Source organism: Myotis nattereri (assembly GCF_964212035.1).
Source record: "Myotis nattereri genome assembly, chromosome: 1".
Lineage (NCBI taxonomy): Eukaryota > Metazoa > Chordata > Mammalia > Chiroptera > Vespertilionidae > Myotis > Myotis nattereri.
In genome coordinates, this window is record NC_138075.1 from 130608735 (window position 1) to 130752913 (window position 144179).

Consider the following 144179-nt stretch of genomic DNA (forward strand, 5'->3'; position numbering starts at 1 on the left):
TGATTAGTGACTTTGAGCATGTTTTCATATGTCTCTTGGCTTTCTGAATGTCCTCTTTTGAAAAGTGTCTATTTAGGTCCTTTGTCCATTTTTTGATTGGATTGTTTATCTTCCTTTTGTTAAGTTGTATGAGTTCCCTATAAATGTTGGAGATTAAACCCTTATCGGTGCTAACATTGGCAAATATGTTCTCTCATGCAGTGGGCTTTCTTGTTGTTTTGTTGATGGTCTCTTTTGCTGTGCAGAAGCTTTTATTTTGATGTAGCCCCATTTGTTTATTTTTCTTTAGTTTCCAATGTCCTATGAGATGTATCGGTGAAGAAATTGCTTCGGCATATGTCTGAGATTTTGTCGCCCTATAATACTTTTATTGTTTCCCGTCTTTATCCATTTTGAGTTTATTTTTGTGTATTGTGTAATTTGGTGGTCTAGTTTCATTTTTTTGCATGTATCTGTCTATTTTCCAAACACTATTTATTGAAGAGACTGTCTTGACTCCTTTGTCCAATATTAATTGAGCATATTGGTTCAGGCCGATTTCTGGGCTCTCTATTCTATTCCATTGGTCTATATGTCTGTTCTTGTGCCAATACGAGGCAGTTTTGAGAAAAGTGTCTTTGTAATACAGCTTGATATCTGGTATTGAGGTCCCACCTACTTTGTTCTTTCTCAGGATCGCTGCAGCTATTCAGGGTCTTTTTTTATTCCAGATGATTTTTTGGAGAGTTCGTTCTAGGTCTGTGAAATATGCCATTGGCATTTTAATGGAAAGTGCATGGAATTTATAGATTGCTTTGGGTAGTGTGGACATTTTAATGATGTTGATTCTACCAATCCATGAACATGGTACGTTTTCCAACTGTTTATGTCTTCCTCTATCTCTTTTTTCAACGTCCTGTAGTTTTCTGAGTAGAGTTCTTTTACCTGTTTCGTTAAGTTTATTCCTAGGTATCTTAATTTTTTGGTGCAATGGTAAATGGAATTGCTTTCTTAGTCTCTCTTTCTGTAAGTTCACTATTGGTGTATAGAAATGCCATAGATTTCTTGGGGTTAATTTTGTATCCTGCTAAATTGCCTATTCATTTATTAAGTCTACTAGTTTTTTGATGGAGTCTTTGGGGTTTTTTATGCATAATATCATGTCATCTATGAATAAGGACAGTTTTACTACTTCTTTTCCAATTTGGATGCCTTTTATTTCTTCTTCTTGTCTAATCGCAATGGCTAATACTTCTAGTACCATGTTGAACAGGAGTGGTGAGAGTGGGCATCCCTGTCTTGTTCCTGTTCTTAGGGGAAATGGTGTTAGTTTTTGTCCATTGAGTATGATGTTGGTTGTGGGTTTGTAATATATGGCTTTTATTATGTTGAGGTATGATCCTTCTGTTCCCATCTTGCTGAGAGTTTTTATCAGAAATGGTTGTTGGATTTTGTCAAATGTTTTTTCTGCATTAATTGATATGACTATGTGTTTTTTTTTCTTTCAATTTGTTTATATGATGTATCACATTTATTGATTTGCGGATATTGTACCATCCTTGTATCCCTGGGATAAATCCTGCTTGGTCATGGTGTATGATCTTTCTGATGTACTGCTGGATCCGATTTGCTAAGATTTTGTTGAGGATTTTGGCATCTATGTTCATGAGGGATATTGGCCTGTAATTCTCTTTCATTGTGTTGTCTTTCCCTGGTTTTGGTATTAGGGTGATTCTGGCTTCATAGAATGAGTTTGGAAGTGTTCCTTCCTCTTGAATTTTTTGTAGTAGTCTGATGAGGATAGGTTTTAGTTCTTCCTTGAATGTTTGGTAAAACTCCCCAGTGAAGCCATCTGGCCCTGAGCTTTTGTTTGCGGGAAGCTTTTTGATGACTGCTTCAATTTCTTCCATAGTTATTGGCCTATTGAGATTTTCAGATTCTTCCTGAGTGAGTTTTGGAAGGTTGTATTTTTCTAGGAATGTGTCCATTTCCTCCAGGTCGTCTAGTTTGTTGGAGTATAGTTATTCATAGAATTTTTTAACAATCATTTGTATTTCTGTGGGGTCTGTTGTTATTTCGCCTCTATCGTTTCTAATTTTGTTTATTTGGGCCCACTTTCTTTGCTTCTTGGTGATCCTGGCTAGAGGTTTGTCAATATTGTTTATCCTTTCATAGAACCAGCTCTTGGTTTCATTGATTTTCTGTATTTTTTTTTTAATCTCTATGTTATTTATTTCTGCCCTAATCTTTATTATATCCTTCCTCTTCTCACTCTGGGATTTTCTTGTTGCTCTCTTTTTAATTCTTTGAGATGTAGATTTAGATGATTTACTACCATTTTTTCTTGTTTTTTGAGGTAGACCTGTAGAGCTATAAACTTCCCTCTCAGGACTGCTTTCATTGTGTCGCATAGGTTTTGGATTGTTGTGTTTTCATTGTCATTAGTTTCCAGGATGTTTTTAATTTCTTCTTTGATCTTATTGGAACCCAGTCAATATTTAATAGCATGCTATTCAGCTTCCAAGTGTTTGAGTATTTTGTGTTGTTTTTATTGTAGTTTATTTCTGATATTATGATATCGTGGTCTGAGATAATGCTTGGTATGATTTCAATCTTCTTGAATTTGGGGAGACTTTGCTTGTGACCCAATATGTGGTCTATTTTTGAAAATGTCCCATGTGCACTTGAGACGAACGTATATTCCGTGGCTTTGGGGTGAAATGTTCTGAAGATGTTAGTTAAGTCCATCTGATCTAGTGAGTCATTTAGGATTGCTGTTTCTTTGCTGATTTTTTGTCTTGAGGATTTATCCAGTGATGTCAGTGGTGTATTAAAGTCCTCTGCTATGACTGTATTGTTGTCGATCTCTCCCATTATATTGTCCAGGAGTTTTTTTTATGTATTTGGGTGCTCTTGCATTGGGTGCATATATGTTTCTCAAGGATATATCCTCTTGTTGTATTGATCCCTTTAGTATTATGAAGTGGCCTTCCTTATCTCTTGTTATGGCCTTCACTTTGAGGTCTATTTTGTCCGATATAAGTATTGCTATCCCAGCTTTTTTTTCATTTCCATTTGCCTGAAAGATATTTTTCCATCTCTTCACTTTCAGTCTGTGTGAGTCCCTTATTCTGAGGTGGGTCTCTTGTAGACAGCAAATATATGGGTCATGTTTTTTTATCCATTCAGCCACTCGATGTCTTTTGATTGGAGCATTTAGTCCATTCACATTTAAAGTTATTATTGAAAGGTACTTGTTTGTAGCCATTTCTGTTTTTGTGCCTGTGTTCTTTCTTAGCTTTTTTTTTATTTTTACACCAGTCTCTTTAGCATTTCCTGCATTGCTGGCTTGGTGGTGATAAACTCCCTTAACCTTTTTTTTTCTGTGAAGTTTTTTATTTCCCCTTCAATTTTTGAATGATAGCCTTGCTGGATAGAGTATTCTTGGATTCAGTCCCTTGCTTTGCATCACTTTGTAAATTTCCGTCCATTCTTTTCTGGCCTGATGTGTTTCTGTTGAGAAATCATTTGATAATCGAATGGGAGATCCCTTGTATGTAACTTTCCCTCCTCTCTTTCAGCCTTTAAGATTCTCTCTTTGTTCTGAACATTTGCCATGGTAATTATGATGTGGCTTGGTGTGGGTCTTTTCGGGTTCATTTTGTTTGGGACTCTGTGTGCTTGGGTGACTTTTTTCTTCCCCACCTCAGGGAAGTTTTCTGACATTATTTCTTCAAATAGGTTTTCTAACCCTTGTTCCTCTTCCTGTTGTTCTGGCACCCCTATTATTTGTATGTTTCTTCGTTTCATGTTCTCCCATAGCTCCCTTTGGCTCTCCTTCTGTCTTTTAATTTTTTTCTCCAATTGCAGTTCAGTTTGGGTGTGTTTTGTTTCCCTGTCTTCTAATTTGCTCATTCAGTCCTCCGCTTCTCCTAGTCTACTGTTGAAACTTTCCATGGTGATTTTTATTGCAGCTATATCACTCTTCGTTTGTTCTTGATTCTTACATAAGTTGTTGATTTTTTTCATCCATTTCTTCTTGATTCTTGCATAAGTTGTTGATTATTTTCTCCATCTGTTTAATGCACTCTGGGACCCTTATTCTGCATTCTTTTTCTGGCATTTTGCACGCCTCTGTTTCACTTAGCTGCTTTTCTGGCGCGTCCTCCTTTTCTTTCCTTTGGGGGTTTCCTTGTCTACCCATGTTTGATCTCACCTACAGATGTAGATGTTGAGTCGTTCAGCGGTAGCTCCGTGGGTGGCTGTGGCTCCTCGGTCTGTGGTTGCTCCTCGGGCAGTTGTGGTAGCAGCTACTCCTCAGTTGGCAGCAGCTCCTCTGGTGGGTGCTGTTCACAGCCATGGTGGCTCCTCTGGCTGGTGGGGGGAGGCTTCTCACACAGCTGCTGTTCCCCAGAGAGAGGGTGTGCTGATCACGAGGCTGATGTTCCTTGGATGGGGGCTGGCTTCACACTGCTGTTGTTCCTCTGATGTGGTGGGCTCTTTGTGGGGCTACTGCTCCTTGGACATGTGCAGGTTGATTGCAAGGCTGCTGCTCCTCGGATGGGGGTGGGCTGCTCGCGCGACTGCTGCTCTTTGGACCGGAGTGAGCTGTACACGTGGCTGCTCCTCCTCAGACAGGTATGGGCCATTCACCTGGCTGCTGCTTGTCGGACAGCTGCAGGCTGTATGTGGCTCTGCTCCTCGGACTGGTGTGTGCTGAGCAGGCCTGCCGTTCCTCGGACAGGGGCACTCTGCTTGTGTGGCTGCTGCTCCTCGGACCAGGGTGGGCTGCTGCTGCTCCTTGAATGGGGACAGGCTGCTCTCAGAACTGCTGCTCCTCAGAAGGGGGTGGGCTGCTCACACAGATGCTGCTTTTCAGATTGGGCAGACTGTTCGTGCAGCTGCTGCTGCTTGGACAAGGGCAAGATGCTTGCGTAGCTGCTGTTCTTTGAGCTGGTGCAGGGTGAGGGCTGTGCGCAGCTGCTGCTCCTCGGATGGGGGCGGGCTGTGCAGGGCTGCCGCTCCTCAGAAGTAGGCAAACTGTTCATGTGGCTGCTGCCCCTTGGACGGGTCTGGCTGCTCGTGTGGTTGCTGCTCCTCGGATGTGGGAGTGGGCCGCTCACACAGCTGCTGCTCCTTGGACAGGGGCAGGCCACATGAGCCTGCTGTTCTTAGGCCTGCGGCAGGCTGCTCATGGGACTGATGCTCCTTGGACAGGAGCATGCTGCTCACGTGTCTGCTGCTCATGTGGTTGCAGTACCCTGGACTAAAGTGTTGGGCTGGTCAGCGGGGAGTGTGCTTCAGAACTCACAGGTACCTGCACCCGGGGTGACTGGAGACTCGGTGACCGTAGGACCACAGCCGAGGTAGCAGGCCACTGGCAGGGGTGGCTGTAGAATCCCAGGTGTTACCTGAGGGCACCCTGGGTGGGGGTGAGGCTGGGCCCTCAGTTACATCAGCTCTTCCCTTTGAAAAGGCGAGGCCTCTGAAGAGGAGCTGGCCTCACAGTACTGTTTGCAATGGTAGCTGCGGCTGCTTAGTTAGGATGCCCAGTTAGCCCTGTCCCTGAAGGTCCTGCGGTGTTTAACTGCGTCTCAGTCACACACACACACACACACACAGACACACACACACAGACACACACACCACAACCACACACTCCTCTTTTGCTCCCTCGCTGCCGCTTTCTTCCTGCCTCTGTAGCTGGGTCTAGGGCAGGGGTGGGCAAACTTTTTGACTCGAGGGCCACAATGGGTTCTTAAACTGGACTCAGAAGAAGGAGCTGTGGCCGTGTTTCCCGACATTGCCATGTTAACACTGCTGCTGGTTAAGGAGTGGGGGGAGAGCAAGAGAACCCTCCGCTCTTTCAGCTCCGCGGGCCGGATAGAACAGCTGAACGGGCCGGATCTGGCCCGCGGGCCGTCGTTTGCCCTCGGCTGGTCTAGGGTGTAATTGACCCATTTGTTAATGAAGTTTCCTTTCCAGGTGTAGGGTCATGTGGCTTGCTCTCTAGCACTTTAGCCAGACTGGATAAAATTCACCTTAGCAAGACATGACCCAAAGGGAACAAAACATGAATGTACTCACGACACCAGTAACCCCAATATAAGTAACCACCTGAGAAAAGAGAATTAGGGGAGAGAAAAGGGAGCACAAATGATATCTAAGAGAGAAAGACAAAAAATATAGGAGAGAAAAGAAAGAGGAAGAATATATCCTATCTAATAATAGACAAACATGGTAATTGACCATACCTTTGCTACACCTCCCATGGGCTAATCAGCACGATATGCAAATTAACCACCAACAAAGATGCCGGCTAATTTGCATACTGCAGGCAGGGCGGGACAGTGCAGCCACCAGCGCAAGAGACGCCATCCAGGCCCCCGTGTGCGACCCCAGTACCCGCCTGCCTGCCGCCCGTGATCGAATCTGATCCTTGGCCGCAGGCCGGCCCCAGAAGCCCCAGAAGCCACCCAGAAGCCAGTGATCAGAGGGAGATGGGTGTCCCCTACCCAGGCCTGACACCTTTGGCGGAGGCGTCAGGCCTGGGCAAGGGGCCGATTCGGCGATTGGAGGGTGATGGGGGTCGACGCCTCTAGCCGAAGCGTCAGGCCTGGGCGAGGGGGAGGTGGTGATCAGGGGGAGATGGGGGTCCCCTGCCCTGGCCTGACACCTCTGGCGGAGGCGTCAGGCCTGGGCTAGGGGCCGATCCAGTGATTGGAGGGTGATGGGGATCGATGCCTCTGGCCCAGTTGTCAGGCCTGGGCGGGGGGTGGAGCTGGTGATCGGGAGGAGATGGGGGTCCCCTGCCCAGGCCTAAAGCCTGGTCCAGAGTTGTCAGGCCTGGGCCAGGGGGGCCAAGCCAGGATCGGTGTGAACTACAGAGGAAACACCTTTTCTGACCTGTCATTGGCTAAGCTCCCTGTATGCCACTGGTAATATTCTTAGTAACTTGGGTAATAAGAATCCAAAAAGGTGATCTAGGGTTTTTCACCACACTCCTGGCGAAAAAAGCGAAGGTCCGCTGCTGGAGGGCTAAGAAATGTCATATCCTGCCCTAGCCGGTTTGGCTCAGTGGATAATGCCTTGGCCTGCCGATGGAAGGGTCTGGGTTCAATTCTGACCAAGGGCATGTACCTAGGTTGTAGGCTCCTCCCTGGCCGGGGCCCAGGGCAGGGCTCATGCAGGAGGCAACCAATCAAAGTGTTCTTCTCACTTTGATGTTTCTCTCTGTCTTTCCCTTTCTCTTCCACATTCTCTAAAAATCAATGGAAACATATCCTCAGGTGAGGATAAAAAAAAATAATAAAGAAATTATTATTATTTGAAAGACACATCTTGAAAATGCCTAAAGAAAGTTGTCATTTTTTCATGGTGACGGGACTGGAGTCCGTGTTGATGGGAAAACCTTGGTGGCTGTGGTGACTGGCAGTGGCTGCAGCAGCACGGTGGTGGGGCTGGTGCCTTCCCCTGATCAGCCCAGTCACCTCCCACAAAGGGAGGCCAGACTGCGGTTTAGGCCCTATACCCAAGGGGAGCAGGGAGAGGGCCTAAGCCGTCACTAGGACATCCCCTGAGGGCTCCCAGTATGTGAGAGGGGGCAGGCTGGACTGAGGGACACCCCCCCCCCCAGTGCACGAATTTTGTTCACCAGGCCATCTATCTATCTATCTATCTATCTATCTATCTATCTATCTATCTATCTATATATATATATATATATACTAGAGGCCCGGTGCACAAAAATTTGTGCACTCGGCGGGGAGGGCGTGTCCCTCAGCCCGGCCTGTGCCCTCTCACAGTCTGGGACCCCTTGGGAGATAACGACCTGCTGGCTTAGGCCTGCTCCAGGGTGGCAGAGGGCAGGCCCAATCCCTAGGTGCAGACCCTGGTTGGGCTCAGAGCAAGGCCGATTTGGTAGTTTGGGCGCTGCCCCCTGTCATGCACAGAGCAGGGCAGATTGGGAGGTTGCGATGCCACTCTCAGTCACGCTCAGGGTAGGGCCAATTGGGGGGTTGGGGCACCGCCCCCTGTCACACTCAAGGCAGGGTCGATGGGGAGGTTGTGGTGCCACCTGCTGTCAAGCACAGAGCAGGGCCAATCCGGGGGTTGGGGTGCTGCCCCCTATCACGCACAGAGCAGGGCCATCAGGGGGTTGGGGAGTTCCCCCCGTCACTCACAGAGTAGGGCCGATAGGGGAGTTGGTGCACCGCCCCCTGTCACACACAGAGCAAGGCGGATGAGGGGGTTGGGGTGCTGCCCTCTATCACCAGCAGAGCAGGGACGATCAGGGGGTTGGGACGCTGCCAATGTCACACTCAGGGCAGGGCCGATGGGGAGGTTATGGCTCTACCCCATCACACACAGAGCAGGGCCCTTGCGGGGGGTGGGGGTGGGGTGGTTGGGGCACCGTCCTCTATCACCCACAGAGCACGGCTGATCAGGGGGTTGGGGTTCCGCCACTCTCACACTCAGGGCAGGGCCGATGGGGAGGTTATGGCTGTACCCCGTCACACACAGAGTAGGGCCCGTGGGGTGAGGGGGTTGGGGCGCCGCACTCTGTCACATACAGAGCTGCAGGGTGATCAGGGGTTTGGAGAGCTCCCCCCTATCAGGCACAGAGCAGGGCCGATCAGGGGGTTGAGGCGCCTTCACCTGTCATGAACAGAGCAGGGCTGATAGGGAGGTTGTGGCCCTGCCCCCTGTCACACACAGAGGCACAGGGAGATCAGGGGGTTTGGGAGCTGCCCCCTGTCACGCTGATCCCAGTGCTGGGAGGCCTCTCAGCTCCACTGATCTCGGTGCTGGGAGGCATATTACCCTTTTACTATATAGAATAGAGGCCTGGTACATGGATGGGGGCTGGCTGGTTTGTCCTGAAGGGTGTCCTGGATCAGGGTGGGGGTCCCCACTGGGGTTCCTGTCCAGCCTGGATGAGGGGATGATGGCTGTTTGCAGTTGGTCACACCCCCTTCAGGGTGGGGGTCCCCACTGGGGTGCCTGGCCAGGATGGGTGATGGGCTGATGGCTGTTTTCAGGCTGGGACTGAAGCTCCTAACTGCTCCTTTTTTTCTTTTTTTCTTTTTTTTATTCTGGGCCAGCTTTAGCTCTTAGGCCTCCGCTCCTGAAAGCAGGTATCAGGTTGGTTTTGGTTCTACAATCGAAACTCTGTATCAACTCCAGGCCTGAGATCCCGGCTAGCTGAAAGCTGGTTTCTGGGGTTTTGTTTAGTGTCTATATTTGTTACAATGTTTGAAACTGCAGGCTCAGAGGCCTGCAGCAGCAGGCGGGGAACGTTGGTTTCCTCCGTCACTGAAGCAAGCAAGCCTCATGTTAGTTTCAAGCTGCCTGGCTGCCGGCCGCCATCTTGGCTGACAGTTAATTTGCATATCTCGCTGATTAGCCAATGGGAAGGGTAGCGGTCGTACACAAATTACCATGTTTCTCTTTTATTAGGTTATATATATATGTATATATATATATATATACATATATATATATATATATAGAGAGAGAGAGAGAGAGAGAGAGAGAGAGAGACAGAGAGAGAGAGAGAGAGACAGAGAGAAAACACCACAGAACCAATAGATAAACCAAACACCAAACACCCAGTAAAGAGGGTGGGGACAGAATCTCACCCATAATAAATCTTGATGTTTAATGCAATGCATATGATGAATCTTTGGACCCATCATAAATTTCACTTTTTCTTTTTGCAGTAATGCCACGAAACCATTGTTTTTTCCAGTCATCAAAGGAGCTCTATCTGTAGCCACAGAAGTTAATTTTGAGAGAGGGAGATTGTATTTTTGCAGAAGTTTAGAAACAAATATATCTTGTCCTGTAGTTTTATGCATCGGTACTAGTTCCAGTAATTCCTCAAAAATGTTGAAATCCGTGTCACAAGCACGAAAAAACACAGCTAACTGAGCTACACCTCTAATGTCCATACTCTCATTACAGGCAATGGAAAAGCTTTGAAACTAGGTGATTTTGCTTTGATCTGAATACTTAAATTGTCAGCCAAATCAGTAACTCTTTCTGCAACTGTATTTTGAGACAAAGAGATTATTTGAAAGACTTCACATTTCCAGGACTAACAATTTCTGCAGCTTTAATTAGACATTCCTTGATGAAATCACCTTCAGTAAAAGGTGAGTGTTTTAGCTATCAACTCCGAGAAGATGTAGCTTGCATGCACCCCCCGCTTCTTGTGATACTTTAGTAAATGTGAACTGTTGTTTTTTCAGTCCCAACTTGAGCTCTTTCAACTTTTCTCATTAATCCCTCGTAATTATATTTTGATTTGTGTTGTTCATAGTGACGATTAATGTTGTGTAACTTTGGTACACTAATAGCATTTTTACACATCAAGTAGATTACTTTAGTTTTTTATTTCACAGCAAAAATACTTCAATTCCCACTTTTCTTGGAAATTCTGATGTTCGTCGGCAATTTTTCGTTTATTTTTACTACCACTTGATTTCGATAGAGACATGCTGAATACAGAGGACTGAAATAAACGAGTAATCATTAACATAAAATAATAGAACATTTTAATAAAAATATTTTTTCTTGAACAGTAACTTACCAGACACTGAATAACTGCACAAATTAATAAGCATAACGCAAATAAACCTATTTTTCTTGTTCTCCGGAAGCAAAATATTTCCTGTGGCGCACACCAAACAACATTAATGATGTGCCAATCAACTGCTAAAATATTCACTGCTAGTATTAGTAATGCACATAAGAGAAATGAATGCAACACCATTATAGTAGTCATTAGCGAATGTTGTCATTCATTTTAATAATTATGTGTAACAGGATATTGTAAACATTAAGTTATGAATTTTTTATTAAAACGTTCATATATACCGTTATATTGGTTGGGCCGCAAAAATATTCGTTGTGAGTTTGACATGCTTGGTCTAAACTAAATTACAGCAGCTGGATAGTGAGAGAGAGACAGGGACAGTGGACCAGGTGATACTCACAGTGGGCACCTCCTGCGTGTGTCTTAGGGCTTTGGATCAACACCATTCAAGGACAGTGTGTCCCACACACGTACGAACTTACTGAAGCTTGTCTGTAACCAAGTAGAGGCAGTAACTGTTCCTTCAGACGGTGCTGCCCTGCTTCACCTTTCCCCACCCCCTTATCTGCAGCCGATGTAAATTCTCTCAAGACAAACTAGAACTTTCTTCCTGGTACTTGCACTTATAGAGAGCCCTCACCTCCAGAAAGGGCAGCATGTTGCCTTTGCACGCAGTGCTGCTGCTGGTGGCTTAGACTTCATGCCCCAGGACATGGTCCTTTTTTTCTTGCTAGCACATGGCTCAACTCATTTAAAAAGACTTTCAGCCCTGGGCAGTATGACTCAGGTGGCTGGAGCATCATCCCATGCACTGAGGGTAGGAGGTTCAATTCCAGGTCAGGGCACATACCAGGTTGTGAGTTCGATCCCTGATCAGAATGAGCATGTGTGAGAGGCAGCTGATGGATGTTTCTCTCTCTCCTCTGTTAAATCAATAAAAAATAATAAAAAGGACTCAGCTGTGGAAGTTAAGATTTGTGTTTGACAAACATAGCCAATACCCTTAGTTCATTTGGCCTGCTAGAACAAAAGACCAAATAAGTGGCTTATAAACAACAGAAATTCTGGAGGCTGGGCTTCAAGATCAGGTTGCCAGCATGATCGGGAGAGGGCCTTCTTCCTGGAGCAGATTTCCTGCTGTGTCCTCAGGTGCAAGGGGTGAGGAGCCCACTTGGGCTTCTTTCATAAGGGACTCCTGGTCATTCAGATCACAGCAACTATCTAAAACAGACTCCACATGATGGCACAGATCCCATAAAAAAGGATAAAATCATAGCAGTAGACATGATTTTATGGAAGGGAATTTATAATCTCTAGTTTCAACTATCAGCTGCATGTTTATAGCCCTCAAATCTGTGCATGCAACTCACATTTTTCTTTTTTAAATTTTATTTTATTGTTTAAGGTATTACAAATAGTAGTGCATATGTCTCCTTTTTTTTCCTCATGGATCTCCCTCCGGCCTCCCCTAACCCCCAGCACTTGCCCTCCCCCCTACCCCACATGTGTCTTACGTCTGTTGGTTGTGTTTATATACAAGCATACAAGTCCTTCGGTTGATCTCTTACCCCGCCACCCCACATCCCCTACCTTCCCCTGTAGTTTAACAGTCTGTTCAATGATGCTTTGCCTCTATGTATTTTTGTTCATCAGTTTATAATGTTCTTTATATTCCATAAATGAGTGAGATCATGTGGTATTTATCTTTCACGGACTGGCTTATTTCACTTAGCATAATGCTCTCCAGTTCCATCCATGCTGTTGCAAATGGTAAGAATTCCTTCTTTTTTACAGCAGCGTAGTATTCCATTGTGTAGGTGTACCACTGTTTTCTAATCCATTTATCTGCTGATGGGCACTTAGGCTGTTTCCAAATCTTAGCTATTATAAATTATGCTGCTATGAACATAGGGGTGAATATATCCTTTCTGATTAGTGTTTCTGGTTTCTTGGGATATATTCCCAGAAGTGGGATCACTGGGTCAAATGGGAGTTCCACTTTTAATATATTGAGGAAATACCATACTGTTTTCCAGTGGCTGCACCAGTCTGCATTCCCACCAGCAGTGTATGAGGGTTCCTTTTTCTCTGCATCCTCGCCAGCACTTGCCATTTGTTGATGGTAGCCATTCTGACAGGTGTGAGGTGATACCTCATTGTTGTTTTGATTTGCATTTCTCAGATAATTAGTGACTTTGAGCATGTTTTCATATGTCTCTTGGCTTTCTGAATGTCCTCTTTAGAAAAGTGTCTATTTACGTCTTTTGCCCATTTTTTGATTGGATTGTTTATCTTCCTTTTGTTAAGTTGTATGAGTTCCCTGTAAATGTTGGAGATTAAACCCTTATCTGAGATAGCATTGGCAAATATGTTCTCTCATGCAGTGGGCTTTCTTGTTGTTTTGTTGATGGTTTCTTTTGCTGTGCAGAAGCTTTTTATTTTGATGTAGTCCCCATTTGTTTATTTTCTCCTTAGTCTCCATTACCTTAGGAAAGTGATGGCGAACCTTTTGAGCTCGGTGTGTCAGCATTTTGAAAAACCCTAACTTAACTCTGGTGCCGTGTCACATATAGAAGTTTTTTGATATTTACAACCATAGTAAAACAAAGATTTATAATTTTGATATTTATTTTATATATTTAAATGACATTTAACAAAGAAAAGTCAACCAAAAAGTTAGTTCGCGTGTCATAGGTTTGCCATCACTGCCCTAGGAGCTGTATTGGTAAAGATATTGCTACGACAAATGTCTGCTATTTTGCTGCCTATGGCTTCTTCAAGATTTTTATGGTTTCCCATCTTATATTTTGAGTTTATTTTGAGTTTATTTTTGTGTATGGTGTAAGTTGGTGGTCTAGTTTCATTTTTTTTTGCATGTATCTGTCCAGTTTCCCCAACACCATTTATTGAAGAGACTGTCTTGTCTCCATTGCATGCTCTTGCCTCCTTTGTCAAATATTAATTGAACATACTGGCTTGTGTTGATTTTTCGGTTCTCTGTCCTCTTCCATTGGTCTGTATGTCTGTTCTTGTGCAATTACCAGGCAGTTTGAGAACAGTGGCTTTGTAGTATAGCTTGATAACTGGTATTGTGATCCCTCCAACATTGTTCTTCTTTCTCAAGATTGCTGCAGCTATTTGGGGTCTTTTTTATTCCAGATGAATTTTTGGAGAATTTGTTCTAGGTCCTTGAAGTATGCCATTGATATTTTAATGGGGATTGCGTTGAATTTATAGATTGCTTTGGGTAGTATGGACATTTTAATGATGTTGATTCTACCAATCCATGAACATGGTATACTCTTCCACTTGTTCATGTCTTCCTCTGTCTCTTTTCTTAGTGTCCTGAAATGTTCTGAGTACAAGTCCTTTGTCTCCTCAGTTAAGTTTATTCCTAGGTATCTTAATTTTTTTGTTGCAATGGTAAATGGGATTGCTTTTTTAATTTGTCTTTCTGTGAGTTCATTATTGGTATATAGAAAAGCCATAGACTTTTGGGTGTTAATTTTGTATCTGGCTACATTGCCTAATTCATTTATTAAGTCTAGTAGTTTTCTTATAGAGTCTTGGGGGTTTTCTATGTACAATATCATGTCATCTGCGAATAAGGACAGTTTTACTTCTTTTCCAATTTGGATGCCTTTTATTTCTTCTTGTCTAATTGCAATGGCTAGTACTTCTAGTACTATGTCAAACAGGAGTGGTGAGAGTGGGCATCCCTGCCTTGTTTCTTTCTCAGGGTAAGTGGTTTTAGTTTTTGCCCATTGAGTATGATGTTGGCTGAGAGTTTGTCATATATGGCTTTTATTATGTTGAGGTATGATCCTTCTAAAGGGTGTCCCAAAATTCACGCAAGATTTGAATTTTGCATGAGCATTAACAACAACAACAACAAAAAATAAAAGCCTAATTTTACTTGGTTTATTGAATCAGATTCTAATAACTGTTGTCCTTTGATTTCAACCCCTTCAATTTGATAAGCATTACCAAGTACCAATTATGGCCCAGGAGCAGGGACAGTGAAGACCAATGAAGACCAGGGATTTGCGTATGTGCCAGCAAAGCCGTGGAGGCTATTTACCCGATGTGCTATTCCATACATAACCCTATACTTTACACTTTGTGAATCAATAAAAAATTTACAATTTTTTATTATAAACCTGTGTTTTCTATCAAAATAACTTCTTGTGTGAATTTTGAGACACCCTTTATATATGGGTCATGTTTTCTTTTCTTTTCTTTTTTAAATAGATTTTATTGATTTTTTAGAGAGGAAGGGAGAGGGAAAGAGAGTTAGAAACATCAATGAGAGAGAAACATCGACCAGCTGCCTCCTGCACACCCCCCACTGGGGACATGCCCGCAACCAAGGTACATGTCCTTGACCGGAATCGAACCTGGGACCCTTGAGTCTGCAGGCCAACGCTCTATCCACTGAGCCAAACCGGTTAGGGCGGGTCATGTTTTCTTATCCATTCACTCACTCGATGTCTTTTGATTGGAGCATTTAATCTATTTAAGTTTAATGTTATTATCGATAGGTACTTGTTTGTGGCCATTTCTGTACTTTATGCCTGTGTTCCTTCCTCCCTTTCTATTTCTTCTTTTTACAGCATTCCCTTTAGTATTTCTTGCATTGCTGGCTTGGTAGTGATAAACTACCTTAGACTTTTTTTTTTTTTGTCTACGAAGCTGCTGATTTCCCCTTCAATTTTGATTGGTAGTCTTGCTGTATAGAGTATTCTTGGATTCAGTCCTTTGCTTTGCATCACTTTGTATACATCCTTCCATTCCATTCTAGCTTGATGTGTTTCTGTTGAGAAATCATTTGATAATCTAATGGGAGATCCTTTGTAGGTAACTCTGCCTCTCTCTTGCAGCCTTTAAGATTCTCTCTTTGTCGTTAACATTTGCCATCATTATTATGACGTGTCTTGGTGTGGGTTTTTTGGAGATTCATCTTGCTTGGGACTCTCTGTACTTGTGTAACTTTTTTCTTCCCCATATCAGGGAAGTTTTCTGTAATTATTTCTTCAAATAGATTTTCTAATCCTTGCTGCTCTTCTTGTCCTTCTTGCAGCCCTATTATGCGTATGTTACTTCGTTTCATGTTGTCCCAAAGCTCCCTTAGGCTCTCCTCCTGCTTTTTAATTTTTTTATCCAGTTTTTGTTCAGATTGAGCTTGTTTCTCTACCTTATCTTCTAACTCACTAATTCGGTCCTCTGCTTCTTCTGGTCTACTATTGAAACCTTCCATGGTGTTTTTGATTGTAGCTATATCACTTTTCATTTCCTCCTGATTCTTGCATAGGTTGTTGATTTTCTCATCCATCCGATGAATGAATTGCACAACCATTACTCTGAATTCTTTTTCTGTCATGTTACATGCTTCAATTTCATTAATTTCCTTTCTTGGCGACTCCTCCTTTTCTTTCCTCTGTGGGTTGTGTCTTCTCCCCATTCTGACTATCTCCAGATGGTTCAAACATCAAGTTGCGTGGGCCTGGGCCGTGTGCAGTGGGAGCTTCGCACCACCCTAGTGTCACTGAAGAGTTCTGACACTAAGATGTGTGGTTGTGGTGGGTTGGTGGGAACCAGGCTCACTCAGAATCAGCGTTACCAGCACTCAATGTGGCCTCGTGTGCACACTTAGAATCAGGGACCCTGCCTGCACTGATAGAAATCAAAATGAGAGGACCTAGAGTAGTATGGGAATGTATCTGAAACTCTACTAGAAATATAGCCAAAACAAAATAAAACAAAATAAATAAATATGTAACAAGACTGATAGTGCTAAATACCGTGAAGAAATATAAAGGATTGCTTCTTGGCCTTTTGACTAAGATCAAGTATAGACATATAAAGACGATAGGAGAAAAGGCAGTCTTGGTGAGGTCCGCGCATGCCTTCAGAATGCACACAATAACGGAACATGTTTCAGCTCATCATAGGTTTGGGGGAACTTTGTTTCTCTAACATAACTTTGTTTCTTACATCATGGTGGGAAGATAGCAGGAATCTCTAATAGGACCTATATGTACAAAAGCCATTTCATGCTCTGACTCTATGTCCCCTTTGACTCCCTCACTCCCTTCCAAAGCACCCTCTCAAATCTATGGTCCATCATCAAGAAAATCTGCTTCATCTCTAAATGTTTTCTTCATCTCTTGTTCTAACAGAAACCGAGATCTGCCCCGAGGACCTCCCTACTCCAGAAATCCTCACATTGTGACTATTTCCGTCTAACAGTTTCCGACCACAGAGTCGGATGGCGGCCCCTACTTCTTTACCATTTGCAAATGAAGGCCTGGCCCATTGTAGGAACTCTACCAAAACTGTTTTGGAACACATGACTGCCTTAAACTCTTTCCCTTCAGGTCAGAAGAAGGGATGTGGAGCATCTGAACCAGCCCCTTGGTTACAACTACAGTGGGGCCTTGACTTACGAATGTCCCGACTAACGAGTTTTTCGAGTTATGAGCGGTTTCTTGGCCGATATTTTGCTTTGAGTTGCAAGCTAAAATTTGGGTTACGAGCCAGCTTCAGATACCCCACCACTAGTTGGCACAGCAAACGTCACAGTGAATGCCACAACATCAGCCCAGCATCACGTGTCTCACTCGTTCACTTCTTGATTGGACATACGAGTAAGTTGAGTTACGAGCTCCGTCACGGAACAAATTAAACTCGTAAGTCAAGGCCCCACTGTAATTGGATTGAGTCATGCACCTCCCTGAGCCAGAGCAATCGGATTTCTCTCTTAGGAGAGACAACCATTTGCAACGTGGAGCCAAGCTGGGAGGTCATGTGGACTTTCAGTTGTGTAGACTACCATTTGGATGCAGCTTTGTGTAAGCAAATGAATGAGCAGAGAGATGCTCTGTGGAGGAAAAAAAAAAGAGGCAGAAGCAAATTAGAGATAAGAGACTCTGAAGGAAGAAGGAGGAGGAAAATAAAGGCTTGATGACTATCCATCTTACAGAAGGACTACAATTCAGTTCCCTGAATCTTAGGATTCCCATATCCTGAGGTAACAATGATGCTGTTTCACCCCTTTATTTTTGCTGTCTTGAATGGTTTTTGTTCTTTGTAACTGACATACACTTGCTTGTGTGGTGGCTCTGCACACCAGCATTTATAGCAGCTTATGTTAATAGATGGAAGGCTTCAGTTTCCCCAAGCTCTGCATAATAATCTTATTATAATGTCATCTGTGGCACCTAATCTTTAAGCCTGTACCCTCATTTTTCTCTAGAAAACCTGCCCTTTCTTAGAGGAGTCAACAAACTCTGTCTGTAAATGGCCAGATAGTATAATTTTTAATTAAGACTTTGCAGACTATTCTGTCGGTTCCAACTCAGTTCTGCTATTGTAGCATGAAAGCATCTATAAATAACGTGTAAACAAATGGAATTGAGTGTGTTCCAATAAAACTTTATTTATGGCCATTGAAATTTAATTTCAGATAATGTTCATGTGTCATAAAACATTATTCTTCATTTACTTTCAACCACTTAAAAATGTATAAAAAGTTTTACCTCACAGGCCTTACAAAAACAAGTGGCGGTTTCGACTTGAGTTATGGGCTATAGCTTGCCAATCTCTGTGATCTATAGAACATGCAATAGAAGATTATTATGATCAATTTTTACTTCCTTCTAATTGCAACTGTACAAGCTGTTCTTTTGTATTCTTTTAACCATTTTGAAATAACTTTAAAAAATATTTAGGTGGCAACATCGTATTGTGGATAAGAGCAAGTGCCTGGAGTCAGGCTACCTCAGTTCAAAGGCTGAGTCCGCTATTAATTAGCCATGTGATCGATGGAAAAGTAGTGACCTTCTCTAATATCTTCAGTTTCTTCATCAGTAAAGTGAGGATAATAATAGTACCCATCTTATAGGATCATTGTGAAGTTTAAATGTAATAATGTTGGTAGAGTCCCTGGAATATTGCTAATACAGATGTTAAACATTCTACATTTCTTTCCTTGCCAACTTCTTTTTTATTATTATTCCTTTACTAATTCTAGTGCATCCTTCCCAGAAGCATTTGTTTCTTAACTTATGAATAAGAGACTGAAAGTGCTTCATGGTCAAGTCAGAATGGAAATTTCTGGACTAAATAATGTTCAATCATACCCTTCTCTGTGCTTTTGGTTTGAGGAGAAATACATCAGAATTTCTCCATTATCTAAATGATGTTTATGTTAAAGCAGCAAAAGGAGACTATAATAACAAATGTTCCCAAACTTATTTGGACATGGAACTCTAAACCTGAGTATCTCAAAACATACTTTGGGAAAAGCTGTCCCAATAGTTCATGGACAATACTTGTCACTTTAATAGTGGTGTACTGATCTTTCCGGCATTCCTCCCCTTGGCATTTGACAGTTTCTTGTTTCTTGTTTCCCGAAGCTCTCTTCTCTTTGCCTGGGTCCTGTTAGAGCAGCGGTTCTCAACCTGTGGGTCGCGACCCCTATGGGGGTCGAACGACCCTTTCACAGGGGTCGCCTAAGACCATCAGAAAACACATATATAATTACATATTGTTTTTGTGATTAATCACTATCGTTTAATTATGTTCAGTTTGTCACAATGAAAACACATCCTGCATATCAGATATTTACATTATGATTCATAACAGTAGCAAAATTACAGTTATGAAGTAGCAATGAAAATAATTTTATGGTTGGGGGTCACCACAACATGAAGAACTGTATTAAAGGGTCGCAGCGTCAGAAAGGTTGAGGACCACTGTGTTAGAGCATGCCCTCATGATTCTTCGAATGTCCAACATTGCTTCTCAAGTTTCTTTGATGAGTTTTCTACCTCTGTGCACCCTTCAAAGTCTTTCCCTTGCCCATCTTTTCCTCAATGATTTCATTGACTCCCAGAGTTCTAACCTGTATTAAGCCTCCCACATCCATATTTCTAGACCAGACTTTTCTGCTGATCCTAAACCATATATCTAGCTGACTGCTGATAGATGTTCATGCATTCAAAGCTAAACTCAATATTTTTGGCCAAGGACGTGTCTATCTCTGTTAATATCCTATGTAATAAAAGCATAATATGCTAAGTGTCTGGTCCTTTGGTTGTCCGTTCAACCAATTAAAACGTAATATGCTAGTGATATGCTAAGGCCGCTCAGCCACTCGCTATGACATACACTGCACCAGGGGGTAGACAGTCGACTGGTCAACCAGTCACTTTCATGTGCATTGACCACCAGGGGGCAGACGCTTAACGCCAGAGCTGCCATCTGGTGGTCAGTGCGCTCCCAAAGGGGGAGCGCCACTCAGCCAGAAGCCAGGCTCACAGCTGGCAAGCACGGCGGTGGTGGTGGGAGCCTCTCCCGCCTCCGCAGCAGTACTAAGGATGTCTGACTGCCAGCTTAGGCCCCACTCCCCATGGGTTAGACATCCCCTGTGGGCTCTCGGACTGGGAGAGGGTGCAGGCTGGGTGGAGGGACCCTCCTCTCAGTGCACGAATTTCATGCACTGGTCCTCTAGTCACTAATAAAGCACAACTATAATAGTCATCCCTACACAGTTACTTCTAATTCAACCCACACATTTTAATAAATATATCTTCCTGCCTATTCTATCTCCTTAACTGTTTTCTGAGTTCTCCTTTCCTTTCTCTTCTATATCTGTACCTACTTGCCACTTTTACCTCTGTTTTTCACCTCCAGTTTTATAGCCCTAAAATCCATTCATCATTCTATTGGCTGGTTGATCTCTATAAATGCAAATCTGATCTTGCTACTTCTTCAGTAGCTCCAGGTTTGTCACATGATTCAGCCCAAGCTACTCAGCATGGTACACAAGGTTCTTAATTATCTCACTCGCAACCTATCACTACACTCCTACCACCCAACATGACTGTCCATATATCCTGTACAGTTCTTATAGTGCACCATCATTCTGTCCCATTTTCTAGATTGATCACCTCACCTGTCCCCAGAACAGTTTCTTAGTTTGTGTTCGCTCAGAAGCAGACTCTCAGACAAGAGTTCTTATTGTTGGAAACAATTATAAAAGTCTATGAAATGGAAAACAAACAAAAAGACTACTGAGTACCCTATCTCACCCTCCCAGTTATCTCTACTTTTTCATTGTCTTTGAGCTATTTCACAACTCTAAGTTGTAGAAAACTATTACCCATGAAAATACTTTCCACACACACATAAATTATGCCCAGTGGAATGTAATTGATTGTTGTCCTATAGATATTGACCAGTTCTTCCAGTTTTACACCTACTTGTAAATTTATTTCACAACATTCCTTATCTGACATCTATATATAGTAGTTTGAATGCTCCTTTGAATAGGGTTGTTATATTTAGCAAATCAAACTAACAAGATACCCAGTTACATTTGAATTTCAAATAAATAGTTATTTTTTAGCATAAGTATGGTCCCGTTCAAAAATGTAGATATATTTACACTTTAAAAATATATCTAAAACTCAAATTTAACATCCTACATTTTATCTGGTAATTCTACCTTTCTTTCAGTTGTGACATTCTTCATTTTTCTCATTAAATAATAAGTTAAATAAAACCATTGGTATGTATTTATTTTACAATTGTATGAAAGTCTTGATTTTACTTTTAAAAATCATCTCATAACAGGTTACAAGTAGTTTATTTGGGTAGCAGGGAAATAAGGAAGTGAGACAAGGTAGGGAAGCCAGCTTATAAATACACATTATGAAGCCAGTTACTACTGTGGTTAACTGCAGGTAACTCTGCCGGGGGCACTCCCAGTCAGTATGGCCACATTCCTCATAGTTATCTCAGCCCTGGGTAAGGAAGGTGAGCTATTTATCCAACAACCGCTATACTTAACACTCCATCCCAGACCTTTCTTTTGATCCTAGACCATTTACCTATGATGGAGGGCTGCTTGTGAGGGAGTGGGTAATTTCCAGAATGTCCAGCCTCTCATGAATATGGCCAAAGAGCCAACTCCAATAACATTTGAGCCAGTGTACACTGCTGTTGTAAAGACAAAGAAATATAGGCAGGCTACCAACAGCACCCGTTACACCGGTCAAATGTACACATACTTCAAGATAATCACAAATGCCATCTTCTCTATTACACCTTTGTTAGTTCCCAATAGTGGTTAACAGTTCTTGCTTCATGGACTCTTTATGCTTCATAAAGATGTCTCTAATGGAAGCTTTGACAACTATCACACTTATTTTTCTCACTATGTGAATCTCCTCCAAATCGATTTAAAACTTCTGAAGAATAGAGATCAAGTTTTATCTGTATTTATAGACCCAATTCCTGGTAAATAATATAGAAACGTTTGTTGAATGAATGAGTGAATTGAATAAATGGAATAAATGTATGGCAATTTGAAGGAAGAGGTTAATCGGAGAAGGCTTTAGAAAAGAGTTATATCTCAGCAGGGTCTTGACGGTTAATAGTCTACCAAGACAGAGAAGTCACTTCAAGCAAGAAAATCATTATAAGCAAATAAATGAAGAAAGAGGATTTATATTCAGGTAGATGTTGTTTGGCCTTTTCAGTAGCAACCATTTCTCTTTCCCTATATATGTTGGGTGCTTTTCCATTCTTGCTCCTGAAGCACTTTAAAAGTCCAACCTTCAGAGAGGTCTTTAAAAAGAATGACAGAGCTACACTGTGGTAGTCTTCATCACAGCTTCTCCCCGAATGAATACAACCAAAAACATCAGCAAATGTTTCATAGGAAGCAATTCAGCATTGAGAGGCACTACCACCGCTTCCATTTTCCTCCTAGGAGGTCATAATTGCATTGTATCTCCTAATGCAATTAAAATTTTCACACCGCCATCAAGATTGATGTATATGTAAACTAAATAACTTAAAATCATTCTCTTTTGAGTCCTTAGGAGAAACATCTCAAAAAATTCTCTCTTTTATCCTAGTGTAGAATCAGATTTCCCAGCATATAAAATGGCTTGTTTGCCAAAACCGGTTTGGCTCAGTGGATAGAGTGCCGTCCTGCGGACTGAAGGGTCCCAGGTTTGATTCCGGTCAAGGGCATGTACCTTGGTTGCGGGCACATCCCCAGTAGGAGGTGTGCAGGAGGCAGCTGATCAGTTTCTCTCTAACTAATGTTTCTAACTATCTCTCTCCCTTCCTCTCTGTAAAAAATCAATAAAATGTATTTTTTTTAAAAAAAATGGCTTGTTTTCTCAACCTAATAATGAAAGCCTGGGTACCTCCATCACTCATTCCTTGGATTCACCAATTTTTATTTTAAAAGCTTAAAGATGAAAAATAAAACCTGTGCAGTCTAGCCAATTAAGAAATACTGACATCATGAATAATTACATACATAACTAAGGTAAGATCACTGAAAACAAAAACTTTAGCATAAATCAAGAAATGTTAATTGAGGAATTTAAGATTTATGAAACGTCTCTAATTACATAGAGTATAAGAAATTCAATGCCTATTCATGATGCAATAAGGGATGTGTAAGACATTCTGGGCTTTACCAGGAAGCAAACCTACCAGGTCATTTGATAATCAGTTGTGACCAGTAAGACAAGACAGGAAGCTAGACTCTGTGCCCAAGGCTTAAGGAGAAAAATCCCAATCAACAATAACAACAAAAATGATTTTTGATGGGTTAATCATCAATTTAATAAGCTTCATATGGGAATGTGGCAAGTCCAGTCTTGACTGAGATGGGCAATGAAGAAGAATTGTTTGTGTATTGAACATGTGTATGTTTACTGGTTGTGGTCAAGCTCTGATGAAGAACCACATTGTGGATCTGGTAAATTTGTTTATGTTATAGCTTGTCTCCATCCAGTAGACATGTCCAAGATATCAGGATTATAAGTATTCATGGTAGGATTCATTTAGAATTTGACAAGATCTTTTTTTATTGGACTCAACCTGATCTGGGATAGCTAATCCATTTTCTCTCCTTATTCTCTATTTGCTTGGAATTCAATTTGCTTCAGTGGAATTCTAATAGATTATAACACCTTATATAATTATTTAAGTCTTAAATCAATCCCTGTATAAAAATCCCTTAGCTCAGTCTTTGGAAAATTGTAAGTGCTTGATAATTATTTTTTCTGCTTCTCTAAATCCCTGAAAATTGAGGCAGATAAAAAGTAATATTGATTTGGCCAAAAATGATAAATTTGGAACCTATGGCTGGCTGAAGAACTCTGTAAATACAGACTATAATAGGCCTCCAACCCTTAACAGCAGGTCTAATTTTATGCTTAATCCACACATAGGGTTTGGAAACACCAAATGCATTGCCTTCCCTAGCCAGAATTCTATTAGGAACTAGGACTGAGACTCCTGGAAAAAAAGGAGATATCTTAGAAGGTCAAGGATGCTTGAATTACTAAACTCTTTATCTAATAAGTTAAATGCACATGAGTAAAAAAGCATTAAAAGGTAACCAAATAAGGAAAAAAAATTTTGTTGTTTCACTCTTTCAGTTGGTGAAAAAAAAAAAAGTTGGACTTAAATGATTTTTACTTATGTTTTGATTAAAAGTCTCAAAACAAGATATTTTCCAAATAACATTTCAAACAGAGCAATGCAGACATCCTCCATAGAATAACATTGTGCCTTTTGGGATGAGAAGTTTTGTTCTGAATACTGTTGCCCACCTTGTCAAGGAGCTGCAAGGTGGTTCTGGCTAATGGTAAACAGACCAGATCAATGAAATGATGGACATCATTCACACTGAAACCACAAGGTCACTGTTGCAGAAGACACTGCTCAGCCCAGATTCTGCTTCTGGACTTTTCCTTTCCACAGAAGTTCCACTAAGGTGAGCCTCTTTATTTGCAGTCATTCACTGACTAAACAAATGCAATTTCCTGGGGGAGATGTGGTGTGCTTTGCAGATAATTGCTATTGTTCTGAAAAGGCCTCTTCGGTGCCTACCAGAATCTTAAAAATAAAGTGCACCATGAAAGCACTTACATTCCATTTCAAGCATTCAATTGCTTTATAGTATCTTTCTCTCCCTCCTGTAGTCAAAATGTTTAGTTAAATTTGATCAATTTTGTAATTCTCTTTGCATTTATATTATGCTCACATTTTCTTCTGTAGTTGGATAAGAGCCATTTGAAAGAGAGTTTATGCCAGGTTCATTGTGCATGTATGACTAAATAATATTATAACACAAATAGTACAAATCTGAATAAAGTAATCGAGTAGATATTTTTCCTGCAAAAGGATTTCATGCACTGGTAAAGTTTTAGATATGCTTGTGCTGTACTGAAGACCAAGGGTTTTGTTGGGGAGAAAGTCAGACATGGTTTCAAACCTTAGCTTTACCATTGATGGGTTCTATGATCTTAGCTAAATGAATATTCGTGAGTCACAGTTACAAATACGCTAAATGTTAATGCAGCTCCATCAATTAAGCATGAATGACGATAATAGTACCGACTTCAAAGGGCTGCTGTGGAAATAAAAATGTATTGTATATGAAATGATTGCTCCATAGCAATAAAAATAAATGCTACTCTTATTTTTTTTTTATTCTCACCAGGAAAGATAATAACAAATAAAACTTATTCAAAATACAAGAGATCTACCTCCAAGAAAAAGAAGTCTTTTTCTTCTTAAAAGCAATTTCTAGAAAAGCTGCTATTTAGTTGGTTATACCAGTTGTTGACTAATTGAATCACACCAATAACCAAAATAATAGAAATGAACTGATGAGTCAACGAAATTTTTTGTTTTAAACCTTTTATTTTATTTTATTTTTTTAATTATTTTTTTTATTGCTTAAAGTATTACAAAGGGTATTACATATGTGTCCATTTTATCCCCCCGCCCTAGACAGTCCCCTAGCCTCCCCTATCCCCCAGTGTCTTATGTCCATTGGTTATGCTTATATGCATGCATACAAGTCCTTTAGTTGATCTCTTACCCCCCTACCTCCTGCCCCCCAACCCTCCCCGGCCTTCCCGCTGCAGTTTGACAATCTGTTTGAGGCAGCTCTGCCTCTGTATCTATTATTGTTCAAAAGTTTATAGTGGTCTCTATTATCCTTGAATGAGTGAGATCATGTGGTATTTTTCCTTCATTGACTGGCTTATTTCACTTAGCATAATGCTCTCCAGTTCCATCCATGACGTTGCAAATGGTAAGAGTTCCTTCCGTTTTAGAGCAGCATAGTATTCCATCGTGTAGATGTACCACAGTTTTCTAATCCATTCATCTACTGATGGGCACTTAGGCTGTTTACAGATCTTAGCTATGGTGAATTGTGCTGCTATGAACATAGGGGTGCATATATCCTTTCAGATTGGTGTTTCTGGTTTCTTGGGATATATTCCTAGAAGTGTGATCACAGGGTCAAATGGGAGTTCCATTTTCAGTTTTTTGAGGAAACTCCATACTGTCTTCCATAGTGGCTGCACCAGTCTGCATTCCCACCAGCAGTGCACAAGTGTTCCTTTTTCTCCACATCCTCTCCAGCACTTGTCGTTTGCTGATTTGTTGATGATAGCCAGTCTGACAGGTGTGAGATGGTACCTCATTGTTGTTTGGATTTGCATCTCTCCGATGATTAGTGACTTTGAACATGTTTTCATATGTCTCTTGGCTTTCTGAATGTCCTCTATTGAAAGGTGTCTATTTAGGTCCTTTGCCCATTTTTTGATTGGATTGTTTATCTTCCTTTTGTTAAGTTGTATGAGTTCCCTATAAATTTTGGAGATTAGGCCCTTATCAGATATGACATTGGCAAATATGTTTTCCCACACAGTGGGTTTTCTCGTTATTTTGTTGATGGTTTCTTTTGCTGTGCAGAAGCTTTTTATTTTGATGTAGTCCCATTTGTTCATTTTCTCTTTAGTTTCAAGTGCCCTAGGAGCTGTATCAGTGAAGAAATTGCTTCAGCATATGTCTGAGATTTTGTTGCCTTTGGATTCTTCTAGAATTTTTATGGTTTTCTGTCGTACATTTAAGTCGTTTTTCCATTTTGAGTTTATTTTTGTGTATGGTGTAAGTTGGTGGTCTAGTTTCATTTTCTTGCATATATCTGTCCAATTTTCCCAACACCATTTATTGAAGAGACTATCTTGTCTCCATTGTATGTTCTTGCCTCCTTTGTCAAATATTAATTGAGCATATTGGTTCGGGCCGATTTCTGGGCTCTCTATTCTATTCCATTGATCTATATGCCTATTCTTGTGCCAGTACCAGGCAGTTTTGAGAACAGTGCCTTTGTAATACAACTTGATATCTGGTATTGAGATCCCACCTACTTTGTTCTTTTTCAGGATTTCTGCAGCTATTCGGGGTCTTTTTTTATTCCAGATGAATTTTTGGAGAGTTCATTCTAGATCTCTGAAGTATGCCGTTGGTATTTTAATGGGAAGTGTGTTGAATGTATAGATTGCTTTGGGTAGTATGGATATTTTAATGATGTTGATTCTACCAATCCATGAACACGGTATGTTCTTCCATCTGTTTATGTCTTCCTCTATATCTTTTTTCACCGTCCTGTAGTTTTCTGAGTAGAGGTCTTTTACCTCTTTAGTTAAGTTTATTCCCAGGTAGCTTAATTTTCTTGGTGCGATGGTAAACGGGATTGTTTTTATAATCTCTCTTTCTGAAAGTTCATTCTTGGTGTATAGAAATGCCTCAGATTTCTTGGGGTTAATTTTGTATCCTGCTACATTGCCAAATTCATGTATTAAGTCTAGTAGCTTTTTGATGGATTCTCTAGGGTTTTGTATATATAATATCATGTCCTCTGCAAATAAGGACAGTTTTACTTCCTCTTTTCCAATTTGGATGCCTTTTATTTCTTCTTCTTGCCGAATTGCAATGGCTAACACTTCCAGTACTATGTTGAACAGGAGTGGTGAGAGGGGGCATCCCTGTCTTGTTCTTGTTCTTAGGGGAAATGGTGTTAGTTTTTGTCCATTGAGTATGATGTTGGCTGTGGGCCTGTCATATATGGCTTTTATTATGTTGAGGTATGAGCCTTCTACTCCCACCTTGCTGAGAGTTTTTATCAAAAATGGGTGTTGAATTTTGTCAAATGCTTTTTCTGCATCAATTGATATGACCATGTGGTTTTTTTCTTTCAATCTGTTTATGTGATATATCACGTTTATTGATTTGCGGATATTGTACCATCCTTGCATCCCTGGGATAAATCCTACTTGGTCATGGTGTATGATCTTTCTGATGTACGACTGGATCCGATTTGCTAAGATTTTGTTGAGGATTTGGGCATCTATGTTCATGAGGGATATTGGCCTGTAATTCTCTTTCATTGTGTTGTCTTTCCCTGGTTTTGGTATTAGGGTGATGCCGGCTTCATAGAATGAGCTTGGAAGTGTTCCTTCCTCTTGAATTTTTTGTCGTAGTCTGAGGAGGATAGGTTTTAGTTCTTCCTTGAATGTTTGGTAAAACTCCCCTGTGAAGCCGTCTGGTCCTGGGCTTTTGTTTGATGGAAGCTTTTTGATGACTGCTTCAATTTCTTCCATAGTTATTGGCCTGTTGAGATTTTTAGATTCTTCCTGATTGAGTTTTGGAATGTTGTATTTTTCTAGGAATTTGTCCATTTCCTCCAGGTTGTCTAGTTTGTTGGAGTAGAGCTGTCCATAGTATTTTTTAACAATCATTTGTATTTCTGTGGGGTCTGTTGTTATTTCGCCTCTATCGTTTCTGATTTTGTTTATTTGGGTCCTCTCTCTTTGCTTCTTGGTGAGTCTGGCTAGAGGTTTGTCAATCTTGTTTATCCTTTCAAAGAACCAGCTCTTGGTTTCATTGATTTTCTGTATTGTTTTTTTGGTCTCTATGTCATTTATTTCTGCTCTAATCTTTATTATCTCCTTCCTTCTGTTCACTCTGGGGTTTTCTTGTTGCTCTCTTTCTAATTCTTTGAGTTGTAGAGTTAGATGATTTACTACCAATTTTTCTTGTTTTTTGAGATAGTCCTGTAGAGCTATAAACTTCCCTCTCAGGACTGCTTTCATTGTGTCGCATAGGTTTTGGATTGTTGTGTTTTCATTGTCATTAGTTTCCAGGATGTTTTGAATTTCTTCTTTGATCTCATTGGTAACCCAATCAATATTTAATAGCATGCTATTCAGCTTCCAGGTGCTTGAGTATTTTGTGTTGTTTTTATTGTAGTTTATTTCTAATATTATGCCATCGTGGTCTGCGAAGATGCTTTTTATGATTTCAATCTTCTTGAATTTGGGGATACTTTGCTTGTGACCCAATATATGGTCTATTTTTGAATATGTCTTATGAGCACTTGAGTAGAATGTATATTCCCTGGCTTTGGGGTGAAGTGTTCTGAAGATGTCTATTAAGTCCATCTGATCTAGTGAGTCATTTAGGATTGCTGTATCTTTGCTGATTGTTTGTCTAGAGGGCTTATCCAGTGCTGTCAGTGGTGTATTAAAGTCCCCTACTATGATTGTATTGTTGTCGATCTCTTCTTTGATATCTTCCAGGAGTTTTTTTATGAATTTGGGTGCTCCTGCATTGGGTGCATATATGTTTGCCAGGGTTATATCTTCTTGTTGTATTGATCCCTTTAGTATTATGAAGTGGCCTTCCTTATCTCTTGTTATGGCCTTCACTTTGAGGTCTATTTTGTCCGATATAAGTATTGCTACCCCAGTTTTCTTTTCCTTTCCATTTGCCTGAAAGATATTTTTCCATCCTTTCACTTTCAGTCTGTGTGAGTCCCTTCTAATGAGGTGGGTTTCTTGTAGACAGCAGATGTATGGGTCATGTTTTTTTATCCATTCAGCCACTCGATGTCTTTTGTTTGGAGCATTTAGTCCATTTACGTTTAAAGTTATTATTGAAAGGTACTTGTTTGTAGCCATTTATTTTTTGTGTTGCTGTTTTCTTTCTGAGCTTTTTATTTCTTATTTTTATACCAGTCCCTTCAGCATTCCTTGCATTGCTGGCTTGGTGGTGATAAACTCCCTTAGCCTTTTTTTGTCTGTGAAGCTTCTTATTTCCCCTTCAAGTGAATGATAGCCTTGCTGGATAGAGTATTCTTGGATTCAGTCCTTTGCTTTGCATCACTTTGTAAATTTCCGTCCATTCTTTTCTGGCCTGATGTGTTTCTGTTGAGAAATCATTTGACAATCTAACAGGAGATCCCTTGTATGTAACTTTCCGTCTCTCTCTTGCAGTCTGTAAGATTCTCTCTTTGTCCTGAACATTTGCCATGGTAATTATGATGTGTCTTGGTGTGGGTCTTTTTGGGTTCACCTTGTTTGGGACTCTTTGGGCTTGTGTGACTTTTTTCTTCCCCACCTCAGGGAAGTTTTCTGATATTATTTCTTCTAATAGGTTTTCTAATCCTTGTTCATCTTACTGTTGTTCTGGTACCCCTATTATTCGTATGTTGTTTCATTTCATGTTGTCCCAAAGCTCCCTTAGGCTCTCCTCCTGTCTTTTAATTTTTTTCTCCAATTGCAGTACATTTTGGGTGTGTTTTGCTTCCTTGTCTTCTAATTCACTAATTCGGTCCTCCACTTCTCCTAGTCTACTGTTGATACTTTCAATGGTGTTTTTCATTGCAGCTAAATCACTCTTCATTTCTTCTTGGGTCTTACTTAAGTTGTTGATTTTTTCATCTGTTTCTTCTAGCTTCTTCCATATGTTATTGATTTTTTCATCTGTTTCTTCTTGCTTCTTGCAGAGGTTGTCGATTTTTTCCTCCATCCAGTTTAAGCACTGTAGGACCTTTATTCTGAATTCTTTTTCTGTCATGTTGCATGCCTCTGTATTACTTAGCTGCTTTTCTGGAGAGTCCTCCTTCTCTTTCCTTTGGGGGTTTCTTTGTCTACCCATGTTTGATCTCACTGACATATCTAGACATTGAGTCATTCAGTGGCTGCTCCCTGGGTGGCAGTGACTCCTTGGTCTGTGGTTGTTCTTCGGGCGGTTGCGGTAGCAGCTGCTCCTCAGTTGGCAGCAGCTCCTCTGGTGGGTGCTGTTCACAGCTGTGGTGGCTCTTCTGCCTGGTGGGGGGAGGTTTCACGTACAGCTGCTGTTCCTCAACAGAGGGTGTGGTGCTCAGGAGGCTGCTGTAGCTTGCATCTGCTGCGTTGATTCAAAGGCACAAAATACAACACAACAAGGCACCACGTACCAGGTAGTATACACAAATATATTCACGATATTAATAACCCCAAATAAAGGTGACCGCCTGAATTAAGAGAATTAGGGGATAAGGAAGAAGGACGATAAAAGAGAAAAAAGAAAAGTAGGGACCAAAAAAAGGAGTGCAAAAATGAAATTGGGAAAAAGGAGGGGGGAAAATAAAAGCGAGAAATGAAAAGAAAAAAAAGAGCGAAAAGAGAGAATGAAGTGGAAGCGGGGAAGAGACTTTTTATATGAGGAGAATACTCCTATAGAACCGCCACTAATCCCAACAAATTCCAGCAACAGCTCCCTGGAGATGGATGCAAAATAGAAACAACCAATAATATAACAATGAAAATAGAATGGAGAACACTAATCCCAAAATAAAATAAAGAGAAAATAAAATGGCACTTTAAAACATGGTAAAATGGTAGCAGTAATAATACTGGTTAAAAGTAATAAGGTAGTAATTAAAAGGGTAAAATCAGGTGATGGAAAAAGAAGAAGAAAGAAAGAAAAATAAAAGAAAAAAGAAAGAAAAAAAAAAGAAAAAAAATGAAAAAAAAAATGCAATAGTGAAGGTCCTTCGGATCTTCTATTCTTCAGTCTGGCTCGCCTTTAGTCCTGCCAGGTATTCAGGAGAGTGTTGAGTTTCCCTGCGATACACTGTTCCTCGGTGTTGTAAACCACAGTCCTTATTTTATAGCAGGCCGTATTTGTTTCCCAGACTGCCTTCTTTTGTGTTTAGCAAAGAGTCAGTTTGTGGCTCCGCCTCTGGGTGGCAGTGTTCTGGGGTTGGCCTCTGAGGCTACACGACATCTCTATTGCACTTAAAAGTGATTTGGAGAGGTCAACTATCCAGAGCTGGTACCTTAATAGTTACCCGCTCTGTGTTGTTGCTGGGATTGAAAATCCCTCTGTAGGCCAGACCCTGTTAACTCCCAGGGACTGATCAGATTATTTTAATCCTTGATCTCGTTCAGGGTGGAATCTGGGTGTGCCTGTGCTCCTTGCCTGGGGGCTGGGGGGAGGAGTCTCACTCTCCAGAGAGAATGGCTGCCCCAGTCCTGGGCTCAGGGGTGTCTCAGCACTCAATTCGCTGCCACCTCTCCCGGTCCCCCTTCTCTCCTCAGTCTCTCCCCAGATTCCACTCCTCCACACCCTCTCCCTCTCTTCAGCACAGGTGAGTGTCTATATCCGAAATGTCCCATGAACAGGATTCAGTGAGAACAAACAAACAAACGCCAGCCGTGGAGACGGGGAAGGCTTGGTTCCTGTAAGCTCTTCTCTTACCGGCACTGCATGGTCTGGTCAGCTCTTCAGGCTGCCCTCTTTAGGCTCAGTCCTCCGTGATCACAGAACCCAGCTCTCAAATCCCCCGGCGGTGCCAGGAATCCCGCAGATCTCCTTTCCCCAGTCAGGGGCTGTGCCTGTCCCGAGGGACGCGGCTGTCTGCCACGCGGTCTCCCTCCGACCCTCTGGGCTCAGAGGTCTGGCAAACTTTCCTGCCCAAATCCCTGGTTTTTTGGGGGTTTTTTTTTTGTTTGTTTGTTTGTTTTTTACATTTCCAGGAGAGTTCTGCCCTTCCTGGCTGCAAACCGTCTCACCAGCTGAGCAATTTCGCCAATTCGGGGTGGGTGTTATTAGTTTCAGCTGCTCACTCCATTTGCTCCGGGACATGACCTGGGATGCATCTGCCTATATCGCCGCCATCTTCTCTCCCTCTGAAGATGCCCTTGGACATATTTAGCAGCCACCTTAGAGATTTAAAAAAATAAGTCCCTCAAAGACATCGCCAAGCATTTGCCATTACCACGCTGTGCAATGCACTCACTACCTTGGAGATATTAATCATTTGACACCAAGGCATAATTTAGAGCAACAACCTCTAAGGGAGAACAAGATAGCCTGGCTGGTGATCAAATGACCAAACACATCTCCAGAGGCCATGGCTTATCACATTGTTACCAAAGTGTTGGAGGTGGCATCTGCCTTTCTGTCTTCCCCACACCCTCCTCCTGTAGATCACATTATTTTTAGCCACTTTGTCAATTATACTGTAAATATTATTTACACCCCTATGTTAATCTTTGCCTATTTAACATGTATGGCTCTATGTAGAGTAGAAAAACTAAGGATAGTTTGTCTAAAGGCACCCTCTAGTGATAATAACAAAGATCACAATCAAGAAAGTAAATTTACCAAGAACCAGATTGTGTTGGACTAACTTAACCCATTGTGTTTAAGTTGTTATCTTAAATGTTTCTATTTAGGGGAATTCTGACAAGCTACCTACACTAATAAAAGAGAAACATGCAAATTGGTGTTCCTCCGCTATGTCCACCAGCCAATCAGATTGACTATGCAAATTAACCCAACAAAGATGGCGGTTAATCTGCATACGCAGGCACAGAGCGAAGACTGAAGGTTCCGGCCTGAGTGAAGACTGGACTGAAGAGGCTTGGCTTCTCTGCTGAGGCCGGACAAAAGACCTGGGTCCCGGGTGCCGGAGGAAAACCAGTGCCAGCAGCCAGGGGAAGGAAGGCCTATTGCGCAAACCTTCAAGAAACCAGCTTCTAGTTTTATAATAATACTAGAGACCTGGTGCACAAAAATTTCTGCACTGGGGGGGGGGGGTGGGGTGAAATTCTCAGCCTGGCCTGTGCCCATTTGCAGTCCAGGACCCCTTGGGGGATGTCCACCTGTTGACTTAGGCCCACTACCCAGGGGATCAGGCCTAAGCTTGCAGTCAGACATCCTTCTGGCAGCCAGGGAGCCCTCAGGGGATGTCCGACTAAAGGCTTAGGCCCCCAAGGGTCAGGCCTAAACTGTTAGTTGGACATTCTTAGTGCTGCCACGGAGGTGGGAGAGGCTCCTGCCACCACCTCTGCACTGGCCAGCCATGAGCCAGCTTCTGGCTGAGTGGCACTACTCCTTGGTCTGACCTAAACCCCAGAGATTAGTACTTCATTTTACAACTTTTTCTCAGTTTATAGGCAGCAGAAAACTCAGACCACACAGTCAGGTGTGCGAGAAATGTTGCTTTCTTTATTGTTTAGTAACCAAACCTAACTACAGCTTCAGCCCTCATTCTGCCAGGTGAAAAAACAAAAACAAAATATTATTTAACTTAGGTTCCCCACCCCCTTCTCTGGAGTTGTGCTTCCATGTCAGACAGTGTGTGTCTCAGGCGGAGGTGCCAGAGAACCGAGCAGGTCAGGACATCTGGGCCTGAGTCTTCTGTCTGGGCTGCCCCCACCAGCTGCCCTTGGCCCTCACCTCAGAGCTCAGTCCATGCTGATCCCGGTATATTCTCCTCATCTGGGCCTGGAGGCCTCCGGAGTCCAATGTGCTCTCTCCCTCCCTCCCTGCCACCTTCTCTCTCTCACACAAAGAGCTACTGGGTTTTCTGGGGTGAGGTCCTCTGACACCTTCTCAGCCCTGTTGCAGGGGCACCATCTTGGTGCCTTGGTCACGGCCACAAAGCTGTGTGGCTGCTCTCAGACCCTCCGTCTCCTGCTGCCTTAGGGAGTGACTCAGTGGGAGGGGAGCATCACAGTCCTTTTTACATGGCCGCCAACAAACACTCAGCGTTCCTTCCCTCTAGTTCTCCTTCTCCTCCTCACCCAGTCCAGGCACGTCTATGTGCAGGGCAGGGGAGGGTGGGAGGCAGGGGTGTCTCTGACCCAGCACACAGGCTTCCAGATCCACTGCTCCCCCAGGAGGCCTTCCATGCTCTAGACCTTGACACCCAGAGCCTGTCTCCTCTCAGCTGCAGGTCTTTGCCTGCAGTGCTCAAGTCTGTTTAGATCAGTGGTTCTCAACCTTGGCTGCACATTAGAATCACCTGGGAATCTTTTAAAAATCCTGAATTCTGGGCCTCCTCCTCTGGAAATTCTGTTTCTTTGTTACTGATGTTGTGGCCCCACCCCATAACAAAGAAACAGAATTTCAGGAGGATGAGTCCCAGAAATCAGGATTTTAAAAAGATTCCCAGGTGATTCTAATGTGCAGTCAATGTTGAGAACCACTGGTTTAGAGGCCTGAAGTCAAGAAGTGCCTCTTTGTTCTCTGCTTTCTGGAGGCGGTCAGCGTGGAACAATCCTGCCCTGGATTGGGGTGGGGTCTCTGGGTGTTAAGAATACCAGGAGGGGGAGCACAGACTCCTCCGAGAACTCCGAGAGGGGAAAGGCAGCAAGCACCCCCTCACCTCTAGCCCCAGGATGTTTCTTTAGAAGCAGAAGCCTCGTCTTGTGCAGGGGCCTGTGCTGGCTGCCTCAGTTTCTCAGAAACAAAGAATTTGATGAACGTCTTTTCCCCACTGCTGTGGCTGCTTCATCTGTTCGTTCTTGCATTTTTCATTTTTCATTAGCTGCTAAATCACCCCTGTGGCTGCAAACCTGTTGTGCCTGACATAGCCTGCAGGGGGCTATGGGAGCTGTGCAGGGACAGCAGAAGGGGCAGGGGGACCTGGCCTGCAGGGAGGGTCAGCGGTGCCTGCCGGGCTATCTCAGAGGATGTGGCTTAGGATAGGTACTGTCCTTTGGCAACTTTACAAGGGGAGGCCATGTCCTCTGCTCCCCACTTTGACTGAGGGGCAGAAGTTCTCCTTTCTGTCTGGCCTCATAACTCAGTGGATCATGGTGGGATGCGGCAGGCAGGCAGCTTCTGTGGCTGCACACGGGCGCTGGCCTGCGGCCTGGCACCCGCTTCTCAGGCCGCAGTTAGGGTCTTCTGTGGCTGCACAAGAGGGCCTGGATGGCGGCTCACGCCAGCTCGTTCTGTCCTGCCCTGCCTGCAGTATGCAAATTAGCCACCATCTTCATTGGCGGTAAATTTGCATATCACGCTGATTAGCCAATGGGAGGAATAGTGAAGATACAGTCAATTACCATGTTTGTCTATTATTAGATTACACTAAAGGCCCGGTGCACAAAAATTTGTGCACTCGCGGGGGGAGCAGGGTCCCTCAGCCCGGTCTGTGCGCAGTCTGGGACCCCTCGGGAGATAACCACCTGCTGGCTTAGGCCTGCTCCTGGGTGGCAGAGGGCAGGCCCAATCCTTAGGTGCAGCCCCTGGTCGGGCTCAGAGCAGGGCTGATTGGGGAGTTGGGGCGCCACCCCCTGTCATGCACAGAGCAGGGCGATAGGGAGGTTGTGATGCCACCCTCAGTGACGCTCAGGGTAGGGCCGATTGGGGGGTTGGGGCACCGTCCCTTTTCATACTCCAGGCAGGGTCGATGGGGAGGTTGCAGCGCCACCCTCTGTCACGCACAAAGCAGGGCCAATCAGGGGGTTGTGGCACTGCCCCCTGTCATGCACAGAGCAGGACCCCTCAGGGGGTTGGGGTGCTGCCCCTTGTCACACACAGAGCAGGACCCCTCAGGGGGTTGGGGCGCTGCCCTCTATCACCCACAGAGCAGGGCCAATCAGGGGTTGGGGCGCTGCCACTCTCACACTCAGGGCAGGGCCGATGGGGTGGTTATGGCTCTACCCCATCACACACAGGGCAGGGCCCGTGGGGGACGGGGGGGGGGGTTGGGGTGCCGCACCCTGTCACACACAGAGCCACAGGGCGATCAGGGGGTTGGGGAGCTCCCCCCCTATCAGGCACAGAGCAGGGCTGATCAGGGGGTTGGGCGCCTTCCCCTGTCACGAACAGAGCAGGGTGGATAGAGAGGTTGTGGCCCCGCCCCCTGGCACACACAGAGCCGCAGGGCGATCAGGGAGTTTGGGCACTGCCCCCTGTCATGCTGATCCCCGGGGCCGGGAGGCCTCGTGGCTCTGCTGATCCCGGTGCTGGGAGGCATATTACCCTTTTACTATATAGGGTAGAGGCGTGGTGCACAGGTGGGTGCCAGCTGGTTTGCCCTGAAGGGTGTCCTGGATCAGGGTGGGGGTCCCCACTGGAGTGCCTGGCCAGCCTGGGTGAGGGGCTGTGGGCTGCTTTCTGGCTGGGGGTGCCTGAAGCTCCCCACCGCTTCTTTCTTTCTTTCTTTCTTTCTTTCTTTCTTTCTTTCTTTCTTTCTTTCTTTCTTTTTTTCTTTCTTTCTTTCTTTCTGGGCCAGCTTTAGCTTTGAGGCCTGGCTCCAGCTCTTAGGCCTCCGCTGCTGAAAGTAGGTTTCTGGCCTTTGCTTACAATGTTGCAATCCTGCTGGCTGAAGCCCAGTGGACTAAAGCAGGTTTCTGGGGTTTTGTTTAGCTTCTATATTTGTAACAATGTTTCAAACTGCAAGCTCAGAGGCCAGCAAGGCAGGCGGGGAACGTTGGAGTCCTCCGTCACTGAAGCAAGCAAGCCTCATGTTAGTTTCAAGCTGCCTGGCTTCCGGCCGCCATCTTGGCTGGCAGTTAATTTGCATATCTTGGTGATTAGCCAATGGGTAGGGTAGCGGTCGTATGCCAATTACCATGTTTCTCTTTTAGTAGATAGGATTGCTAAATCTTAGAGCTTCAGCTTAAAGACTAGTAGATCAAGTTAATACATAAAAATATTAAGGGGAAAAACACCAAAGGCACGTAAAACCAAAAAAGGAGGAGAGATTAAACTGTCTTGAAGGAACATTTGAAAGGTAAGTTTATTTACTAACATCATTTGCCAAAGTTATAGTATTTAGTTAGCTTTCATGCCCTACTAATCTCATGACCCTGGCACAATAGTAATTATGTTTTAAGTTTAGAGGCTAATTAATGAGTTAAATTTATTTTCTCTGAGTCTGCATTTGACGTATAAAGTTCATTGCTTTTCCAATAATTTTCTGTGTTCCAATTCTTCTTGGTAGAGTCACACATATATTTCCGATTCTCTTCTTGCTGTCATCTGGAGAAGTTTTCAAAAAGAGGAGTTCTAAGTTCCAGTTGACTTCTTATTGAAGCATTATGAATACATATTAACTACTCTGGGGTTTCTTGAGATGCTCTTTGTGTCTAAAGCAAATACAAAGGATACATTTTTAAAGTAAGTATAACCTGAACAGTTATAATTGTTTTCTTTAGTTTTGAGTCAACGACTCAGAGATCATCATTTAATTGTGAAAAAAAGCTGACACTTAAAATATTTATCATCAATGTACACTGAATTAAATCTGAGTTATAGAGTTAATCATTCTATTAGTACTCATGTAATCTGAGAATTCAAAGAATAATAGCTTCAGTTTAAAAAATTTAAAGTAGAAGGATATAAATTCAAGAGTATGGGACAATTTTTAAATCTCCTTTTCCCCTTTTCTTTCAAATAGTTCTGTTTAACATCAACTGGTCTTAAAAATAAAATGATCCTCTACTAAGAATCATTTGAAAAAGATCAATTTAGTGATAGTAATGTTGGAAACTAAAATACTGCAAAGGAAAAACAGATGCAACCTTCCTTCTAGAAATCTACAAAATAAATTTCCATTAAAGGAAGTAGAGGAAAAGGGAAAACACTGTATTTATCCAAAATGAAATTTGCAGTGAAGTAAATTAAAGCACATTAAATCAATAAATTAACCTGTAAAAATAGAGTTGTGTCACTTTTTCCCCTACATCCTTGTAATTTCTTCAAACTTTAAATTATACTTTTCTCCTACACAGTCTTCTTCCATATGCATATTCATTTGTGTTACGAGGTTTTCTGCTCTATCTTTCCACTTCTCTTTTTCAGACTTTAATTCTTCACATCTCTTTAGAAGTGCTTCCATTGATAACTTCTGTTGAGGTGTCTTTTCCTCATCCAGACGTATGCATTTTGAAGATGACGGTTGCAGTTTTGCTATAAGCTCATCATTCTGCATGAATAAAAGAATATAGTTTGGTTATGAAGGTGTGGACACCAGTATGAAATTTTGAAATGAGTTCAGTTGCAATAAAATGTTATCTGTACAGTGGTAGAGTCTTCGAATGTGGAACCTTGAGTTACTCAGAATCAAGACCAAAGTTAAAACGACCAGGAGTCACAAAAATATATTTACTGTTGTCGTCTTTGCACACAACGTCTGCACTTGACTTTATACTCCTTTTCCTATGACTGTTTCATGTGTTTCCTCCACAAAATGACTACACGTTGCCCCTTAGTGAGAAGTTTCTTACCTCTTGCCCCATTTTAACTCTTCATAATCTTTAAAAAAGTTTTAGAGATATCTTATTGTGGTACTCAGGACTGTCACCAAATGCTTCCCAAGATAACACTTTCAAAATAAAACTAATTCATCTTATGAGCATGGATTCTAATGCCATCGGTCTTTTACTGAACCAGAAACATTTGATGCTAATTTAAGTTGCATTCCAAGAAGACATGATTCCCTGGATTACAGAGAAATTAAAACTTTTACTGTTAAAGTTTAGCGACATAAGCCCTACATTTTTTAGAACCAAAAAAGTGGGGGTGGGAGGCTGAATTCAATAATGCTATCTTTAAATTCTTTGTTACTTTTCACAAAATAAGGGAAGATACTAAACAAAACAACATCATCATCCTATCTAATAATAGACAAAGATGGTAATTGACCATACCTTCGTTACGCCTCCCATTGGCTAATCAGCATGATATGCAAATTAGCCACCAACAAAGATGGTGGCTAATTTGCATACTGCAGGCAGGGCGGGGCAGCACAAGCCACCATCCTGTCCCTGTGTGCAGCCCTGGGCACGGGGCTTCAGCGGTGCCCCACCCCCAGCCAGGACCCTGGGTGCCACCTAATACCCGCGCTGCCTAAGCCCCGCCCCCAGCTGGAACCCCCGTGTGCTTCCTAAGCCCTGCGCTGCCTAAGCCCCGCCCCCAGCCTGGACACCATGGCGATTTGAGAGCAGGAAAATGCCCGTCCACCGGGAGCACCCAGCAGGGCCTGACCCCAGGTGCCCTGGCAATCCAGTGATCGGTGAGCAGGAAAGTGTGGCCTGTAGGCAGCACCCAGTAAGGCCTGCTCCTGGGTCACCATGGTGATCCCAGAGAAGGAATGGGTGGACTGCAGGCAGCACCCCACCCTGGCCACAGCTCAAGGGAGAGTACAACATGAGTGGAGGCCAGGAGCCTGACAGATCAACAGAGAGGGGCACCTGCTCCAAGCCTCCATGGTGTGGCTAGGGGTAGGTCCCCAGCAGACACACACATGCACACACACACACAGAGCCTACTCTGAGCCTCCAATGTGGCTGGGGGCAGAACCCCAGCAGACACATACACACACACACACACACACACACACACACACACACACACGGGACGCCTGCTCTGCACCTCTGCTACCAGACTGTAGCTGTCAGTAGGACATCCACTGATGGCTCCCTGACTGAGGGACAGGCTGGGCTGAGGGAACCCTACCTCCCAGGGCATGAATTTCATGCAGCGAGCCTCTAGTTAACAATAAAAGACTTGCTGGAATGTCAGTCATAATGGTGACTGCTGTGTGACTGCTATGTCTGGTGCCATCTGACTCTCTCCCTAGGGAGCTCAGCCTGAGAACTCACCACCGTGTTGTGAAGAACCAAGCAGCCCAGGCCACATGGTCAGTCCTCATACAGGTGTCCAGCTGAGACTGCCCCAGCAAGCGTCCCAGTCAAAAGCCCACTGCCCCTGACAAACCCGTGAATGAACAAGCCTTTAGAACAGTCGTTATCAACCTTGGCTGCACATTAGAATCACCTGGGAATCTTTTTACAATACTGATTGCTTGGCCTCATCCTTCGGAAATTCTGTTTCTTTGTTACTAATGTTGTGACCCCACCCCATAACAAAGAAACAGAATTTCCGGAGGATGAGGCCCAGAAATCAGGATTTTAAAAAAATTCCCAGGTGATTCTAATGTGCAGCCAAGGTTGAGAACCACTGCTCTACATGATGCTACTTCCCAGCTTCAAATCATCCCAGCTGATGGCAAGTGGAAAAGCAATGAGCTGGCCTCTGCCGATTTGTGAACAAGTAAATGCTGCTTTAAGACATGAGGTTTGGAGGTGGTTATTAAGCAGCAATAAGTAACTGGAACAGATACTGACAATAAGAATAGAGCGCTGGTTTTGGAGAAACCAAGATGGCGGCATACATAAACACCGGAAATTGCTGCCTCCCACAACAAATTCAAAAATACAACTAAAAGACATCATCCAGAACCACAGGAAGGCTGGCTGAGTGGAAAGTCTACAACTAGAAGTAAAGAGTAAAGCACACTGAGACTCAGAGGAGGTGTGGAAGTGCAGAGGTACGGAGGCACACATGGCAAGGGCTGGCAACTGAGGACGGGGCTGTCTTTTTGAATCGGGCGGGAGTCACATGCCCCCGACTGCTCTGAACTCCAGTTCTGGGTGAGTCTCTGGGGACCCAGACTCATACAGGGAGAAACTGGACTGTCTGGCAGCGGGCAGAACTTGGAACTCGAGGGCGGCTTTCTCTCAAAGGTGCTTGCAGTGATTACTGGGACACTGAGACGTGGAGACCCTTAGGGCAGGGCTGAGGATCAGCCATAGATGCTTGCTCAGCTCTGTTGATTCCCTGAGACCCCGCCCCACCCAAGCTGCTACAGAGGCTTTTGTATATGAATGGCCTGGCCCTTTGAAAACTGAAAATTACCTAACAAACTGCAGCTGGGCCAGACAGACCCAGAACTTCCAAGAGAAGGCCCACGGCCCCACAGCAGCTTGCTTTGCTTCACAGCTGGGCCTCAATTGGGTACCTTCAAACCCCACACAAGGAAGGGGAATCTGCAGCTCTCTTCATAGCTCCTGCTGAGTAGCCTTAGACAGAGGCTAAATTAGCACCTCCTTAGATCCAAGAGCCAGTGTACCCAGTGGTCAGATTGGGACCATCCAGGTTACAACTCCTCAGATCCATAAGGGACACACTCAGGGGGCTGACTCAGTGAGCACCAAAGCCCCACTGAAGCAAGTTTTGCCTCATAAGGGTCTCTTCAGCACAGAAGTTCTCCCACCGTAGACACAGCTGACTCTCACAGCCAATTGGCCTGGAGGTCAATTCCTCCCAGTGATACCTACAACAATCGAGACTTAACTACAACAATACTGTGCACAAAGTCCACAAAGGGGTGCACCAAGAGTGTCCATCTCAGGTAATTGGGGAGGCTGAGCCACTGGGCACTATAGGACACCTAGCACAGAAAGCCACTCTACCAACACAGGGAAGCATAAAAAATGCGGAGACAAAGAGACAGAAATGACAGAAATGGAGGAAAGTAAATGACTGGATATAGAATTCAAAACCACACTTCTAGGGTTTTTCAAGAACTTTCTAGAAACCGCCAATAAATTTAGTAAGACCCTCAAAAAGTCTGGTGAGACCGCTGATAAATGTAGTGAGATCCTCAAGAAATCTAGTGAGACCCTTGAGGTTATGAAAAAGGACCAACTGGAAATTAAGCATACACTGACTGAAATAAAGGATATTATGCAGAATTCCAACAGCAGACTAGAGGATCTCAAGAATCAAGTCAAAGATTTGAAATATGAAGAAGCAAAAAACACCCAACCAGAAAAGCAAAATGAAAAAAGAATCCAAAAATATGAAGAGAGTGTAAGGAGCCTCTGGGACAGCTTCAAGCATACCAACATCTGAATTATAGGGGTGCCAGAAGAAGAGAGAGAGCAAGATATTGAAAACCTATTTGAAGAAATAATGACAGAAAACTTCCCCTACCTGGTGAAAGAAATAGACTTACAAGTCCAGGAAGCGCAGAGAACCCCAAACAAAAGGAATCCAAAGAGGACCACACCAAGACACATCATAATTAAAATGCCAAGAGCAAAAGACAAAGAGAGAATCTTTTTTTTTTAAAATATATTTTATTGATTTTTCACAGAGAGGAAGGGAGAGAGATAGAGAGTTAGAAACATCGATGAGAGAGAAACATCGATCAGCTGCCTCCTGCACATTTCCCACTGGGGATGTGCCCGCAACCCAGGTACATGCCCCTGACCGGAATCGAACCTGGGACCCTTCAGTCCGCAGGCCGACGCTCTATCCAATAAGCCAAACCAGTTTTGGCAAAGAGAGAATCTTAAAAGCAGCAAGAGAAAGAAACTCAGTTACCTACAAGGGAATACCATATGAATGTCAGCTGATTTCTCAACAGAAACTTTGCAGGCCAGAAGGGAGTGGCAAGAAATATTCAAAGTGATGAATGCCAAAAACCTACAACCCAGATTACTTTATCCAGCAAAGCTATCATTCAGAATTGAAGGTCAGATAAAGAGCTTCACAGATAAGGTAAAGCTAAAGGGGTTCATCACCACTAAACCAGTATTATATGAAATGCTGAAAGGTATCCTTTAAGAAGAGGAAGAAGAAGAAAAAGGTAAAGATACAAATTATGAACAACAAATACACATCTATCAACACGTGAATCTAAAAATCAAGTGAATAAATAATCTGATGAACAGAATAAACTGATGATTATAATAGAATCAGGGGCATAGAAAGGGAGTCGACTGACTATTCTTTGGGGGGTAAGGGGTGTGAGGGGTTCGGGAAGAGACAGGACAAAAATCGTGCACCTATGGATGAGGAGGGGGGGGGTTTAGGGGGTGAAGGCGGAGGGTGGGGTGGGAACCGGGTGGAGGGGAGCTATGGGGGAAACAAAGAGGAACAACTGTAATAATCTGAACAGTAAAGATTTAATTAAAAAAAAAAAAAGATTAGAGCGCTGGTTTTCAAAATGGTGGCCAAAATAGGCAGATGTGCCATGTGCCTTCTCATGGAGCAGATAGGAGGAACAACTAAATCGAACAGCATCCACCCGGAATTGACGGATTAACAGCTGGTGAGAAAATCCATGGCTGGAAATGACAGGGGACACCTGGAGAATTGTAGGATCCGGGATCTGGGCTGGAGAGAAAGACTCGCGACCACTGGGACAGCGGGTAAGAAAGAACTTGCTCGGCACCAAGTCCGGCCCTTGGGAACATGGTACCACTGGACGGTGGAGGGTCCGCAGGATGGCTGGCAGCCGGGCATCTAGATCTGAGTCCACAGCCATGAGAGGCCGCCACCAGGAAGGCAGCCTGAAGAACTGTGGAGCAGCGCCTACCAGGGGGAGAGAAGCTCGCAGTGGCGCGGTTGTTTTGCCTTTACATTTTCCTTGCTTTTACTCACTAAACCCAGTTCATAGGACCTTTCCATTACAAACACTCACCGAGGCTGTGGTGCAGGTGAAGGTGCAGTTTTGTGGAGGCTGGGGAAAGGCTGTGGAGAGGAGCAGGATAGGGAAAGGTAACCAGGAATCCGGCACTGGCACCTCCCGAGCCTCCAACCCTAAGCAGCCATTTTCTCCTGAAGAGCCAGCTCCTGGCAGCACCCGCAAGGCAACTGGTGCAGCCTCACCCAACCTCGAGCTTTGCAGAGGAAACAGACGCTGAATAGAACCAGGGAGCCCTTGGGAATTGGGTTGAGGTGCTGTTTTGTCCTGAAACCAATACAGCAACACCCCCACCTAAAGCACATGTCAGAAATAAATGCTTGTGTAAATAAGAATGAAAGCAGACAGTGAAAGTAGGCAGATTGGTCCTGCCAGCCTGCAACCAAGACTGTGGAGACAGACACAGAGGAGTGGTGGATCACTGGGAATTTCTACACATGCTGACTACCTACCAGGAAACTGAGAAGTGGCAGACAGGACAGTAGAGAGGAGTCTTAAACCAGCCCCCCCCCACCCCCCGGGACATTAAAACTGGGCTGAAATGAATGACACTTCAGTTTTTTATTTTTTATCTTTACCTTAAATTTTTTTCTTTATTATTCTTTAACTTTTTATTTTTTGTATTATTTTTCTTCATTCCATTTTTATTATTTTAAATATTATTTTATCTTATTATTTCTTTTTTCCACCCTTTTCTTCCTCACTTCTCCCTTTTTCATCCTGTTTCTCTTCTCCTATCCCTGCTATATTTTTTCTCTCTACACCTTGTTAAAAATTGACCTTCCTTATCTGCTTTATTGACATGTTATTATTATTATAGTCTCTGTTGGCTTACTCATGTATCTAATTTCCTCTCCCCTGCTTCAAATCAATGCATCCTTCTCTTTTTTCTTTCTTTACTAGTCAATTTTTTATGCTGTTGCTTTTCCTCTCCTATCTTGCTCTCTTCTTCTCCTAATGGCTTAGTTAGTTCTACTCACTAAACTCAAGCCTATCTGCTCTCTCCTCTATTCTCCTTTTCCAAAAATAGAAGAATATATAGATAGATAAATTTTTTTAAAAAAAGTTTTTGGTTATTTTTTTATCTTTTTATTTTTTATTTATTGATTATTTTGTTTTTTATTTTTCTTCTTATCCACTCATTCTCTTTCTACCACCTCTATACTGAACCATGACCATTGCCCTATTCATTCAATTTCTCTACCTTACTCTGGAAATAAGCTCTGCCTCTACAGACTCTGTCCCCCCTACCCCCTTTTTTTCTGGGTGCTTGTTGTTTGAATTTTTTTGTTTATTTTTTTGTCCTGTGGAGTTTTCTCCCCATACATGTATATTTTTTCTCCTTCATTTTGCTTCTTTTTCTTTGCACTCTTACCTTTTTCCTTTTTCTCAGTACCATTTTTGCTTTCTTTTATCTCTCCTAATTCTATTTCCTCTGGTGGTCACTTTTATTGGGGTTATCAGTATCGTGAGTACATTTGTGTTTTTTCCCTTTGTGTCGTATCTTGTCGAGTTGTATTTTGTGTTGTTCTGTCAATGTGGTAGAGAGTGAGCCACATAACCAGAAACACAGAGAGGACACTCCATCCATGAATGGGACAATAACACTCAAGACACAACTACACCAGGAGAACCCAAATATCCCAAGTAGGGAACATTGTAAAATACCCAACCATAATACCTGAGAGTTGCAACACTGGATCCCACAAAACATCTACTATACAAGAAAAACTCAAAAAAATATGGGTGACATAGAATTTTGATCTAATACATAGTAAAAACCCACAAAGGAGCAGCAAAAATTGGGGAGGAAGAGAAACACCCCACATACAAAAGAAAAGGAGGAATCACCAGAAAAGGAAGTAAACAAAATGGAGGCAAGCAATTTGTAAGAGAAACAATTCAGAACAATAGTTATAAGGACACTGAAAAGGATGGGAGACAAATTCAACATGTGTAAGAATCAAGGGGAAATGAAGAAGAACCAAGTGGAAATGAAGAATGACATATCTGCAATAAAGAACACAATGGAAAGTATCAACAGCTGAGTAGAGGAAGCTGAGACTGCATCAGCAAACTAGAAGACAAGGTTAAAAAAAAATACCCAAGCAGAGCAGCAACTGGGAAAAACAAACCTTAAAAGCAGGAGGAGAACGTAAGGCAGCTATGGGACAACAGGAAATGACCACCTGCATGGTAGTGGTGCCAAAAGAGAGGAGACTGAGCAAGGAATAAGAAATCTGTTTGAAGAAATAATGACAGAATACTTCCCTGATATTGAGAAGAAAAAATTCACAAAAGTCCAAAATGCACACAGAGTCCCAAACAAGATGAACCAAAAAAAAAAAAAAACAAAAACCCTGACACCAAGATACATCATAATTAATTAGCAAACACCAACGACAGAGTAAGAATCTTAAAGGCTGACCAAGAGAGACAGAAAGTTACCTATAAGGGATCTTCCATTAGATTATCAACTGATTTCTCAACAGAAACACATCAGGCCTGAAGATAATGGAATGAAATATACAAAGTGACGGAAAGCAAGGGACTGAATCCAGCAAGGCTATCATTCAAAATTGAAAGGGAAATCAGGAGCTTTAGAGACAGAAAAGGACTAAAGGAGTTTATTACCACCAAGCTGGCAGTGTAAGAAATGCTAAATTGACTGCTGTAAAAGGAGAAAATAGGAAGGGAAGAAGGAAAACAGGAATAAAAAATAAAAATGGCTACAAACAAATACCTATAAATAATAACTTTAAACATAAATGGACTAAATGCTCCAATCAATAGACAATCAGTGGCTAAATGGATAAAATATCATGACCCATGTATATGCTGTCTACAAGAGACCCACCTCAAAACAAGGGATTTACACAACTGAAGGGATGGAAAAATAACTTCCAGGCAAATGGAAATGAAAAGAAGCTGTGGTAGCAATACTTATGCTTGACAAAATAGACCGCAAAATGAAGGCCACAACAGGAGATAAGGAAGGCCACTACATAATACTAAAGGGATTGATACAAAAAGAAGAAATAACACTGGTAGACATACATGCACCCAATGCAGAAGTACCCAAATAAAAAGGACGACAACAAACAAAAACAAACAAACAAACAAAAACACCTCCTGGAAGATATCAAGGGAGAGATCAAAAACTATAAAATTATAGTAGGGGACTTTAATACCCCACTGACCTCACTGGCGAAATCCTCTAAACAAATAATCAGTAAAGAAACAGCAATCCTAAATGACTCACTAGATCAGATGGACTTAATTGACATCTTCAGAACATTTCACCCCAAAACCATGGAATATATGTTCTTCTCAAGTGCACATGGGACATTTTCAAAGGGAGACCACATATTGACTCACAGGCAAAGTCTCTCCAAATTCAAGAAGATTGAAATCATATCAAGCATCTTCTCAGACCAAAATGGCATAATATCAGAAATAAACTACAACAAAAGTAATAAAAAAATTCAAACACTTGGAAGCTGAATAGCATGCTATTAAACAATGGGTAGGTTACAAAAGAGATCAAAGAAGAAACTAAAAACACCCTGGAAACGAATGACAATGAAAACACAACAATCCAAAGTCTATGGGACACAACAAAGGCAGTCCTGAGAGGTAAGTTTATAGCTCTACCAGCCTACCTCAAAAAACAACAAAAAAATTGCAATAAATCGTCTAACTCTATAACTTAAAGAATTAGAAAAGAGCAACAAGAAAATCCCAATGTGAGCAGAAGGAAGAAGATAATCAAGACCAGAGGAAAATAAATGACATAAAGACAAAAACAAAAAAAAGGAAAACAAAAAATGATCAATGAAACCAAGAGCTGGTTCTTTGAAAGGATAAACAAGATTGATGAACCTCTAGCCAGGCTCATCAAGAAGCAATGAGGAGAGAGGATCCAAATAAATGAAATCAGAAATGAAAGAGACGAAATAACAACAGACTTCACAGAAATACAAAGGATTGTTAAAAAAAAATACTATGAACAACTCTATTCCAACAAACTGGACAACCTGGAGGAAATGGACATATTCCTAGAAAAATACAACCTTCCAAAACTCAATCAGGAAGAATCTAAAAACCTCGATAGGCCAACAACTATGGAAGAAATTGAAGCAGTCATCAAAAAGCTTCCAGCAAAAAAACAAAACAAAACTGGGGCCAGATGGCTTCACAGGGGAGTTTTACCAAACATTCAAGGAAGAACTAAAACCTATCCTGCTCAGACTATTCCAAAAAACTCAAGAGGAAGGAACACTTCCAAGCACATTCTATGAAGCCAACATTACCCTAATACCAAAACCAGATAAAAAGAGAACATGATGAAAGATAATTACAGGCCAATATCCCTCATGAACATCGATGCCAAAATCCTCAACAAAATTCTAGCAAATTGGATCCAGCATTACATCAGAAAGATCATACACCATGACCAAGTAGGATCTATCCCAGGGATGCAAAGATGGTACAGTATCCACAAATCAATAAATGTGATACATAATAAACAAATTGAGAGATAAAAATCACATAGTCATATCAATTGATGCAGAAAAAGCATTTGACAAAATCCAACACCCTTTCTTGATAAAAACCCTCAGCAAAATGGGAATAGAGGGATCATACCTCAACATAATAAAAGCCTTATATGACAAACCTACAGCCAACATCATACTCAATGGGCAAAAACTAAAACCATTTCACCTAAGAATAGGAATGAGACGGGGATACCCACTTTCACCACTCCTGTTTGCTATCCATAGCCATCAGACAAGAAAAAAAAATACAAGATATCAAAATTGGAAAAGAAAACGTAAAACTGTCATTTGCAGATGACATGATATTGTACATAGAAAACCCTAAAGAGTCCATCAAAAATTATTAGACTTAATTAATGAATTTGGCAATGTAGCAGGATACAAAATTAAGCCAAGGAATCTATGGCATTTTTATACACCAATAGTGAACTTACAGAAAGAGAGGTTACAAAAAAGTTCTATTTACCATTGTATCAAGAAAATTATGATACTTAGGAATAAACTTAACTACGGAGGTAAAAGACCTATACTCAGAAAACTACAGGACACTGAAAAAAATAGAAGAAGACATAAACAGATGGAAGAACATACCATGTTCATGGATTGGTAGAATCAACATCATTAAAATGTCCATACTACCCAAAGCAATCTATAGATTCAATGCCTCCCCATTAAAATACCATTGATATATTTTACAGACCTAGAACAAACTCTCCAAAAATTTATCTGGAATACTAGTAAAATAAAGTCCCCAAATAGCTGCCGCAATCCTGAGAAAGAAAACAAAGTAGGAGGGATCTCAATACCAGATATCAAGCTGTATTACAAAGCCACTGTTCTCTGATAAGGGCCTAATCTCCAAAATTTACAGGGAACTCATACAACTTAACAAAAAGAAGATAAACAATTCAATAAAAAAGTGGTCAAAGGACCTATATAAACACTCTTCAAAAGAGGACATTCAGAAAGCCAAGAGACATATGAAAACATGCTCAAAGTCTCTAATAATTTGAGAGATGCAAATCAAAACAACGAGGTACCATCTCACACCTGTCAGAATGGTTGTCATCAACAAATCCACAAACAACAAGTGTTGGCAAAGATGTGGAGAAAAAGGAACCCTCGTGCATTTTTGGTGGGAATGCCACTGTGGAAAACAGTATGGAGTTTCCTCAAAAGTTAAAAATGGAACTTCCACTTGACCCAGTAATCCCACTTCTAAGAGTCTATCCCAAGAAATCAGAAACACCAATCAGAAAAGACATACACTCCTATGTTCATAGCCGTATAATTTATAATAGCTAAGATATGGAAACACCCTAAGTGCCCATCAGCAGATGAGTGTATTGAAAACCTGTGGTACATATACACAATGGAATACTATGCTGCTAGGAAAAAGAATGGACTTTTACCATTTGCAACAGCAATGATGGACCTGGAGAGCATTATGCTAAGCTAAATTACCCAGTCAAAGAAAGATAAATATCACATGATCTCACTCATTTGTGGAATATAATGAACAACATAAACTGATGAACAAAATAGATCCAGAGACAGAGAAATACCAAACAGACCATGAAACCTCAGAGGAAAGGCAAGGAGGATGGGGAGCGGGGGGCAAGAGATCAACCAAAGGACTTGAATGCATGTATATTAGCCTAACCAATGGAAACAGACACTGGGGTAGTGGGGGCTTGTCCTGGGAGGTGGGAGTGGACGGTGAGGGGTCAATGGAAGAAAAAAGAGACATATGTAATACTTTAAGCAATAAATAAAATAAAATAAAATAAAATAAAAACAGACTGCTGACACTAAAAAAGAAACACACACAAGTTGGGAGTGCCTTTAAACTGCAGGTGGATGGAACCTGACATAATGTAGAGAAGAGTGAGAATAAAAACCAAAAGTGCCTCCAAGAAATGATGAGTGGAGGCCTGATGGCCCCTGAGGAGGCTGACAGCAAGGGCTTCTGGACAAATGAACAAAATGACACTGAAACAAGGATTACAGGGATTCTTTCTAGGAAGCTGGTGAAAGTGAAACTGATGAGAAAGATAAGCTAAAGAAAGACAATCCTATATAATAGCCTTATATGCAAAATGACCGAACTGCAGAATGGTCAGTGAGGGGTGGGGCCAGCAAGCAGGTCAGCCAAGGTGGGTGCCAGCAGGCAGAGGGAGGGGATGGAGATCGGGGGGGCGGGGGGGCAGAAGTGGCATTCAGCGGCAGAGGAGGGGTAATTTGGGGACAGGGCCGGCTGCTCGCCTGTGGGTGCTGTGCCCTGATCATCCTGCCGGTCACCTTCCACAGAGAGGGGCCAGAATGCAGCTTAGGCTCCTGAGGGATCCCAGACTGTGGTGCAGGCTGGGCTAAAGGACCCTCCTCCTGCCCCCAAGTGCATGAATTTGTGTGCACAGGGCCTCTAGTTAAATATAAAAGAAACAGGACTTAAGGATTTTAATTATCCATTTCCCAATTATTGCTTCTCCCACAGGTCCAATTGTTATATAATCCTATCTAATAAAAGAGAAACATGGTGATTAGCGTACGTCCGCTACCCTTCCCATTGGCTAATCAGCGAGATATGCAAATTAACTTCCAGCCAAGATGGCGGCCAGCAGCCAGGCAACTTGAAGCTAACATGAGGCTTGCTTCTTTCAGTGATGGAGGAAACCAATGTTCCCCGCCTGCCTTGCTGGCCTCTGAGCTTGCAGTTTGAAACATTGTTACAAATATAGAAGCTAAACAAAACCCCAGAAACCTGCTTTCAGCCCACCGGGATCTCAGAGCTGGAGCTGATACAGTGTTTCGATTATAGAACCCAAACAAACCAGATACCTGCTTTCAGCAGCAGAGGCCTCAGAGCTGGAGCCAGAGCTAAAGCTGGCCCAGAATAAAAAAGAAAAGAAAAAAAGGAGCAGTTGGGAGCTTTAGTCACCCACCAGCCTGAAAACAGCCCTCAGCCCCTCACCCAGACTGGCCAGGCACCCCAGTGGGGGCCCCACCCTGAAGGGTGTGTGACCAGCTGCAAACAGCCATCATCCCCTCACCCAGGCTGGCCAGGCACCCCAGTGGGGACCCCCACCCTGAAGGGTGTGTGACCAGCTGTAAACAGCCATCAGCCCCTCACCCAGGCTGGCAGGCACCCCAGTGGGGACCCCCACCCTGATCCAGGACACCCTTCAGGGCAAACCAGCCAGCACCGACCCATGCACCAGGCCTCTATCCTATATAGTAAAAGGGTAATATGCCTCCCAGGACCGGGATCAGCGGAGCTTAGAGGCCTCCTGGCACCGGGATCAGCGTGACAGGGGGCAGCGCCCCAATCCCCTGATCACCCTGCAGTTCTGTGTGTGACAGGGGGCGGGGCCACAACCTCCCTATCCACCCTGCTCTGTTCATGACAGGGGAAGGCGCCCAACCCCCTGATCAGCCCTGCTCTGTGACTGATAGGGGGGAGGTCCCAAACCCCCTGATCGCCCTGTGGCTCTGTGTGTGACAGGGTGTGGCACCCCAAACCCCTGATCGGCCCTGCTCTGTGTGTGACGGGGTAGAGCCATAACCTCCCCATCGGCCCTGCCCTGAGGGTGAGAGTGGCGGTTTTCCAACCCCCTGATCGGCCCTGCTCTGTGGGTGATAGAGGGCAGCGCCCCAACCCCCCCTCCACGGACCCTGCTCTGTGTGTATTGGGGTAGAGCAGGGTGGGCAAACTTTTTGACTCGAGGGCCACAATGGGTTCTTCAACTGGACCGGATGGCCGGAACAAAAGCATGGATGGAGTGTTTGCGTGAACTAATATAAATTCAAAGTAAACATCATTACATAAAAGGGTACGGTCTTTTTTTTTTTTTTTTAGTTTTATTCATTTCAAATGGGCCGTAGTTTGCCCACGGCGGTGGTAGAGCCATAACCTCCCCTTCGGCCCTGCCCTGTGTGTGACAGTGGCAGCGCCCCAACCCCCTGATCGGTCCTGCTCTGTGGGTGATAGAGGGTGGCGCCCCAACCCCCTGATTGGCCCTGCTCTATGCGTGACAAGGGGTGGCACTACAACCTCCCCATCGACCCTGCCTTGAGTGTGACAGGCGGCGGTGCCCCAACCCCCCAATCAGCCCTACCCTGAGCGTAACTGAGGGTGGCATCACAACCTCCCGATCCGCCCTGCTCTGTGCATGACAGGGGGCGGCGCCCCAACTCCTCAATCGGCCCTGCTCTGAGCCCGACCAGGGGCTGCACCTAGGGATTGGGCCTGCCCTCTGCCACCCGGGAGCGGGCCTAAGGCAGCAGGTCATTATCTCCTGAGGGGTCCCAGACTGCGAGAGGGCACAGGCCGGGCTGAGGGGACCCCCCCCCCCCACGAGTGCACAAATTTTTGTGCACCAGGCCTCTAGTCAATATAATAAAAGTCTAAGTGACCCTTATGGCAGAATGATCAGAATGACCGGTCGCTATGATGTACACTGACCACCAGGGGGCAGACGCTCAATGCAGGAGCTGCCCTCTGGTGGTCAGTGTGCCCCCACAGGGGGAGTGCCACTCAGCCAGAAGCGGGCTCATGGCTGGCAAGCACAAAGGAAGTGGCGGGGGTCTCTCCTGCCTCTGTGGCAGTGCTAAGGAATAGCAAGCCAAGCAGTAAGGAGCGAACAGGTGGGAGGTAAGGAGCAAGGGATCCCGGATTATGAAAATGATGTTTCCTAAGCCAGCAGGCGGACATTCCTCTAGAGGTTCTAGAATGTGAGAGGGTACAGGCCATGCTGAGGGATCCCCCCCTCCCCCCCCCACCGCCTGCACAAATTTTGTCCACTGAGCCTCTATTCCTATATAATAAAAGGGTAATATGCAAATTGTCCCCTTGGGTGGTCATTTGACCAAGAGTTCGACTGGGGAGACCAGGAGTTTGACCGCTCACTATGACATGGGTCTGTGACCTCTCACTGACTACCTGAGGGTGGGGGTGATGGGGACAGAGGTGCAGCGAGAATGCGGGTTCTGCCAAGCTCGCTCTCACTCCTCCTGCTACCCTCTCCCAGGACACCAGGACTCACACACGTGGTATGTTCTGGGTGATCCGGGACACAGCCACTGGGCCGCAGCCACTGTGACCACAGGGGCCGGTCAGGCTCCCCATGGGTTTGCACAGGAGCTGGTCTGTGAGCCAGCCAGAAGAGCTCACACTGCCTCCCGGTTTCTGTGTGGTGCTGCTGGGCAGCCCAGAGGCCCACACTGAGCCCGGGCCTGTGGCATCTGGCTGTACTCACTAAATCTACGTGTGGGCACTCAGGCACTGTGAATTAGGCAGAGGGGGGCGCGCATAGGGGCCTGGGAGCCCAGGTGCTGCCCAGGGCGCAGAGGTCAGCTGGGACCTGCCCTTCCACACCAGACACTTGCTCTTCGATTGCTGGTCAGGCCTAGGAACTGCATCCATGCACTATTTCATGCACCAGGCCTCTAGTGCTAAAATAAAGAAAGGGCTCTGGGCTAACATCAAATCCAGGGTGTCCAGGAAGACATGGTTTAAGGATGAAGCCAAGACTTATAAAACCCTTAAGACCTCAGAAACATTTATGTGGTGCCTCAAAGGATTTTCAGAATGTATGAGTTTTAAAGGCACTGTCCTACAACACCTCCAGGGAGCCCAAAGTGAAGAACAATTTGTGAGGTGTTTATATGAAAACAATTTCTGAGGTTGCTTTTCGAATGGCATGAACTGCAATGTTAGTTAATAGAAAACAATCCTCTTGACTCCTATGAAGAATGATGCATAATTCTCAACGTTCCTAAGGGTAAATACTTAAAAAAATATACAAATGGCAGAATAAAAGCCAGGGTTTAAGATATAAGTGCACTATAAAGATAATACAATTAATCACAATGAAATACATAAGAAAGCTGCCATGAAAAGTAGTATCCTAAAACACATTATATTATTTAACCAGCTATAGTTTAACTGATTACAGGTTAAATTTCATACATACTTGACTTCTGCTTTGATCCAGTTTGTTCTTGAAATCTTGTTTCTTATCTTCTAAATGCATATGATGACGTGATTCAATCTCCAGAAAAAACTTTATTGTAGATAGTTTTGTTTTGGTACCAGCCAGTACTTGTTGAAGTTGTTTCACAATGGCCTAGTAAGATATTTCTGTTACTCATTTTATAAATCACATTATTATGAAATTATGTTAATAACACATAACTTCACATAAAGGACGGGGCAAAAGATTTACAGTTGTGAGTACATGAAACACAGAGTTTACTCTTGTACAGTTATTGACTAATTCTTGTATTATTCTCCACACAAACAACTATAAAAAGTATAAACCTACTTTGGCCCAACCCTGGATGTACCTTGTTAGAGTCATATATTATTATCATAATTTTATTACGATAATCTATGACTGGAAAAATATCACCAGTTACATCAATTCACCTCCTTTTCCTCATATGGACATGTTTCTGTTTGCTTAATCAGGTTAAAGTCACAGAAAATGTAACACTTCTGTCAAATCAGACAGCTGATTCAGCCCCACTCTCATCCCCCTCTCCTATAAGTCTCAAAGCTATGCAATCTACTGACATCTCAAAGAGAAATGGGTACGTAGGTGGATCAAGTGGTAGTAAATTCAATATTATGGAAAATTTTCTCTTTTTATTTATTTTTTTAATCAGAGGCTTAAATTAACTTCAGAGTTCCTCACACATTCAATTCCCTGTTCAAGTCCTCCCAATAGGTTCCTGACTTAGAAGAAAAGTGAAGTCATTCCAATGGCTTTCAAGGCCCTAGCTAACGAGGCCTTTGCCTTCCCTCCCTGCTACACATAAACCTTGCCACCCCTCACTAATCTGAAATGGAGATCCAATGCCAAGTTACTAAATCACAGAGAGCTACAATTCTCTTTTTCTTGGACAAACTTATTTCCAAATGATAGTAACGAGGCCTCAAAATGAGAAACATGAGCACTTTATTTGTAAAAGTATTCAAAGAAATTTTTAAATAGTAGTGGAAAGATTAAATCAAGTGTGGGTTTGCTAAAAGTCATCACATTAGTCCCAAATTATGATTTAATGAAAAGTAGATGCCTTTAAAAGAGTTGAGAGGTCATATGAATATATTACTCGAGACTGAAATATTTCCAAATTTAATTCAATTTAGCATAAATAAAAATAACATTACACCAACTAAAATGTATAAGAAGCTATTGAAGGGAAGGTAGTATATGATACAGCATCTACATTTCAGTTCATCTGGGAAATCTGAACTTAGCGGTGAAATTAATCCACTTAATTGAATCTTAATTTCAAAATACTCATTTTTGGTAGAGCATTTCCATTTACTTGCTTCCTAATGGTTTTAAATTGGGTGACAGAAAGATTAAAATTATTATTCTATTAATATAAGACTAAATTATTGATATAAACCTATATCTACTAATAATCGATAACGTAACCTCTTAAAATTTCATGGGCAGCACAACGTCTTTACTCAAAACAAAGCACTTTTTAGGTTTAATGTTCATCTCTCTGGTACAGCGTCTGCTTTAAAGCTGACAGAGCAAACACATTTAGAGATGGAATATTATATATATACACACATAAGATTGATTTCAGAGAAGAAGGGAGAGGGAGAGAGAGATAGAAGCATCAATGATGAGAAAGAACTATTGGTTGACTGTCTCCTGCACACTTCTACTGGGGACTGAGGCTGCAACCGGGCATGTGCCCTAGACCAGAATTGAACCTGGGACCATGCAGTCCTCAGACCAATGCTCTCTATCCACTGAGCCAAACCAGCTAGGGCCATGATCTCTACATTTTTAATATTCAACTAGATTCAACACTTATCCATCATCAAATATTACTCTGAATTTTCTCTTAGGAAGTTTGAAAAATACTTATCTGTCTGGATACTTACATCTCTTTCTACATGATCATTTTCACACTGATGTATTCTTCCTTTAAAATGATGCCATTCATTGATTAACTTCTTAATTATTTTATTCAGCATAAGATAACAATTTTCAGTTTCATCATCAAATATTTTTATGATATCTAGAATCTGATCTTGGATGTTAATTACTGTCTTTTCTTCTCTGTCAACTTTGTTGTGAGCCTGATCCAGTTGCTGTCGAAGCAACATATTTTCACTCTGTAGGTGAAATAGCCTCTCCTGTAAGGATTCCTGCTTTCCAATGTCTTTATCGACTTTACCTTGTTCCTTTTGATACACATGTTCAGTTTCCTCCTTTTGACACTGCTTTTTAATGAGGTCTCTTTCTAAAACCAATGTCCTTTCATTGAGAGCATCTCTTGTGTGATGAAGCTCAATTTCTAAGCTATTAATTTTAGTTTCCATTTTAGAAAGTTGTTGAGAAAGAATCTCATTGTTATGTTTTAGGTTAGACATATCAGAATTCATTTTGTCACATAAACAAAACCATTCATATCTTGCTCTCTGGAAAGTAAATTGTAGGTCTCCTTTTGCTGTCTGACAATGCTCATGATCCTGTACAGCAGTAGCCAGTCTAGACCGGTTTGATTCAACTTCTGCTTCCAGTCTTCCTCTGTTTTGTTGTTCATCCTCCAGTTTACTGTTTAGCACAGTATTCTCAACTCTCAGAACTTCAAGCTCCACATTGTGTTGAAATACTGTTTTTCTTAATGCCTTTTCAAGACGGTCAGTCTTTTCTTGGACAATTGCAATTTCCTCAAAACAGTTTTTTCCCATTTCCTGGACCTGATTTTTTACTGTGTTCATTTCCCGTCTTAGCTTGGCAATTGCATCCCACAACATGCGATTTTCATGCAATCGACTTTTTTCTTCGTCAGAACTCTCAGAAACCTATGTAACACAAAGAAGACTTTTAGCTAAAACATTGAAATGACATGTCATGATAGGCTCTGAAATTAAAGAATAACCTATGTTTATAATAAAACGTTGCGATATGTGGATATCCCACTGAAAAAAAATAAATAGAGTTGGATCCAAACCTCTAACTTTTACAAACATAAATTCTCCAAAGTTAAAAAATGTAATATAATATGATGAATTTTTTAAGTGAAAAAAAATCACAATAGATTTTCAGAGTCTCAGAATTAGAAAGGGTTTTTCTAAATCATCACAAGCCCAGAATGCATTTAAATAAAATACTAATAACTGTACACTTACAAGTTGATATTATAGCCTGAACATATAGCTACACCATAGTAAAAGTATAAACCACGCATATAATAGGGCAAACTAAATTTCCTAAAATTCTTTTTCCCCCAATATTATCCCATAGATATTCTACTTTTCTAATACTTTCATAGTCATTTATAAAAACTACCTATACTAATAACTGATAATCAAGCATTTTCCTAAGCACTTCTACGTCCATCATTCAGTTATCACAATCTGGAATGGAGGGGTTAAAAAGATAAGGAAGTTCAGGATTTTCCCCAGGTTTTCAGACTCCACAATTCATGCTCTTGCACCAGTCCATAGTTCCTCTCCAGTGTGGATACAGAAACACAAATGAAGCCTATGTTTCAAAAAACAAATGGTGACTAAGTAAAATTTACAGAGCTCTTTTTAGAAAAACACGAGAACATTTGTCGCTTCAATAACTTTTATTTCTTGTTCATGATGTTTGAAGTAGTATTAAATATGAAATGGGGGGGGGAATACACTAAAATACTTAATCAATAAATTACCACTAAATATAGTATATTATAGCTTGCATTCTCTTCAAAAGTCCCTTGTATTAAAATGGGGCTCTGAGTTTAGCACAAATTGTTACTTTTCTCAAAAGCAGAAGAATGACATCTAAAATGTGATCTCTGAACCTGCTATACTTTCCTCCATAACATCACTGGGAGTGAAAACTAACCTCTATATTAATATGTCAAGGAAATGAAATTACTGCCAAAATCTGGAACATCTGTTGTTAGTAGCAATATCTTTGGGATAATGGAAAACACATCAATTCTTATGGAAAATATTAAAAGCCTTTTCTTTGGATGAAGCCATTGAGAATGTCACTACTTGAGACAAATGGTTTTGAATTAACAATATAATTTTATCCAATGGACCCCAAAAGCCCTCTCTCTTTCTCTCTCTCTCTCTCTCTCTCTCTCTCTCTCTCTCTCTCTCTCTCTCTCTCTCTCGCTGTTTAAATCCTCTATAGTTTCTATATGTAGAGTATTGTTGTTTTTTTAAAATATATACAAACTCACACATACTCACATACTGGTATATTTGAAAATGACTAAATAAACTACCTCAGAATTCATTTTCTTATGAGCTATTTCTATCACTTTTGGTTTGCAAAAGTGTTCAGTCAGAATTCCACCTTGTAATATTCTGGCATTCTGTTTTGGAGAAGGTTGCCTCTGAGTGTAATTTTGCTCTTCTACAACCTAGAGACACATTTCATTTAGTTTTTGGTCTCATTCCATTAAAAAAAAAAAAAGTCCAAAGCTTAAGAGCAGTACCTTAAACAAGCTGTGAAAAGGAAGTAGCCTGTTTAAGCACAAGGATCGTTCCTTTCCGTGAAAAACTAAAATTGTAAGTGATTGCTACATTTGTCATAGAGCAAAAATACAGTATTCTGAAATAAAATTTATTTATGAATATTTGACTCGTTCCATCACAGTATAAAGGCAATTTAGCCCATATGTTAACATTTTTCAAGAGCCAGAAATAACACTTATTTTAATGGGTAGGCTCAATTTATTTTCCATTTCTTCATTTAGAAAACATTCACAAGCATCTCTTAGATGCCAAAGATAGTAATAAATTAAGAATAATTTAACTCATAAATGTCACAGTTCCCATTTAGAATGAGAACATCTTTTGGTTTGTTATAAATGTAATAATATACATGAAATGACAGGGATATAAATATTGATGAAGTACTGTTAGAAATAAGAGATTTTTCCCAAAGATAAATTTACCTCATTCTCTCCTATAATCTCCAGTGTGATGGCTTGTGTTCTAATGTTGGTTTCAAGTTGTGGGTTCATTTCAACTTCTTTAATAGAGTGCTCTTCTTTCTTTCTTAACTGCACCCTATTTTTTTCACATAACAGATCAGCTTTTCGTCTCTTCTCTTTTTCTTCTCTTAAGGTAGATCTGCAGTTAAATATAAGCAAAGATGTAATCAACATAAGACAAACCGTTATATCGTAAGATGTCTTATGTAAACCTCATGGTAATCACAAAGCAAAAACCTCCAGCAGATTCACAAAAGATAAAGAGCAGGAATCAAAGCACACTATGGAAAATCTTCAGTTCACAAAGGAAGGCAGCAAGAGAGGAAGAATGGAACAATGCAACTACAAAACAGCCAGAAAACAACTAAATAGCATTAGTAAGTCCTTACTTGCCAAAAGTTATTTTGTAAATGGATTGAATTCTCCAATCAAAGGCATAGGATGACTTGGGGCAGTGAACACACAATGCAGTGTATAGATGATGTGTTCGTAGAATTTGCACCTGAAACCTGTATAATTTTGTTAACCAGAGGCACCTCAATAAATTCAATAAAATGAAAAAAAAGTAGAGAATGTCTTGATGGATTATAATAAGACCTAACTATATGGTGGTTACAGGAGACGCAATTCATGCATTTTCTTAATTTTTTAAACCCTCACCTGAGGATATGCTCATTGGTCTTAGAAAGAGGGGAATGGAAAGAGAGACAGACAAACAGGCAGACAGACAGGGAAACATCAATGTGAGAGAGAACATCGATTGGTTGCCTCCCATTCATACCCAAACCAGAGATCAAACCCACAACCTAGGTATATGCCTTGACTGGGAATCAAACTAATAAACTTTTAGTATAAGGGATGGTGCTCCAATCAACTGAGCCACACAGGCCAGGGCTCAATTCATTCTTAAGACACTTAAAAGCTCAGTGTGAAGAGATGGAAATGTTAAACTTGAACCAAACATTAGACCAATGGATATAACAAATATTTAGAGAACAGTCATACATCTTTTTATCACCGCTTGTAAGAGATAGCTGCATTCCCATGTTCACTGCAGCATTATTCACAATAGCCAAGATATATAAACTAAGTGTTCACCAATAAATGAACGGATAAGAGGATGTGGTATGTATGTATGTCTGTTTGTATGTATATGTGTGTATATTAAGTATGTGACTGCACTTGTATGTGTATGTTTATATAGTAAACTAGAGGCCTGGTGCACAAAATTCATGCATGGGGGTAGGTGGGATTCCCCTCAGCCCAGCCTGCACCCTCTCCAATCCGGGACCCCTTGGGGAAAAATCCCTCCCTGAGATTGGGCCTAAACCAGCAGTTGGACATCCCTCTCACAATCCTGGACCTCTGGCTTCTAACCACTTGCCTGACTGCTTGCCTGGTTGCACCTAACTGCTGCCCCCGCACTGGACTGATTGCCCCTCACTGCCTCTGTGTGCTTGCCTGATCACCCCTAACTTTCCCTCCTGCTGGCCTGGTCACCGCTAACTGCCCCTGCTGCTGACCATGTCACCCCCCGACTTACCACCTTCCTGCCAGCCTGGTCACCCCCAACTGCCCCCCTTCACTGGCATAGTTGCCCCTCACTGACCCGCCTGCCGGCCTGATTGCCCCCAACTGCAAACTCCTGCTGGCCTTGTCACCCCCAACTGCCCCCACTGCTGGCCTGGTCACTCCTAACTGGCCCCCTTGCCAGCCTGGTCACCCCTTATGGCCCCTCCACCAGCCTGGTTACCCCACACAGCCTGCTGTTCAGTCATTTGGTCATTCCTCACTAACCCCCCTGCCAGCCTGGTCGTAGACAGCCATCTTGTGAGGGTGTGAGGTTTAATTTGCATATTACTACTTTATTATATAGGATGTGTGTACAGACACACATATATATGTACACACACACACACAGGAATTTTGCCAGGGAAAAGAGAACGAAGGAAATCTTACTGGTAGGGGAAAAAATAGAATAGTAGAGACTAGCTATAGTTATAACAAATATTAATCATGCTCTGTTAACCATGATTGTTTTGTTCTGATTAAAGAAATCATACCCTCATCTGGCTGGGAGTTCCCCCCAGTCCCTTTGCACTTGGAAGTTAACCTGGAAATGTGGGCCATCCTCCTTAACTACCTGTATCATGGAAAGGTTAACCACCTTATTGATGAAACAATGGAGTCCCAGCCTTCATTGGTGTAATCTTTACCATTATACCCATTTTTATTCCTTTTGCCTATTTCCCCATGCCTGTAATACCCATTTCTGTTGCATTTGGATCATACCCATTCTTATTTCTTCTGCCTACTTCCCCATGTAATCTTTGTCTTTCTACCCCATATAAGCAGCTGGCGTATGGTGTGGGGGTGCAAAATAGATTTTCTTGGATAACCTGCTGCTCTTTCATATTGCCAGCATTATTTAAGTAAATGTCATGTATGTTCATATAGGATTCAACCCTGTCTGATGTACAGCATGGTGATTATAGTGAACAATACTGTATTATATATTTGAAAGTTGCTAAGGGAGTAGATCTAAATGTTCTCACCACAAAGAAAGAATTGGTAACTATGTGATGTAATGGAAATGCGAACAAAGAATCTTAAGGTAATCATTTAAGAACATAAAAGTGCATGGAATAAACACACTGTATCCCTTCAAAATATACAGGTTTACGTGTGAATTATAGCTCAATAAAACAGGGGGAAAATTAGAAAAAAATAAAATATCTGCATGTCATTATATATATAGTTAGAAAATGGTAATAACCCAAGTAGTTATGATTTTCTTTGAAAATGAAATTATTTGGTAACTTTTTCATCCAATCTTAAATGAAAAGCTAAATTTACCAACAGGAAAGTATAATTACTTTTTTATGGAATCAATTCATGCATAAGAATATCATGATTATATACATCCACAAAGTACAAAAATGCCTGGCTGGGTGGCTCAGTTGATTGGAGCATCATCTTATACACCAAAAGTTGCCAGTTTGATTCCCTATCAAGGCACATACCTGGGTTTCAGGTTTAATTCCTGGATGGGAAGCATACCAGGAGGCAACCAATTGATGTTTCTCCCTCATCTCTCTCTCTCTCTCTCTCTCTCTCTCTCTCTCTCTCTCTCTCTCTCTCATCTCTATCTGAAATCATTAAGAATATATCCTTGGGTGAGGATTAAAATAAAATTATAATCTATATATAGCTATACAAATCACTCTCCTGGTTAAAACTAAATATTTAAACACTAAACATCAATGTTGAGCATCAACCCATGAACCAAGAGGTCACCAGATCAATTCAAAGTCAGGGCACACGCAGGGTTACTGGCTTGATCCTTGGTAATGAGCATGCATGAGGCCGCTGATTGATGATTCTCTCTCATAACCGATGTTTCTATCTCTCTCTCCCTTTCCCTTCCTCTCTTTCTAAAATTAATAAAAACACATTTAAGAGGATCTTCTTGAGAGCAATTATTAAACAATTCCTCTTGACCCAAACTTCAAAAATAAGTCTCTAATTATTGAATAGGAAATATTGAACATAGCTGATGGAAGAGCACCTACCCAGGTTTTGGGTTCAATCTCCAGTTGGGAGGCCTGTGGGACTCATGTCCTTTGAGTGAAACAGGCAATTAGTAGGTATTGGCCAGAGAAACAATACAATCTGACTTACCTTTTAATAGGTCCAACTGTGTTTAGATTGAACAAAAGACTAGAATTGATGGAAAGAAAATAAATAAAAATAAAAGGGAGGGAGAGAGGCAGGGACGGAGGGAGGGAAAAAGGAAGGAAGGAAGGAAGGAAATCAATTAATTGACTACTAAGCTAATCTAGATAGCAGACGGTAGTGACCTGACCTGGAAGATGTGATTGCATTCTGGATATACAGTAAACTCTGGATTTTTGTGGACCTTGAATTAACAGACTTCAGATTTAACAGATAAAACTTCTGGTCTGTATGTCATATGTGAAAATTAACACCCCATTAAATTAAAATGCTTTTAACCAAGATTTGCTTATAGTTAAATTAACAGATTATTTTTTTGGTGATTAACTCACAGTTATTTTTGACAAATTTTATCAAATAGGCCATATGTTGTAAAACCACTGTAGTAATTTCACCACTTATCTACAACTATACTCTGCATATTTAAATCCAAGAATCACAGTTCCTAAACAATGTTTGGCAAATGATTAGGACATGATTACACCACATGGCACCTAGGAATTGGTTCTGTTGGCAAGTGGAGTGACTTTCTTTAGAAGTGTTAACATATGCCGGCCAATTCCCATGTGCACTGAGCCGCGCCCCAGTTGTGTGCATTTGTTTACTCTCGGTGACTGGAGGATGCACACATTACTAGATCCATTCAGTATAAAGTTAAAATTATGTATGTACCTTAAAACACATCACTCCAACCTTAACCTTTAAAGATAATTCTGGCAACCAAATGAATATATTGCAAAAAGTTTTTAGAGGAAGTAGTGCTTGTATTGCAGAATGAAGGTAATGATGAACATATAAGAAGACAGTATATCTTACAAAACTTACCATTTTAAAGAGTTACTGTTTAAAATCAGCAATTTTGCTGCAGCATGAAAAGAAGTGCAAACATTAGAAACTGGTTGGAAGAATTTACTTGACAATGAAGGGAGACTTGCATTTAGAAGGTGTAGAGGTTACCGATTACTGTGGGACAACACAGAATATTGGTGGGCAAGTAGCTGAGGAAGATGTTTTACAGTGGTTAGAAGAAGATGAAGGTGACCCTGGGTACCACACTGGCTGAAAGTGAAATAGCAGATGAGCTGATGACCTGGGAAGATGAGGGTAGAAGTGTAGATAAGGAGGAAGAAGAAAGAACATGCCCCAAACATAAAGTTATCAGTGCTTGGATCTCATCTCCACGATCTAATAACATTTATTGACAATTCATCGGATAATAAAATTCAACTTCATTTACCCATTTTCAAAATATTAGGGAGTTAATAACAAAAATAGCAGACTTCAAACGTTCAAGCTAGATCGTTTTTTTCAAAGCAGGATTACCTAAAGCAAGCCCCTCAGAATCAAATATTAAAGTGACACCTCAACAGGAGTGTCTGTATATATCATTATCCAAAGATGATTAAATAGGAAAACTTTTTTCCTGTTCTTATAAAATTTAAATTTTGTTTTGTTTTTAGAACATTGTTCATTTGTTTAGTTAAATATAATTAAAATGTATTTTCTGTGAAATGGTTATTTCCATTTAGATTCCATACTTATTACACAGTCTCAAAACTATGGTGAATATATAAGCAATAATGTGTTTGGAAAACTCTTCTTTGAAATGAAACTTTTCATATCTACTTAATTTTAATTATACAAATGTGTCTATATATGTAAAAACAGGTAAACTAATTTGTCAATTTTTTCACATACACACTCAGAAAACCTACTTTATTATATATAACTGATTTTCATCTTTAAAGCACACCCCTTGCCTGAATGAGTCCCTTATATCCAGGTTCCACTGTATTTTGAAAGTAATCTGACAGGATTTGCTGAGACAATAGATGTGAGGTTTAAGACAAAGAGAAAGACAGGCTGACACCAAGTTTTTGTCAGAGCAATTGGAAGAGCTGTTATTTACTCAAATAGGAAAGACCACGTGAAGGGTAGATGTGAGAAAGACTATCAGTAGATCAAATTTGGAGATCTTAAGTCTGCAACACCCAATAGCGATATTAAAGAGAGAGAGAGAGAGAGAGAGAGAGAGAGAGAGAGAGAGAGAGAGAGAGATCAAGTTCTAGCTGGTTTGGCTCCATGGATAGAGAGTTGGCCTGCGGACTGAAGGGTCCCAAGTTCAATTCCAGTCAAGGGCACATGCCCAGGTTCTGAGCTCAATCCCCAATAGGGTATGTGCAGGAGGCAGCCTATCAGTGATTCTCTCTCATCATTGATATTTCTCTCTCTCTCTCTCAACCTCTCCTTTCCTCTCTGAAATCAATATATATATATATATATATATATATATATATATATATATATATATTTTATTTTTTTTAAAAAAGAGTTATTAAGCAGGCAGTTTGATATATAGGTCTGGCATTAAGGAGAGAGATCTTGGCTGGGAATATACATTTGAAGATCATTCGTATATACAAGGTAGTAAAAGTCAATTTTGGTAGGAAAAAAAGACCAAGGACTGAATCCCAGGACACCTGATTGTGTAAAAGGTGGGAGACGAGGAGAAATCAAACAGACTAAGACGGACAGGCTAGGCAGGCAAGGGGGAAACTAGGTGAGTGTGTTCTCACCCCCTGAAAACTCAAAGTCCTAAAAGCCAAATGAAAACAAAGTTTTCCATGGGGTCAAATATTGCTGATAGGTTATGTAAAGCCAGGTCTAAAACATGATGTCTAGATTTATTAGAGGGAAAACAAGTACTAATCTTGAGAAAAACCATTTTGGAGATGAGTTAGGACTAAAAATTACTAGAGTGGCCTCAACAGTGCATGGAAGGGAAATTAGAATCAGTGAGTATAGATAGTGCTTTTAAGGACTTTATACTAAATGGCATGACCTTGGATGATCTCATCTTCATGTTTACCTGTAGCTTTCAATCCTTTCATAATGATCATAAAGTATTTTTGTAATACTTAAGAGTTTTTTCATTACATACCTGTAATATTACATGGTTTAAAACATGCCAGACTAGGTGTTACATAACAAATTCACAAATTATACAACTAAGAGACCCCATGAAATTTTTCTAGTTCTATAAGATTACATAATCTGATTGTGATGCTTCTCATGCTTACCAAGATGACAGAAGGATTTCTTGCTAGATGAAAATCATCCAATCCTAGAATATGTGACACTACTTAAATGTACAAAGCACACTGTAATTAGTCATATTAAAATTGTGTAATAGAAATAAAGGGGGAAACATGCAGGTAATATTCTTACTTTATAAACTGAATTTTTGTCAATTGTGTTGAAAAATTGTGTGTGGTGCGTACTGAAATGTATTCTCCTTAAAAATGAAGGATAAAGGCACGCGCGCAGGGTACTTTTCAAACAGAAGATTCACTACATTAGGAGCACCTTGGTTTATATTGCAAAGGTCAACAAATGAATGCCTGCAGGCCAAATCCAGCCCAGAGCCTGTTTTTGTCAATAAAGATTTGTTGGAACACAGCCACACCCACTCCTTTACCTAGTGTCTATGATTAACTTCAGAGACCCCATAGTTCACGAAGCCCACAACACTAACTTAACTATCTGGAACTTTAGAGAAAAGCTCTGTCAGCGCCTCACTTAGCAGATTAATCCCCTGATGTGTTTTAATAGGTTTTTCACAATATGCTGAAGTTTTTATGTAAGATATGGAATAAATTGCCTTGTGAAATCCCTCAGCTTTCAGATTAATTTGAGTGCCCAATATTAGGAATAAAACACAAATATCTAGTAACCAGCAACTTAGGTGGAAACAAAGTAGAGTGACAGTGTAGCATATAACTTCCTTTTATAACTGAACGGATATTAAAAATATTCTCACAAAATTTGCTTAGAACATGACATTAAACCCAATGCTTTAAGTACAAGTACATTGTGAAACAATTAGTATACTGTAGACCAGAACTACCCCCATTTTTCCAGTGGCTGCATACCACATTATTTTATGTGTATAATAATGTATTACCTTATAGATAGGTATTTACACTACCTACAATTTTTTGTAAGCAATGCTATAATAAATATTCTTATACATATGTATATATGTAACATTTGTATTAGTATCCTTAATGCATAAATGTATATTATATATCCTTAACATTTGCCATTATATATACATCTGTATTACCTATAATGACCTACTTTATGTTTTATATACATAATAATATATAATTGATGTCCTTAGAATTTGTACATGTGTGTATATCCAAGTCATGTCTTCTTGTAGGATCTAGTTCTGGAAGTGAAGCTATTGGGATAAAGGAATGACATACTTGAAATTCCAAAATTCACTCAATTATCCTAGAAAAAGGTGTGCCAATGTCAGGTACCAGTAGTGCACGGGAGCGCCTTTTCCTCTCATGTGCCAGTTCTGGTTGTTATTTTTTAAATAAAATATTTATCATTTTAAATTTAAAAAATGGTATCTCATTGTTTGTTGATTTACATTTTTTCTGATTACCAGGCAAGGATCAATCTCCCTAGTAAAAATATAAAATTTGTTAATCATGAATATTTGCACAAATTGGAATTTGTTTTATAGGAAAAGAGTAATTACCTGTTATTAAATACTGCTGTAGGCTTACCTATCAGAATCTTCGCTCCCCATAACAGGAAGCTGCTGCTTATCAGTTTGTTCAACTTTGTTTTTCTGACTCCTTCCATCACTGTCAGCAGCAGCAGCATTATACATGTTTCCTGACACTTTCCTTTCACTGCTTTTCTGCTTCTTTTTTTCTTCTTCAGCCTTTGATGAAAGTTTGATATTAAGGATATTGTTACTACCTTATTCATTAAAAATACTGTGTTTTCTTTAATTTTATCGTTTGGCTTTTAGTTTAATTGCCATGACTTTAATAATAAAAATATTTTAATAATAAAAATAATCAATAAAAATATTTTGTGTGTTTATTTTTATCATTAGAGGTCATTGAAATTGTTGAAAATTCTGCTTCATTTCTGTTTCAGTAAAGAAGCAGAATTTTCCAAAAGTTTTAAAAGAGCTGTCTTAATTTTGTGCACCGATTCACATCACACCCACACTTTGTTACCTTACCTACCCCACCCCATTTATCTAGCAGAGACAGAGAAGTAAAAGGACAAAAAATGCAAAATGTGTCCTCCTCTGTCTTTCCCACCTGGGTCTTGCATTACCCACCAGATTTAACGAATGTGACATTGTGCGTCAGTAACAAATAGGAAGCTATCCTCATTCTGCAGGAAGCTATTCCTTCCCCTCTTGCCTTTTACAATTATTTTTTCTTTAAGATCTTTGAGGGCATCAAAAAAGTGGTGGTATTCATAAAATATATGAACCACAGTTTACCACAGCACTGGAGTAGAGTGAAACCAATGGATTGTTGGTTAATGTATAATTCTGGAAAATGAGTAATGCTCCCCTAACGTTACATACAATCACTATAAAATCTTATAGCTAGAGGACATAGAAGTCGTTATCTACTTACTTTAGCCCATATTTACTGATAACGGAAATCAAGGTTTAATGATCTGTCCAAAGTTTCTAAAGATGCATTACCTACCATTTTATGGCACCAAAAGAAGAGATATCTTGTATAATAAAAACCTAATGCTAAGTGTCTGGTCATCTGGTTGGATATTCAACCAATCAAAGTGAAATATGCTAATGATATGCTAAGGCCATGCAACCGCTGTCTATGACGTTCATTGACCACCAGGGGGCAGACAGTTGACCAGTTGACCAGTCTCTATGACATGCACTGACCATAGTAGGCAGATGTTCTGACCGGTAGGTTAGGTTGCTGCTGGGGTCCGGCCATTGGGACTGAGCGAGATGGGCCGGGCATACCCTGGAGCCCTCCCACAGTTCCTCCCCAGCTGGCCAACCTCCTGTGTCCCTTCCCGGCCTCAGTCATGACCCAGTGGGGTCCCTCGGCCTGGCCTGCACCCTCTCGCAATCTGGGACCCCTCAGAGTATAATGGAGAGCCGGTTTCAGCCCAATCCCGCAGGCCAGGCTGAGGGACCCACTAGTGCACGGATTTGTGCACTGGGGCCTCTCATAATTCTATAATGCTGAATCAGATAAATAAACAAAAATTTTTATTAAATTAACCAGGTAAAATAAGTATGACTTTTGAAAAGTAATTTAATGCCTTAATGTAATGAGAAGGCTCATCCACTTTTTCTTATAAAGGAGCATAATGTCTCAATTTTTTTTCCATCTCAAAGCTCAGGTTCTCTTTTAGAGACAAATATTGAGTTTATGGCAAATAACTTATGTGACCTATATGATACATACATGTCAAAATGATAATTGCCATGCTTTTATTTTTGGAAGGTATTCTACATTTCTATATTTTTAATCTTTCAATTACATTTCACATTCAACATTTTTGTATTAGTTTCAGTTGTGCCGCATAGTGGTTAGACAATCAGATACTTCACAAAGTGATCCTCCTGATATTCCAAGTGCCCACCTGGCAGCATACATACTTATTACAATACTAGAGGCCCAGTGCATGAAATTCATGCACAGGGGGGTGGGTAACCTCAGCCCAGCCTGCACCCTCTCCAATCTGGGACCCCTCAGGGGATGTCCTAAACTGGCAGTCGAACATCCCTTTCACAATCCGGGACCGCTGGCTCCCAACTGCTCGCCAGCCTACCCGTCTGATTGCCCCTAACCACTTCTGCCTGCCATCCTGATTGACACCTAACTGCTCCCCTGCCAGCCCAATGGCCCCCAACTTCCCTGCCCTGTAGGCCTGGTCTCCCAACTGTCCCCCCCCTGCTGCCCTAGCTGCACCCAACTGCACCCCCCTGCAAGCCTGGTCGCCCCCTTACTGCCCCCTCTGGCCTGGTCACCCCTTACTGACCCCCACCGGCCTGGTCACCCCTCACCATCCCCCTCTTCCAGTCTGGTTGCCCCTCACTGCCCCCTCTTGCCAGCCTGGTTTCCCCCAGCTGCTCCTGCTGTGGGCTTGGTTGCCCCACACAGCCTGCTGCTCAGTTGTTTGGTTGCCCCTCACTAACCCTCCTGCTGGCCCTGTTGCCCTTACTGCACCCCCTGTAGGCCTGGTCGTCCCACGCAGACTGTTCGGTCATCTGTTCTGTTGTGATGGTCGCTTAGGCATATATATATATATATATATATATATAGAGAGAGAGAGAGAGAGAGAGAGAGAGAGAGAGAGATGATTGACTACATTCTCTATGCCAGTTTTTCTCAACCTTCCTAATGCTGCGACCCTTTAATACAGTTCCTCATGTTGTGGTGACCCCCAACCATAAAATTATCTTCGTTGCTACTTCATTACTGTAATTTTGCTACTCTTATGAATTGTAATGTAAATATCTGATATGCAGGATGTATTTTCATTATTCGTTACCCACAGGTTGTACTTGACATCCTTGTGACTATTCATTAACTACCATTCTGTGCTTCTTAATCCCTATATTTTTTGCCCAGTCTACTGACCCCTTTTTCTCTCACATCCATCAGTCAGATTTCTGTCATCTATGAGTCACTCATAAATTTCTTAGTTAACCTATTTTGCTCTTTACATTCCACATATTAGTGAAATCATATGGGACTTCTGTTTTTCTGTCTGACATATTTCACTTAGCATCTATGCTGTCACAAATGGCAAGGGTTCATTTATTTTTATGGCAGTGCCACACTTTAGTAAACAACATAATGTAAAGCTTTGACTCAACAAACACATCTGAGCGTGGTGATAAAAAATATATGTGGAAGTATATATGTTTGTTATTAAAATATCTCAATAAAATTGCGATGATGATATACGGTGCAGGTGGGTACTTGAAATATTGGGGAGACCAATTTTAAAAGTATATGATTATCTAGCCATTATGCTGTACATGTGAAACTAATAGAATATAATATTGAATGTAAACTGTTAACAAAAATGAAATAAAAATATCTTGAAGCGATCATATTAGAATTCTAAGTGTCAAGGTTTTGAGTAAACTGTAGAAGACTGCACACTACAGCACAAAATAGAGAGTTTAGCTGGGGATATTTGTTCATATCCCTTCTCTCAGTCATAGCTTCCTTCCATTTTATTGTTTCTGGGATGCAACATAAATTCAATTTTTTTTAATTTGATTTTAGGAAGAGAGCATGGGACTGGGATAGAGAGTTAAAAACATCGATGAGAAACATGGATTGGATTCGTCCTGCACATTCCCTACTATAGATCCAGTCACCACACTGTGCCCTGACCCTGAATCCAATCAAAGACATCTTGGTTCATGGGTCAATGCTCCACCATGAGCCATACTCCCTGAGCTATGGGATGTGTTGTAAATTTAAGCCAATGGACTTAAAAAGCAACAGCATAGTACTTATTACATATTTTAAACAATTTCCTTCATACTTTTCACTGGTTCATAGTACATAGGTCACATGGTACATAGCTAAATTAGTTGCCCAATTCAGAGGGAAGGCTGACAGAGAGACTTAAGTCAATTAAAGAACAGAAGAATATTTTCCTAAACTATTACTTAGTTGACAGATTCTAATTATACACACAATTACATATTTAAACAACCTCATTTTACGTACAATATATTTTTCAGAAGTGGAAAATCAGAATGGATCAGAGAATTGATAAAGAGAAAAAACAAATAGTAGCAGCAACTGAAGTTCTACCTCTTTTTGAAGTTGAATTTTCTCTCTTTTCCACGCCAGGTGCTCTGCTTTGTACATGTCTACTTCATTCATAATCCTTTGTAATTTTTCATTTACATATACTCCAGGTGTTCTGTCATTGTGCAGTGCAGAGGAACTCTCATCTTTTAATTTAGAGTCCATGCTTTTACAATAATTAGCACGGCAATGATCTGCACATAATGGCTTCTGGAACACATCTTGATTTGGCTTTGTTTCCTTATAAGCATTTGTAACAGCAGGCGTATCGTGGCTTTTTATTTCAATGATGAGTCTGATTTCATTGCAGCAGGGATACTGCAATTCAAGGTGGCTTTTCGGATCACGGGACTGAGGTGTAGGTCTGATGCCTAATTTCCAATCCGTGGTATTTGGGTTCATATTTTTTGTCATCTGCATAGCAAAGTCTTGGTCTTCTCTCACTTCAGACGTAACTACTGGGTGTCTTTCTTTTTTATTTTCTGTATCATTATAAAAACTCTCCTCATTTTTGTTCAAAACGTGTTCAGCGTCAGGTTTGTGATCATTTCCAGAGTGTAATTTCCTTTCTCTTAAACAAAGCTCAGAGGATGATGATGAGGGAGAGTCTTCCGGGGACCCAGGGTCTGCATGAGATGGAGAAACAATTTTGAGAGAGGTTTCTTCTCCTTCAGGAAATGTTTGTAATGCTGCAGAGACAGACTTTCCAAGTGCATCTTTCCCCTCACAATCAAGCATTTTACCTGTCAAATTAGAAGGCCTTTGTCTTAAGTTTGCTTCTTCTTTAGAGTTATCACGTAGTGGCTCTTCCTCAGGGCACTCCGTCATTTTGAATTTTACAGAAAATTCATGTGACCTCTGCTTTGACTCATCTTTGGAAAGTTGTAAGTTCTTCCTCTGCTCTAATGTGCCTTGTTTGATGCCTATTTCCTCCTCCTTTTGCACAGAAGGGTGTCCTGAATATGCCGATGTATCCTCTTTGTCACATGCCCTATTTATTTGTGATTCTTGAGTCATTTTTTCCAGATGCAAAGGTGGAAGACAAATATGCTTGCTTTGATTTTTAGATGTCTTTGCTGTCGGGGTATGTGTTTCTGAAATAACTTTATCCTTAAGTAATCAAGTATGGACAAAGAAAAATTAGAATGTAATTTAAAATTAAAGGTTAGAATTCCTAGTCTGTGACTACCTATTCCCCCAAATCAATGAATTGTAACTGAAAAGTAAAAAAAAAAGAAGAAAAGAAAAACTTGCCTTGGTCTAAATTAAAATAAAAACATGTGCCCTCAAACCTAACTGTAACACTACTGAAATCAAAGAATTCATTAGATGTTAAATCTATCAGAAATAAATTAGTAGCTAAATTTTAACATTACAAAGTCTTCCTCACTTAAAATATTTCACCTCACCATATCCTAAATAGTGAGCCACTGTAGTGCATTTCAGAAATTTTAGGGTGATTCAAAGTGGAGGCAAAAGAGGTGAAAGTTACACTCACTTCCTCTGTGGACCAGATTGGGATTACAACTCAATTATGTAACTACTAACCTGAATAACCAACTGAACATTATCTGAATATCATTCTTATAACCAAGGATCTACAGACGAAGCCTCAGCTACACTGGCAGGAAGGACAGAGACCCAAAAAGGGCTGTCCCCGCATCCACTTGTGGTGGCTGAGAATGCAGAGGCATGTCTCAGTGCAATGGTCCCCTGAGGAGCATGTGGTCTCAACCCCACGCTGGGCTCCCAGCCCTGAGAACCAGAGCCTGGAAGAGGAGCCCACAGGACAGCTGGTTGTGAAAATCAGAAGGGATTCTGTCCTCCAGGAAGAGTTGGGAGTCTGCTAGAAAAACAGGAGCCCTCGTAAAGGGCCAGCACACAAGTATCCTTCCTACCACCTACCCTGGGCCTATGAAGAAAGGGTGGCTCAGAGTGGCCTGGGAGTCCTGTGAGGAGACTGTTTTGTGTGGCTCTGGGAGAGAGCTGAGGGGATGGCCTCTGGGTGCCCTCCCTGTGCTGAGTCCCTCTCCCACGATGCCCACAGATGCCATCTACCCTGGGTCAAGCCCTCCCTTCGTTATGGCCTCAGCCTGGGGAATGTACTAGCCCATCGTCCTGAATCCTTGTTCAAAACCCTGTGGAGCTACTTATTGCAAAGGAGTGTGGGCCCGTGGTGTTTTGTGATCTCTTAAGGAGGTCGGGATGGACTCAGGGGGTGTCAGAGACTGAGTTGTGTGACTTTGGGTTGAGGGTCTTTATTCCCTTGCTGGTCTTACTAAAGCCACCATTTCATTGCTGAGTCCTCCCTCCATGCAGCCAAATCTTGGTCTTTGAGCCCTGATGAATTTTGATGGCCTTCCTCTAATGTCTCCCTGAGGCCCCACCCAACCACAACAGTCCACAGGTACCTGGTGGGTGATAAGTGGCATTTGTGTTCCCTGGGACTTGTGCTGAGTGGCCTCACACCCAGAAATGAAACCGAATTTGAATCTGTATCAACATGGCAAACACCACTTGCACCTACCTGATGACTCACTTACCTCATGCAACTCACATACCAATGGGAACTTCTTGAGTTCCCATTGACTGACCCCAACAGAAAGCTGGTAGGTAGAAGTAGCCCAAGTGTCCAAGTGACTTGGGCTTTTTGCTCAGCTGTCCCATGGGCTTGATGCTGGTGGAAAGAGGCACCTCCCAGGCACCCCCTGGCCCAGCAGAGGCAGTCACACATACTGGATCTCTTTATAGCTCCACATAGGCAGCCCAAGGGAGATCACAGGCAGAGACTGACATTGCCTTTCAGCAGAGACCCTTCCACAGGCCCCAGAACCAACACACCCAGGGTTGAGTGGGGGGACTTCAGAGCATGACCCAGTTAGATCCACAAGTAGAACACCCAAGGTCTGGACAGACAGCAAACCGAGCTGGCCTGAATTACTCAACATGGGGTCAGTCTTTGCACAGCAGCTTGTACACTGTGTGTAGTCAGCCAGCCTGAAGATCAACCCCATCCACAAACAGGCCAAAAGCAATCAAGACTTTACAAAAGGAGGGTTCACAGAACACTCACAGTGACATTCCAGGAGCACCTAACTGAGGTGATCAGAAAGATTGTGTCAAGGCATATACAAGAAGCAACCAATGAATGCATAATTAAGAGGAACAACAAATCAATGTTTCTCTCTCTCTTAAGTCAGAAAGTAAAAAAATTAAATAATTTTTTTTCATTTTTAACAACCAAAAAAAGCCAGGATAGCAATAATTACATCAAATAAATGGAATTTAAAACTAAGGCTATAACAAGAGACAAAGAAGGCAGTTATATAATGATAATGGAATCAACCCGAAAACAAGAAATAACCTTTGTAAACATAAGAGCACCTAATTATATACAGCAAATATTGATATAATCATAGTTGGGAGTTTAATACCACATTGACATCAATGGATAGATCTTCCAAAAGAAATAAAAAAGATAAGAGCACCCTGAAAAGACACATTTTACCAGACAAATTCCATTTATTTTTTCAGAGAATTACACTGTAACACAGAAGGGTATACATTTTCTTCAAGTACACATGGAACATTTTCCAGGATAGACCAGATGTTAGACCATAAAAAAAGCCTTAGAGAATTTAAAAAGATTAAAATCATTTCACACATCTTCTCCATTCACATTTGTACTGTTATCAAACTACAAATCAATTACACACAAACACACACACACAAAAACAAACCACACCTGAAAACCCACAAACACATGGAGGCTAAATAACCTGTTACTAAACAGTGAATGGGTTAATAATGAGATCAAGGAAGAAATCAAAAGATACCTTGAAACAAAGGAAATGAGAACATGACAACCCAAAATCTATGGAACAGTGAAAGCAGTCCTAAGAGGAAAATTCACAGCAATGCAGGCCTACCTCAAGAAACAAGAAGAATCTCAAATTAACAATGTAACCTTTCACCAGAAGACCTGCTTTAAATGAGCCTATTGGATTGTTTTGAAAGGTGTAATATGATCTTAATTAGATCTGTTGATAATTATTATTATGAGAGTATTCTTTTTGTAGTGAGTATAGTCCACCAAACATAAAATAAACCCTGGGTACCACACTATGACCGAAAGTGAAATAGCAGATGAGCTGATGACCTGGGAAGATGAGGGTGGGAGTGAAGATAGGAAGGAAGAAGAAACAACATGCCCCAAACATAAAGTTATCAGTGCTTGGATCTCATCTCCACGATCTAATAATCCATTTTAAACTAAAAAATTCAGTAACATTTGGTACATTTACAATATTGTGCAATGATGCCCTCTATCTAGTTCCAAAACGTTTCATCACTCCAGAAGGGAACTTCATTCCCACAAAATTGAGATTCCCCATCTCCCCTACTGCAGTCTCTGGCAAGCACTTGTCTGATTTCTGTCTCTATGGACTCATTTATTGTGGAAATTACATATAAAAGGAATCACACAATAAAATAAACATATGTTCTGGCCTGGCCTATGTGGCTGAGTTGGTTGGCGCGTCACCCCAAGCACCAAAAGGTCACAGGTTCAATTCTCAGTCAGGGCACATACACAGGCTGTCAGTTCAATCCCAGTTGGGGCTCATGGGGAAGGAAACCAATCCATGTTTCTCTCTCATGTCAATTATTCTCTATCTATCTATCTATCTATCTATCTATCTATCTATCATCTATCTATCTCTCTCTCCCCCCTAACCCTCCCTCTCTCTCTATAATCAGTTCTTAAAAAGGCATATCTCAGTTGAAAATTTAACAATAAAAAGACTAATTTTGCATTACAATAATAAATCAATGACAGGTAAGCCGCTATAAAATTTTAAGAGTAAGTTCCACACAAAATTAAATTGACAGCAGGAAAATTAATTTCACAAGGGAGCACGTTACCTTCAAGTCTTCATTGTGTGATGTAGGTCTTGAATCACCAATGCCAGGTTTGCTGCAAAGTCTTTACAGTAAAATATATAATAAAAATGAGTGAGTTCATTTCTTTCAAACAAGCAACAAAAAAATTTAAGTGAAAGATCTGTTATCTGTATAACAAATAAAGATTTTTTAAAATATATTTTATTGATTTTTTACAGAGAGGAAGGGAGGGAGTTAGAAACGTCGATGAGAGAGAAACATTGATTCAGTTGCCTCCTGCACATTCCTCACTGGGGATGTGCCCGCAACCAAGGTACACACCCTTGACCAGAATTGAACCTGGGACCCTTCAGTCCGCAGGCCGATGCTCTATCCACTGAGCCATACCATTTAGGGCACAAATAAAGATTCTTGATATAATTAATGCTGGTGCTCTGTTTAAAAAAAGGCTTTAGTTATCTATTTCTGCTGCCACCTCTCCCAATCTATAAACTATTTAATTGAAGACACACTCTGCCTGAGACTAATTTGTTTTTACCTATTAATGGCTGGCATATCTTTTGTTTCCTGAACTGGCACACATCTGATGACCTAAATCAAAATAGGAAGATACACTGTCCCTTCCCCCTTGTCTGACCCTGGTTTAAAGACTACTGGGTTTCAGTCAAAAATGGTAGTCTTGCCGAAACTGGTTTGGCTCAGTGGATAGAGCGTCAGCCTGCGGACTAGGGGGTCCCAGGTTCGATTCCGGTCAAGGGCATGTACCTGGGTTGCGGGCACATCCCCGGTGGGGGATGTGCAAGAGGCGGCTGATCGATGTTTCTCTCTCATCGATGTTTCTAACTCTCTCTGTCTCTCTCCCTTCCTCTCTGTGAAAAATCAATAAATTATATTAAAAAAAAATGGTAGTCTTGCTTCTTTAGCATAGAAACCACTTATTAAGGAGAATCCATTCCTTCCTTTTACCCTAAAACCATATAAAAAGTTCCCTGAAATGGTGGAAAGTTAAATGTCCAAATGTCAAAGAGCAAAGTATTATCTTGTTAGCCATCCCACTCCCAGATCACCCTCTGCTGGCTCCATGCCAGTCTCCAACATTTAAATCGCCAGCCTATGAGGCACAGACTCCTGAAACAAGCACAGGCTCAAATGGCCAAGAACAGGAGCTCTCTATTTCCCTGCTCCTGGAAAACAATCTAAAGGGAGTCTCAGTAATCCACGCATAACATAGGCGTTTTACCAACTACCCAACTCCACTACTGATTTGACAGCTTGTCCTGTCCCTGCCCAACTCTCAATGTACTTGGAAAGCACATCAGCTAATTGGAAAAAGTTATACAAATAACTCTCCTGGTTAACACTAAACATCTAAAACACACACACACACACACACACACACACACACAAAACGGGAATTGCCTTGGCCAGTGTGTGTCAGTGATTCAGCATCAACCCATGAACCAAGAGGTCACCAGATCAACTCCAAGTCAGGGCACATGCCCAAGTTGCTGGCTCAGTCTTTAGTAGGGGGCGTGCCTGAATGAGGCAGCTGATCAGTGATTCTCTCTCATCATTGATGTTTCTATCCCTCTCTCCGTCTCCCTTTCTCTCTTCCTAAAATTAATAAAAACATATTAGAAAAGGAGGGAGGAGCTTCCTGAGACCAATTATTAAACAATGCCTCTTGACCCAAACTTCAAAGATAAGTCTCTAAATATTGAATATGAAATAGTTTTCATTTTGAACATAGCTGATGAAAGGCAAATTTTAAACAGAACACATTTGGTTAGCCCTGGCCAGTTGGCTCAGTTGTTTGGAGCATTGTTCCATACACCTGAATTCAAGTTTGATTTCAAATCAGGACACCTACCCAGGTTTCAGGTTCAATCCCAGGCTGGGGCATCTGTGGGACTCATGTACTCTGAGTGAATCAGGCAATTTGAAGGTATTGACCAGAGGAACAACACTATCTGACTTATATTTTAATAGGCCCACTATATTTAGAATTGAACAAAAGACTAGAATTGATGGGAAAAAAGAAAATTAGGGGGAAAGGCAAGGAGAGAGGAGTAGGGGGAGAGCAAGAAGAAGGAAGGTGGCAGGAAGGAGGAAGGCAGGAAGGAAGACAGGAAGGAAAGAAGGAAAAAAGAAAGAACAAAATCAATTAATTGGCTATTAAGCTAATCGAGATAGCAGATGATGCTGACCTGGGCCTGGAAGATATGATTGAATTTTGATATACAGTCACCTCTTAAGTTTGTGGACCTTGAATTAACAGACTTTAGGTTTAATGGATAATACTTCTGGTCTGTATGTCATATGTGAAAATTAACAACCCATTAATTTGAAAATGCTTTTAACCAAAATTTGCTTATACTCAACAGGTGTTTTTTTTTATTATTATTAATTCACAGTTACTTTTAACAAATGTTTTCAAAAAGCCATATGTTGTAAAACCACTGTAGTAATTTCACCAACATAAATACGTATTACTTATCGGCAACTATAGTCTACATATTTAAATCCAAGAATCATCGTTCCTAAACAATGTTCAGCAAATGATTAGGACAAAATCACACCACGTGGTGCATGGGTAATTGGTTCTGTTGGTGAGTAGAGTGACTGTCTGCAGCAGTTTTAACATGTGCCAGCCGCCATTCCCATGTGCACTGAGCTGTGCCCCAGCCGTGTGCATTTGCTTATTCTTGGTGACTGGTGAATGCATGCATTATTAGACCTATTCACTATAAATTTAAAATTATGTATTAAACACATCATTCCAACCCTCACCTTAAAATATAAACAAAAGGAAAGGACTTAATTTAACGCTAAATTGCAAATTAGAAGAGTCAGGAGTAGGTGTGTTCATCCGTGTCAGCAACATGGCATAAAAAAAGCAAACTGTATTTGACATTAAAAAGTAACAAAGATGACCCTGGACATTGTGGCTAAGTGGTGAGAGCATTTGCCTGCACACCAAAAGGACCACAGATTCAATTCCTGATCAAGGGCACATAACTGGGTTGCAGGTTCCATCCCCAGCCCTGGTCCACTAGAGGTGCTTCTCTCACATGGAGGTTTCTGTCTCTCCCTCCCTCACTTCCACTCTCTCTAAAAAATCAATGGAAAAAATATCCTTGAGTGAGGGTTAACAACAAAACAAAGACCCAATAAAAAATATGTTAACATGTGGTACAGGGTAAACACCAATCACAGAAAACATGGGAAACTGATGAAATTGGCGCCAGAAAGCAAATGAATGGGCTGGTGACACTTCAGTTGAGGAAGCATTGTTGAAGTGTGCACACAACAGCGTTCCTGTGGGCCCGGTGCAGGCAGCTGAACTGAAATCTGCAGCAGTTTAGTTTGCAAATCATATGAACACACCATTCAAAGCAAGTGATGGGTGGCTTGGGTGCTCTCACAAAAGGCACGAAATTATGAGAAAATGAATTTACGGTGAAAATTTAAGTGCTCCAACAGAAGAGTCTGAACCATTTAGGCAAAAATTAACAGAACATATAAATAACTCAATGTCACTACAGCCTCAGGTTTACAATGCTGACAAAAGTGGTTTGTTCCGGCTTCTGTGCCTGAAAACACACCAGCCTGCAAATAGCGGAAACCGACACGGGAAGAAAAGCCAGCAAGGACAGGATCTTGGCACTGCTGTGTGCCCACACAGATAGGTCATGTCCTAGTAAACTGACACCTGCAGTCACTGGCAGAACTCATAAACCTGGAGTTTTAAAAAACAGAATGCGTCATCTGCCTGCTTTGTATGGCAACTCTAAAAAGGCATGGCTCAACTCAGACATTTTGCAAGAGTGGATTTTGAAAGCATTTTCACCTGCAGTCAGGAAGTTTCAAGGCGAAGAGCTTGGAATACCACCAGAGGATGCAAAATGTTCATTGCATTTAGACAATGCTCTTGCTCATCCATCTAAAAATACTTTCTGTTCAGAGGATGGCAAATTTAGATGTATGTTTTTGCCAAAAAAATACATCACGTATCCAGCCCATGGACCAGGGGGATAATTCTGGCAACTAAATGAATATACCGCAAAATTTTTTAGAGGAAGTAGTGGTTGTATTGCAGACAGAAGGTAATGATGAACATACAACTGGACAGCGTATCTTACAAAACTTACCGTTTTAAAGAGTTACCATTTAAAATCAGCAATTTTTAAATGTTGATGCAGCATGAAAAGAAGTGAAAGTGCAAACATTGGAAACTGGTTGGAAGAATTGGCTTGACAATGAAGAGAGACTTGCATTTAGAAGGTGTAGAGGTTACTCATTACTGTGGGACAACACAGAATATTGGCGGACAAGTAGCTGAGGAAGATGATTACAGTGGTTAGAAGAAGATGAAGGTGACCCTGGGTACCACACTGGCTGAAAGTGAAATAGCAGATGAGGTGATGACCTGGGAAGATGAGGGTGGGAGAGAAGATAAGGAGGAAGAAGAAACAGCATGCCCCAAACATAAAGTTATCAGTGCTTGGATCTCATCTCCACGATCTAATAACACTTATTGGCAATTCATCAGATAATGAAATGCAGCTCTATTACACCCATTTTTGAAATATTAGGGAGTTAATTATAAAAAACAGCAGACTTCAAAAGTTCAAACTAAACTTGACAGGTTTTTCAAGGCAGGATTACCTAAAGCAAGGGCCTCAACATCGAACATTAACGTCACACCACAATGGGAGTGGCTGGATATATCATCATCCAAAGATGATTATATAGGAAAACTTTCTTCTGTTCTTATAAAATTTAAATTTTGTTTTGTTTTTAAGAATATTGTTTATTTTTTAGTTAAATATAACTAAAGTGTATTTTTGGAAAAATGTTTATTTTAATTTAGATTGCTTACTTATCACAGTCTCTAAACTATGGTAAGTACATAAGCAATAATATCTATAGAAAATTTTTCTGTGAAACTAAACTTTTCATACACACTTAATTTTAAACAAACGTTGTCTACAAAAGTAAAAGCAGGTAAACTAATTTGTCAGTTTTTCCACATACACATTCAGAAAACCTACTTTATTATATATAACAGACTTTTGGCTTTGGGACACCTCCTTGCCTGAATTAGTCCCTTACATTGGACATTGGGGTCTCTCTTTAATTTGAAGATAACCTGACAAGAGTTGCTGACAGATTTGATGTGAGGTGTAAGATAAAGATAGGAGTTGAGTTTGAACCCAAGTTTTTGGCAGAGCAATTGGAAGAGCTGTCATTAACTCAAACAAGAAAGACCACATGAAGGGTGAGTGTGAGAAAGAAGATCAATAGTTCAATTTTGGAGATCTTATGTCTGGAACACCCAATGGCTATTAAAAAAAAAAGATACCAAGTAGGGAATTTGATATATAGGTCTGGCATTGAGGAGAGAGGTTTGGTCTGGAGATATAAATTTGAAGATCATTAGTATATACAAGGTAGTAAAAGTCATGAGAAAAAATATCAAAGCCTGAATCCTGGGACACTTGCATGTGTAAAAGGAGGGAAATGAGGAGAAACCAGACTAAGGACAGACTAGGAAAGGCAAGGAGGAATCCAGGTGATTATGTTCCCCCTCCCCACTGAAAACTCAAAGTTCTAAGAGACAAATGAAAAAAGAGACAGTTTTCCATTGGGTCAAATATTGCTGATAGGTTATGTAAAACCTGGTCTAAAACATTATGTCTAGATTTATTAGAGGGAAAAAAGTACTAACCTTGCAGAAAACAATTTTGGAGATGAGGTGGGACTGAAAATTACTAGAGTGGGCTCAAGAGTGCGTGGAAGGGAAATTAGAATCAATGAGAATAGATCATTCTTTTCAGGACTTTGTAGCTAAATGCACAGCCCTGGATGATCTCATCTGCTTCATGTTTAGCTGTAGCTTTCAATCCTTCCATAGTGACTATGAAGTATTTTTGTAATATGTAATACTTGAAAGTTTTTTAATTACACACCTGTGGCACTATATGGTGTAAAACATGCCAGTCTAGTGTTACATAATAAATTCACAAAATTATACACCTAAAAGATGCCATGATTTTTTCTAGATATATAATATTCACTAACCTTATTATCATGTTTCTCATGCTTACAAAGATGACAGAAGGATTCCTTTCTAGATGAAAATCATCCAACTCTAGAATATACTACTCAAATGTACAAAGTACACTGTAATCAATCATATTAAAATTGTGTAATAGAAATAAAGGGGGAAACATGCATGTAATATTCTTACTTTATAAACTGAATTTTTGTAAATTTTGTAATATGCAGTCCCTGTTGAAAAATTGGGTGAGGTACATACTGAAATGTATTCTCTTTAAAAAAGAAGGATAAAGGTATGCACTCATGGTACCTTTCAAAAAGATTCACGACATTAGGAGCATCTTGGTTTATCTAGTGTCTATGACAGATTTCAGAGACCCGATGGTTCATGAAGCCCACAATACTGAGTGTCTGGCCCTTTACCAAAAAGGTTTGTCAACTCCTGATCTAGCAGATTAATCCCTTGATGTGCTTAATAGCTTTTACTCAATCTTCTGAAATTTGTATATAAGATATGGGACAAATTGCCTTGTGAAATCCCTGGGCTTTCAGATTACTTTGAGGGTCCAATATTTGAACACTCAGGAATTAGGGACAAGCACAAACAGCTAGTAGCTAGTAATTTAGATGGAAACAAAGTAGAGTGACAGTGTAGCATATAATTTCCTATCATAACTGAGCAGGTATTAAAAGTATCCTCACAAAATTTGTCTAAGACGTGACATTAAACCCAATGCTTTAAGTACACTTCAGAAAAACAGGAATAACAGGAGTGAAGAAAAAGATGGTGGCTGGCAGGATGGAGGTGAGGGATAGGAAGTGAGTGAGTGAGGGTATGAAAGGAGAGTGTGTGGATGTGTGTGGTATGTGTGTGAGTGAGGGAGGGACAGTTAAATCTGGCAGGAGAAGCCGAGGCTGGCAGACCAGGCTCTCTGGGACAGGGAGAGACTACCACCGCTGCGGGCACTCCCCAGACTGCAGGACTTGGACTGGGAGCCCAGACCATCTTGAAAGGGAGAGTGGCCTCTTCTAGGAACTCATCAGCACCACCACCCAGATAGGCCTTGGACACTGCCTGTGACCTGCAGCCACTCCAGCCAAAATCCTGCTGCCATACCCGCAGACTCACAGACCCTGGGATCTCCACCTCTAAAGGAGCACTGCGCCTGCAGCAGTAAGTGCAGCTTCCCCCTCCCCAGTGGCAGACCTCCAACATCGCATTCATGCATCTCCAGTGAGCAGGTCTCCAAGGCACACCACTCCACAAACTTCTCTTAGGAGTCATTGTGAGCCCCAGCTGGGTGTGATTTTGTACAGACACAGGCACACTGCCCCCCAATAGAAATTCTGAATTCCCTCTGCCTGAATAACTGCCCACACACCCAGCTGCCCAACTTTAGCGCCAGGGCCTCTCAGTACCAGGGCCCCTCAATGCCAGGGCCCCTCAGAGTGCATCAGAGGTCAGCACCTCTGGCAGATGCACTGCCACAGTTGCTCATTCCCCCTGAGCCCACCTATCCACAGGGCACTTTGGGAAGCCTCAGTGAGCCTCCGCTGGGTCCGATTTTGGACAAATAGGGACTCACTCCCCGGGGCAGTAGAAATCTGAATTCAACCATCCTGGATACCTGCCCAAAGATGCCTCGATTAAGCATGCTAGGGCCCTTCAGAGTGCTTCAGTGTGCCTGTCTTAGCAAACTCAGGGCGGGTGCTCCTGTGTGCCACCACTGGGAACACGCACCTATCCACCACAGGAGCGTCAGCAAAAATTGAGTTTCCCCACCCCACAGATGCAGATCTCTGGACACTACAGTTGCATGCTTTTCCAGCGTGCAGTTCTCCCAAGACCACTGCTCCACAGGCAGCCCTGGGGCCCCGCTGTGAGCCCTGCTGGACACACATTTAAACAAACAGGGGTGCACTGCTGGGTTGTAGAAACACTGAATCCCCTCTTCTGGGATACCTGCCCACAGACACTGCAATCCAGTGGCTTCAGTGCCAGGGCCCTTCAGAGTGTGTCAATACACCCTGCTGGCAAACACACCACAGGTGCCTCTGTGAAGTGCCGCTGGGATCACATGTACCCAACCATGAAGGCAGCAGCAAAAGCCGAGTCTGCCCACCCCACAACTACAGAACTTTGGACACCATAGTCATGCCTTGCCAGAACAGAGGCCTCCTGAGCCCCAACACCCCAATAGGTGGTTCCTGGGTGCCACTGTGAGTCCCTGCTGGGCACACGTGATTTCAACCAAGGGCATAAGACAGCAAAAATTGGAACACTCCCTCCACAGCTGCTGACTTCTAGACACCTCAGTTGTGCATTTCCAGCTCACAGGCCTACATCAAGAGAACCCAAATAGCTCAAGTAGGGAGCTACACTAGACTACCAAGCCCAGGAGGCCTGAGAGGTCACACCAGTAGCACCATACCCAAAAGAAGCTGGGTAGCAAAGCAATCTGAGCTACAATTAAAACATTACAGCAAAACATGGGAAGACAAAAAAGCAACCCACGAAGGAAAGAAAAATAAGAATCACTAGAAAATGAGTTAAATGAAATTGAGGCTACTAACTTATGAGAGAAAGAATTCTGAATAATGGTTATAAGGATGCTCAAATGGCTGGATGACAAATACACACAACTCAATGAGAATCATAAGGAGCTGAATGAGAATGTCACCAACATGAAAAGGAACCAAGAGGAAATGAAGAACGACATAGCTGCAATAAAGAACACATGGAAGGCTTAAAAAGCAGACTAGAAGAGGCTGAGGACCACATCAGTGAATTAGAAGACAAGGTAGGAAAAAACACACAAACACAGGAGCAACTGGAAAAAAACTTAAAAAGCAAGAGGAGAGCCTAAGGGAGCTTTGGGACAATGCAAAATGAAACAACATTTGCTTAATAGGGGTACCAGAAGGAGAGGAGGAGAAGCAAGGAATAGAAAACCTGTCTGAAGAAATAATGACAGAAAACTTCCCTGATACTGGCAAGAAAAAAGCTACACAAGTCCAAGAAGAACATAGAGTGCTAAACAAGATGAACCCCAAAAGACCAACATCAAGACCCATCACAATTAAATTCGCAAACACCAACGACAAAGTAAGAACCTTAAAGGCTGCCAGAGAAAGACAGAAAGTTACCTACAAGGGATCTCCTATTAGAATATCAGCTGACTTCTCAACAGAAACACACCAGGCAAGAAGGGAATGGAATGAAATATACAAAGTGATGCAGAGCAAGGGAATGAATCCAAGAACACTATACCCAGCCAGGCTATCATTCAAAATTGAAGGTGGAATCAGGAGCTTCACAGACAAAAAAAAAAAAAAAGGCTAAGAGAGTTTATTACTACCAATCCTAAAGGGACTGCTGTAAAAAGAAGAAAAAAAGACAAGAAGAAGCACAAACATTAAGAATAAAAATAACGAGAAACCAAGACGGCGGCATAGGTAAACACGGGAAATTGATGCCTCCCACAACAAAATAAAAAATACAACTAAAAGACAAAAAGGACATCATCCAGAATCACAAGAAGGCTGGCTGAGTGGAAACTCTACAACTAGAAGGAAAGAGAAAAGCACACTGAGACTCAGAGGAGGTGCGGAAATAAAGTGCAGAGGTACAGAGGCGCACGTGGAAAGGGTTGGCAACTGAGGACACAGTTGTCTTTTTCAATCCGGAAGGAGTCTCAAGCTCCCTACTGCTCTGAACTCCAGTTCCGGGCGAGTCTCTGGGGACCCAGACTCATACGGGGAGAAACTGGACTGTTTGGCAGCGGGGGGAACTCGAGGGCAGCTTTCTCTCAGAGGTGCTTGCAGCGATTACCTTACTGGGACACTGAGACACAGGGCCTCTTGGGTAGGACTGAGTTTCAGCCATAGCTGTTTGCTCTGCCTTGTTGCTTCCCTGAGACCCCGGCCCACCCAAGCTGTTAGCAGAGGCTTTTGCATATGAAAGGCCTGGCCCTTTGCAATCTGAAAATTACCTAACAAACTGCAGCTGGGTCAGAGAGTCCCAGAACTTCCAAAAGAAGGCCCAAGGCCCCACAGCAGCTTGCATTGCTTCACAGCTGGGCCTCATCTGGGCACCTCCAAATCCCAAACAAAGAAGAGGAATCTTCAGATATCTCCATAGCTCCTGCTGGGTAGCCTCAGGCAAAAGCTAAATTAGCACCTCCTTAGAGATCCAAGAGCCACTGCACCCAGTGGTCAGAGTGGGACCATCCAGATTACAACTCCTCAGATCCATAAGGGACACACTCCAGGGGCAGACTCAGTGAACACCAAAGCCCCACTGAAGCAAGTCCTTCCCCAGAAGGGCGTCTCCAGCACAGAAGTTCTCCCACTGCAGACACAGCTGATTCTCAAAGCCAATTGGCCTGGAGGTCAATTCCTCCCAGTGATACCTACAACAATCAAGGCTTAACTACAACAAGACTGTGCACAAAGCCCACAAAGGAGTGCACCAAGAGTGTCCACCTCAGGTAATTGGGGAGGCTGAGCCACTGGGCCCCATAGGACACCTAGCACAGAAAGCCACTCTATCAACACAGGGAAGTATAAAAAATGTGGAGACAAAGAAACAGGTCACAAATGACAGAAATAGAGGAAAGCAAACTACTGGATATAGAGTTCAAAACCACATTTATAAGGTTTTTCAAGAATTTTCTAGAAACCGCTGATAAATTTAGTGAGACCCTCAAGAAATCTAGTGAGACTCTCGAGGATATGAACAAGGACCAACTGGAAATTAAGCATACTTGACTGAATTAAAAAATATTATACAGAGTTCCAACAGCAGACTAGAGGATCGCAAGAATTAAGTAAAAGTTTAGAAATACGAAGAAGCAAAAACACCCAACTGGAAAAACAAAAAGAAAAAAGAATCCAAAAATATGAAGATAGTGTAAGGAGCCTCTGGGACAACTTCAAGCGTACCAACATCAGAATTATGGGGGTACCAGAAGAAGAGAGAGAGCAAGATAGTGAAAACCTATTAGAAAAAATCATGACAGAAAATTTCCCCTACTTGGTGAAAGAAATAGACTTACAAGTCCAGGAAGCGCAGAGAACCCCAAACAAGAGGAATCCAACGAGGACCACACCAAGACACATCATAATTAAAATGCCAAGAGCAAAAGACAAAGAATCTTAAAAGCACCAAGAGAAAAAACTCAGTTACGTACAAGGGAGTTACCATATGACTGTCAGCTGATTTCTCAACAGAAACTATGCAGTCCAGAAGGGAGTGGCAAGAAATATTCAAAGTGGTGAATAGCAAGAACCTACAACCTAGCTGAAACTGGTTTGGCTCAGTGGATAGAGTGTCGGCCTGCAAACTGAAAGGTCCCAGGTTCGATTCCGGTCAAGGGCATGTACCTTGGTTGTGGGCACATCCCCATTAGGAGATGTGCAGGAGGCAGCTGATCGATGTTTCTCTCTCATTGATGTTTCTAACTCTCTATCTCTCTCCCTTCCTCTCTGTAAAAAATCAATAAAATATATGTATTTTTAAAAAGAACCTACAACCTAGACTACTTTACCCAGCAAAGCTATCATTCAGAATTGAAGGTCAGATAAAGAGCTTCACAGATAAGAAAAAGCTAAAGGAGTTCATCACCACCAAACCAGTATTATATGAAATGCTGAAAGGTATCCTTTAAGAAGAGGAAGAAGAAGAAAAATGTAAAGATACAAATTATTAATAACAAATATACATCTATCAACAAGTGAATCTTAAAATCAAGTAAATAAATAATCTGATGAACAGAATAAACTGGCGAATATAACAGAATCAGGGGCATAGAAAGGGAGTGGACTGACTATTCTCGGGTGGAAAGGGGTGTGGGGGGTGTGGGAAGAGACTGGACAGAAATCATACACCTATGGATGAGGACAGTGGGGGGAGGGTAAGGGCAGAGGGTGAGGTGGGAACAGGGTGGAGGGGAGCTATGGGGAGAAAAAAGAGAAACAACTGTAATAATCTGAACAATAAAGATTTAATTTTTTTAAAAAGAAGGATAAAAATGACCACAAACAAGTACTTTTCAATAATAACATTAAATGTAAATGGATTAAATGCTCCAATAAAAAGACACAGGGTAGCTGAATGGATTAGAAAACATGACCCATATATTTGCTGTCTGCAAGAGACCCACCTCAGAACAAAGGATTCACACAGAGTGAGAGTGAAGGGATGGAAAAAAAAATTTTCAGGCAAATGGAAATAAGAAAAAAGCTGGGTTGCGATACTTATATCTGACAATACAGACCTCAAAATAAAGGCCATAACAAGATATAAGGAAGGCCACTACATAATGCTAAAGGGAGCAATTCAACAAAAAGATATAACTCTGGTAAACATATATGCACCCAATATAGGAGCACCCAAAAACATAAAACAACTCCTGGAAGATATCAAGGGAGAGATCGATAGCAATACAGTCATAGTAGGGGACTTTAATACCCCACTGACACCACTGGATAGTCCTCTAAACAAAAAATCAGCAAAGAAAAATCAATCCTAAATGACTCACTAGATCAGATGGACTTAATTGACATATTCAGAATATTTCACCCCAAAGCTACATTCTTCTACAGTGCACATGGGGCATTTTCAAAGATAGACTATATATTAGGAAACAGGAAAAGTCTCTTCAAATTCAAGAGAATAGAAATTATAACAAGCATCTTCTCAGATCACAATGACATAAAATTAGAAATCAACCACAATAAAAACATTGAAAAAGAAATCTAACACTTGGAGGCTAAATAGCATGCTATTAAACAATGACTGGGTCACCAGAGAGATCAAAGAAGAAATAAAAAGCATCCTGGAAACAAATGACAATGAAAACACAACAATCCAAAATCTATGGGACACATTTAAAGCAGTCCTCATACGGAAGTTCATAGCTCTACAGGCCGACCACCCCCCCCCCCCAAAAAAAACAAACAAACAAAGAAAAACTGATAATAAATTATCTCATTCTACAACTCAAGGAGTTAGAAAGAGAGCAACAAGAAAAGCCCACAGTATCCAGAAGGAAGGAAATAATAAAGAGCAGAGGAGAAAGAAAAAAACATAGAGACAAAAAAAAAAACAACCCACAACAACAAACAAACAAACAAACAAACAAAAAAAACCACAATACAAAAGATCAATGAAACCAAAAGCTGGTTCTTTGAAAGGATTAACAAGATTGATGAACCTCTAACCAGGCTCACCAAGAAGCAAAGAGAGAGGACCCAAATAAAATCAGAAATGAAAGAGGTGAAGTAACAACTGACCCTACTGATATACAAAGTATTGTCAAAAAATACAATGAACAACTCTACTCCAACAAACTGGACAATCTCGACGAAATGGACACATTCCTAGAAAAATACAAGCTTCCAAAACTCAACCAGGAAGAATCAAAAAACCTGAATAGGCCAATAACTACTGATGAAATTGAAACTAATCAAAAAGCTTCCAGCAAACAAAAGCCCTGAACCAGATGGCTTCACAGGGGAGTTTTACCAAACATTCAAAGAAGAACCAAAGCCAATCCTTCTCAGACTATTCCAAAAAGTTCAAGAGGAAGGCACACTTCCAAGCTCTTTCTATGAAGCCAGCATTACCCTAATCCCAAAACCAGAAAGGGACACCACAAAGAAAGCAAATTATAGGCCAATATCCCTGATGAACATAGATGCTCATATACTCAACAAAATTCTAATAAACTGGATCCAGCATTACATTAGAAAGATCATACACCATGACCAAGTGGGATTTATTCCAGGAATGCAAGGCTGGTAAATATCCGTAAATCAATAAACGTGATACATCACATAAACAAATTGAGAAGCAAAAATCACATAATCATATCGATGGATGCAGAAAAGGTATTTGACAAAGTCCAACACCCTTTTCTGATAAAAACACTCAGCAAAGCCCTAACCGGATTGGCTCAGTGGATAGAGTGTCGGCCTGCAGACTGAAAGGTCCTAGGTTTGATTCCAGTCAAGGGCATGAACCTTGGTTGCGGGCACATCCCCAGCAGGGGGTGTGCAGGAGGCAGCTGATGGATGTTTCTCTCTCATCATCGATGTTTCTAACTCTCGATCCCTCTCCCTTCTTCTCTGTAAAAAATCAATAAAATATATTTTTAAAAATGCTCAGCAAAGTGGGAATAGAGGGATCACACCTCAAAATTATAAAAGCCTTATATGCCAAACCTACAGCTAACATTATACTCAATGGGCAAACACTAAAACCGTTTCCCTTAAGAACAGTAACAAGACAGGATGCCCACTTTTACCACTCCTGTTCTACATAGTACTAGAAATGCTAGCCAAAGAGATCAGACAAGGAGAAGAAATAAAAGGCATCCTAATTGGAAAAGAAGAAGAACATTGTCATAATTCCCAGATGACATGATACTGTACTTAGAAAACCCTAAGGACTCCATCAAAAAAATATTAGAATGAATAAATGAATTTGGCTATGTTTCAGTATACAAAATCAATGCTAAGAAATCGATGGCATTTTTATTATGCCAATAGTGAACTTACAGAAAAAGTAATTTTAAAAAAAACTCATTTACCATTGCACCAAAAAATTAAGATACCTAGGAATAAACTTAACTAAGGAGGTAAAAGATCTCTACCCAGAAAACTACAGGACGGTGAAAAAAGAGATAGAGGAAGACATAGACAGATGGAAGAACATACCGTGTTCATAGATTGCTAGAATCAACATCATCAAAATGTCCATACTACCCAAAGCAATCTATAGATTAAATGCACTCCCCATTAAAATACCGAGAGCATATTTAACAGATCTAGACAGAACTCTCCAAAAATTCATCTGGAATAAAAAAAGAAAAAAGAAACGAATAGCTGCTGTGATCCTGAGAAAGAAAAACAAAGTAAGAGGGATTTCAATAACAGATATCAAGCTATATTACAAATCCACTGTTCTCAACACTGCCTGGCACTGGCACAAGAATATACATATAGACCAATGAAATAGAACAGAGATCCCAGAAATCGACCCAAACCACTATGCTCAATTATTATTTGACAAAGGAGGCAAGAACATACAATGGAGTCAAGACAGTCTCTTCAATAAATAGTGTTGGGAAATTTGGTCAGACACATGCAAAAAAATGAAACTAGACCACCAACTTACACCATACACAAAAATAAACTCAAAATGGATAAAGGACTTAAATGTAAGATGGGAAACCATAAAAATATTAGAGGAATCCACAGGTAGCAAAATCTCAGATATATGCCGAAGGAATTTCTTCACTGACACAGCTCCTAGGGCAATGGAAACTAAAGAGAAAATGAACAAATGGGACTATATATATCAAAATAAAAAGCTTCTGCACAGCAAAAGAAACCATCAGCAAAACAACAAGAAAACCCACTGCATGGGAGAACATATTCGCCAATGATATCTCTGATAAAGGTTTAATCTCGAACATTTACAGGGAACTCATACAACTTAACTAAAGGAAGATAAACAACCCAATAAAATAATGGGCAACAGACCTAAATAGATACTTTTTGAAAGAGGACAGACATAAGGCTGAGAGACATATGAAAACATGCTTAAAGTCACTAATCATGTGAGAGATGCAAATAAAAACGACAGTGAGGTACCACCTCACACCTGTCAGAATGGCTATCACCAACAAATCAACAAATGACAAATGCTGCGAGGATTCGAAGAAAGAGGAACCCTTGTTCACTGCTGGTGGGGATGCCACTGTGGAGAACAGTATGGAGTTTCCTCAAAAATCTAAAAATGGAACTTCCATTTGACCCAGTGACCCGACTTCTAGGAATATATCCCAAGAAACCAGAAACACCAATCAGAAAGGATATATGCATCTCTATGTTCATAGCAGCACAATTTACCATAGCTAAGATTTGGAATCAGCCTAAGTGCCCATCAGCAGATGAATGGATTAAAAACCTTTGGCACATCTACACAATGGAATACTATGCTGCTGTAAAGAGGAAGGAAATCTTACCATTTGCAATAGCATGGATGGAGCTGGAGAGCGTTATGCTAAGTGCAATAAGTCAGTCAGAGAAAGATAAATATCACATGCTCTCACTCATTTGTGGATTATAATGAAAAACATAAACCGATGAACAAACACAGATGTAGAGACAGAGAAGCATCGATCAGATGCTCAAAACTCAGAGGGAAGGTAGGGGAGGGTGGGGGTGAGGGTGAAAGATCAACCAAAGGACTTGTATGCATGCATATGAGCATGAGTGATGGATGTGGACAACAAGGGTGAGGGTGAGGACAGGATTGGGGGATGAGGGGACATTGGGGGGATAAGGACACATTTATAATATCTTAATTAATAAAGAGGAAAAAATGTAAAAAAAATAAAAAAATAAATACACTTCAATTGTCTAACAATCAGTACACTGTAGACCAGAACTACCCTCATTTTTTTTTTCCAGTGGCTGCATACTACATTATTTTATGGGTATAACAAAGTATTTCCTTATAGATAGCTATTTATACTATCTTCAACTTTTTGGTATGCAATGTTGTAATAAATATCCTTAACATACATATGTATATTTGTAACATTTATATAAATATCCTTAATGCATATGTGTATATGATATATCTTTAACATCTATGTCACATTTTATATATATACTAGAGGCCCAGTGCACAGAATCGTGCACCGGTGGGGTCCCTTGGCGTGGCCTTGGGATTGGGCCGAAACTGGCAGTCCAATGCTGCCTGCCCTCCTGCCTGCTGCTCCTGCTCATCCAGGCCCAGCTGCACCTGCCCAGTCAGTCCCAATCAGGAGAGGCTCGCACAGCTGCAGCGGTGGTGGGCAGCCATGAGCTCTGCACCTGGCGCCCCTTCCAAGGGGATTGCCGCCGGGGGAGGGGGGCTGGGATGCCATCAGTGATCAGCCCTCTGGGTGGACAGTGAGGTGCCCTTGCTGGCCTGGGATCCGTATCCATCCTGCTGACATTCGCACCAGTTGTTGGGAGCCACCTGACAGCTGCTTTCACTAGTATATCTTTTTTCCTTGCCAAGCTTGCATGGAGGGGAAGTGGCCGTGGTGCTCGAGGCCGACTTCCAGGAGGCCAGTGTCACTGTCAGGATTGTGCCAACAGTGCAGGTCCATCAGCTGGTGGCTGCTGGGACAGGTCAGACAGCTGAACAGTGCTCCCGCTGTGGGAGCCCACTGACCACCAGGAAGAGCTCCTGTCGATCAGTCATCTGGCCATTCAGTCATTTGGTTGCTTAGGCTTTTATATATATATAAATAATACATATAATGACCAACTATATGCTTGATATACATAATAATATATAATTTATGTCCTTAGAATGTATACATGTGTGTTCATACAAGTCATGTTTTCTTGTAGGATCTAGTTCTGAAAGTGAAGCTATTGGGATAAAAGAATGACATACTTGAAATTTTGAAACTCAATTACCCTTCAAAAGAAGATGCACCGATTTCACCTCCCAATAGTGCACAAGAATGCCTTTTCCTCCCACATGCCAATTCTGGTTTTTATTTTCTTTAATAAAATAGTTATCATTATGAGTTCTAAAAATGGTATCTCATTGTTTGTTGATTTGCATTTTTCTAATTACCAATCAAGGTTCACTCTCTCTAGTAAAAATATAAAATCAATCAGTAATATTAGCTCAAGTTGGAATTTTTTTATACGAAAAGAATAATTACCTACTGTTAAGTACTGCTGTAGGCTTACCTGTCAGACTCTTCATTCTCCATAGTAGAAACCTGCTGCTTATCAGTTTGTTCACTGTTGTTCTGCTGACTCAATCCACCACTGCCAGTGTCATCAGCACCCTCATCCATGTTTCCCAACACTTCCCTTTTACTGCTTTTCTGATCCTTTTTTTCTTCAACCTTTGATGAAAGATTGATATTAGGGATATTGTTATCATCTCGCTCATTAAAAAGACTGTGTTTTCATTAATTTTATCATTTGGCTTTTATTATTTGGCTTTGTTATTACCTTATTCATGAAAATGACTGTGTTTTCATTAATTTTATCACTTGGCTGCTGGTTATCAGTGTGTTCATTGTTGCTCTGCTGACTCAGTCCAATACCGCCACTGTCCTTATCAGCACCATCATCCATGTTTCTTGACACTTCCCTTTTGCTGCTTTTTTGCCACTTCTTTTCTTTAACCTTTGTTGAAAGTTTAATATTATGGATATTGTGATTATGTTATTCATTAAAAAGGCTGTGTTTCCTGTAATTTTATGAAATTAATGAAATTGCTATGACTCGAACCAATAAAAATATTTTGTGTGTTGAAGTTTATTATTAAAGGTCATTGAAATTGTTGTCAATTCTACTTCATTTGTGTCAGTAAAGAAGATGACTTTTTCAAGATTTCTAATAGGGCTTTCTTAATTTTGTGCTCCTATTCACATCACACCCACACTTTGTTACCTAACATTCTCCTTACCCACCCCCACCCCATTTATCTAGCAGAGACAGAGAAATAAAAGGACAAAGATGCAAAATGTGTCCTCTTCTGTCTTTCAAACCTGGATCTTGCATTACCCACCAGATTTAGAGGATGTGAAATCGTGCTTCAGTAACAAATAGGAAGCTTTCCTGGGTCTGCACTAAGCTATTCCTTTCCCCATTGTCTTTTACAATTCTTTTTCCTTTAAGATCTTTGAGGGCTTCAAACAAGTGGTGGTATTCATAAAATATATGAACCACAGTTTACCACAGCACTGGAGCAGAGTGAAACCAATGGATTGGTGGTTAAAGTTCAATTCTGGAAAATGAGCAATACGATCCCTATAAAATCTTATAGCTAGAGGATATACAAGTAGTCATCTACTTACTTTAGCCCCATAGTTACTAATAATGGAAATAAAACCAAGATTAAATGAACTGTCCAAACTTGGTAAGGATGCAATTCCTAGCATTTTATGGCACCAAAAGAAAAGATATAATTGTATAGTGCTCAATCAGATAAGTAAACAGAAAATTTTGTCAAATTAATCAGGTAAATTAAGTATGACTTTTGAAAAGTAATTTAATGCCTTAGTGTAATGAGAGGGCTCATCCACATTTTCTTATAAAAGAGCATCATATCTCAAGCTTTTTCCATTTTAAAAGTCAATGAACCTCAAAACTTAATCTTCTATAGAGAAAAATATTGATTTTATTGCAAATAATTGATGTGACATACATATATATATATATGTCAAAATGATAATTGCCATGATTTTAGTTTTGGAAGGTGTTCTATCTCTTTTTATATTTTTTTAATCTTTACATTGCAGTTCACATTCAACATTATTTGTATTACTCTCCGTTGTGCCGCATAGTGGTTAGACAATCAGATACTTTACAAAGTGATCCCCCTGGTATTTCAATATCCATCTGACACCATTCACACTTTTTACAATACTAGTGGGCTGATGCATGGATTTGTGCACATGGAAAGGAAATTAACTAAAAGAAATATTTTAATATTGCTGGTCACCCTTTCTCTCTAATAGAAGTGTCAGAGATGAAAGGAAATTAGATGCATATGAAAATAACATTTGAATTGATTACTAAATAAACAATAACAACATGGTATAACAACAAAGACATGATATAAAAACATTGATAAAAACAATGACTGATAAATTGATTAAACTTATTCTATATCTCCCTGAATACTACATTAAAGGTAAAAACATTTTCAGAGTTCTTGACTAATTTCCCTTGTGATAAAATATTTACAACTTTAATGTCACATGCTCTTTTACCTCGAGAGAAAGCAACATGTAACTGACCATGTCCGAAAACGGGTTCAGGTAGGAATATTCCTACTCTGTCTGGAGTTTGTCCTTGTGATTTATCAATAGTCATCACAAATGCTGGCATCACGGGAAACTCTCTTCAAATTAATTTAAATAGGAGGCCAGTGTCAGACAGGGACAATCAATTCTTAGAATCAGAGCAACCTCTCCTTTCACAGCATCTGTTAATACTTCAGCTTTAATTATGTTAGGTCGCAATCTTGTGATAATAAATCTAGTACCATTACAAAGACCCCATTTACTATTAAGATTCCTCAATAGCATGATAATTGCACCTAATTTCAATTTTAATTTATGACATGACATTCCCAAGGGAGTAGTACTATTAAGAAATGCAATGGGAAAATATGCCTTCCCGGCATCATCCATTGAATCAGTAGATTCATCACTCAAGTAAGTGTGAAAATCTCCATTGAGTCTATCCAAAATTTCTTCATTTAATTTATGAACATGCTTACTTTTAGGACAAAGAATCACACATTCAGATATATTTTTAGTATTACCTATAGATATACTATTTTCAAAGCTAGCTTCAATAATAGATCCGTTACAAATCATTTCATGGGGTATTTCAATAATATCCATTCCTAAATGAAAACTGCTATCTAGTTTGCCATCTCCAAGTTTTACTAACAATTTACTATAAGCAGAATCCTCTGATCTCATATTTGTTTTAAGGGACAACTGTCTGAAACATCTCCAAACAGTACAGTACTTTAAGCTCATTTGTACTATAGCCGATGGCAGAGCATGCAGCAAAACACTGAGATATTGTCGAAAATCCCCTCCAAGGAGAACTTTTCCACCAAATGCAACATTCAAATTAATAATTTCTCTTAGTAATCTATCTATGGTGTTTATAGCATGACTGGATGCCATGGTGCATTCATCAGTAATGAGCCTTTTTAATGGTTTTAGCAACTTCACTCTTTATATCGAGTCTAGAAATTGAAGTTTCATTGGTGCCAGAGAGAGCTTTATATGTATCACCCATGCACGAGTCAATGTTTATTTTTAAGTTGCCAGTGTGTGTCATATGTACCAGCAGGTGGGTCAGTGGAACTTTCAGATGGATGTATGGTCAGTCACTTAGCCTTTTATATATATAGATGGTTGACTATATTCTTTATGCTGTACTTGACATCCCTGTGACTTTTCTATAACTACCAGTTTGTACTTGTTGACCCTACTTTTGACTCAACCTACCAACCCATTCCCTCTGGCATCCGTCAGTCAAATCTGTCTGTTATCTATGAATATCTTTTAAATTTCTTAGTTCATTTATTTTGCTTTTTGCTCTTTACATTCCACATATAAGTGCAATCAATTGGGACTTATCTTTCTCTGTTTGATTTATTTCACTTAGCATAATACCCTCTAGGTCCATCCATGCTGTCACAAATGGTAAGTTTTTGTTTTTTTTATGGCACCATCATACTTTATTAAACAATATAATGTGAAGGTTTGACTCAACAAACACATTTGAGAGTGATGATAAAAATATATATATGAAAGTACATATGTTTGTTATTAAAATATCTAAATAATATTCCAATGATGATATACAATGCAGGTGGGTACTTGAAATATTGGGGTGACTATGTTATACAGTATATGATTATCTAACCACAATCCTATACATATGAAACTAATACAAAATAATATTGAATGTAAACTGTAACTGAAAAGTAAAATAAAATAAAAATATCTTGATGTGATCATATTAGAATTCTAAATTCTAAGGTTTTCTTTCAGTAAGCCATAGAAGATTGCACACACTATAGCACAAAAATAGATGAGTTTGGTTGGGGATATTTGTTTATATCCCTTCTGTCAGTCATAGTTTCCTTCACTTTTATTGTTTCTGGGACGCTATTTATGGGTATTTTAAAAATTAATTTTAGAGAGAGAGGGAGAGAGAGAGAGAGAGAGAGAAACATCGATGACATAGAAACATAGATCGGCTGTCTCCTGCACACACTCTACTGCAGATCCAGCCACAACACAGGCATGTGCCCTGACCCTGAATTCAATCAGGAGCCTCTTGGTTCATGGATCAATGCTCAAATACTGAGCCACACTGGCCAGGATACGGGATGTAAATTATATTTAAGCCAATGAACTTAAGAAATAAAACAACCCTAGTGCTTATTACATTTTTTAAACAATTTCCTTTATACTTTCACTGGTTCAGAAGATGACATAATACATAGCTAAATTAGTTTCCCAATTCATAGGGAAGACTGACAGAAAGATCTAAGAACAAACCTGAGAACGTTTTCTTAAAATCCTATTACTTAGTTGACTGAATCTATTTATATTTACAATTATATATTTAGACAACCTAATTTTACACACAAACTTTTTTCAGAATGGATAAGAGAATTGATAAAGAGAAAAAACAGAGTAGCAGAAAATGAAGTTCTACCTCTTTTTGAAGTTGAATTTTCTCTCTTTTCCACGCCAGGTGTTCTGCTTTTAAGATGTATACCTTATTTTTAACCTTTTGTAATTCTTCATTTACATATACTCCAGGTGTTCTGTCATTGTGCAGTGCAGAGGAACTCTCATCTTTTAATTTAGAGTCCATGCTTTTACAATAATTAGCACGGCAATGATCTGCACATAATGGCTTCTGGAACACATCTTGATTTGGCTTTGTTTCCTTATAAGCATTTGTAACAGCAGGCGTATCGTGGCTTTTTAATTGAATCATAGGTTTTGTTTCATTACAGCGGACAAGCCACAAATCAAAATGGCCTTTCGGATCACTAGACTGAGGTGTAGGTCCGATGCCTAATTTCCAATCCGTGGTATTTGGGTTCATATTTTTTGTCATCTGCATAGCAAACTCTTGGTCTTCTCTCACTTCAGATGTAACTACTGCATGTCTTTCTTTTTTATTTTCTGTATCATTATAAAAAATCTCATTTTTGTTCAAAACGTGTTCAACGTCAGATTTGTGATCATTTTCAGAGTGTAATTCCTTTTCTCTTAAACGAAGCTCAGATGATGATGATGAGGGAGAGTCTGCTGGGGACCCAGGGTCTGCTTGAGATGGAGAAACAATTTTGAGAGAGGTTTCTTCTCCTTCAGGAAATGTTTGTAATGCTGCAGAGACAAACTTTCCAAATGCATCTTTCCCCTCACAATCAAGCATTTTACCTGTCAAATTAGAAGGCCTTTGTCTTAAGCTTGCTCCTTCTTTAGAGTTATCACGTAGTGGCTCTTCCTCAGGGCACTCCGTCATTTTGAATTTTACAGAAAATTCAGGTGACTTCTGCTTTGACTCATCTTTGGAAAGTTGTAAGTTCTTCCTCTGCTCTAATGTGCCTTGTTTGATGCCTATTTCCTCCTCCTTTTGCACAGAAGGGTGTCCTGAATATACAGATGTATCTTCTTTGTCACATGCCCTATTCATTTCTGATTCCTGAGACATTTTTTCTAGATGCAAAGGTGGAAGGTGAATTTGCTTGCTTTGATTTTCAGATGTCTTTGCTGTCAGGATACATGTTTTTGAAATAACTTTATCCTTGAGTAATCAAGTATGGACAAAGATAAGTTAGAATATAATTAAAATTTAACTGTTAGGATTCTTAATCTATGATTAGCTACTCCCAAATCACAGGATTGAAACTAAGAAGTAAAAAAATAACTTGCCTTGGCCTAAATACAAATAAAAATATGAACCTAATTTTGACGCTGTTGGAGTTAAATAATTCATTAGATGTTAAATAAATTACCAGCTGAGTTTTAACATTACAAAGCTTCCTTCCTCACTTAAAATATTTCACCTCACCATATCCTGAATATTGAGTCCTTGCAGTGCATTTCAGAATTTTTTAGGGGTGCTCCAAGATGGAGGCAAAGAGGCAAAAGTTAAGTCACCTCCTCACTGGGCCAAATTGGAATGACAAGTAAATTACATAACTACCAACATGAACACTAGGTGAACATTCGTCTTATAACCAAGGATCTATAGAAGAAGCCTGAGCTACACTGGCAGGAAGGACAGAGATTCTAAAGGTAGGCCCCCACATCCACTTGTGGTGGTTGAGAATGCAGAGGCATGTCTCAGTGCAATGGTCCCCTGAGGAGCATGTGGTCTCAACCCCACTCTGGGGTCCAAGCCCTGAGAACCAGAGCTGAGAAGAGTAGCATACATGACATCCGATTGTCCTTCAGGAAGAGGTGGGAGTCTCCTAGAATCCCAGGAGTCCTTTTAAAGGGTCAGCACATGAGTATCATTCCCACCACTCACCCTGGGCCTATGAAGAAAGGGTGGTTCAGAGCAGACTGGGAGTCACGTGAGGAGAGACTGCTTTATGTGGCTCTGGGAGAGAGCTTTATGGCCTCTGGGTGCCCTCCCTGTGCTGAGTCGCTCTCCCACAATGCCCACAGATACCATCACCCTTGGGTCAAGTCCTCCCTTCCTTCTGGCGTCAGCCTGGGAGATGTACTAGCCCATCATCCTGAATCCTTGTCCCCAACCCTGTGGAGCTACACAGTACAAAGGAGCCAGCTGCCTGGGCCCATGGTGTACACTTTCATGAAGATCTCTTAAGAAGGTTGAGATAGCTGAAACCGGTTTTGCTCAGTGGATAGAGCGTCGGCCTGAGGACTGAAAGGTCCCAGGTTCAATTCTGGTCAAGGGCGTGTACCTGGGTTGCGGGCATATCCCCAGTAGGAGATGTGCAGCAGGCAGCTGATCGATGTTTCTCTCTCATCGATGTTTCTAACTCTCTATCTCTCTCCCTTCCTCTCTGTGAAAAATCAATAAAATATATTTTTTAAAAAAAGAAGGTTGAGATAGACTGAGGAGGTGTCAGAGACTGAGTTGTGTGACTTTGGGTTGGGAAATTTTATTCCCTTGCTGGTCTAATTGAGGTCACCTTTCTAGTGCCAAGCCCTCTCTTCACACAGCCAAATCTTGATACTTGGGGCCTGATGAATTCTGCTGGCCCCACCCTACCAGAAAGGTCCACAGGTCCCCGGTGGGTGATAACTGGCATTTGTATACCCTGGGACTTGTGCTGAGTGGCCTCACACCCAGAAATGAAGCCCAGTTTAAATCTGTATCAATCAGGTAAACACCACTTGCACCTACCTGATGACTCACTTACCTCATGCAACTCACATACCAACAGGAGCTCTTTCAGAGACTGACCCCAACAGAAAGCTGGTAGGTGGAGGTGGATCTTGGTATGACTTTGGCTTTTTGCTCAGCTGCCCCATGGGCTTGGTGCTGGTAGAAGGAAGCATTGCTGTGCAGCTTGGCCCCTTCCAGGTGCACCCAGGCCCAGCAGAGGCAGTCACAAACTGGATCGCTTTGTAGCTCCACACAGGTAGCCCAGGGGAAATCACAGGCAGAGACTGACATTGACTTGCAACAGAGTCCCTCCCAAGAGGCCCCAGAACCAACACACTCAGTGGGGGGCTTCAGAGCATGACCCAATTAGCTTCACAAGCAGAACACGCAAACAGAAATCTGGGCAGGCACCACACCGAGCTGGCATGAATTACTTCACATGGGGTCGATCTTTGAACAAAAGCTTGTATGCTGTGTAGTCAGCCGGCATGAGGATCAACCCCACCCATGAACAGGCCAACAGCAATGAAAATTCTACCAAAGGAGGGCTCACATAACACAATAAAACACAAGTGACATTCTTGGAGCACCTACATCATGTGATCAGAAAGACTGTACCAATGTGCCTCACTAGACACCTAGTTCATAAGGCCATTATACCAAGACTGGGAGGCAAAGCAGATCTACCCAATACACAGAAACAAGTACCACGTCGCAGCCAAAATGGAGAGACAAAGATGCCGCAAATAAAAGAATGGGAGAATTTCCCAGAAAAAAAATCTAAATGAAATGAAGGCAAGATACAGAGCTCAAGAATATGGTTACAAAGATCCTCAAGGAACATAGTGAGAACATCAACAAAGAGGTAGCAAGTATAAAAAAAGGACAAAGAAACCACATAAGATAACCACTCAGAAATAAAGAATACGATATCTGAAATGAAAAATACACAAAAAGGAATCAATAGCAGATTCAATGAAGCAGAGAATAGACTCATTTTTAGAAAAATATATTTTATTGATTTCAGAGAGGTAGGTATAGGGAGAAAGAGAGATAAAAACATCCATCATGAGAAAGAATCATTGCATGCCCCACACTGGGGATCAAGCCCACAACCTGAGCATATGTCCTAACATGGGATCGAAGCGTGACCTCTGGTTTATAGGTCAACACTCAACCACTGAGCTATGCCAGCTGGGTGAAAATAGAATCTTTGATTTAGAAGACAAGGTATCAGGAAACACCCAATTAGAGCATAAATGGTGTTTTTTTTTTAAATACGGCTAGTTTAAGGGACTTCTGGGACAACAAAAAGCATAGTAACATCCACATTATAGGGTACCAGAAAGGGGAGAGAAAGAGAGAGAGAGAGAGAGAGAGAGAGAGAGAGAGAGAGAGAGAGAGAGAGAAATGATTTGAAGAAATAATGACTAAAAACTTTCCTGACTGGGTGAAGAAAAAGGAGACACAAGTGCCCGACACAAAGAGAGTCCCATACAAGAGGCCCACAGCAAGACACTGTATAATTATAGACAGTGACAAAGAGAGGATCTTAAAAGCTAAAAGAGAAAAACAGATAGTTACCTACAAGGGAGGCACCATAAATCTATCAGATACTTTCTCAACAGAAACTTTTCAGGCTGGTAGTGATTGGTACAAAATATTCAAAGTGATGAAAAAGAAGGACCTACAACCAAAACTATTCTACCCAGCAAAGCTATCATGTAAAATTGAGCTTTTCACATAACTTAAAGGAGTTCATCTCAAAAAAAGGCAGCGTTAGAGGAAATATTAAAGGGACTTCTATATAAAGAAAAAGAAAAAAGGCAGAGACATAATTATTAAGGGTAACAATAATTATGAAGAATAAAATGGCAATATGTGAGTACTTTCAATAATCCCTTAAATGCTTCAATCAGAAGACAGAGAGTAGATGGATGGATAGGGAAACAAGATCCCTACATGTGCTGTCTGCAAAAGATCCACCTCAGCAAAAGATACACACACACTGAAAGTATAAAGAAATGGAAAAAGGTATTTCCTGAAAATGCACGCAAAAAAGGCCCTGGTCTGCTGGCTCAGTTAGTTAGAGTATTGTCCCAATACGCCAAGTTCGTGTGTTCAATCTCTCATCATGGCATATACAAGAAGCAACCAATGAGTGCATAAATAAATGGAACAAATTGATGTTTCTTTCTATCTCTCTGTCTGTCTCCCTCTTCCTCTCTCTCAAAATAAAAAATAAAAAAATAAACAAATTTTTGCCTTGTCAGTGTGCTCAACGATCAAGTGTCCATCCAGGAAACAAGAGTTCACTGTTTTGATTCCTGGTCAGGGCACATGCCCGGGTTATGGGCCCAATCCCCAATAGGGAGCATGCAGGAGACAGAGGATTGATGTTTCTCTCTCATTGATGTTTATATCTCTCTATCCTCTTCCCTACTGTCTCTCTCAAATCAATAACACATCCTTAGCCAGTTTGGTTCAGTGGGCAGTGTCAGTTTGCAGACTGAAGAGTCCCGTGTTCCATTCTCTTCAAGGCACATGAAAAATGTATTTTTCCAAAAATAAAATAAAACATATTTAAAAAAATTTTTTTTCAAGCACAAAGAAAAGCCTGGGTAGCAATACTTATGTCAGACAAAATAGAAGTTAAATCTAAGGTTATAAAAAGAGACAAAGAAGGCCATTACATAATGATATGGGATCAATCCAACAAGAAGAAATAACCCTTATAAACATATATGTACCCACCAGAGGAGCATTTGAATATATAATGCAAATATTGATACAATCATAGTTAGGGTATTAAATACCCCATTGACATCAAAGGACAGACCTTCTAAAGAAAAAAAAAAAATCAGGAAGGTAACAGCACCCTTAAAGGACCCATTTTACCAGAAGAATTTCATTGATTTTTTCAGAGTATTACACCCTAAAACTGCAAGGTATACATTTTACTCAAGTGCACATGGAACATTTTCCAAGATAGACCACATGTTAGGCCATAAAACAGGCCCTTGTAAATTTAAAAAGATTGAAATCATTTCACACATCATGTCCAGTGACTATAAGTGTGTACCTATTAATAATCACTTTAAATATAAATGGCTTTAACGCTCCAATAAAAAAAAAACACAGAGTACATGAATGGACAAGAAAACAAGACCCCTATATGTGCTGTCTGCAATAGAACCACATCAGCAAAAGATACACACAGACCGAAAGTAAAGTGATGGAAAAAGATATTTCTTGAAAATGCAAAGTAAAAAGGCCCTGTCCTGGTAGCTCAGTTAGTTAGAACATTGTCCCAAGTTTGTAGGTTCAGTCTCTCATCAGGGCACATACAAGAAGCAGCCAATGAATGCATAAATAAGTGAAACAACAAATCAATGTTTTTCTCTCTGTGTGTGTCTCTCTTCCTGTCTATCTGCCTGCCTCTCACTCTCTCTTCTTTCTTTTTTCTCAATAAGTAAAAAAAACAAAACATTATTCAGGAGAATCAAGGTGGTGGCATAGGTAAATGCCTATACTTGCTGCCTCCCACAACCACATCAAAATTACAACTAAAATACAGAATAGCTATCATCCAAAGCCACTGGAAATCTGTCTGAGTGGAAGTACTACAACTAGAGAAGTAAAGAAGAAAGCACACTGAGACTGGTAGGAGACACGGAGGCTCAGAACAGGCTGGTCCGGCACCCGGATGTGTCACTTTTTTAATCAGGAGGGAGACTGCCTCTGCAGAGGCCATCCAGAGGAGCGAGGGATCCCAGCCCAACACCAGACCCCCAGCCCAGGGTTCCAGAGCTCAGGAAAGAAGTCACTATGGGCAGTAAGAACTATGGGCTGTAAAAACCAGTGTGGATTGGGGCTGAGTGACACACAGGCTGCTGGTAGCACAGCTGCTCCTCTTAAAAGGCTGGCACCAGGAACTGCATTTACAAGCTCCCAATTCCTCTGAGCTCCAATGCCAGGCAAGGCTCTGGGAGACCCAGACACATAAGGGGAGAACTAGACTGTCTGGTATTGAGGCAGGAACTCGGGGGCAGCTTTCTTCCAGATGGAGATGCTTAAAGAGGTCATTGTTCTCGTGCTGAGACTTCCCCGGTGCAGGGCTGACTGGTAGCCATTTCTGTTTGCTCTGCCCTGGTGATTCCCTGAGACCCAGTCCAACCCAATTTACAACCTCCAAGCTGTGCTCAATGGCTTTTACATATGAATGATTTGTCCTTTCTCAGGCTAAAAATCTGTCAAACAAGCTGCAGCTGGGCCAGGAAGCCCCAAACCTATCAATAAAAGTCTCAAGAACCAGCACCAGTGCCAGCCTGCCTTGCTTCACAGTTGGGTCTCATCTGGGCACTTCCAAATCTGATACAAAGAAGAGGAATCTTCAGATTTCTCTGTAGCTCCTGCTGGATGGCCCCAGGCAATGGCTGACTTTGTACCTCTCTGGAGACCCAAGAGCCAGTGTACCAGTGGTCAGTGTGAGACTATACCAGATGATAAGTCTTCACATCCATAAATGTCACACTCAAGGGACAGACTCAGTGACCACCAAAGCCCCACTGAAGCCAGTCCTGCTTCATAAGGGTATCTCCAGAACAGCAGCTCTCCCACTATAGTTGCAACTAATCCCCCCAGCCAATTGCCCTGGAGGTCAATTCCTCCCAGAAACACCAATAGAAATCAAGGCTCAACTACAACAAGACTGTGCACACAGCCCACAAAAGGGTGCACCAAGAGTGTCCACCATAAGTGATTGAGGAGGCTGAGCCACTGAGCCCTATAGGACATCTACTACACAAGGCCATTTTATCAACTCAAGGAAACTTAGCAGCTACCCAATACATAGAAACAAGCACAGGGAAACAGCCAAAATGCAGAGACAAAGAAACATGTCACAAATAAAAAAAAACAGAAGAATGTAAACTACTGGATATACAGTTCAAAACCATGGTTATAAGGTTACTCCAGAATCTTCTAGAAACTTCTGAGGAACTTAGGGAAACTTTCAAGGATCTTACTGAGAATGCCAAAAAAAAAGAAAAGGTTCGGTCAGAAATTAAGCCTATAGTGACTGAAATAAAGAATAAAATACAGGGATTCAATAGTAGACTAGAGGATCCCGAGAACCACATCAATGATTTGAAATATAAGGAAGCAAAAAACACCCAACCAGAAGAGCAAAAAGAATAAAGAATCCAAAAATCTGAGAATAGTGTAAGGAGCCTCTGGGACAACTTCAAGTGTACCAACATCCGAATTATGGGAGTGCCAGAAGAAAGAGAGCAAGATATTAAAAACCTATTTGAAGTAATAATGACAGAAAACTTCTCTCTCTGGTGAAACAATTACACTTACAAGTCCAGGAAGCACAGAGAACCCTAAACAAGAGGAATCCAAAGAGGACCACACCGAGACACATCATAATTAAAATGCCAAAAGTAAAAGACAAAGAGAGAATCTTAAAAGCAGCAAGAGAAAAAAAGTTAGTTACATAGAAGGAAGTGCCCATATGACTGTCAGCTGATTTCTCAACAGAAACTATGCAGGCTAGAAGAGAGTGCCAAGAAATATTCAAAATGATGAATAGGGAAAACCTACAACCAAGATTACTCTACTCAGCAAAGCTATCATTTAGAATTGAAGGTCAGATAAAGATCTTCACAGACAAGAAAAAGCTAAAAGGGTTCATCACCACCAAACCAGGATTATATGAAATGCTAAAGAGGATTTTTTAAAAAGAAGAAGATAAAGATAAAAAATATAAACAAGGAAGTGATAACAAATACCTATCTATCAACAATTGAATCTAAAATCAAATGAATAAAAAATCTGATGAACAGAATAAACTGGTGAATGGAATAGAATCAGGGGCATGGCAATGGAATGGATTGATGATTCTCATTGGAAAGGATGTGTGGGGGGTGTAGGAAGAGATTAGACAAAGATTTTATATGCATGTATGCATTACCTAAGGACACAGACAATATGGTGTTGACGGCCTAAGGTGGGGCGAAAACCAGGTGGATGGATGGGGCGAAAGGGGGAATATCTGTAGTAATCACAACAATGAAGATTAATTTTAAAAAATTATTCAAATGCAAACAAAAATAAGCTAGATAGCAATATTTATTCAAAAAATTTGAATTTAAAATTAAGACTTTAACAAGTGACAAAGGAGGCCATTACATAATGATAATGGGGTCAATCCAACAAGACACTCAACCACTGAGCTATGACAACTGGGTTAGAATAGAATCTTTAATTTAGAAGACAAGGTAACAGGAAATAGCAATTATTCACCTACCATAGGAGCTGAGTCTAAAAATTAGACTCAGAGTCTAAAAAATATTGATACAATCATAGTTGGGGGTTTAACACCCCATTGACATCAATAGGTAGATCTTCCCAAAAAAATCAAGCACAATGGTATCAAACTAAAAATTAATTACGCACACACACAAAAGAACACCTGAAAACACACATGGGGGCTACATAACCTGTTACTAAACAGTGAATAAATTAACATTGAGATCAAGGATAAATCAAATGATTCCTTGAGACAAATGAGATGAAAACATGAAAAACCAATAGGACATAGTGAAAGCAGTCCTAAGAGAGGAATTCAAAGCAATGCAGGCCTACCTCAAGAAACAAGAAAAATCTCAAATTTATGATGTAACTTCATCAGAAGACATGTTTTAAATGAGCCTATTGCATTGTTGTAAAAGAACAATATGATCTTAATTCGATCACTTGATTGACTATTATTCTGATAGTATTCTTGTTTTTTTAGATAGTAAAGTTCACCAAACAGAAAATAAACCACTTTAAAGCGAGAAATCCTGTAGCATTTGGTACATGTACCATGCTGTGCAATGACCACCTCTATTTAGTTTCAAAACTTTTCATCACTCCAGAAGGAAACCTCATTACCATGAAATAGGAACTCCCTATTCCTCCTATCAAAGTCATCTATGAATTAACTTATTGTCAAAATTACATATAAAAGTAATCAGATAATAAAATGAACATATTTTCCACCCTGGCCTGCATGGCTCAGTTGGTTGGAGCATCATCGCATGCACCAAAGGGTCACAGGTTGAATTCCCACTCAGGGTACATACTCAGGTTGCCAGTTCAATCTTGGTTGGGACCCATGCAGAAGGCAGCCAATCAATATTTCTTTCTCACTTCTCTCTCTCTCTCTCTCTCTCTCTCTCTCTCTCTCTCTCTCTCTCTCTCAGTGGCTCCCTCTCCCTCCCCCTTCCTCTCTCTCTAAAATCAATTAAAGAAAATATACCCTCACTTGAGGATTTAACAACAAAAGACTCATTTTATATTACAAACATAAAACAATGACAGGTAGGCCACTACAAAATTTTAAGTTAGGCTACATAAAATTATATTGAGATCAGGAAAATTACTTTCACAAGGGAGCACGTTACCTTGAAGTCTTCATTGTGTGATACAGGCCATGCATCATCAATGCCAGATTTTTTGGAAAGTCTTTACAGTAAAATATACAACAAAAACGAGTGAGTTAATACTGTAAAATAGCAACAAAAAGGGGGCGGGGGAGATCAAGCTGGGAAAAAGGAGTCATATGTAAAATTTTAAACAATAAAAAAGGGAAAAACAATTAAGAAGCAACAAAAAATCTAAGTGAAAGATCAGCTACCTATAAATGAAATAGTTTCTTGATACAAGTAACACCAGACCTCTGTTTTAAAAAATATTTTAGTTACCTATTTCTGCCACCACCTCTCCCAACCTATGATCAATTTAATGAAGGTACACTCTGCTTGAGCTTAATTTGTTTTCACCAATTAAGGGCAGACATAAGTTTTGCTCCCTGAACTGGAACACATCTGATGACCTACGTCCAGGTAGGAAGATATACTGATCCTTCTTCAACATCTGTCCCTGATTCAAAGACTAATCAACGTCAGAAAAAATGGCAGTTTTGCTTCTTTAACATGGAAACCACTTGTTAAGGAGAACCTATTCCTTCCTTTTATCCTAAAACTGTACAGGAAGTTCCCTGAAGTGGTTGAAAGTTAAAAGTCCAAATGTCAAAGAACAAATGTATCCCAGATCACCCTTTGCAGGCTCCATGCCAGTCTCCAACATTTACATCTTCAGCCTGTGAGGCACAGACTCCTGAAACAAGGACAGGCTCAAATGACAAAGAACAGGAGCTCTCAATTTTCCTTGCTCCTTGAAAACAATCTAAATGGAGTCTCAGTAATTCACGCATAACATAGGCGTGCTACCAACTCCATTACTGATCTGACATCTAGTCCTACCTCTGCCCAACCCTCCGTGTAGATGAGAAGCACATCAGCTAATTGGGAAAACAGGTAGCAGTGAGAAGACACCTGCCTTGGGGCATAGATCTATGTAGTTCAGCAATCCCCGTCCCCTAGGCCTCAAGGAGACCTAAGCCCCACTCTGTGAATCAGCATTCAGGTAGCTAACATCACAATCCTTTATGCGATCAAAAGATCTTTCCAGTAGCTCCCAGTTTTTAAATATCTTTCTAAAGAAAACTTGAATGTTGCTAGTTCCTCCAATTAAACAAACTAACAGAAGAGCAGCAAACTTGTCAGGACTTCTTTGAGCCCCATATTTTAATCTGCCTTTCTAGAGAACTCCCGACACCCTATGGCCTTCCTTCTTAATACTTTTCTGTAACTTGTCACAAACCCCAATATTCTCATCTCCTTTCTAAAACTCTTATTTCAACCTTCACCCAGTGTTGTTCCTCTTGAAACTTAGACAGTCCTGCTAATTCCATTCTTATCCTCTATTGACTGTGTTCACTACCCAATCTCTGTATGTCTATTATTAAAACTCGCCAACAGAATGATCAAGAAGAGTACTACACTTAGCAACCTGAATTTACATATGAATTCCACCACTTTTTATATCCCCATGAGTCAATTTAAACCAGTTTCCAAGAGTCCATGTGAACAACCACTGGGCCAGGATATTAAACAAGTTAAAGTACTACAGGGAGTTTTGATGAATTAATTGATAGCCTTCCTCAAAGTCCTGAAATTCTACGTGCCTGTCTTTCTGTCTATGAAAAAACGAAGAACACTGGAGCTGGCAGAGTAGAAAAAAAATTACACAATAAAAGACACACCAAAAAAAGCAGAGAAGAAAGTAAAATAAATAAATAAGTAAATAAATAAATGTCATGGAAGAGGAAAGAGGGCACTAGGGAAAAAGAAAAAAACTTCATACAACTAGACAAAGTTACAACCTGAAGGAAAATCCACAGTGGGAGTCAGTAAATAGAGAAATCAATTAGGAATATCCTCTAAATACATGCTGAATTTAATTAACATAACATGGTTTATACATAGAGACTATTCACTTACAGATAAATAATTCATGTCAAGAAGAGTAGATATCATTTTATGTAAAAACAGCTGCCTGATTAGGCCTTGCTTAGGTAAAACCTTTGGTTCTGTGGCCATAGCTAACTGAGATGTGCCCTAAAAGCTTTGGTGGGAAGAACAAGGTCCTATTTACCACTACAATGTTCAAGTACAGTAAGATAAATACTTGGACTAACTGAGCCGCTTAATAAAACTCTAAGTCAGAGTTAATACACAATCGGATTTGACTTCTGAGTTATCTGAATGCCATCCATATCTCAATGCCTGTGCTACACAGGAACTTACCAGTGTATGTTGAGAGACAAGAGAATAATTTGGGAGCCAGCCTGGTTAACAATCAAACCATGGGTCAGCCCCTTGCTAACTATGGAATCATGGGTCAATTCATCCACCTCCCTGAACCACAGTGGCCTCACTAGAAAAAGTAGGCTAAATAGCACAGCTACTTTGCAGAGCTATTGTGAACACTATAACACAGGTTAATAACATGAAGTAGTGACTGGCTCATGGCAGAACACTTTAGAAATGTTAGGTTTTTTTCTCTGCACTCCCTTAGTTAACATATAGTTTTAAAAATCCATAAAATCCTACCTGCTTAAGGAGTCTTTTTCAGAGCTCTCATCCACTATTAAAGAAAAACATAAAATACATTTTAAAACAATAAAAAAAACTGGACTTTAAAAGTACTGGAGTAATGCTTTGTTAGGGAGTATTCCTTTGGGACCACACCTGAAGACTACACTGAGTGAATATGGATCACATTGTTGGTAGGCCATGAACACATTAAGAACATTTACTTTCTCTTTTAACATATACCAAATGCAAGAAAAAAAAGAATGGCATCCGTCAAAATTTGATACTTACCTTTGAACTATTATTTACAATGAACATATTCCTAGCCAAACCCCACCAGACTGATAGAAAATTGTTTCACTAGTTGAAGCAGAACCATAGACTGACAATGGAAATTGTAAATCGCATGAGTCTCCTGGACCTCTTCCACTGAGAGCGGTTGGAAGAGAGCACACTCACTCTGCTCTGACACAGCACAACTCCTCCCGCTCTTCAGTGCGGACCAGCCAGTTCAGGATGGAGCACCCTATCACAGGGAAGCCTGGCCGCTGGCACCACACTCTGCAGCACAGCAACACACAGGAAACAGTGTTTATGGCCGCATTACCGGCTGCAAGGTAAGTAGGAAAGATTCTGTGATTCCGGTTGTGTAAAATATAACGATATGAGATTGTCCCCTTCCAGTGCTAGAGTCTACCTGGGCCCACATCATAGCTCAGGGTGGTCCAAACAGTTAGTGCTCTGCAAGAGTGCATGAGGTCATTTTTTCAGCTTGTACAGTGTATGTCAGCAGAGCCTGGGCTGATGAACAACAACAACAAAGCACAAAAGACTAAGAACATCTTGGATAACTACATCCAAATACCTTGGATGTAATTTTTAAGCATTTAAAAAGATACCCACTGTATGATTCCAACTATACAACATTCAGGAAAAGGCAGAACTGTGGAGACAGTGAAAAGGATCAGTGATTTCCAGGGACTAGGGAGAAGGGAGGGATGAATAAGAGAGCACAGAGGATTTTTAGGGCAGTTAAGTGATTCTCTATGGTACTGTTAACGGGGGATACGTGTCATCATACATTTGTCAAAACCCATAGAATGTACACCAAGTGTGAACCTTAATGTAAACTGTAGACTTTGGTTTATAATGATGCATCAATGCACATCTACCCATTGTAATAAATGTACCTTTCAGGTGCAGGATGTCAAAAATGAGCAAGGCTGAGTGTAGGGGATGTAGGGTTTAAGGGAACTTTCTGTGCTTGCTGCTCAGTTTTACTGTGCACCTAATACTGCTTTAAAAAGTAAGATTATGAATTTCTGTGAAAAATGTGTTATTCGCATACATGACCACATTAGTACTATTTTCAAGACACAGTCACCTTGGAAATTAAGAAAAACCCAAGTACCAGAAAATTGGCATTATTCCCACAATTGAGTGAAACATACGGAAAAACATAAATAAAGCCAATAATTTTAACTGTGTACAGGGCAGGGATATAACTGATATGATTGAATATCTTGCTTTATTATTATAAACTAGAGGCCCAGCGCGCGATTGTAATCACGGGAGGAGGCGCCCTGCGGGCCAGGACCTGCACCTGACCAGCATAGCAGCAGCCACCGCATTGTGTGGCTGGGGTGGGGGCCTGCTCTATGCTCTGAGCCAAGCAGCAGCCACTAGGAAAATGCCCCCCCCCCCCACCCTGCCGGCCGCCAGCATTGTGCCCGCTGGGGTGGGGCAGGTGCTCCTGTGTGTTGTGTCTCAGCTGTGGCCAGCCCTCTCCTCAGGTTCTCCATGTGTTGTGTCTCCACTCTGGCCCGCCCTCAGCCCCAGCCTCCCCCTGGCCACCGGGGTGGGGCGGTAAGCAGTCCCCTCCCGCCCATCTGCTTGCTCAGCTCCACATGAGCTGTCATGATGCAGCCTCCTCCTCAGTGGTGGTGATGGTCGGCTATCATATTCCCTGTTGATATATGTAGATGGGGATTTAGCATGACATAAATTAAAATTAAATCATCCATATAATTAAAGGATATTTTCTAATTTTAAGTAAAAAATCATTATTATGATTTTACAGAAAAATTGTCTTGAAAAGTTGATTGTACAAAAAGGAAACCTTAAAATTGCCTAAAATTACACTAGTAATTTATGGCCAAAAACCTGTTAAATAGCCACCAAGCATCACAGAAGTAACCAGCATTGCAAGCAACTATGGATGCTGTGACAAACCAGTACCATATTACATTATCATATTGCTTGTTTTAAAAATAAATTTTTAAGTCAACACCAAAAATTCAGTCAGGGCTATACCTGCTGTGCAGAAACATTTCCTACAGCAGCCTCAAGACTGCTATCCTTAGAAAGTCCTGCTTAACTGGCTGCCCTTCAGTTGGTGTCTGAACCTGAATCTGGGAGGGTTTCCACCTTTCCCTAACTGAGAAGAGTGGCTCCCTGCATCTAAACACTTTGTACAACCAATGGGGATCATGCTGAACACTTCCTTTCCTTCTGTGAATCTAGTAGTTTGGTACATGCTATCAGAAGATGTCCAGGTGACTATAGTGCCATAAAAACCTTGGCACTGAGTCTAACAAAACTGGTAGATGACATACTTCATGTGTGTTGTCAGAATTAGACACTGGAGTAACTCAGCACATCCTGGTAACTCCACAGGGAGAGGACTCTTGGAAGCGTGTGCCTGGTGTCCTCCACACTTTCTCACACACACCTTTTCTCTTTCTGATTTTGTTTTGGCCTTTCCCAAAAATAAACCTTTTTTTTTTTTTAAGAGTAAAACTATATGCTGACTCCTATCAATTTTTTTTGGGAATTAGCAAACCTAGGTGTAGGTTTAGGAACCTCTAACAAAATTGCATTATGTGAAATTGGTATTATTTGGTGTGTTATACATGATGATAGGCAGAAATTGATTTCAGAGTACCTGTGTTTGATGTTGTTTCGGTCCATGCTTGTTTTTGAGTGTGCTGAAGATTTATAACTATTGGAATAAAGACATGAAAGGGATAAAGAAAGCAATGATGTCAGAAAATAATGTCAAACTAGCAACATTACTATTTACTCAGAATAAGAAATAGAGAATCCTAATGATTGACAACATGTTCTATACTATCAAAGTTCCTATAAAGGAAAGGAAGACATCACACTGACAATTTTATACAACTAAACAGGGTTTAATTCCTTTCTACAATAGTCATGAATCAATCGATATTGGGAGAACTGTAGAAAAACAAAAATGATCATATATACCAAAATAGGGTTCTCGTTATTTCAAAGTTCTTTTTATTTGTTCCTAATGTTTCACAAATTTCTTATTAAACTAAAATCATGGCTCACCTGTCAAAAGCAGTTCTTCACAGGACAAGTCAAAAAGTCAAAGGTATTGTATACAAACTTTAGAGATATCCATGGATATTCTACTAAACTCAACATGTGTGGACAAATACTGGTCTTACCTCTGGAACAGTGGCTCTTTCCTGTTCATCTGATAAAGTCCTATTCTTCATGTCTGATCTAAATGCCAGTGCACTACCTGGAAACCTGTCAGTCACCTTAGATTTCTTTCTCCTCGCCACTTTTTACATGCAATCACCAGGAAATCATATGAACTCGGCCTCCTACTGTCTCCACTTATTTTGCTACTGTCAACTGCCCTAGTCAAACATGAGCTCTTTACAGATAGCTCTCACAGGGGGATAATACCACTAATTGTTACTGTTCTTTCTTAAATTAATAAAATTAATAAGATATTTTAAGCAAAACAAATGAAAAAGGCATAGAATTAGAAAAAAGTTAACATTGTAAATGGAAATAATTGAGCTTCCTGACTCGTTTCACATACGAGTAAATGGGTAAAAACTTCATAATGGACTGATGGTAGTCCAAGGAGGAGAAATCTTCATTTGTCTCCCAGTCTCTTTATGTGCTTTCCTTCCATCTATGCTCTACATGAGGGGTCAGTCAGCAAAGGAGGGCTCACAGGCCAAATAGAAGCTGCCATCTGGTTTTGTAAATAAAGTCTCACTGGAACACAGCCATCCCTATTCACTTGCAGATTCTCTAGGACTGCCCTCACACTGCAGTGGCAGACTTGAGTAGATATGCAGACCACATGGACTAAAATCAGGCCCTTTCCAGAAAAAGCTTGCTGATCCCTGCTTCATACCACAACCACCGGGCCCTAATCAAATATAATCTTCTTACTCTTCTCCCAAGAACTACAATGAATCCCTGCAGCAAATATTGGTGGCTCCCTACCTTGGTCTTCATTTTTGCTGGAGAACCACAACTGAATTTGGCCATTCACTGTCCTGATACACAAAGAAGGTGGTATCTCTCCAGCTCCAAAGAGAGAAATGATTATACTAAGCTCATCACAGTAACAAGTTGACCACTGTCTGGTTTAGGAATGAGCAGGGGATGTAACCCAAGCCTATAAAATGTTAGAGGAAGTGAGCTGCAGGCCACTCAGTTTTCTTCCTATTTGAAAAGAAACACATAGGCCCAGCCTGTGTGGTTCTGAGGATTGAGCGTTTTCCCATGCGCCATGAGGTCACTGGTTATATTCTAGGTCAGGGCACAGTTAGGCTTGATCCCCCATTAGGGGGCGTGTAGGAGGCAGCCGGTGGATGTGATGGCGCTCTGTCTCCATGTTTCTATGGCCCTCTCTCTAAAGACAATAAAAACTTATTTTAAAAAAGGTTAAAGGGAACACACAGATCAACATCAATAATCAGGGAAATGCAAATGAAAACCATAAGAAGTACCAGCTCATTATCTAAGAATGGCTGTCATCAAAATATAAATAAATAACAAGTGTTGGTGAGAATATGGAAAAAAGCAAAAGCCTCATGCACTGTACAGGTGTTTAAAATTGGTATAGTCACTGTGGAAAGCAGCATAGACATGCTTCAAAAAAATGGAAATAGAACTGCCATTCCACTTCTGGGTATTTATCCACCAGAAACATGAACACTAATTTGAAAAGATATCTGCAGCTGTATGTTTGCTACAGAATTATTTACAATAGCCAAGATATAGAAGCAATGTAGGTGTCCTTCCTTAGATAAATGAATAATGAATATGTGGGTAGTATATACATATACACATGCATATATATATATATATTTTATTTATATATAATAAAATATTACTCAGACATAATAAATAATGAATTCCTGCTACTTATGGCAACATGGGTGGACTGAGAGGGTGTTATGCTAAGTGATATAAGACAGAGAAAGACAAAGACCATAGGTTCTCACTTACATGTGCAATCTAAAAGAATATAATAGAAACAGACCCATAGCTTCAGAAAACAAACTGATCCCTTACTTGCCAGAGGATAGTAAGTTGAGGAGAGGGATGAAATAAAGAATGTGTATAACAAGTGCAAACTTCCAATTATACAACGTATAAGCCACGGAAATCTAGTGTACAGCACAGGGAATGTGTCAAATCTATCCTATCTAATAAAAGAGAAACATGGTAATTAGCGTATGACCGCTACCCTTCCCATTGGCTAATCAGGGCGATATGCAAATTAACTGTCAGCCATGATGGAGACCGGCAGCCAGGCAGCTGGAAGTGAACATTAGGCTTGCTTGCTTCAGTGACGGAGGACTGCAACGTTCCCCGCCTGCCGCTGACGGCCTCTGAGCTGAAACTCTAAGCAACTATGTTACAAATATAGAAGCTAAACAAAACCCCAGAAACCTGCTTTAGTCGCCAGGCTTCAGCCAGCAGGATCGCAACATTGTTTCAAATACAGAAGGTAAACAAAGGCCAGAAACCTGCTTTCAGCAGCGGAGGCCTAAGAGCTGGAGCCTCAGGGCTAAAGCTGGCCCTGCTCTATGCCTGATAGGGGGGAGCTCCCCAACCCCCTGATTGCCCTGCGGTTTTGTGTGTGACAGGCTGCTGTGCCCCAACCCCCTGATCGGCCCTGCTCTGTGTGTGACAATGTGCGGTGCCCCAACCCCCTGATCAGCCCTGCTCTGTGTGTGACAGGGTGTGGTGCCCCAACCCCCCACCCCCCATGGGCCCTGCTCTGTGTGTGACGGGGTAGAGCCAAAACCTCCCCATCGACCCTGCCCTGAGTGTGACAAGGTGCGGCACCCCAACCCCCTGATCCGCCCTGCTCTGTGTGTGACGGGGGGAGCTCCCCAACCCCCTGATCGACCCTGCTCTGTGCGTGACAGGGTACGGAGCCCCAAACTCCCTGATGGGCCCTGCTCTGTGAGTGACAGGGGGAAATGCCCCAACCCCGATTGGCCCTGCTCTGCGTGTGACAGGGGGTGGCGCCGCAACCTGCCCATCAACCCTGCCTTGAGTGTGACACGGGGCAGTGCCCCAACCCCCCAATCAGCCCTACCCTGAGCGTGACTGAGGGTGGCATCGCAACCTCCTGATCCGCCCTGCTCTGTGCATGACAGGGGCAGCGCCCCAACTCCCCAATCAACCCTGCCTTGAGCCGGACCAGGGTCTGCACCTAGGGATTGGGCCTGCCCTCTGCCACCCGGGAGCAGGCCTAAGCCAGCAGGTCGTTATCTCCCGAGGGGCCCCAGACTGCGAGAGGGCACAGGCTGGGCTGAGGGACCCCGAGTGCACAAATTTTTGTGCACCGGGCCTCTAGTATATATATAAGCCTAAGAGACCATTATGACTGAATGATTGGACAACCATTCTGTAGCTATAATGTGCATTGACCACTGGGGGGCAAATGCTCTACGGAGGAGCTGCCCCCTGGTGGTCAGTGTGCTTCCACAGTCAACCTCCCCCAGGCAGCCAACCTCCCAGCCCCAATTGGCCCAATCAGGACTGGGTGAGAGAGGCCCTGATCAGCCCTGATCACCGGCAAGGCTGAGGGATGAATTCGTGCACCGGGCCTTGCTGGGGTCCAACCCCAGCGGGTCCAGGGGTCCCCAAAGGTGTGGACGGAGTCGGCGAAGAAGGAATGACACGGAGACAGCGTTCAGTTGATCAGCAGCCTAGCCAGGATCTCCAGCCAAGTTCTGGTCTGGATCTCCAGCGAAGTTCTGCTTAGGATCTCCAGCCAGGTTCTGTGTCCATGGTCTCTTGCTAGGTTCTCCAGCCAGGTTCTCCAGATTCTCCAGCCGGGTTCTGTGTCCATGGTCTCTTGCTAGGTTCTCCAGCCAGGTTCTCCAGGTTCTCCAGCCAGGTTCTGTAGCCATGTTCCCTCGCTAGGTTCTCCAGCCAGGTTCTGTCCAGGTTCTCCAGCCAGGTTCAGTCACCAGGTTCTAGTCAGGTTCTCTTGCCAATTTCTGTAGTCAGGTTCAGTCCAGGATCTTTTGCCATGTTCTCTCACTAGGTTCTGTCTCTAGGTTCTGAGGCCAGTTTCTGTCCAGGATCTTTTGCCATGTTCTCTCTAGCGAAGTTCTTCTGTCTCTAGAGAACGTTCTGTGTAGGTTCTGTGCCAATTTCTGTCTCTCTCCGTTCTGTCTTCTTACATCTGTATTTATACCAGTTGATTCCAATCCTATCAATCTCTATTTCAAAGGTTAGGGCGTTTCTTATCTCCATTCCAGGGAGTAAAGATTATGTAGCTTAAGCATGATTGTTCGTAAAGTGATTAATTACCCACCTGGCACTTAGTTAAGAGGTTTTATTCCCTCCCTAACTTCAGGGGAAAATCCCTACCTGGGGAAACAACCTTTCTCAGAGACCTTGGTTAAAACACATAGTGCCTAGAAGGTGAGCAAACATATTAAGAACAGTGTGCCATATATGCCAGGTCCCTTGAAACAGCAAGCATGGACTGGCTCCCGGCAGGGCCTGCACAATAACAGATGAATACTAGACATATCATTGTGAAAACATCATGAAGTACCTAAATCTCAAATCACTATGGATACACACCTGAAAGCAATATAATGTGTGCCAACTCTACTGTAACAAGAAGTTTAAGGAAAAAGAATGCCTCAGGAAAAGCAGGCCTTTCAGCTTCACATATTGCCATATGAGAATAGGATGCTTTGGCACCATTGCTAAATACGGACCAGGTAAGCAGACATAAACACTGACAACCTCACAGCTGAAAAAAAGGACAACTAGGATCCTGATGACATTACTGAACCACAAAAACAATCCTGGTTCCTAATGTTTCAGCCTCTGTTAATTAGACCACCTATTATCTGAAACTAAAAGCATTCTATCTGATAAATTTCCCAAGTCCTAGAGCAGTGATGGTGAACCTATGACACACGTGTTAGAGGTGACTCACGAACTCATTTTTTGGTTGATTTTTCTTTGTTAAATGGCATTTAAATATATAAAATAAATATCAAAAAATATAAATCTTTGTTTTACCATGGTTGCCAAGATCAAAAAATTTCTATATGTGACACGGCACCAGAGTAAAGTTAGGGTTTTTCAAAATACTGACACACCGAGCTCAAAAGGTTTGCCATCACTGTCCTAGAGGATAAGACCAGGTCCTTTCTGTAGCACTAAAGACTTTCATCAGCCTGCCTTAGCTAGGCACTCACCTCATTCCCAACATTCCCATTGCACACATCTTGCACATTGAAATGGTTCTGCTCATAAACCCCGCCAAGTTCACTAGTGCATCTCAGCCCTTGCACTGCTGTTCCTGCAGCCAAACCTGTAATCTCAATAGTGGTTCCACCTGCCAAACATCATCCTTCTGCCACTTTACCTGGAAAACTTCTTTGTGGTCTGCATGCTTACTTAAACTCTCATCCACATTTTTACTTCTATTTTTTAAAAATATTTTTAAAACATTGATTAGAGAGAGACAGAGACAGAAACAGGGATAGAGAAACACTAGTTTATAGTTCCACTTATTTATGCATTCATTGAGTGATTCTGGATTATGCCCTGACCAGGCATCAAGACAACAACCTTGGCATATCAGGGACAAGGCTCTAAGCAACGGAGATACCTGGACAAGTCCTCACCCACATTTTTCTAACTGCAATTCTCATCATGGACTTAAAGTGGCTGGCACACACTACACACAATACACAAGAATAAACAATGATAATTATAAGCTCCTAGTGCACTCTGGCACATAATAAGAATTGAATAAACCATAGTAAATAATAGAAATGACAAATGATAATAATAAACTCTTAGAGGGTAAGAACTGTGTTTTTAAAATATTTCAATTCTGTATCATCAAAATAATACTTAGTACCTAAAAGACACCTGAGATGTAAATAGTGTGATCCTTAAGCAGAAAAATGAATTAACTGAATTTAGATATTTTCTTTGAAAATTCTGTTTAAAAAGTACAGAAATAATCCAGGACATTTTTCTCATATTATGAGCACCTTCAAGGTCAAAACACTACTTTATCTTTGCATTTTCCATAATTTGCAAAACAAACCAACAGAATTCCTTTGATAAAGGACTACTAAGTCCAAGTTGTCCTCGTACAGTTCAGATTACACAATGAACTATGTGCCACATCTGGGTAGCACACTGACATTTTTGTTATTGTGAAACACTTTTGTACTTTTATGATAATTTGCTGAGTCCCGAGTGGGACTATCTGAATATTTATGATTATCTTTTGACCAATGGCAACAGAGCACCTTGTTCTAAAGAAATTAGTGTCCTGACATTTATTTAACAAACAAAGATAACATGTTCTAATAAATCAACATATCTCATTCTGTTTTGACTTCTGAAGAGTAAAGTTAATAACAGTGAGACCTAGTTGGTATAATATGTAAAATACCCTATGATGCTCAACAGATATTGCCTTTCTGACTTCTGTACTATGAGTACATATCTTTCAAAAACAACTTCATTGAAATCCGTGCCCACTGGCTAAGTAAGTAACTCTATCATTTGCCATTTGTTTGTGCTTCTAAGAAGTAATGATGAGTCCCTACTTTTAGTTACTTTTTTAGTAAGACAAATCACTGTGTATAATAAGAATTCATGTACTAAATGTAATCCATTCAGTACAAAATCTAAACAAAAGATCCATTTTTAGAACAAGTCCAATTTGTTATAATGTGAATATAGTAGAAACATACAACATTCTAACTTAACATCTTTTTTCTTTTTTACATAAAGATATCATATGGGCTTTTAGGGGTCAGAATAAATAAATGAACTTGTTTTCAAACAAAATACCCCAAGATTTTAAATTACCCACAATTAACATTTTTGATCATACTGAATATTATTCTATCAAGAATGAGATAAAGAAAAACTACATGCAAGTTGCACATTGTTTTGTTTTTTTTCACTGCTCCTTCATTATCAAAATTTCCTCATTCTACTGCATCTATGTTAGGAGCACCAAGAGTAATTCACTATCAGAATTCTTACCACGATGAGTACTTTCAGATGTGTGAGATCTCCTTCTTTCTTGATATTCAGAAGTTAGTTGTTGCTTGCTGTGCACAAAAAAATAAAAATGGTGATAAGTAATATTAGTGCCTTAATACAAATCCTATATAATAAAAGGCTAATATGCAAATAAACCAAACAGTAGAAGACTGTTCACTATGATGCACACTGACCACCAGGGGGCAAAAGCTCAATGCAGGAGCTGCCCCCTGGTGGTCACTCAGCCAGAAGCCAGGCTCATGGCTGGCGAGTGCAGCAGTGGGAGCTTCTCTTGCCTCTGCAGCAGCACTAAGGATCCCCCTCAAGGTATGTCCAACTGCCGGCTTAGGCCTGCTCCCTGAGGGGACATCCCCCAAGCAGTCCCAGACTGTGAGAGGGTGCAGGCCAAGCTGAGAGACACCCTCTCCTCCAGTGCACAAATGTCATGCACCTGGCCTCTAGTCCTATCTAATAAAAGAGAAACATGGTAATTAGCTATACCTCCGCTACCCTTCCCATTGGCTAATCAGGGCGATATGCAAATTAACTGCCAACTAAGATGGCAGTACACTGCTAACAAATATGGCGGCTAATTTGCATACTGAAGGCAGGGTAGGACAGCGCAAGCCGCCATCCAGGCTCCTGTATGCCATGGGGGGAGGGGGGGTGGGGCTAAGGCAAGTGGTGCCAATTCCTTCTCCAGCCTACCAGAGACAGGGGGCCCACTCCCGTGTGCGATCTGGGCGGCGGGTGGGGGCTGGGGCCAAGGCAAGTGGTGCCGATTGCTTCACCAGCCTATGAGAGACAAGGGCCCACTCCTGTGTGTGACCCAGGGGTGGGTGGGGGCTGGGCCAAGGCAAGCAGTAGCTATCGCTTCGCCCGCCTACCAGAGACTCGGGGCCCATTCCTGTGTGCGACCCGGGGGTGGGCGGGGGATCGGCAGCATTGCTTGCCTTAGCATGAGCCCCGCCCGCCCGCCAGGAGCCATCCAGCCCAGGGCCAAGAAGGCAGGAGGCAACCCTGGAGCGCTGGAGCCACCCGGCTCTCCCAGCTGTCCGCACTTCATGAATCCCAATTTTCCACTGAGCAAAGGCTGCAGGACCCAGAGCAGGAGACAAGGGAGTGGGCCAAGCTCGGCTCTGGCTCGGGCTTGATAGAGGGCACCGATGATGCTCGTGGAGGAGATCTACCCAGGGGGCAGCGACTCCCCCTGCTGCCTGGGAGATCTCCTCTGTCCCAGTGCCCTCTGTCCAGCCCGAGCCACACTCAGCCTGCTCCCCTGTCTCCTGCTCTGGGCCCTGCAGCCGCTGCCTCTGGGGAAACTTGCGATTCATGAAGCGAGGGCGGTGAGGAGGAGGAGGCACCTAGGAAGTCCCCAGCCGCTGGCACTGGGAGCTGGGAACTTTGTGCCTGGCGCTCCCGGCGGGGCCATGGCACAGGGGAGCTGGGACTCTGGCCACCACCGCCGCCACCCCCCAGCTGGCTACTGCTGCTGCTTTGGCTACTGGAAGCTCCGCTGCTGCTTGGGGTCCAGGCGCAGGAGGCTGGCCACGGGCCTGGGCCAGGTCAGCAGCCCCCGCCGCCGCCTCAGCAGCAACAGAGCAGGCAGCAATACAATGGTGAGCAGGGCCTGAGCCCCGCCAGCCCACCCAGACACTGGGCCCTCTGAGAGAGAGGGAGAGGGAGAGAGAGAGAGAGAGAGAGAGAGAGAGAGAGAGAGAGCGAGAGAGAGGCGGAATTTGGCACCCCGCATCCCTCCCTGATCAACCACTGTGATTCAGGCCGCAGCTCCAGGTCCCTCATCCCCACCCCAGGCCCTAGAGCACAGTGCTGGGCAGAGGCACCCAGTGCTTCCGGAATGCAGAGAAGTGAGGGGCCAGAATGAGGTGGGGGTGGGGATTGTGTTTACACCACCAAGTTCCCCACTTCTTCCCTGGCCCACATCCCTCCTCCTTCCCCTCAGAGGCCCAACTCCTGCCTACATGCTTGCTGGGCAGGCCCAACTGCACCAGAAAGTGAGCTATGGCAATCAGGATGGCCACTTCCTGGGATGGGATGGCCAGACCACGGGGATTCACGAGGGCGATGAGGCCCATGGGGCATGCACAGCCCTCCGGCAGTGGGGGTGGCTGGCCAAGCCAAGTCTGGCTACAGTGGGGCCAGTGGGAGCCCGAGGCTACCCCAACCCCCACAGGTCCTGGGCAGACGGTGGCTCAGTGGAGAGTGGTATCTCCATGCATGGTGCCCAGGGGCGGCTGTGAGCTGCTGCAACCCCACCCCATGCTTCAGGGATGGGGAGAAGGCTCGCAGCCACCAGCACCCTATGCTGCACCGCCTGGCCTGTGCCTCAGCCTGCCAGGTTGGCAGGGTCCAGAGAAGGTGAGCTGTTCCCTTTCCCCAGTGGTAGGACAGGGAGGAGAGCGCTGGGTGGAGGGAGGGGACCTTAGCTGGGATCCTCCTGGTGTGGGCCCTGGCAGGGGCCGGTGCAGAAGTACCAGGGCACAGTTGCTTCGGGGTCTCGGTGAAGTTTGCAAATGACCCAAGGAGGAAACCCGAGAGGGGAAAGGCCGGGAGGCATGAATTGCCAGCACTGTAGCCACTTGAAAACAGCTCCACTTGGAATGTGAGGTGGTTGTATGTTCAGCTGAGAAGTGAGGGGGCTGAACTCCACCATCGCTGGGATCCTGTCAGTCCGAGGCCCAAGCGTCCACCACGACAAGGGGAGAACAAAGCGAGGGGCCCGGAGGAAGGGAGGACAATTGAAGAAAACCATGTCTAGACTTTCCCAGCCCTCTCCTTCCTTCTGCTGCCTACAAGAGCCCCAGGCCCGGCCACAGTTCTGTGTCCACCTTTTAGTCCCCTGTTCTCCAACCGCAGAGGAAAGAAATAAGGAAGGAGTCTGTGCTGCCTTCAGAAAGTATCTATATACCTGATTGGCCAGTTGCCTTCGACAGAGGGAGGCCAGACTGTGGCTTAGGCCCACTCCTCACAGGGACATCAGTAGGACATCCTGTGAGGGCTCCCAGACTGTTAGAGGGGGCAGGCTGGGCTGAGGGATGCCCCCCAAGTGCACAAATTTTTGTGCACCGGGCCACTAGTCTATATATAAAAGCCTAAGTGACCATCCGACCTTTCGACTGTCTAACCGGTAGCTATGATGCATACTGACCACCAGAGGCAGACGCTCAGTGCAGGAGCTGCTGAGCTGCGGTGACTTGGCAGCTTTGGTTCTCAGGTGATGCACCCAGAACAAGGAAGGACGGAGCCCGATTCCTGGGTGCATCACCCGAGAACTGCCCTCTCATAATCCAGGACCCTTCGGGAGATATTGGAGAGCTGGTTTTGACCTGATCCCCCAATGGCCAGGCGGAGGGAACCCACCTGCCAGAAGGACCCCACCCTTAGTGTGGCCCCCCAGGGAGGGTCTGCAGGACGTTGGCTCCAGGGTGTGTCTGTCCCGTTTCGCTCAGTCCCACCTAACCACCTTCTAATTAATTTCCTTTCAATGTGCACAAATCTGTGCACTGGGTCACTATTATAAATATATTTTCCAAATGTAGTAAATTCTTAGAATATTTTAGATAATATTGGATCTAATATTAAAACTTCAATTATATGATACATTTCAAATACATAAGGTCTATAACGCTTTTTAGGAAGCATGTAATTTTTTAAAAAAAGTAAACTGAAATAGTCATGATTTTAGGACAGTATAGTTTAATGAATTAATTAGAGTTAGCTTATCATAAGGGCAAGTGTCTTGAACTCATACATCCTAGTTCTATAATCAACAGCTATTTGTTCTCAAGTCACTTTTCTTTGACTCAAGGTCCTCCTTTCAAAATAACAATCTTACTGCCTTATTTTAGAAGGTCGTTAGGAGGAGTAAATGAGCTAAGACAGCAAAAAAAGAATGCTCAGAGAAACAGTAAAGTCAAGCAAAAATCAGTTCATGAACATTATTTGTTGAAATTGTTTTGGAATCTGAAATAAGTCCCATTGTGGGGTTTTCAACATTTCTAACATAAAATGTTGCAGTTTTCAGAAAATGTTATTACTTCTGATTATTACCTGTTCTTTCTTTGTGTTTTGTAAATCAGGGTATCTCAGCTACTATCTAACTTGCAACTAAATTTATCTACAAATATATTACCTCCTGAAGTCAGATAACACAATGCTCCCTTATTTTGGCAGCAAATCATACCAATGGCAGAAAGAAAACTAATAGAAATCACGACCTGGTCTGGACCACTACTATCCCTTCTCTACCTACTCACTCTGTGAACCAGCAGATCTTATTGAGAATGATCCTTAATCTCCCTGTTCACCCCCATTGGCTTTGAAGATAGAATCCTACTGGTCACACATGGATACTGATGAGTCATGGATGGAGGCTTAGGTATTATATGGGCCAATAACCTACTTTTATTTATTGGATTTTTAAAAAATAACTCTTTACTATAGGAATTATTACATAAGTCCCCTGCTTCTCTCTATTAACCACCTCCAAACCACTCTCCGCCATCCCCTGGCCCCAGGCCCTCTCCATCCCACTGTCTAAGTCCATGGATTATGCACATATGCATATAAGATCTTCAGAATAACCTACTTTTGATTCAGAGCTTTAGGTTAACTGGCTTCCATATGAGGCAAAATTTAAAATATTTTGAAACCTGAGGTAAATTCAAATCACTTGGGCATGTTTCAATGTTATGGCAAAGAGATCACTGGAGGAGCCAACCTCAGTTATGGAATCTCAGGCGGGGTGTTGCCCACTACTCTGGGAATTGTGACATGGGACCTTCCACTATCTGAACAAAGATTCTCTGTAGGATTTAAAGTGAACCTAAGGTACAGGACTGGTAACAAAGGAGAAAGGAATGTCTGGCCTTTTCCTGAGGCTTTATTTGAACCTTTATTTGACAGCTCAGAACGGGTCTGACTAACACCTGCAAGCAGAAAAATACAAACAAGAAGCTCAAAGGTAAGTAGTCCACAAAGGTCCCGGCAAGGAAGTGAGCACCATGTAGGCTTTCCAGTGTGTGTGTGTGTGTGTGTGTGTGTGTGTGTGTGTGTGCGTGTGTGTGTTCGTGTGTGTGTGAGAGAGAGTTGGGGGAAGACTTTGAGCTTTGAGTGCTAAAGCTAGGAGGCTCAGCTACCAATATAAGATGGTGGTAATTGAAATAGTGGCTTAGTATAACAGCATATGGATATGAACTAATAAAAAGCTGTGACCCTCAAATCCAAGAGAGAATGAACATGAAGACTCAGGAATCTGGATCAGCAAGGACAATCCAGGAGCAAAGATCAATCATGACTACAGGACCAGTTTCAGTGGCACGACTGCAGCAATAAGATCAAAGGAAATGACAGAACAATTAGAATGTCCTCTTTTTACCTCTGCATCTGACTTGTGAAAGAAGATTGTCTCCCTTGGACTTAGGGAATCCCTTATGTTCCTAAAGAATTCAAGGGGAAGAGTAGGCGATAACCTCCAGAAAACACAGATATTTCTACTAAAGAGAACAAGTCAAAATCGCACATAATGAATTAGAAAAATCAGAGATGAGACTTTATTTGTAATCACATGCATAGAGGTTCTACTTGGAGTGAAATGGATAAAGATCTTAAAAGTTCTGAGATAAGAGTCTGGCTCATTGCTCATCCTAACTAGTTGAGCCTTTGCTGGTTTCTGGCTGAAGACGACAGTAACCCACTGCTATTCCTAAACTGCCTGAACTAAACTATGAAATCTCACCTGGTACATAGGAAGGAACAGGGAAGCTATTTTAAACCTCAATTTAGTCATAAACACCATTTTAAAACAAACACGAATTAGCACCACTCACAAAAGCATATTCTTCGAAAGTCCACCTACAGTTACCTTGAGAAAAGACATCAGTACCTTGCTGAAGAGGAAACCTGGTTGTACTTGTGGACTCATCATTTCTAGCAAGCCTGAGGGCTGTGCATGTAACACAGAGATCACTTCCCTCTCAGCATCTTCAATACAGCTAACTATTTAAACAGTGAATTTGGTGTACTCCCCGAGTTAATGCCCTGTGTGTCTGTCTAGAGTGGCCCATTTACATGCCAAAGTGCTCATCTTTGTGGGTTACCTCAAAGGCCAAAATGAAGGGACAAAATGGATGCCTCTTGCCCCACTTGCGTATTGCTAATTTAAAGTCTAACCTATAATCAACTATGCTGAGGTCACTAGTCTGAAGTAGGGAAAGATTTAATGAAGATCCACCACTGGCTAGGATTTTAAACACATGCTAATGTACAATAAGGTGTTTTTTATTAATTAACTAGAGGCCCGGTTCATGAAATTTGTACATGGGAGGGTTGCCGGTGCACCCCCTCGGAATCTGGGACTGCTGGCTCCTAATCGCACACCTGCCTGTCTGCCTGATCGCTCCTAACCACTCGCCAGCCTGCTTGATTTCCTCTAACCACTCTGCCTGCCTGCCTCATTGCCCCTAACCACTCAGACTGCCTGTCTGATCATCCATAATCGCCTCTGACTCAGACTTCGCTGCCGTGGCTTCGTCCAGAAGGGCATCCGGAATGATGTCCAGAAAGTTGGTCAGCTGTTCAGTCTAATTAGCATGCTATGCTTTTATTATTATAGATTGCTGGACTTCCTTAAACTCTTGAAATTTCACATGACTTTGATTCTGAATATAGATAAATGGAGAACCCTGGAGCTTGCAGAAGTAGAAAAAATAACACACTGAAAGAAACACCAAAAAAAAAAGCAGAGAAGAAGTAAAAATCATTGAAAGTCATGGAAGAGGAAGAAAGGACTAGGAAAAAAGAAAAAACTTCACACAGGTAGGCAAAGGTACCATCCTGAAAAGAAACCAGACTGGGAAGTCAGTAATTCGAGACATCAATTAGAAATATCTTCTAAATACACTCTGAGTTAAATTAACATAACATGGTCTATACAAAGATATTCTTTACTTACAGATAAATAATTCATCTCAAGAAGAATAGATATTATTGTACCTAAAAATGCTTTCCTGATTAGGCCTTGCATAAGTAAAAACTTTGGTTCTGTGGCCATAGCTAACTGAAATGGGCTCTAAAAGGTTTGGTGAGAAGAACAAGGTCGTATTTACCAATACAATTGTCAAGGATAGTAAGTTAAATGCTTGGACTAGCCTGGCCTCTCAGAAAAACTCCTTATCAGAGTTAACACACAAGCAGATTTCACTGAGCTGATGTGATTCTCATATGTATCTCCATGCCAGTGGTACACAGGAACTTATCAGTGTATGTTGAGGGACAACACAGTAGATTTGGGAGCCAAGCTAGTTGACAGTCAAATCATGGGTCAGCAACTTGCTAACTATGAAATCATGGGTCAATGCATCCACCTCCCTGAACCACAGTTGCCTCATTAATAAAAAATAGGCTAAATAGCACACCTCCTTTGCAGAGTTATTATGATGACTATATTACACAAATTCATTACATAAAATAGGGTCTAGTCCACAGGAGAACACTCTAGAAATGGTAGTTTCTATTCTCAGCATTCCCTAAGTTAACATATAATTTTTAAAAATCCATAAAATGTTACCTGTTTAAAGAGCCTTCTGCAGAGATCTCATCCACTATTAAAGAAAAAATTAAAATACATTTTAAAACAATAATAAAAAACGCAGGTATTTAAAAGTCCCCAACTAATGTTTTGTTGGAAAATATTCCTTTGGGACCACACCTGAAGACTATACTAGAGTGAATATTAATGATAGTATGGGTAGGCCTTTAATACATTAAGAACATTTACTTTCTCTTTTTCAATGCAAGAAGAAAAAGAATGGGATCTATCAAAATCGGATCTACCTACCTTTAAACTATGTACAATGAATATCATTCTAATCAAACCCCATCAGACAGAAAGAAAATGATATTATTAGTGCAAATAGAATCATAGAATAACAGTATCAAACGTACATAACATGAGTTTTCTGGACTCCCTCCTTTTAGAGTAGTTGGAAGAGAGTATATTTATTTTGTCCTAACACATACAGCTTCTCCAGCTCTTCAGTGAAGCCTAGCCAGTTTCGGATGAAACGGTCCATCACCAGGAAGCTTGGTTGATAGGCCCTCCATTTTGCAGCACAGCAAAACATAGGAACCAAACTCTTTCTGCCCCATTTCCAATTGCAAAATAAGTATGAGAGACCTTGGGATTCCAATTGTATAAAGTAGAACTACTTGAGATTGTCTCCTTTCATTGTGAAAGTCTCTCTGGACCCACCTCATAGAGAAGGATGGTCCAAACAGTCAGTGCTCTGCAGTAGTGTGTGAGGTCATTTTTCTCAACCTTCCCCATTAGGTGTCTAATAGAGAAATCATGCTACCTGAGTGCATATGGCACATGTCATCAGAGCCTAAGCTAAAGAACAACAACAGAAAACCACAAAGGACAAAAAACATCTTGGATAAATGCATCCAATTACCTTGAAATTTTAATTTTTTAAACACTCAAAAAGATACCTACGGTATGATGCCAACTATACAACATTCAGGAAAAGATAAAGCTACTATCACTGGTGTCCACTGTTTAGGGAGAAGGGGTGGATGAATAAGCAGAGCATAGAGGATTTTTAAGGGAGTGAAAGGATGGTATATGATACTGTAATGGGGGATACATGTCATCATACATTTGTCAAAACCCATAGAATATACAACAGCAAGAGTGAACGTTAATGTAAACTATGGACTTTTGTTGATACACCGCTCTATTACAGGATGTAAAATGAGCGAGGCTGTTTGTGTAGGGGATGTGGAGGTTATGGGAACTCTCTGTACTTTCCCCTCAATATTGCTGTGATCCTAAAACTCATCTAAAAGCTAAGAATTATGAAGTTTTCTTTAAAAATAGGTATTTGCTGAAACTACTATTAGCATATATCAACATAGTAATGCTATTTTCAAGACATAGTCACCTTAGAAATTAATATGAAGATCCAAGTATCAGAATATGGGTATTGAAAGATGTAGTAGCATGGAACAGACCTTCAAACTACAGAGGGAAGGCTAGGGAGGGTGAAGGGGAGGCCTAGGAGATGAACCAGAGGACTTGTATGCATGCATATATACATAACCAATCAACACGGACAATAGGGGGATGAGAGCATGTGATGGGGGCAGAAGCAGGCAGGGAGAGATCAAGGGGGGAAAAGGAGACATATGTAATACTTTCAACAATAAAGAATTTTAAAAAGAATAAGGGTGTTATCCCCACAATAAAGTGAAGCATATGGAAATACATAAATAAAGCCAATAATTATAATTGTATACTAGGGCAAGAAAATAACTGATAAATACGGTTGAATATCTTGTTTTATCATTATAAGTGGGGAGTTAGTGCAATATCAACTGAATCATCCATGTAATTAAATGACACTTTTTATTCTAATTTTAATACAGAAATTGTCATACAGATTTTATCTAAACATTACCTTGAAACATTAATTGGATGAAAAGGAAAGTTTATAATTGCCTGATATTGCACTAGTAATTTATGTATAAATAGCTATTAAATACTCACTAAGAGTAATAATAGTAACCAACATTGCAAGCAATTATGGATGATGCAACTGAAACCAGTGCCATGTTATATTACAATATTACTTGCTTTAAAAATAAATTTTCAAGTCAACACCAAAAATTCATTCAAGGCTATAACTGCTGTGCAGAAAATTTTCATGCCGCAGGACTAAGACTCCTATCCATAGAAAGTCCTGCTTAAAAGGCTACCCTTCAGTTGGAGTCTGAAAACCTGAATCTGGGGAGGGTTTCCTCATTTCCCTAACTGAGAAGAGTGGCCCCCTGTGCCTAAATACTTCCTACAACCTACAGGGTTCGTGACAAACACTTGCTCTCCTTCTGGGAATCTAGAATTTAGGTACAGGCTATGGGGCAGATGCCCATGTGACTATAGTGACATAAAAACTTTGGCACTGAGTCTAACCAGACTGGTAGATGACACAGTTCACGTGTGTTGTCAGAATTTGACCCTGGAGTAATGACGACCTCCTGGTAAGTCCACAGGGAGAGGACTCTTGGAAGCTTGTGCCTGGTGTCCTCCACCCTTTGTCACACACACACACCAATTCTCTTTGGGGACTTTCCTTTGGACTTTTACTGTAATAAATCTCAGGTATGAGAACAACTATATGCTAAGTCCTGTAAATTTTTCTAGTGAATAAACAAACCTAGGTGTGGGTTTAAGAACCTCTAACAAAATTGCATTATGTGGAATTGTTATTATTTGGGTTGATATATTATACATGATTACAGTCAGAAGCTGATTTCACAGAATACCTGTCTTTGATTTTGTTTCGGTTTGTGGTGATTTAGGAGATTCCTGTAGATTCATAGCTATTGGAATAAAGGCAGAAAAGGGATGAATGAAACAATGATGTCAGAAAATAATATGAAACAAGAAACAGTACTTTTACTCAGAATAGAAAATACAGGATCCTAATGATTGACAACAAGTTCTATAGCATGAACGTTCCAATAAAGAAAAGAAAAAAATCACACTGACAATTCTCTCCAACTAAACACGTTTGAATTCCTCTTTACAATAACTGTAGAAAAGTAAAAATGATCACATATTCCAAAATAATGTTCTAGTGATTACAAAGTTCTTTTTATTTGTTCCTAATCTTTTTTTTTTTTAAATGTTATTAAACTAAAACCATGGCTCACCTATTAAAGGCAGTTCTTGACAGGACAAGTCAAAAAGTCAAAAAAATTGTACCCAAAATGTACATATCCATGGATATTCTATGAAACTCAACATGTATGGCCCAGCCAGCATGGTTCAGAGATTGAGTGCTGACCTGTGAACCAGAAGGTCAAGGTTGGATTCCCTGTCCGGGCACATGCCTGGGGTGCAGGCTCAATCTCCAGTACAAGGCCTACAGTAGGCAGCCGACCCATGAATCCCTCACATCAATGTTTCTATCTCTCTCTCCCTCTCCCTTCCTCTGAAATCAATACAAATATATTTTAAAATAACTCAACATGTATGGAAAAGTACTGGTCTTTGCTCTTGAACTGTTGTTCTTTCCTGCTCCTCTGACAAAGTCCTATTCTTCACGTCCAATCTAAATGCCAGTGCACTGACTGGAAGCCTATGAATCACCTAGGATTTCTCTCTCCCTGATCACTCTTCACTTGCAATCATCACGAAATCATATGACCTAGACCTCTCTACTCCCTCTGCTTTTACTTTGCTACTGTCAGCAGCCCTAGTCAAACATGGGCTCTTAACAGGTGGCTGTGACATGGGGGAAAATACTAACAACTGTTATTGTTCCTCCTTAAATTATTAATATTTTGAAAGCAAAATGAATAAAAATGACATAGACCTATAAAAACTCCAACATTTTAAGTGGAATAAATTGAGCTTCCTGACACATTTAGCATGGATGGATGGAAACTTCATAATGGACTGATGCTAGTCCAAAAAGTCAAGAGCTAGTTTCGTCTCCCAGTCTCTTTACGTGGTTTCTTCCATCTGTTCTCTACATGAGGGTTCATCAAACTAGGGCCCACAGGCCAAATAGAAGCTGCCATCTGGTTTTTCAAATAAAGTCTCACTGGAACACAGCTGTGCCTACTCAGTTGCAAATTCTCTAGAACCGCCCTCACACTGCAATAGCAGACTTGAGTAGATAAGGCAGACCACATGGACTAAAATCAGGCCCTTTTCAAGGAAAACTTTGCTATCCCTGCTTCATATCACAACCAGAGGGCCCTAATCAAACCTAATCTTGTTACTTTTCTGCTCAAAACTCCAATGCATCCCTGCAGTATGCACTGCTGGCTCCCTGCCTCAGTCTTCATTCTTGCTGGAGAACCACATCTCTATCTGGACATTGACTGTCCTGATACACAAAGAAGGTGGCATCTCCCCAGCTCCAAAAAGGGAAGTGATTATACTGAGCTCATCACAGTACCTACTTTACCAATAACTGGTTTAGGAATGAGCATGTGATATAACTCAGGCCTATAAAACTTTAGAGGGAGTCAACTGAAAGTCTGTCCCTTTTCTCCCTATTTAACAGAAACATATAGGCCAGGCCAGTGTGGTTCAGAGGCTTGAGCATTGTGCCCTGCATTAAGAGGTCACTGGTTCGATTCCCAGTCAGGGCACAGGCCGGGTTGCAGGCTGCTTCCCCAGCAGGGGCAGCAGGTAGCAGCTTATCGAAATGATGTTTCTCTCATTGATGTTTCTATCTTACTTTCCCTTTCCCTTCCTCTCTCTCTAAAAATAAATAAAAACATATTTTTAAAACAATTACAGGAAACACATAGCTCAACATCACTAATCAGGAATATACAAATGAAAGCCATAATGAAGTACCAGCTCATTCCTCTCAGAATGGCTGTCACCAAAATATAAATGGAAAACAAGTGTTGGCGAGGATATGGAGAACAGAGAAAGCCTCATGCACTGTCCATGTGATTGTAAATTGGTACAGTCACGGTGGAAAGTAGCACAGAGCTATTTCAAAAAACTGGAAATACAACTGCCATTCCAGTTCTGGGTGTTTATTGTACAGAAACATACACAGGAATTTGAAAAGATATCTGCATCCCTAATGTTCACTGCAGCATTAATTACAGTAGCCAGGATATGGAAGCAACCTAGGTGCCCTCCATAGATAAACGAATAAAGAAGATGTGGGATGTGTGTGTACATATACAGAAAGAAAGAAATATTACTCAGACATAAGTAAGAATGGACTCTTGCCATTTATGGCAACATTGATAGACCAAGAAGGTGCTATGCTAAGTTAAATCAGAGAGAGAAAGTCAAACACCATAATGTCTCTCTTACAGGTGCAATCTAAAACACCAGAAACAGACCCCATGGCCACAGAGAATAAACTGATGGTTGCCAGAGGGTAGTGAGTTGAGGATTTGGATGAAAAGGAAGAATATGAATAAGCAGTGCAAACTTCCAGTTATAAAATATATAAGCCACAGGGATCTAGTGCACAGCACAGGGAGCGTGTCAAAGTTGCGATAACTTTGCACAGTAAGATGGTTATCATTTGCTTATCATTGTGAACACATCATGAGAAACATAAATTACTCTGTCATATACCTGAATGTAATCTATTGTGGGCCAAATATATTTTAACAAAACAAAATTATAAAAGAAAAAACATCTAGTCCTTTCTGTGGTACTAAAGACTTTCATAAGGCTGCCTTAGCTACATATATACCTCATTCCCAACCATTCCCTTAACGCACATTGGGCCCCATCAAAAGAGTACTGCTCCTAAATCCCTCAAAGCTCATGTGTACACCTTAGCCCTTGCTCTGCTGCTCCTGCTGTCAAACATGTAATCTCTATAAAGATTCCTCCTGCCAAACATCACCGTCTGTCTCGTTACCTGGCAAACCTATTTGTGTTCGTTACTTTAAAACACACCCACCAATGCAGACTGGTGCAGCCTCTGTGGAGAACAGTATAGAGCCTTCTCAAAAAACTGAAAATGGAACTCTCATTTGACCAGTGAACCCACTTCTAGGAATATATCCCAAGAAACTAGAAACACCAACCAGAAAGGATATATACACCCCTATGTTCATAGCAGCCCAATTCACCATAGCTAAGATTTGGAATCAGCCTAAGTGCCCATCAGCAGATGAATGGATTAAAACACTGTGGTACATCTACACAATGAATACTACGCTATTGTAAAGAAAATAAATAAATAAAAGGAATTCTTATCATTTGCAACAGCATAAGTGGAACTGGAGAGCATTGGTATAATGCAAAATAAGCCAGTCAGAGAAAGATAAATACCACATGATCTCACTCATTTGTGGAATATAATGAAAAACATAAGCTGATAAACAAAAACAGATCCAGAGACAGAGAAGCACTGATCAGACTGTCAAACCTCTGAAGGTAGGGGAGAGTGGGGGCAAGGGGGAGCGATCAAGCAGAGGACTTGTATGTATGCATATAAGCCTAACCAATGGACACAGACACCAGGGGTGAGAGACGAGAGGGGGTTTGGGGGGAGGGCATTGGGGGGTAAGGACACATATGTAATACCTTAATCAATAAAGAAAAAAACAACAAAAACATACCCACTTTTTAATTTATTTTTGAAGGTTTTAAAAGAATTCATTAGAAAGACGAGGAGAGACAGGGAGAGAGAAGGAGTATTGGTTCCACTTATTTATGCATTCATTAGGTGATTCTGATATGAGCCATAACCAGGCAGCAAAACCACAACCTTGGCATATCAGGAACAGCACTTTAAGCAACTGAACCACCATGCCAAGGCCTCACCCACATGTTTAAAACTTTAGTTCTCATCATGGACTTAAAGAGGCTGGCATCCTACATGCCAATACAAAAGAATAAATAAGGGTAATTATAAGCTCCTAGTGCACTCTGGCAGCTAGTAGCACTGAATGAAGTAATGTGAATAATAGAAGTGACAATGATACTAACAAGCTCTTAGAGGGCAAGGACTGTGTTGTTAAAATGTTCCCATTCTGCAACATCAGAATAACACTGAGCACCTAAAAGACACCTGAGAGTTAAATAGCAGACCATTCAGTGGACAAATGAATGACTTATTTTTGACATTTTCTTTGAAAATTCTGTTAAAAAAACAACAACACAGAAATGAACCAGGGACAGCTCTCTCATATTATGCACACCTTCAAGGTCAAAACGCTAGTCCATCCTTGTATTTCCTATAACTTGCAAACCAACCTACACAAGTCCTCTGATAAAGGTCCACTAAGTCCAAGGTGTCCTCAAACATTTCCAATTGCACACATTGGGTAGCACACTGTGCCACATCTGGGTAGCACACTGGCATTTTTGTTATTGTGAAACACCTTTGTACTTTTTTAAAAAAATATATTTCATTGATTTTTTACAGAGAGGAAGGGAGAGGGATAGAGAGTTAGAAACACCGATGAGAGAAAAACATTGATCAGCTGCCTCCTGCACACCCCTTACTGGGGATGTGCCCGCAACCAAGGTACATGCCCCTGATCAGAATCGAACCCGGGACTCCTCAGTCCACAGCCTGATGGTCTATCCACTGAGCCAAACCAGTTAGGGCTATTATCATTTCCTGAGTCCCAGGTTGGGCTCTTTGAATAGTTATTATCATTACCTACTGACCAATGGCTACAGAGCATCATATTCTAGAGAAATTACAATAATCCAACTAATTAAGTCAACACATCTCATTCTGTTTTGAGTTCTGAGCAATGAAGCTGATAATAGTGAGACCTTGTTGGTATAATATGTCAAATCCACAATGCTTCTCTACAGGCATTTTCTTTCTGACTTCAGTACTATGGGTAGAACTCTTTTAAGAAACAATCTCATTGGGATGTTGCACACTGGCTAACTGCTGTAACTCTTATGGTTTGCTGTTTCTTTGTGGTACCCCAAAAATATTGTTGCGTTTCTAGTTTTAGTTACTTTTTTAGTGAGACAAATCCCTATGTATTACCAAGTGTTCATTTACTACATGTAATCCATTTGCTATAAAAACTAAAGGTAAGATCCATTTTTAGAAAAAGTCCAATTTGTTATCATGTGAATACAGTAGAAACATACAACATCTTTTTTTTTCTTTAAATATATTTTATTGATTTTTTACAGAGAGGAAAGGAGAGAGATAGAGAGTCAGAAACATCGATGAGAGAGAAACATCAATCAGCCGCCTCCTGCACATCCCCCACTGGGGATGTGCCCGCAACCCAGGTACATGCCCTTGACCGGAATCGAACCTGGGACCTTTCAGTCCGCAGGCCGACGCTCTATCCACTGAGCCAACCGGTTTTGGCACAACATCTTAAATTATGATTTTTTTCTTTTTTACATAAAGGTATCATATAGGATTTTAGGGGTCAGTTCTAAATAAATGAATTTCGTTCCAAATAATATTGCACCAGATTTTAAATTACCTACAATTAACTTTGTTAATAATACTGAATACTATGCTGTTAAGAAATACATTGAGAAAAACTATATATGCACCTTACATATTGTTTTGTATTTTTACAGTGTTCTTCCATTATCAAAACTTTCCTACTCTTACTTCATCTATGTTAGGGGCACCAAGAGTAATTCAGTATTTGAAGTCTTACCAAGATTGCTACTTTGAAATGTTTCGGGTCTTCTTTCTTCTTTATGTTCATAAATTAGTGGTTGCTTCCTATGTACAAAAAATGGTGATAAATAGTATTACTCTCTTAATATCAACACAAAATATTTTCCAAATATACTAAATTCATAGAATATTTCACATAATATCAGAACTAATATTAAAACTTTAATTATACCATACACTTTAAATACGTAAGTTCTACAAGTGTGTTATGAAGCATGTAATTAAAGAAAATAAGGTGTAATAGTCATGACTTCAGGGCAGTATAGTTCAGTGAATCAATTAGAGTTAGTTTGACATATCATAAATGTCTTGAACTCACACATCCTAGTTCTATAACCCATAGCCATTTGTTCTCAAATGAGTCATTTTTTTTGTCTCAAGACCCTCCACTACAAAATAAGAATCTTATTACCTTATTAAGAAGGTTGTTAGGAGGATGAAATGAGATAAGACAGCAAAATGACATGATCAGAAAAATAGTGAAAGAAAGAAAACAATCTAGTTATGAACTTTATTTGTCGAAACTATTTTGGAATCCCAAATCAACCCCAATGTGGGCTATTCATGGCTTCTAACATTCAAATGCTGCAGTTTTCAGATGTTATGAATTCTGGTTGTCACCTGTCCTCACCTGGTGGTCTGTACCTCATGCATCTCAGCTGCTATGTAACTGGCAGCTGAGTGTTTGTACAAACACGTGACCTCCTGCAGTCAGACAGCACCTCCCTCCCTGTATTTCTGCAGCGAATCACCAGCAGCAGAAAGGAAACTAACAGAAGCCAGGACAACTATTCCTCCTCTACCTGCTCTCACTGTGAGCCAGCAGATCTTCATGAGAACGACGCTTACTCTCCCTGTCCACCCCAACTGGCTTGGAAGATGCAATCCTACTGGTCACCCACGGATACTGATGAGTCATGGATGGGCCCTTAGCAATTTTAAGGACCAATAACCTACTTTTGATTCAGAGCTTTCTGTTGACTGGCTTCCATGTGAGGCATAATTTAAATTTTGAAACCTGAGGTAAAGTTTCATTGTTATGGCAAAGAGATCATTTGAGGGGACAACCTCAATTATGGAACCTCAGGCAAGCTGGTGCTCACTATTCTGGAAAGGCCTTATGCGACCTTCCACTCCCTAAACAAAGATGCTCCACGAGATAGAGAGTGGCCTTGGAGTACAGATCTGGTAACACAGGACAAAGGAACGTCTGGTCGTCTCCTGCAGCCTTATTTGAATCTCTCTGGCAGCTTAGGATGGTCCCAACTAACACCCTCTTCTTCTATCCGAAGTGCTTCCTGTTTCACTGTCCCCAGCTTCAATAAATGTACTCTCCAAATAAAATTTTTAAAAGAACAAACTATTGTACCTTTTTCTCTGATCGTCTTTTGCAGCTCTGCTTTCTAGTAATTCCACCATTTCATCATTGTTTGCAAGTTTAGCAAGTGCAAGTGGTGTGAGGTCACTCTGTAAGCAGCAAAAACAATTTATAATTTAAGAAATTACATATATCCAAATTGAATATTAAAAATTATGAAAGATCCTCTGAACTTACACATATAATATAGAAAGTAAATAAAAAGCATCCAATTTTTTCCCTGGCCAGTGTTACGCAATGGCTGGAGTGTCAGCCTGCACATGGAAGGGTTGGGAGTTAGATTCCCATTCAAAGGCAAGTCCCTGGTTGCAGGTTGGATCCCCAGCCCTATGGGGGGTGGGCACCCAATCGATGTGTCTATGTGTCTCTCACACATAGATGTTTCTCTCTCTCTCTCTCTCTCTCTCTCTCTCTCTCTCTCTCTCTCTCTCATCTGTTCCCTCCCTCCACTCCACTCTCTCTAAAATCAATGGGGAAAACTATCCTCTGGTGAGAATTAAAAAAAAAAAAAGCCCCTTTCTTCTCACCTCTGTGCAGTCACTGACTGTTCTTCCCTTTAAAATGCCCTCCATTCTCCCTTCAACAGATTAACTGCAACATCATTTGTCAAATCTCACTTCCAACATTTACAGTACGGGTGCCAAGAATCTGTGTTCCTATCGTGCTATCCTGTTGTTATTTTGTTGCCTGTGGACTGGGGCTTCCTCTTCCCTCTTGCACTCACCCAGCTCCCCTTGCTGGGTACTGGGCCTCCTCCTCCCACCCATCCCCAGCAGCACCATTTCCTAAGCCCCTGGCAGCACAGCAGCCAGTCCCCAGCATCACTTCACTCCCCCAGGCCTTCAGCCTTAGTGGGCTCTGAGCCTATCTCCCACTCCCAGGCACTAACAGGAAGTTCTTCCTTCTGGGGTGGAAGGGAGACAGAGCTTTGCCCCCTACGGTGGACACTACATTTCCCCAGCCCCCTGATTGGGCTTTGGAGTGTTTCCATGGTGACAGGGCCTGATATATTACATTCAGTATATGTATGTGAGAAAGAAAATGCTTGTGCCCACCTGGTGTGGCTCAGTGTTTGAGTGTAGACCCAAGAACCTAGAGGACATGGTTGATGAGAGGTCAGGGCACATGCCGGATTTGTGGGCTCAATCTTCAGTAGGGGATGTGCAGGAGGCAGCCAATGGGTGAGTCTCTCTCATCATTGATCATTGATGTTTCTCTCTCTCTCTTCCTTCCTCTCTCAATACAAAAATACTTTTTTTAAAAAAAAAAAAAGATGCCTTTAACTAAACTAAACACATGTATTTCAAATATTTAATAAATAAGGTTACTTGAGCTATACCTTGTTTCTCACTTCAGTATTTGCCTTGCACACAAGCAGCTTTTCCACTATAGCTTTATTGTGACCAAGGACAGCATAGTGCAGAGCGGTGTTGCCATCGTTGTCCATTGCATTCGGATCTGCACTAGAGTCTAGCAGAATAGCTGCACATTTCACATTCTGATATTGTAGGGCCTGTCAGTGTTATGCCAAGAAAGAGATTATAAGTTCTAGGAACCAAAATAAACATTTCACAATTTCACCAATGACTTTTAGATAAATGAGATGAATTGAATTTTATTCTAAATAATTAAATGAACCCCATCTCATGTTGACATAGTTGGCGAGTGCATACCTGAATCAGAGCTGTCTTTTTCTCACTGTCACGGAGGTCCAATAGGCATTGTCTCTCTATTAAGAGTCTCACTATCCTTGAACGGCCATAGGCACAGGCCACATGGAGAGGAGTCCTATGGGAGTCAGAGGACTCGTTAGGAAATTAGAGGGCACTATCTCAAAACATAAATTATCCATGTAATTGTAAACATTTATCCCTATGATTCAAAACAAATATGTCGTTTTCTTCTGAAAACAGTACACTATTTATTAATTCTTGTTTCTCTCCACATTAATGAAGGAGCAGCCTATTTGACTAGAGGGAGCATGACCTGGGAATTCAGTTCAACTTGAGTCTGATCCTATTTTAACTGTCACTTATTAGCTATCACTTGGCCTTAATTTCCTCATCAACAAAATGGAGATAAAAATAATTATTTCCCAGGACACCACTGTTTGCTTAATGGGAATCTATGCAAAGTGTTTACTATAGTTCTTAGCACACACAAAAAACTGGCAAAATAATTGTTAGATAATATTAGTATCATTATTACTATTACTGCCACTTTATAAAGACAACATTTCAATTAAGTAAAATGATATCATTACATCTATTCTGCAGACCTGTTTTAAGGATCAGAAAGAAGACAGTATTTCAATGATTCTAACATGCTTATCTTCTCACACTTTAACATTTCTGACTTTGGAATCCAATTTTTAATTCAGAATGTGTTAAAACTTATTGACAGCATTAAAAAATTTTAGTGATACATAAAATACTGGCATCATTCCATCCATGGTACCTTACATTAAGTGAAATAATGGTGAATACAACAGAGCTCTTGCAGTTCTAATCAATGGTTGGCATTTAAATAAATTTTAGTTCTTAAAAAACTTGTGGGGGAAAGAGGACTAAAAAAGCAAAATAATAATTTTTTAAAGTAATTTGATGTTCAAGAAAACTTAAGCCAAAGGAAATGCAGGATTCAAATAAATAGGATGATTCATTTTGTCCAATATTTGAATGTACAGATTGTATGGAAAACAGATGTTCCCAATGATCAATATTATTTGATACTATTATACTTTTCAAAAGGGCAAGAAAAGGTCTTACAATTTCCTACCTTCAAAAATACTTTTGTTTGAAACCAGGGAGAAAAAAGCTTCAACTGTGACTAAGTCCTAATACTTTCATTTTCAGTTTCTCATTTTGCTCATATTGGCCAACATGAACATTTTAAGGATGAAAAAAGGGCCTGGTAGATAGACTGGAAGGGTCCTGTGTAGACTATGTCTGCTCCATAATAGATATTCAGGTTATGTTTCATGTAAAGATGGATTGAAAGAATGAATAAACATAGTGGGAGAGTTCAATATTTTTTAAGAAAACTTCTATAAGTTAAAATGACACTTCTGGAATAGGAATAATCACTGATATGTTCTATTTTTTAAAGAAATAAGCCAGTTAGAGAAAGACAAATATCACGTATCTCACTTATATGTGGAATCTAATGAACAAAATAAACTGATGAACAAAATATGTCCAGAGGTATGAATGCATGGAACAGAGTAACAGATCTCAGGGTGGAGATGGGGGAACAGGAAGAGATTAACCAAAGAACATATATACATATATTCATAAGCCATGGACAGAGACAGTAGTATGGGAAAAGCCTGTGGTGGGGTGGAGGCTGGGTTGAGGGGGACAAAAATGGAACAAATAGGAGACATCTGTCATAAATAAGACAAAAATAAATTATTTAACTTAAAAATATTTTTAATTAATTGTAGAGAAAGAGGGAGGAAGAGAGGGGAATGAGAGAGAGAAAAATATCTATGTGAAGGCGAAGCATCGATCAGTTCTCTCCCATAGGTACCCCGACCAGGGATCAAACCCACAATCTAGATATGTGTCCTGACCTGGAATGAACCTGCGACCTTTGAGTGTACTAGAGGGGTACCAGGCAACACTCCAACCAATGGAGTTATACTGGGCGCCATTTTTGATTTTCATAAGTACACAACTAAAATGATTAATCTATAATCATTTACATATTATGTATAGTAAAGCTATATAAAGTAAAACACATATGTGTGTAATTAGATGTATGCATACACTCTACAGGCACAGACAAAAAGCAGCCCAAGTGCCCATCAGCAGATGAGTAGATAAAGATGTAGTACATTTTCACCGTGGAATACTACGCTGCTGTACAAAAGAAGGAACTCTTATATGCTTGGTGACAACATGGATGGACCTAGAGATTATTATGCTGAGCAAAAATAAGCCAGTCAGAGAAAGACAAATACCATATGATCTCATTTACCTGTGGAACAAAATAAATTAACAAACAAATAGGACCAGAGGCATGGATACATGGAACAGTCTGACAGATCTCAGAGGGAGGGAGGGAATTGGGGGGACTCAAAGAGATTAGCCAAAGAACATATATGCATATTTGCATAGCCCATGGACACAGACAACTATGAAGTGAAGGCTGAAGGGGGCTGGGTGGAAAGGCACTAAGAGGGGGGAAAGGAAGGGGAACATCTGTAACAGTTTCAACAATAAAAATAAATGTAAAAAAGATTCCCTTTCCTTCTGAAGATACCAATCCTCAAAAGAATTTCAAAAATAAGTCCACAAAACAGGAAGTGAGCAATCAATTTTATCTGTGCAGGATTCATATTATTGCTCTTACCCAGGATGATTTCATTCATAATAATATTTACTGGAACTTTTGTACATGTTCATTGCAGAAATCAGATTTTTTTAAAGAAATGCTCATTTTTAATACAAATGCTCAGAAATAAATTTTATCTTATTTTGCACCTATTTTTGGCTAAGACAAGATCATAATCTGTTTGTGTGTATGTATAACCAAATTGATTTTTTTCTTATTATTATATTGCTCTTTTAAGCAGTGCTGAATGAAACAAACTATGTAATTTATCTAATTATT

At 41.2% G+C, this 144179-nt stretch overlaps 2 protein-coding genes across 4 annotated transcripts; both read right to left on the minus strand.

Annotated features, from left to right (window-relative positions):
• Nucleotides 1–36767: 36767 nt before the first annotated feature.
• LOC308533329 (coiled-coil domain-containing protein 144A-like) lies at nt 36768–100276 on the minus strand. Of its 3 annotated transcripts, XM_081111269.1 has the most exons (12): nt 98992–100276; nt 94741–94917; nt 94471–94631; nt 76660–76720; nt 72480–72846; nt 71740–72362; nt 67672–67832; nt 59315–59492; nt 56292–57218; nt 54355–54507; nt 38195–38471; nt 36768–37632 (listed from the first exon to the last, which is right to left on the minus strand). In XM_081111269.1, the coding sequence occupies exons 1-11, from the start codon at nt 100000–100002 to the stop codon at nt 38226–38228; spliced, it is 4065 nt and encodes a 1354-aa protein (XP_080967395.1). In that variant the 5' UTR covers nt 100003–100276; the 3' UTR covers nt 36768–37632; nt 38195–38225. The 3 variants fall into 3 exon arrangements, with proteins under 3 accessions (XP_080967395.1, XP_080967394.1, XP_080967396.1); XM_081111268.1 differs by having other exon boundaries at nt 71740–72846; XM_081111270.1 differs by lacking the exons at nt 71740–72362; nt 72480–72846.
• A 26455-nt stretch (nt 100277–126731) lies between these two features.
• LOC308529410 (uncharacterized protein) lies at nt 126732–141524 on the minus strand (the record flags this gene model as incomplete). The annotated part of the gene is made up of 6 exons (XM_081105504.1): nt 141236–141524; nt 140902–141075; nt 139554–139651; nt 138162–138229; nt 132330–132386; nt 126732–126934 (listed from the first exon to the last, which is right to left on the minus strand). The coding sequence occupies exons 2-6, from the start codon at nt 141007–141009 to the stop codon at nt 126732–126734; spliced, it is 534 nt and encodes a 177-aa protein (XP_080961630.1). The 5' UTR covers nt 141010–141075; nt 141236–141524.
• Between the last annotated feature and the right edge of the window lie 2655 nt (nt 141525–144179).

Bases quoted from the DNA above. Each gene is read 5' to 3' on its own strand.
- LOC308533329 (XM_081111268.1), bottom strand. From the start codon at position 100,002: ATGTCTCAGGAATCAGAAATGAATAGGGCATGTGACAAAGAAGATACA. The intron at 67,833-71,739 runs GTAGAACTTCAG...CTTTCATCAAAG, and splicing joins AAATTCAACTTCAAAAAGAG to GCTGAAGAAGAAAAAAAGAA. The intron at 59,493-67,671 runs GTAAGCCTACAG...ATTTAACTGCAG, and splicing joins GGGAGCGAAGATTCTGATAG to ATCTACCTTAAGAGAAGAAA.